The sequence below is a fragment of the Eubalaena glacialis genome, chromosome 20 (genome assembly GCF_028564815.1).
Source record: "Eubalaena glacialis isolate mEubGla1 chromosome 20, mEubGla1.1.hap2.+ XY, whole genome shotgun sequence".
Lineage (NCBI taxonomy): Eukaryota > Metazoa > Chordata > Mammalia > Artiodactyla > Balaenidae > Eubalaena > Eubalaena glacialis.
In genome coordinates, this window is record NC_083735.1 from 32,951,720 (window position 1) to 33,061,984 (window position 110,265).

The 110,265-nt window shown below is 39.0% G+C and overlaps 1 protein-coding gene and 1 pseudogene across 4 annotated transcripts; one reads left to right on the forward strand and one right to left on the reverse strand.

The window, feature by feature from the left end:
- Positions 1–4,956: 4,956 nt before the first annotated feature.
- Positions 4,957–105,627, forward strand: NSD3 (nuclear receptor binding SET domain protein 3). 4 transcript variants are annotated; one of them, XM_061177582.1, is made up of 24 exons: positions 4,957–5,044; positions 37,861–38,579; positions 46,582–46,653; positions 47,020–47,182; positions 57,496–57,650; positions 59,114–59,629; positions 61,391–61,517; positions 65,638–65,738; positions 67,878–67,923; positions 70,860–70,990; positions 71,364–71,492; positions 72,130–72,256; positions 79,210–79,407; positions 79,867–80,040; positions 84,225–84,371; positions 87,650–87,806; positions 92,754–92,956; positions 93,674–93,786; positions 94,371–94,640; positions 100,373–100,489; positions 102,131–102,272; positions 103,787–103,893; positions 104,447–104,651; positions 105,078–105,627. In XM_061177582.1, exons 2-24 carry the CDS (start codon positions 37,905–37,907, stop codon positions 105,317–105,319), a joined length of 4,317 nt encoding a protein of 1,438 aa, XP_061033565.1. In that variant the 5' UTR covers positions 4,957–5,044; positions 37,861–37,904; the 3' UTR covers positions 105,320–105,627. The 4 variants fall into 4 exon arrangements, with proteins under 4 accessions (XP_061033565.1, XP_061033566.1, XP_061033567.1 ...); XM_061177583.1 differs by having other exon boundaries at positions 100,373–100,456; XM_061177584.1 differs by lacking the exon at positions 84,225–84,371.
- On the reverse strand, positions 53,710–54,895 carry LOC133081455 (glutathione S-transferase LANCL1-like; annotated as a pseudogene).
- Positions 105,628–110,265: the final 4,638 nt, after the last annotated feature.

A 110,265-nucleotide genomic window follows, 5' to 3' on the forward strand; every position in this document is an offset into this window, starting at 1 on the left:
GGGGCGGGGCGGGGCCGGGCGGCGAGCGGGGAGGAGCCAGGCGGCGAGCCCCGCCTGCGCTTCTCTGCCGCCACGCCCGCTCGCCCGGGCCCCAGGCTCCCCCGGTTACCTTTGCCTCAGATTCTCGACGTCACGGGGGCAGAACGCGCTCTCGGCCTCCCCAGCCGGTGACTTTTGTGCGCGTTGTGTGTTGCTGGACTGTGTTTGCTGTGCTGGGGTCCCGGGGGGGGGGGCGGGGGCGGGGGCGGGGTCTTTGGTTTTATTTTGGAGCGGGCGTGTTGCAGGCACGGGGACCAAGAGCCTTGGCGATCCAAGTTTATGGAAGGAAGGCGAGAAGAATCGGGACACAGGGTACGGAAAAGAAATGAGGAAGCCAAGCATGGAAAGAGGGGGGATGGAGGCTGAGCCCCAAAGTTGGGGTGCGGGCGGGGGGCCGAGGTCAGGGGCTGAGGAGAGCGCGGGGTGGGGCCTCGAAGCTGTCTGGAAATCTGGGCGCTGATGGGAGGAGCAGGATGCGGAGGGAGCGGGCTCCGGAGGAAAACATGCAGGCGCTGTCCACCAAGTAACAGCGTGAGGACTTGGCCCGCCCACCCCTACTTCCTACGACAGGCTCCCCGGAACTGCTGCCTCAGTCCTCCAGCGCCTTCCCAATTCCCCTCCTCCCACAGCTCCCCCAGCTAGAAGGGCCAGAAGCCAAGTCTCTATGGCTCCACCTCTTTCCTCAGCCATTACGTCACTCTGAGTGACGACACCACCCACCAATGAGCTCTCAGATTCTGGGGCTCTAAGGCGTCCCTCGCGATGGCAGCCCAGGGGGGCGGCAAGGTCTGGTTCCCACCGGCGAAATGACTCCTCTACTGGGTTTAGTTTAAGGAGTGTCTATGCTGGGGGGCTCAATACTGAGGTTTTCTGCCTGTTCACACTCTGTAGGCTGTGGATTCACAGCCCCCCCTCCAAAAAAAAACCCCTTCCTTGAAGCTGGATTAAAGAAGCTCTTACCCTACCAGTCACGTAATATGCCTGATAGTCGCCATGGTGACTATCTGGGAGTCACCAATTACATCACTTTGATATATTCCCCCACCTTCCAACTCCGCAACTGCGGGAGGGGAAAGCAGTGAGAGGAGGGAGTGGCAGAAAGGGCGGGAATGGTGAGGAAAACATCCCCTCTCCTATCTCCAGGGCCAAAAACTGGAATGCTATGAAATCTTCATATGGAAATCTGAATTCCACTAAATAAAATTGCTTTATAAATGTTCTCTTAACAGATATTGGTTATGTTCAGTAGTTTGTGTTTCTCAAATAACATTTAAAATGTATATTATAGTAGCTGTGCAATGACATTGGCACTGCAGGTTTGGGGGCACTTCAGTTCCTAGGATGGGGAACTGAGCCATCTTGGGAAAGTGAAAGATCTAAAAATGTACTCTATCCCCAATTATCTCTACCCATCCATTTTATCTGGCTCTAGAAGGAAAACAAAATTTTGGTGGCTCTGCTTTAACATGACAGGAGGGAATTGCTTTCACACGGAGAATACTTCTCTTAACATGTGACTGACCACAGACCTTACTCATCTGGGCTGCACATTTGTAAGAATAAAAGATGGCGGGTATAAAATTTCATTTTTTAAAAAAATGTAGACTGCTTTTAATCCACAAAGCATTTTTCAGCTAATAACCAAATGGATCCACTATGTTACATAGGCAAAACTTTTCAGTTTGGCCACTAGAGGGCCCTTTGTGCGTGTCTGATACCCAACTTTAGACCGAAAGGCTTCACTTCACGTTCTATGTTTACGAGAGTTAACGAAATCTACAAATCTTTATAAAGTCTCTTTACCTTTCCTTCCCTGAAAATTCCCGATGGTAAATTTTGAACTCTAAAAGGCTAGGTAGGTATAATTTTCACATTAATTTCATAAATTAATCACTGCACTATCATGTACATGTACTTTTCTGGAAAATATCATAAAAGATGCAAAAATATTCTTCTCAGTTCCCTGGGAGACATTTTATGCCGGGAAATATTCTTATTCATGCATTGTATTCATTTACAACCAGGCACAGTGAAAATCATTAAGTATTCATAAACCAGATGAACGATTCCAAGCCCAGTATTTGAAAGATGAGCTAGATTTTCTACCATGGCCATATGTCAGCAATCCCATTTTAAAAAGGGAAGGTTTAAGAATCTTTCTTATTGAAATCCATTGGTTCAAAACAATGTCTGCCTTCTCTTATCAGGCCTGGTGATTTTTTTGACTTTCAGGATAAGTGATTTATCATGTAATGAGTTTCTTAATATAACCTTCAGAAGACAAACAAAAATGGTTTTTTCTCCCTAATCTTGGCCCTGAGAATTGTGTTAGATTGCTTTCTTTTTAGAAAAAATATTTTTATTTTCTTTTTTTAAATTTATTTTTGGCTGCTTTGGGTCTTCGTTTCTGCGCGCGGGCTTTCTCTAGTTGTGACGAGCGGGGGCTACTCTTCGTTGCGATGTACGGGCTTCTCATTGCGGTGGCTCCTCTTGTTGCAGAGCATGGGCTCTAGGCGCGCAGGCTTCAGTAGTTGTGGCTCACGGGCTCTAGAGCGCAGGCTCAGTAGCTGTGGTGCATGCGCTTAGTTGCCCCGCGGCATGTGGGATGTTCCCGGACCAGGGCTCAAACCTGTGTCCCCTGCATCGCAGGCGGATTCTTAACCACTGCACCACCAGGGAAGTCCCAGATTGCTTTCTTAATGAACTGTTTGCTCACTTTCTATGAAAAATAGAAAACATGCTCTGAACCTCATAAGATGTTAGATGCTAAAAATGTAAATTATTATTTTAATGGCCATTTCCCTAAATACGGCTCCAAATCAAATATTATTAACAATGTGTATGTTATGCAGGAAGAGACTATGCATTTACTTCACATAAGTTTAATTTTAAACTCTTGTCAATACAGGAAGGTGGGAAAGAAGTATGGAGATAGAAAGGATCATAGGAAAGGAAAAAAAAAAAAAAAAAAAGACCAATTTAACCTCTCTTTCCAGGAGATAGAATCAAACATTTGAAATAAGCTCAGGCGGTGTGGCCCCCTTTGGAGATCTGTGTTCTAAAAAGACATTTAAAACAAAAATGTGCTTTTATTGATTCCTTTAACTTTTGGTACCACGAGCATAGGAACCACACAAGCATAGATTTAGAAATAGTTAATGATTAACAGTAATGGGAGTGCTTAATTCTGAATATCATCCTTAGCATTATTAACAGGGTTGTGTGTGTGTGTGTGTGTGTGTGTGTTTTTAAGCGAATGCAAAATTAGTAATCATGAAAATAATTGGTCTGTAGGAATCTTTTAATTTCCTGTTTAAGTGGTATTTAAAGATACAGGTAGCAGGGATTGCCCGTAACGGTACCAAATAGATCCAGCACTGTAACGTCGATGGAGAGTCTAACGTCTAGTGGTGATATGACTTTATTATTCTCAGAACGGAGTATTGGTTTCCTCATCTGGTCGCAGCCTGTGTTTCCTTTGTACTTTCACGTCTCTGTGCTACGACGTCCTAAGTCATTATCACCAGGCCCCAGGAAATGTCACCAAATCAGCCCACTCCTGCAAGACGAGTTTACTGTGTCACGCAGCTGGTACCTTCCATTGTTTCACATAAATTTCCTAGGATGGGGAGGGATATAGGGTTACAGAGAATCTTGACTCGCGCTTCCTCCTCTCATTCTTGCGTACGTGAGCTCTGTCTGGGACAAACGCCCGCCCTCATCCCTCAAAGCGGAGGTCTGGCCGCGACCAGCGCAGGGCCCGGCACGTGACGGGCGGGGAGCCCGCCGGTCCCTCTGCGTTGGGGTGCGGGCGGCTCTGCCTTCCTTCCCCCCGTTACCCACAAGCCCCCGGGCCCGCGGGGCGAGAAGGAAGCAGGCGTGTGGGGCCCGGGGCCTGCCAGGGAGGCGTCCGAGGAGCCTGCCATCCGAGACTGTCCCCCAAGGCTCGGTCTGAAATTGCTGCCACACGCAGAGCCCGGTGGGACAGGGAGCTCCTCTGTGACAGCTGTCGGGCGGGAGACAACCAGGGTGGCACAGAAATCGCTGTCCCCTTTCCCGCTCATCTTAACCGGGCGCCCGTTTGTAGGGGATTTCTAAGGTCTAGGGAGGGCATCCAGTGTCACCCCGAGGAGTCCCATCTGGTGATTGACATGTGCTGTTAGAAGCAGCAAAGAACACGCACGAGCACACTTTCGCCTCCCAGGCCCAACCTCTACCCTGCCTTCTAGTTTTGTTTTGTTTTTCACTCTCCTCCGCGTCGTGCCTTTCCGTCTCTCTGCCTTTATCGCCTGCGGTCTCACTTCTCGTCAAGACCCCGCCGGGCCGCTGGCGTTTCGGGCTCTCCCCCAGCCCCTCCTTTCCGCCCGCCGACCGGCCTCTTCCTCCTTTAGCCCACTGCGCCCTGAGCCCCGGACTGCATTTCCCGGCAGGCGCCGCGGCCAGCAGCCAATGAGCGGCTGAGGATTTGGCGGCGGCGGCGTCCCGAGAGTCGGGGTGGGGGGGGCTTTGTGCGCGGCGGCGGCGGCGGTGGTGGCGGTGCTTGTGGCGGCGGGAGCGGGCGGCGGCGGCGGCGACCAAGACGGAGGCGGAGGCGGAGGGGGACTGTCCACTGGTCGCCGCGGAGAGGCGTGCGAGGCCGAGTCGAGCCCCGACGACCCTGCTGCCCCGGCCCGGCCGCCAGCCACGGGCTGGTCTCTGGCAGCTGCAGCTGCGCGGCGACCCCCATCCCTCCGGCTCCGCTGCCCACCCCACCGCCCGCAGTCTTCCTCCTCTTGCTGTGCGCCCGGCCCGGCCTGGCCGTGGCCTTCCTCGGTGCCGGCCGCCATGGCAGAGGCGTCCGGCGCGGGGGAAATCTAGCCCGGGGATTTCATGCGGCCTAGCTTGGTTCCGCCTCCTCCCCCCGCGGCCCCGGCGGCTGCCTGCACCCCAGCCCTACTCCGGGCCTCCGTGTGTCTCCTGTGATCGTACTGACACGGCCGGGGGGTTAGAATGGAACAAAGTGAAGGTAAAGTGAATGCGTGTGTGTGTGTGTGTTTGTGTGCGCGCGCGCTGGAAGGAAGCGCTGAGGTGGGGACGGCGAGGAGGGGGCGACCTAGGGATGGGACCCGGGTAGGGAGAGAGACCTTAGCAGGGATGGGAGGACTAGCGGGTGGCTTGAAAGGGTTCGAGGGGAGTCTAGAAGGATGGAGCAAGGCGGGGGGTGTGGAGGGGATTGGGAGGTGGGGCAGGAGAGGTAGGATTGGGATGAGGGATGGAGTGGCGCTAAACTGGGAATTGGGAGTAGAGGTGGGATGGGGGCGGGGATAAAGATGGAACGGGGGAGGGGCAGGGGGAGAGGAGAAGAGTTAGGTTTGGAGATAAGAGACCTGGACGGACAGAGAAGTAGGCAGGTTTGGGGGTGGCGTATGCGAACTAGGAGAGTCTGGGGGAAGGAGAAAGAATTAGGTGGAGAGATGGGGCCTCAAGGGAGACACGAGGGAATGGAAGTGGAGGAAAAGGTGGATTAGGAAAAAGGGATGAGAAATGCTTGAGACAGGATGCAATAGGAAGATAGGAAATAGACTCAGGAACTGGGAGACCCAGGATTGGGCTCGGGAAGGAAATTAACTGAATGTTGAGAAGGATGAGAACTATGGACCAAGCGTCACAGAGTGGGAGGAAAAGAAGGGGAAGGGGGTTGTTAAAGTGTTAGGAAGGGAAAGCCTTTTGTTCCTATATTTGTGTGTATTCTGTGCCTTTTCTTTCAAGGCTAGATAATGGAGAAGCTAGTGGTTATGGTGTTGTGAAATGATGAGGTGTGGGTTTTACTGCTTTGAGGTGCTTTGAGGGAGGAAGAGGTGTGTTCGTGTAATGGTAGCAAGACAGAGAGAGACATGGCCACAATTTGATGGTTTTGGTGAGGGAGTGAAGACTATTCCGATTTAAAGGGGGCAGGGGCAGCCATGTTTGCTGCCAGGCACTGCAGTGTAAATAAATTCCTTCTTCTCTCCCACATCAGTATGAATCTAGAAGGGGCCAGTTCAGATTGTTAACCCCCTTTCTTTCTATTCATGAACTCTTCCCATACATCTTGGGGTCATTTAAAATTATTCATAACCACCAAAGGAGGTAGTAATGTTTTCCATCTTGTGTGTTTTGCTGCCCCCCCCTTCCCCTTTTCCTTCTGGTTGCGAACAAGGCATGCTAATGAACTGCGGTGTAAAATTTAACCCCTTTAATAAAGTTAAAACTATATTTTTTACTAGCTGAAGGAATCCTTACTACTCTTATTTCAAACATGATCGTGAAAAGTCTTTTAAATATTGAAAATTCAATTGTTTCAGAAGCCTCAGAAGCAGTCAACATGTTTTCTGCAATTCTTTAAGTAAACAAGGAAATTGCCTCGGTTATTTTACTTGGGCTTGTGCTCTCGGCAAAGCACTGTGTGAGGGGAGAGGAGGGGTAGGAAGGTCTGCTGTGGTACATTATCTGCTCGCTGTAGTTTGCGTGTTGGAAAATTAGAAATGTGTGTATTTTAAAATGGTGCTTCTGATGGCTCTTGCTTATAGGTGATGGGTGTGTTAAGAAGTGTTTTCTTTTTTAAAATAAACTCTCTTCCATCCTTTCTCTTTGCTTTCATACAATTGCCCAGTACAATCTCCAAATGTCAGTTCAGCACAGTGCAATGATCTATGAAGCAGGCATGCAGAGCTCAGAGCGTCATTCAGGTGCCAGGATTTTTTGGTGGGAACTTCAGGTCACTCTCAGGAAAGCTACAGTGACTCTCAAATGTATTCAAGTGTATCTACTTATGTGATTTGAAATAGTTACTATTCTAAAGCTTTAAATACTAACAAACTTACAGTAGCTGAACTAAGTGGAGCCTATTTTATTTTCATATTGAAAAGGATTATATGTGTGTGACCTTTTGTTTTTGTTTTATCATTGTAATTGGGAGAATCCAAACTTTAATCCGTCATATTGGTATTGAAACTGTTCTCTAATACCAGGAAGATCTGTTAAAATTGTAATATGATGGACTCAAACCAGTTGTGCTACATATTGATTTAATCTGTCCTAACGCCTCATCCTTCCAAGTTGTTGTATAGAATTTTAGGATGTGTTCTTGGTCTGTTGGAAAAATTAAATTGAATATTGTTAGAGTGTTACTTTGGGAGAGCACTTTTAGTATAGAGATCAGATTTACAACTTATTTTGATTTGATAATATTCAGCCTGAATTTTTAAAAACCTTATGAGAATAAGTTCCACTCAAAAAATCCATTCAGTATGCTTTTTTGGAATTTATTTTTATGGAGATTTCATTTTTATATCTCTCACTTGGTTGACATGTTATTTGTAATTAATTTATGAATGAACCATCAGTGCCATAAATTTTTAGGAAAATGAGAAATTGTTGTATATTAAAATAAGAAAAGACTCTTGGAAACTTGAATTACTTTAAAAAAAAAAGTTTATTCCTAGATATTCAGCATTTTGTAGAGATAAAGGTCCCCTGCCCAGCTGTCATGAGTATTCTGGCTCCTGGCTAGGTATCCACATGTAATGAAGAAGGCTACTCTAGTTAGTTGATAGTTAATTAAAACCCAGACTGTGCTCTGATTACCATGTCCCTCATCAGCTCACCTGCTACCTGTGATAGCTTTTTTTTTTTTTTAACTTTAAGTTAATAGATATGCCCTTTCTTATACTGATCAGATTGAATGAGTTTGGGGTAAAGGAAATTGGTTGCCTTTGAGATTGGTCATCCTTGAATGAATTGTCCAAGTCTTTAGTCAGTTGTCTGATTTTAAAAGACACTCCATTTCTGGAATTTATAATAATATTTATAATAAGCCTAGTAATGGCTACAATAGCTGTTGTCCTCTAACAATGTGCTGTGCTAAATGTCTTATATGGATGATTTCCTTTCATCCTCCCAACAGTTGTGGGAGGGTTAGTACTGTTAACTCCTTTTTTACAGATGGAGAGATTGAGGTTAAACACCTTAATAACACACAGATGGTAAACAGCAAAGCCAGTATACGAACCCAGGTCTTTTCTAATTATAAAACCTGATCAGCAGACCTTTACTTTTATTTTCTTGTAAAGATTCATAAAAATAATACACGTTCATTATTTAAATTTTTTTGAAATATTATAAAAGACTATAAGAGGTTTAAAAAAAAGTTAACACTCTGTTCTCCACTAACAACCATTTTGAAGTTTCTTGGGTGTCCTCCTAGAAAATTTCTGTACATATGTACGTACATCTGTCTTAAAATACATACAAAGTCTATCACACTGTTTGCATTTTGCTTTTTTGTTTTAGTAGGCTCCCTGGGACATCCTTTCAAACAAGCACATATGGACCTACCGCTTTCTTTTTTTTAAGGGTCATATAGTATTCCATTGTTTGAAATATTGATTAATATTAACATTAAGTTGTTAACAAGTTTTTGCTATTACAAGTAATATAGCAGGTCCTGAATTAGGTCCCTAACAGCCTATTTAAATAGAAGAGATATAGTCCAACTACTTTATTTTACAAGAGAAATCACTGAGACCAGAGAAGTTAAGTCCAAGGCTTTGGTGAAAAACCTGTCACTTGACTCTTTGTACCACATCACATTACTTCATTATTGTGGAAGTATTTGTGCATTCTGTGAAAGCTCAAGGTGAGGGGGAATACTCAAGGTTAGGCATGGTTAGTATAATGAGCACAAGGGGATTAAGTTGCAGTGAGGTAAAGGCTCTTGCTTCTCTTTTTCCATATTTTGTTCACCATGTTGTACATATAACATTTATACAAAATATTTTTACATGCGTAAGTGAGTCTTGTCCAGGTATCTTGAAGTTTGTATTTTGGGTAATGAAGTGGTTTTGGCAGAATTTTTCCTGTTTTAATAAAATTATCAATGAAATAAAAAAATAAGAGGTCTATCATGGTCCTGGAAAAGAACTTGGAAAGAATACCTAATTGAAAACAAGTTTTAAAAAAATCTTAGGCATCACTGATTATTTTTAATTATTTTTTACTATCAAGAAGAAAATTCGTAACCGTGGATACTTATTCATTGAATTCTTTTAAAACAAAAAGTCTGTTTTAGACACTTAAAAAAATTAAAATCATTAAAGCTTTAAAAAGGTTTAGAATTTGGTATCTATCCATAAAATCTATTTTGGTGCATTGCTGTTTTTAGTTTTACTTAAAAAAAAAAAAAAAAAGGAGTCTATTATTTTTTGAAAGAGCAACTAAGATGATTTATTCATGTGTTAATAAACAACATGTCTAGCATTTGAGTTTTTAAATGAATGGTGAGCTTTATTTCTGCAGGCTAATCTTTTAATAAATATAAATAAAGATAAATTTAAGAAACTGATGATACTACGACTACCTAACACATTTTTTAAATACTCAGGTTTTTCGTTTTGTTTTTATTGTTGACCTTACTAAATACTTAATAAGTACTTTTAAACACTTCTGTATTATGTTGTGCTAGTACAGGGTGGCATGAAAAGAAGGAAAAAGGCATATTTAAAATTTTGTGATTTAAAGAATGTTCAGTTTTTACTAGATGGATGTGTTTTGTTACTTCTAAAGTACATCTGCTTATTGACAAAATTTTGCATTTGAAAAGCTCTTTGATAACTGATTCTTGGCTTATTCTTAAATTTTAGGTGTCAATCTGTGTTATCATTGACTGATCTACAATGAGAACTCTTTTCTACTATGTTCCCCCTTTCATCTAGATTTAGAACTATATTGAGGAGAGAGTGAATAGGAAAATTTTAAAAATTTATATTCATATAGTTTCCATTTTAACCATATACATATATGAATATTATCTAATAATACTTTGTTTTACGTGATGTCTTCTGAGATGTTTGATAGAATTCCAGCACAATAACTTCTGTTTGTGTGTGTGTGAAGTTGGAAAGCACAAGAATTATTTAACTCAATTTAAATACGTAGGTATTTTAAATTTAAGAAATGTGTGGCTTCCTGGGATTTTGTGGGTAAAATAAAATTTAGTTTATCAAATTGATTTGAGATGCAAAAGATTAGGAAGTCTCATGTGGAGGCTTGCCTACTGGCATTCTGGCTGTAGCCAAGATGGTATTGTGTCTAGTGAGTCTTGTGTTACTCACATCTCTTAGCTGTGGAGTCTTTTTTTTTTTTTTGCAATCTTTTTTTTTTTTTAATTAATTTATTTATTTATTTTTGGCTGCGTTGGGTGTTCGTTGCTGTGCGCGGGCTTTCTCTAGTTGTGGTGAGTGGGGGCTACTCTTCGCAGCACTGCGCGGGCTTCTCATTGCGGTGGCTTCTCTTGTTGCGGAGCACAGGCTCTAGGTGTGTGGGCTTCAGTAGTTGCAGCGCGCGGGCTCAGTAGTTGTGGCTCGCAGGCTCTAGGGCGCAGGCTCAGTAGTTGTGGCACACGGGCTTAGTTGCTCCGCGGCATGTGGGATCTTCCCGGACCAGGGCTCGAACCCGTGTCCCCTGCATTGTCAGGCGGATTCTCAACCACTGCGCCACCAGGGAAGCCCAGCTGTGGAGTCTTAAAGCTGTACATAAAAAACAAACAAGCAAAGACTTTTAAAGTGCATTTTAAAGACTTTTGTAAAACATGACATATAAAGATAAAAGCATAAGACCTAAATGTACAGTATAAACAAATAATTAGAAAACGAACATCATGTAGTCACTACCCAGGTAATATGCCCTGTAAGAAAAGCTGCAGAGACAGTCTCATTGGTTTAAGTGGTATTGTCTTGGTGGTAGTTGGACTTGAGGGATAACAGTGTGCTGAAAAGAAAGCTGAAAAATTAATAACCACGAGGAGTCAGCACAGGTAAAAACTGAATCGCCAGTTTTTATTTGTTGTTATCAAAAGGGTTATCTAGACAAAAAAAAAAGTTTCCTAACATTTAGTGTAGTCGTTTAGTCATTTGAAATCTTGGTGCTTTACTAATGAATGTGAAACAAAAAATAATGCTGAATCCTACAAGAATCATGCCATGTTGCATAAAGCTGTTTCTTCAGAGTTCATCTCTGATGCAGTTTTTGGTAGGATTCAGTGACTACTGGTTTTAGATTTATGTGCAGACTCTAACAATGGCTTTTGCCTAGGAAATGTCAGATTTGCCTGTATCAGTGATATCCTAACTTAAGTATCTTATTTACAAAAACTAGTTTGACTCTCTTGCTTTCACATTAATGTAACCATTAGAAAAAGTATTAACCTGAACAGTGGCAATCTATGTTGACTCTTCCATCCTTGGTGCCTCTTGATTCTTACCTTGTCTGCATCTTGGCTAGGTGAACCAGATTTCTTTTTTAACTGGAGAAACCTACTTTAATGTGCTTCCCTCACTTTCTAGAAATATTTTCTTATAATGTATGGAAAGGTTAAATGTTGACTTTGGAGGATTGTGATAGCAGAAAAAAGTTGAATTTTTTTGAGTATTTTTAAAAATTTTATTATTTATTTATTTGTTCATTTTTGGCTGCGTTGGGACTTCGTTGCTGCGCGCGGGCTTTCTCTAGTTGTGGCGAGCGGGGGCTACTTTTCGTTGCGGTGCACGGGCTTCTCATTGCGGTGGCTTCTCTTGTTGTGGAGCACGGGCTCTAGGCGCGCGGGCTTCAGTAGTTGTGGCGCACGGCCTCAGTAGTTGTGGCTCGCAGGCTCTAGGGCGCAGGCTCAGTAGTTGTGACGCACGGGCTTAGTTGCTCCGCGGCATGTGGGATCTTCCTGGACCAGGGCTCGAACCCGTGTCCCCTGCATTGGCAGGCGGATTCTTAACCACCACGCCACCAGGGAAGTCCCAAAGTTGAATTTTTTTTCCCCTCTGACTACCTGATGAATACAGACTATTTGCATAAAACTCTGCAATGTGGACTTTAAGAAGGACATTTTTATAACACATCTGCATACATAAATTAAAGCCTTTATTTGGCTATTATAATTTTGTTACTTTAAGCTGTCTGTGTTTTTCTTGATCTCTGCAGGATCCAAATACATTGCAATATGGTATTTCATATTTGATTGTGGTGAGAAACTTCATGCTATGCTTCACCTAAAATTCCAATAGAATGTTGTTCTTGTTTATTCTGGGTGAAGGTTAAATACATCCCTTGCTATTTTTTTCTCCTGCAAGGATGAGAAATAATTATTTTAAATCTTGAAATGACTGTATATGTTGAGTTTTCCTAGATGTGGAAACACACATAATTTGATATTATAGTTTTTTAAACCTAAAGTAGGTAATTTGGCTTTGTATATGAAGTAAGGTTAATATACTTTTGGTCATCTCATGCTTTCTGTTTTGTTATCACCTGTACAATTTAGCCTTGATCATTAGAATTTATTTTATTGTGTCATAGAATTAGGGTGTTGAGGTTAAGGTCTTAATTAAGGTATTACATCCATATGCATATAGATCCACACACACAGTACCCCTAAGAAATGCTGATAGCCCTATTAGGTTTTTTTTTATAGAATCTTTTTTTAAAATTTAATTTATTTTTATACAGCAGGTTCTTATTAGTTATCTATTTCATACATATTAGTGTATACTTGTCATTCCCAATCTCCCAGTTCATCCCACCACCACCACTACCCCCAGCCGTATTAGTTTTTAATTTTTAATGGAAAATTTGTACTTTCCAAAGTGGCTGGTAGTTTTAAAATAACATTTATTATGTTTAAGTTATGAAAGGGTTGTTTATTGTAGAGAAATTGAAAACCAGTGAGATATAAAGAAGATTAAAATCACCTGAAATCCTACCAACTGGAAACAACTACAATTAACATTTTGTTCTGTATCTTTCCAGTGTTTTTCTTATGCATACCTGTATTTTTTTTTTTTTACAAATTGGAATAGTGTATAATATTATTTTATAACCTGCTTTATTGTGAAATAAATTTTTTTGAGAATGTGATTTTTTAAACTGATATATAATTTCATTGTATGGTTGTGCCATATCTATTTACCATTATTCTGTTGATGGAGTTTTAGGCAGTTTGCAATTTTTAGATAAAATTTGATGAACATTCTTACATATTTAAAAAATTGTATGACTGTGATGATTTGATTACAATAAATTCCTAAAAGTAGAATTACTTAACAGGTCTGAACATTACAAAAGTTTTTGACACATATTTCCAATATTTTCTCCAGAAAGGTTTTTTTTTAATAACAGTTTCATTGAGAAATAATTCACATACCATACAAGTTACCCATTTAAAATGTACAATGCAGTGGTTTTTAGTATATTCAAAGAATTGTGCACCATCACCATAGTCGATTTTAGAACATTTCCAGCAAGGTTTGAACCAATTTAAACTCCTAGCAATATCAGAAAGGCTTTGTTTTTAAAAACTGCATTTATTTGTGGTTTTTAAAGTGTAGTACAGGTATACAAGAATGCAGCAGCTTATGTGATACATTTTTTCTTTATAATTCCTATCACTTATTTTGAAAAATTTTATTTCCAGCCTTATTGAGTTGTAATTGATGATATATACTTTACATCAATTTATGGAGTGAGATTTTAAAAGTCATCTATGAAAACAAGATGCTCATATTCCTGTGTTAAGAAAACATGACATAAAGTTTAAGCTTATAAAACAAAGTATGTGGTAGATTTTTTGAATTATAAAATCATCTTTCCGTTCAGTCACGATGCCTTTATTGAGAAAGCATTGTATGTGGTTTAAAATACCTTTCTTTTCATTCAAATTTTATTCAGAAACACCTTATTTTAGGAAATGTCTATGGAACGTATGCTATACCTATATAGTTAACTATAGCAAACTTATTGTATAAAATGTATGGCTTTCTTTTTATTGAGAGGTTTGCTTTGCTCTAACTGACCTTCACCCTGAAAGTTGTTCTGTTTGCTTTAAGCCATTTAACAAAACTTTTTTTTTTTTTTTTTTTTAACTCGATGGGCAGTGGAGTGTAGGGCAAGTGTCAGGGAGACCCAAGTTCTTATTCCTGCCGTACCTCTACCACTGGGGCTCAGTGTTCTTATCTCTGAAGTGGAGATGAAAATGACTACTTTTTGCAATTATAGGGATCTAAACTAGAAGTGCTAGAGTGTGCCTAGAACTGGACCAGGCATGTAGCTGATAATAAATGACTTTTTAAAAATAGAATAATAGCATATGCAAAATGAGCTAGTCTTTAGTCGAATGTTTCATCGATGAAGATGTGAACTCAGTTGGCCTAAACTCACTTTTATAGAAGTTAAAAGTTGAATGTTAGTTAGTGCTTGAGCAGAATCTTTGCATGGGTTATATGGGTGTTTCTCAGTTGGTAAAGAGAATTCATGCTGTTACAAGTAGGAACATGAAGTTAACTTTCCAGTCCAAATTTACTTCCACTGTTGTTATTACAAAAGCATGATGGCTTATAGCTTCACCAACGCTTCATGTTCTGATTAAGCAAATAGGTGATAATGTAAAATTTGAATATATGGTATGAAGTTCCTTATGTTTTTTTATTGTTTATTTTAAAAATGAAATGTTGAATATAATTGAACCTAAAATACTAAAGTGATAAACCTGATGAACCAAAAAAAAAAAAAAAAGAAAAGAGAAGAAAAACCCCTGGCCTTTATAGGAAAAATAAACTTAGTAAATTATCATTTTAGATATTATGATAAATTAATTGCTTAGTACTTTAAAAACTACATTATCATTTCTGTGATACCTTGCCTTGATATGGTAAAAGAAAGTAAAATTTGAACAATCTCAAACCTGTTTTCTGTAATTTAAAAATTTGTTAGGGAAAGAGGAAGGAAAATATGTGGATGAACTTGTTAGTTTACTAGATTTCATAGTGAATGGAACAAGATGACTGATATAAGTTACTTAGTTTGTCATAAATTTCACTGTGAGCCAGTCCCTTGATGTAAGGGATTGGAAAATAATTTAATGTGAATTTTCTTCCAGTTATAATACCATGTCTGTTGTTGCCGGGTGTGGTCAAGAACAAAGTGAAGACTTCGAGGTTAAACCAAATAGATAAGGGAAATTGCGTGTTTTATTAGTAAGTTTTGTATTGGTACAAGGCAGTTCAATAAGTAATGTGGTTTAGTCAGGAAAAAAAAGAACTACAAAGCAACCTAAAATGTTGTGTAACTTAATAGAATCATAGTCAAGTGAAAATTGTGTGACTGTATTTAGTGACAGGGGGTTTTTTGGTATTTAATTGTGTTTCATTTCACATAGGTCACTCCCTTATACAGGATATTTTCATGTCCTTGACCATCATCTTTCTCTTAACACAATTTTAGTGGAAAATTATTAAGTGAAAATTTCAGAATATATTTGGGGTGATGATATTAGAGTTAAACAGATTATGGAGTAGTACCGTTATGTTTTAAAAATAGTATTCCTCTATTACTAGTGGTATAAACTAAGGAAAATTAAAAATAAAAATGATAAGAAAAGGTGCTACTTCTCTAATACACCTTGATTATTTAGAGAATTTTGTAGAAAGAAATATGGTGGTCATGCTTTACCCCCTAAAATCTTATTTATGTAAATAGGTGTTGGTTGTGAATTTCATATAATTGTTTGCTATTGCAAATAACGAATATCTTTAAATAATGTTAATAGGATAGGTAAGACATTAAAGTTAATTTTTAAAATCACATATGTTCTTGTCAGAATGCAAATCCAACCCCTACATTTATGTATTGGTGACTAGGAGGAATCACAGCTCATTTTCCCATTGTTTGGGGTCATTTCAGGTGATCGGATCACCTGATTTAACCTCTATTATGGGCTATAAACAGAAGCCCAAATATGTCGTATCTCTTCAGAGAGGTAGACTCACAGCTAAAACTCAAGGCTCATGACTGCAAGACCAGTGTCAGAGCACATTTTTCCTTGTCCCCGATTTATCTTACTCTTATTTTATTCTTGCATACGTGTGTCTGCTAAATTTCCTCATATGTGATTTCTGTCTAGTTATACGGTACTATTCACCAATTTCTTTAAAAAGTTTATAATTAACCTGATTTTTATAAGCTTTTTTAGGATGTTTTTGTTTGGGTCAAATTTGAGAAATGATTTACATCAGCACTGACCAATAGAATTTTCTGCAGTGATGGAAATACCCTGTGTCTCTGCTGTCCTGTATGGTAGCCACCCACCATGTGTGGATTTTGAACACTTGAAATGTGGCTAGTGTACTTGAGAACTGAATTTTTAATTTTATTTAATTTTAATTTGTTTACAATTCAGTAGCCATGTGTGATTAGCACAGATTTAGATATTCTTAGTGAAGGGAAAGAATTTAAGTTGAAGTGGACATTTTCACATTCTTTGCTCTTGTGATTACTTTTTTTGTGTGTTTTTGTGGGGTTGGGTCTTTAAAATCTCATTTTTCCAAATGCTTACTCTCTTAGATAATGAATAAATCCATTCACAGGAAACAACTTAGTAATAGTTATTTGATTATTATTTTAAAATATACAAATTTTAAATATTTTTAAAATTAAAATTTTTTTTTAAATTTTAAAATATAAAAGTATTTTTAAAAACTCTTTTAATCAATGCAGTTATTAACAGACTATGTACTGCTGACCAACAAAATGATTTCATTTCAGTAGTATTTTAGAGTAGTTATGGTTAAATAATATGGAAATCTTAAACTTTTTATATTACTTGGAATACTTGACTATTATTTAAATCTTTTTACTATAACCTCAGAAGCCTCTGAAACAAAGAGAACTTGAAAGGAAATAAAAGATATGTCTGATGATCACCTCTTCACGTGTCTTCCTCTAATCTTTCTATATGATTAGTTCCTGGTTTGGATTCCATTAGTCCTTTTTATAACAATCCAGACCCCCAGTCACTGTGTCCTATTACCCTGTTTTATAGTAGTTTATCATTTTCTGAAATTTTCATGTTTATTTAAGCTCTATGAGATCAGAATCATATTTCCTTTGATTTCCCAGGATCTAGAATAGGGCCTGGTACATAGTTGGTGTTCAGTAATGAACCGTGTCACAAACAAAACAAAAAAAGGACTTTGTGAGGAATTAGATATATATCTGGAATAACAAACCACTTAGAGTCTGGGAATAGGCAAGGTGAGGCCCGGCTTTTGATTATTTTGGTGGTGTTGATATGGGTAATTTACGGCGATTACTTTAGAATGAGTCTGTATAGAAACATTTCTGTGGGAACTCTTACTTTAAAAATAGACAAACTTTTGTCCAGGCATGCACATGTGTACTAAATAAATCCTCTCCACGTAAAACATCATAGAGTTGGGGCCTCCGTGATGGCGCAGTGGTTAAGAATCCGCCTGCCAATGCAGGGGACACGGGTTCGAGCCCTGGTCCGGGAAGATCCCACATGCCGCAGAGCAACTAAGCCCGTGCGCCACAACTACTGAGCCTGCGCTCTAGATCCCGCGAGCCACAACTACTGAGCCCACGTGCCACAACTACCGAAGCCCACGTGACTAGAGCCCGTGTTCTGCAACAAGAGAAGCCACCGCAATGAGAAGCCCGTGCACCGCAACGAAGAGTAGCCCCCGCTCGCCACAACTAGAGAAAGCCCGCACACAGCAACGAAGAGCCAACGCAGCCAAAAATAAATAAATTTATTAAAAAAAATCATAGAGTTGACAAAATGGAAAAACAAGTGAGAAAATATTTCCATCGTCGGTTTTTGAGTATTCAGCCTCATTTCGTAACCTTTTAGAGATTAAGGGATTTACTCGAAGTCATTTATTTGTATGCCATTGGTCAGAACAGAGAGAACTGCCAAATCCTAGTTTTCCAGTGTGTTGTTTTGACTTATCATCTATGAATGGACATCACTGTGTAGCAGACATAGGCACTTTACCTGATAAAAGCGGTATTTAACTGATAGTGGTTTGAGTTATCTGTGAGTAGTCAGAGATCAAATGTTCTCATGCAGTAAATTAGGTCATTTAATTTCTGATCTTTAAATGCCAACATGATAAGTGTGGAAAGGGTTTTATTTTTACTCATCTATTCCTATACATAGTCTTAAATAGTTAATGTTTTGAGATATGAATCAGTCTTTTTATTTAGGGAACTTATACATTATTCACCTTTACAAAATAAACTTCCAGTTAGAGGTTATTCATTATAAAAAATGTTGGCTTAATAGAGTTCTTTGGGATGGCTGCAAGGGGCTTTTCTTTATTAACTGTGGCTATTATATATTTAAATTAACAGACTTTAAAAAATGGTTCTTAACCATAGTGCTGTCTTTACTACTGCGAGTTTTCTCCACACCCACCACATATTTTTGTGAAAATCAGCCACAGAATCCAGTGTGGCCCAGAGATTTTAGTTTTCAGAAATGGAAAGATACAGTAAGTATTTGAGTAATAAAAGGACCCATAACGTTATTGTGTCATGCGTGGTGGTGGCTTTGCTGCCACATCACTGTTTGTATCACATCTCCAACTAGAATGAAAGATAGAAAGCAGGAGTGACTGCCAACAAAACGGGAAGAAATCGCGTCCTTCTCTTCTGCAGTGTAAAAGGTGACAGCAGCGTCCTCTGAGCAATTGCAGGCTGATGGCTTTCCTGGCTGTCCAGGGACATGTTGTAGGCCACATTAGCATATTTGTAGCCATAGATAGGACTATTCATGTTGTCATGGGGTAAGACCTTTAAAAGTGCTCTTTCTGTTTCACGTTCCCCACATCTTAGGTTAAGGAATCTAAGGGAATTATCCTTCCTGTCCTAGGTTCTATAGGGATGTTTCTAGAACTAATGAAAACAAGGGAGTGTTTAGAAATGCTGTCAGAGAAGACTCTGTATTAGTTTCCTTTTGCCTCTCTAACAAATGATGTCAAACTTAGTGGCTTAAACACAGCAAAATTTAAAACAATACAAATTTATTATCTTATAGTTCTGGATGTTATAAGGCCAACATGGGTCTCTCTGGGTTAAGCTCTAAGTATGAGCAGGGCTGCATTCCTTCTGGAGGTTCTCGAGGAGAATCTGTTCCCTGTCTTTTCCACCTTCTGTAGGTGCCTGTGTTCCCTGGCTTACGGTCCCCTTCCTCTTATATTCAAAGCCAGTGCAGAGCATCTTCAGATCTCTCTCTGACTCCTCTCCATCCCTTTTTCTCTTGTAAGTATCCTAGTGATTATACTGGGCCCACCTGGATAATCCAGGATAATCTCTCCATTGTAAGATCCTTGACTTAATCACATCTGCAAAGTCCCTTTTGCCACATCAGGTAACATGTTCACGGGTTCTAGGGATTAGGATGTGGGTATTTGGTGGGGGGTCATTATTCTGTCTATCACAGCCTCTATACAGGTTGAAGATGCTGGCTTTGTTAATAGTAGGGATGTTTTTTGAAGCAGTAATGGTTGCCTTTCTGAATTAATACAGACATGACAGAAAAGTGGTTCAGTGGTCAGTGACAGTGTAGCATGTGGTAAAGGGTGCAGGTCATGAAGCAAGACTGCCTGGATTTGACTCCTGGCTCTACCCCTTACTTTATGTGTGACCTTGGACAGGCCGCCTAACCTGTCTTTCAGTTTTCTCGTCTGTAAAATGGAGATACTAGTATCCATCTTGCAGGAGTTTTCTGAAGATTAAATGAGATAATACTGGTAAAGCACTTGGAACATCACATTGTCAGTCCTCAGTAAATTATATTATTTTACTTGAAGCATGTTTAAGGTATTTTTTGTTTGAAATTTTAGAGAGATTCTTATACAGATTAAAATCTGGATCTATTCTGAGTTGTTGCAGGTTTTTTTGTTTAACCTTTTGAATACTCAGAAATATGGCATATTCAGGAAAACATCTGTGTGTATTAGTCATTGAAAAATAGGATAGAAGCCGAATAAATATGAGCATTTTCTTGATTTATAATTAATGAATTGTATTTTTTCTTTTGAAGAGACATTAACATTTTTATATGTTCATTATAGAATCTACAGAGAAGCAAAAGGCAAAGCAAAAGAGAACAGACTATAGTAAGCATTTCCATTTTGGTGACCATCCTTTTAGGGCAGTAGTTCTCAACCCTAGGGCGATTTTGCCCTCCAGGGGACATTTGGCAATGTCTAGAGACATCTTTTATTATTACTGGCAGGTGGTACTACTGGCATCTAGTGCGTAGAGGCCAGGATGCTGCTAAACATCTTGAATGCTCATGACAGCCCTCCTCAACAAGTGTTAGTAGTGCCAGGGTTGAAAAACGTTGTTTCAGAGTGCGAACTCATTGATAAGTGTGTTGCCTTCTTAGTCTGATTCTCAGTCATATATTTGAGTTTTGGATCACTTCTTGATCAGTGGGTTATGTAAAGTCCAGATACTAAAAACCAAATTTGATTTGGTAACTCATATCTGGCTCTTGGGAAATGTTAGTAATTTTAGAGATTAGTATAACACAGAGATTTGATGAGGTCCACACTAAAATTATCTGCATAATTTTAGATTATGGAGTTGAAGTCCTGTTACAGCACAGACTAATGCTGTGATTTGGGGCTGTACTTTTGACTGTAGTTTGAGAGCCAAAACACATTTTCTTCTGTCTTCATTACTTGGATAGAAATGAACATTCAGTAAAATAGCAGTTCTAATTTCCACTTGTCTTTTCTGCCATTCCTATATTCATTTAACAGCCTTTTTCATTCCCTTATGGTACTGGGGGATTAGGGTTACAGCAGTGAGCAAAACATAAAAGTACCCAGTACCTTTGCTAGAAGTGAAGTCGTTTTGTTTTGTTGGTTGGTTGGTTTTTCCATGACCAAAGAAGGCACTGCTACCCTTTGCTTTGGAAATTAAAGATAAATATGAACTTCAGAAATCTGAACACATTTGGCAATTCTCTGAACGCTGAAGTTACTCAAAGTTGCCTCAAATACAGGTTGGCATTCTAATATAAACTGATTCTGTGTTTCGTACAGGTTTTGTATTAGGCTATAAATGATTCAAAAAAGGGAAGTCATTTTATTAGAAACTCATTAGAGTTTTATATTCTTCTTATCACGTGTTACGCTCAACAGTGATAATGTTGTGACAGTGTCTCTTAATCCCATTAGTAGTGATTGCAGTTTTTATACACTGAACAAAAGGCAAAGCTTCATTTCATAATATAACTACTGTTTTGGAAAATATGAACCCTAATATGTTAATAGTTTAAATGTGTTTTTTTTTTTTTTTTTGGCCACACCCTGCAGCATGTGGGACCTTAATTCTCTGACCAGGGATCGAACCCATGCCCCCTGCATTGGAAGGCGGAGTCTTAACCACTGAACCACTAGGGAAGTCCCTATGTTAATAGTTTATGTATGCCTGTAGAATTATTAGATTCATGGTAGTGAGCTTCGAATTAAATATGGTTATGTAAATACATTTCTTGTCAGCCAGTGACTCTTTTTTTGTGATGTGTTTATACTCTGAATTTCCAGCGCTTAATAAAATATCTTCTACTCTAATTCTGATGAAAAGGTTACTTGATAAAATATAGTAAGATTACATACTAAACTTTTGAAAAAGTTTAAAAATAATAGGGGGAAATTTCATTTTGTTCTATTTCCTCTTAGTGACCTGATCACCTGCTGCTTGTTTGGTTTTGTGCAGCTACTTTCCAGCTTTATTCATGATCTTTTTAGGAGGGAAAAAGTAAATCTGTACAGTCAGTTCTAAATGCATGCTGCTAACAAACACCTGTGGTATTTCAGTAATACTAGTTACTTAACAATTATGAGCTTATATTAAAATACTCACATTGTTAAACACTAATCCTGTGGCTCCTTACTGCAATACTCCTTTCTGTTTGTGATCAATCTGTTTATTGATAATGTGCTAGTCACTGTAGTCGGCCGGGTTTCAGAGATGAAGCAGTCCCATGTCCTCATCATAAATTTCCAGTCTTGCCATATTCTCTGGCATGTAAGTTGTTTTTATATCCCTGAATTATGTAGTGTGCTTTCATCAAATTCTTGTAATTTGGTTTTGCAACATATCAAGAAATATATAATCTAGATCATTTAGAAGATGTGAAACTAAGAAGCCAAGGAAGTTCTTAACCATTTTAGGTGATGGTTAATATAGGTCTTTGTAAAGGAGTTCCCCTCCCTTCCACAGGTTAGGACTTTTTGTTTCCTATACTTGGAAATGTCTCAGGTCCCCTGCATCCTCTCTCTGTCCCACATCCCACAGCTCCTCAACCTTGGATGTTTTCCTTTGTCATCCAGGGCACTTGTCCCTTCTGTCCGCAGGGACTCTGTCTTGCTCATCTTTTATCTCTAGTACTTAGGACCAAACATAATACAGGCACTCGATATGAAATGAATAAATGCGTATTACTGAGCCTCATCTCCAGCACGTTCCCTTTATTGCTTTTCTCTCTCTAGTAATAATGCAACTGTATAATTCCAGGAACCATGTCTGAATTTTCATCTCTACAACTTTAGTGCTTAGTGCAATGTCTGGCATGTAGTAGGTGCTCAATAAATATGTGCTTTATTAGAGGAGCCTGTATAGGTTGGGGTGGGGACAACCTGGCTGTAACTTTTGGTCTCCTTCCCATTGTAGTAGCAGCAGAATGGGAAGGAAGGAGGAGCTGGCATGAACCTCCGCCCAACATTGTCTCAGCCTACAGAGGGCAATTAACAGACAGCAGCTGGTATCCAGAATGGATGTAATCAAGTATTTTATTCTTATTTCTTACACAGATGTTTTGAGATCATGTTCGCTTATACACACACACCCTTCATTTAGGTCAAGGTGGTCCTCTGTGATATATTAGTGCTATGGTAGAGTATAGGTAGGATGCTATCAGGGACTTCAGAGGGTGGGTGAGGGGTGGTCTGGGAAAGCTTCTTGGAGTATTTTAACACATCTGTACAAAAGCTAAGTGGTTGATGAGAGAGGAAGTGATAGAATGGTGGAAGGCAAAGTGGGAAAGCAGAAGCAGGAGGAGGGGAGGCTGGACAGGTAGGCAGGGGCCAAATCAACAGAGACCTTTTGCTTTGAGGAGTTTATCCTAAGGCATGGAGAGCCATGGGATGTTATTAAATTTGGGGGTGGTGGGGGGAAACGGTTGTTTTCTTTTTAAGAACTGTCAATGCTAGAGAGGGTAGATTGGAGGTGGACAACTTTGAAAGCAGGAAGAACAGTTTGAAGTTGTTACTCTAATTCAGATGAGACATGATAAGGCACAGCCAATGAACATAGCAAGACCTGAGGAAAGTTGGCAGAAGGTTGGAGGGTAGAACCCAGCTTTGTTTTAATGCATTGCAGTCTGGAGAATTGCCCTTTCACTTGTTTGTGTGATCTTTTGGTGTACAGTTTTTAAAAAAAATATTGTTGATTTTATTCATCAGTGTGTTTTGTACTGTTTATGTATTGTTTAAGAAATCCTTCCCCACCTTGAGTTCATAATGATCTACTTCCGTTTTATGTTTTTGTTTTTCCTTAAAAATTTTTTAAGTTTTACTTTTTATATCTGGTCTTTAATCCACCTGGAGCTGGTATATTACATGGTGAGGATCTAATTTTTTTCTATATGGATAAACAGTTGTCCCAGTACCATTCTTTAAATATTCTATCCTTTCTTCACTCATCTGCAGTGATTCTTCTGTTACATGCCAAATTCCCGTATTGACTTGGGTCTGTGTCTCGGATCTTAGTCTGTTTCATTGTTTGTCTCTTTGCCAGTACCTCACCTTTTAATTGCTGTAGCTTAATAAGTGTAGAGCTTTTTATTTTAAGTACAGTTTACATGTGTGTTGAAACCAGTAAATCTTTGTATAGGTATTGTAGACTTTATTGTTGAGAAACATACGCAAATACTTTCTTGATTTCTTCTAGACATTCCTTTTTTTTTTTTTTTGAGATACAGTTCACCTTTTTAAAGGGTACAGTTCTGCGGTTTTTATTATATTCACAAGGTTGTGCAACCAGCCACTAATTCCAGAACGTTTTCATCACCCAAAAAGAGATCCCATACCCACTAGCAGTTAGCTTCCATTCCTTCGTCCTCGCAGCCCCTGGCAACCACTGCTCTGCTTTCTGTCTCTATGGATTTGCCTGTTCTGGACATTTCATATAAATGGAATAATACAATATGTAGCTTTTTGTGACAGCATTCTTATTTAAATTGAGTAAAATTAATAGATTACAGGGCATTCTGTAGGAATACTACTGTGTCTCTAAGAAAGTAGGACAACAGCCACTATGGAGAACAGTATGGATGTTCCTTAAAAAACTAAAAATAGAACTACCATACGACCCAGCAATCCCACTACTGGGCATATACCCTGAGAAAACCATAATTCAAAAAGAGTCAGGTACCAAAATGTTCATTGCAGCTCTATTTACAATAGCCAGGACATGGAAGCAACCGAAGTGTCCATCAACAGATGAATGGATAAAGAAGATGTGGCACATATATACAATGGAATATTACTCAGCCATAAAAAGGAACGAAACTGAGTTATTTGTAATGAGGTGGATGGGCCTAGAGACTGTCATACAGAATGAAGTAAGTCAGAAAGAGAAAAACAAATACTGTATGCTAACACATATATATGGAATCTAAAAAAAAAAAAGGTCATGAAGAACCTAGGGGCAAGACAGGAATAAAGACGCAGACCTACTAGAGAATGGACTTGACACAGGGAGGGGGAAGGGTAAGCTGGGACAAAGTGAGAGAGTGGTATGGACATATATACACTACCAAATGTAAAATTGATAGCTAGTGGGAAGCAGCCGCATAGCACAGGGAGATGAGCTCGGTGGTTTGTGACCACCTAGAGGGGTGGGATAGGGAGGGTAGGAGGGAGGGAGATGCAAGAGGGAAGAGATATGGGGACATATGTATATGTATAACTGATTCACTTTGTTATAAAGCAGAAACTAACACACCATTGTAAAGCAATTATACTCCAATAAAGATGTTAAAAAAAAAAAAAGAAAGTAGGACAAAAATCCTGTACCTGAGTAGGGAGCAAGAAGAGAAAACCTCACCAGTATTTCTGTTTTGTTTTTATTTAAGCATCATATTCATATTTTATTTCTTCATTTATTGAAGAGAGTGGCCAGTCTTATGCCCTTGCTTAGTTGTTTAATGAATAAATGTCATGTAACAAATCCTATTCTAGAAAGGTATCTTCTGTTGATACATCTTGAGTTTATTAGATATAGATGGAGTAAAACTACTTTGATTTGGGTGCATGTTGTCAGTAATTGTATAAAAATGACATGATTCCCTTTGTATCTTGGTGGATAAATGAGTAAAATCACATGACGATATAAAGGGAATATATTCTCTCTCGAATTGTTTATTTTTTAAAGCAAGCATATTTTCCACTTTAACCCAGAAATTAGTGAGCAGCTTAGAGTTCTTTTTAAAAGGCTACCTCGGAAAGTACCTTTAAGTCAAGATACCCGTATAAGGTTTACTAACATAGAACATTTATTTAACATACTACAGTAGTGCGAGCCTTTTGTATCATTTGGAGAATTGATGTTTTATTAGTGTAATTGCTGAAATATAGTTCAGAAAATAAAATGTTTTTCCCTAAATCATAGCATTAAACTTTTTTTGGCGGGGGGCGGGGGGCGGCCCACCTGCAGCTTGCGGGATCTTAGTTCCTGACCAGGGATCAAACCCAGGCCCCTGGCAGTGGAAGCGAGGAGTCCTGACCACTGGATGGCCAGGGAATTCCCCGCACTTTTTTTTTTTTTTTCCATTAAACTTTCAAAGAGTTAGCCTCAACCAGAGTGGCAGTAAATCTCTGTAAATGATTCAAAAGGGCTTCCCTGGTGGCACAGTGGTTAAGAATCCGCCTGCCAATGCAGGGGACACGGGTTCGAGCCCTGGTCCGGGAAGATCCCACATGCCGCAGAGCAACTAAGCCTGTGCGCCACAACTACTTAGCCTGCGCTCTAGATCCCGCGAGCCACAACTACTGAAGCCCGCGTGCCAAGAGCCCGTGCTCCGCAACAAGAAAAGCCACCGCAATGAGAAGCCCGCGCACCGCAACAAAGAGTAGCCCCCCCCACCCCGCTCGCCACAACTAGAGAAAGCCCGCGCACAGCAATGAGGACCCAACGCAGCCAAAAATAAATAAATACATTTATTTAAAAAAAAGAATTTTTAAGCAGGATACGTTTTGTTTGAAAGATTGATGTTGAGTTGTGTAGTCACTGTACCAAATTCAGTTATTGCTTTTTGTCTATAACAGAGCCAGATTAGATGCTATCAATTCTAGCTACTTTTAGTAAATAAAAGGTGAATATTGTTGTTCATTTCCTTTTTGATGTTATAGAGGCATGGTCAAGTTCTTAGAACCAAGTGGTTGATTTTCTTTTTTCCATAACCCCACCCCCGATTTTTTGTGTGTGTGGTGAAGTTAAAATGTAGAAGGACTTCTGAAAGAAGAATATTAATTTTTAGAGTAATATGCATCTTGTTGATACTTAGTAGCAGTTTGTGTTTGCTGATTTTTAAAGGTGTGTGTTTGGGCTCTTTAAAAATATTTATCTCTTATTTCCAAAAAGGGTGAATGATTTACAGATTTAAAATAGATAATTATAACAAAATAATATACCTGTTTTTTTAACAGTACACCTTTGTTTTTACATTACTAACAATTAAACAATTTTTAAATTATGAAAGACAAAACGGGTTATACAGAATTTATGGCTTATAGTCAAAGGATCACTCTGATCATATAATTAGATTTTAAAATATGAATAGAACACACAACCAAGAAGAATGGAGTCTCTTTTAAAACCCTGGCATTAGGGGATTTTAGCATTCTTTCTATATAGATTATGCATGTTTTTTCAAGTTTTTACTTTATAGAGGCTCTGGTTTCATCCTTGCAAACCTAAGTACTGAAAATAATGGACCATATTTAAAAAAAAATTAACTCCCCTTACCATTTTCTTCTTGGTGTAGATTTGGGGAAAAAATAGTAAAATGAAAATCTCCCTTGATGCTGTCATCCAAAAATCCTCATATTCTGTCATAAAGTGCGAGTTGTAGTTAAAGTTTTCTGGAGGAGTATGTGTGTATGTATTGAATTGATTTCAAATGCAGGATCTGGTTTTCAAACATTAGTGATTATTCAGTTATAAATCAGTATATGACTATATTTGATAGCTTTCTCTTGTTACACCTCAAAGAGTATATGCTTAAGTTTAATTTCAATTCTTTGCTTTAAAACAAAATGACTCTAATTTTTGAACATCATGTATCATTTTTATAATGTTTTGTCGCAGAAATTGCCAAACAGTAAAAATGCCAGGTTTTCAAGAACCAGCATAGCTGGTTCACTACTGAAGACTGTCTGCGTGCACTCCATTCCTGTTACTATAGAAACACACACAGACACCGGATTTATCATAAACCTTGAGAAATATTTCTTGCACAGTTCACATAAAGAAACATCTGGATCCCTTGTTTATCCTGGGGTAAAGGAAGGCCACCCTCTTCCTCTGTGCTGTGGGAATCACTTTATATTCCACTATATTTCTTTAGCTGTAAAACTTCTAATGTTGATATATCAAATTCGCTTTGTATTTTAGTAGGATTGATTATAATTACTGGAATACATTTGGAAAATGAGGATTCATGTTCATGCCAGTTCAATTAACTATGACTGTGAAAATTGTATTTTGAGAGCTTCCACATTCTGAATTTCAGATCTACAGTATTAATAACACTAGGGTTTTAAATAGATATGCTTATAAAGGAGTTTTTGATATCTTTTGGTCTTTTGTTGGGTTAATAGACTCTCCCTGGAAATTCATTTGACTTCATGCCAGTCTCGGGGGGCTTTAAGCCTTGCAGGGAAGTGTAGCCCAGAACTAAGGAGAATCTCAGTAGTGGCTAGGTAACTGGTTATCAGTCAAATTTTGCCAAGGATATTCCTGAGGAGACCATAGTTGCGTTTATATTATCTTGCATTCTTCACAGCAAGATCCTCAACAAGTCTTTAAAGCATTTCATTTATATGTAATAACTCCCTTAACTTTACACAGTTCAGTTTAAAAGGTTCATTAAGCCCCTCCTCTGAGCCTTTGCTCTGGGTTCTAGGAGCAGGTGGATGAATAAAATTACTTCCTGCTCTTAAGAAAATCACATAAACAGATTGTTTCATGATTAATTCTAGGAGGTTTTATCTTAGGAACACAGAGGAAAGTTACTCAGACTAGCCTAGAACTTAAGTGACTACTCCTTGGAAATGACTTTCTGAGCTCAAAAGATGACTAAAAGTCAAGCCAAAAAAAAAAGTAAAAGGGCATATTAGGCATAGGAGATAACATTAGTAAAGGCACAGTGGTACGAAATCATGTGTGTATGGTAATTCTCAGTAACCTGACATTACTAGTGTACAAAAGTGACTTAAGGTTGGAGATATGGATAGAGACCTTGCTTAGAGGGCCTGTGTGCTCTGTTGGCCGAAGTGCTTTGACTTTTTCTAGGAATCATTGAAGGGTTTTAATCAGGAAAGTGATGCGGTTAGATTTACAAATTAACCTAGGAATGTATTGAAGGGGCAGTTGGGTCTGAAGACAGAAATAGGTAATTTATATGACACCTTTAGAACTACTTCTGATTCCAAAAAGCCTGAATAATGATATCAATATGAAGGATTTTGAGCCATAATAAAATATAAAGTTTTTTCTTATTGAGAAGAAACTGGTGTTAAACATAGGAAAATAAGTATATACAGCACAGCATGTAATTCTATAAAGTGGAACCTAGCAATATGTACAGTCTACCAAAGGGCATTGTTCATTTTAAGAATTTGTTATAGTGACTTAGACTAAACATTTAACACATCATGAATACTTAATTGATGTTTATAGCCTCAAGCTGTTCATCTGAAACATAACATGCTTCCTTTTTCTTTTAACTCTGTATCTAAGATTGACTTAAGTAAACTTTTCTGTTATCACTCCCCTCATGAATAAGTTGGTGAATGAATGAATGAATGACCTAAAGCTTTGGTTGATAACTTTCAACTTTTTTCCTTTAAAAATGTCTGTGAACGGCTTCAACAAAATTAAGAAAAAAGTATTCATTTATTGATTTCTTTCATCTCTTTTTTTTCATTCACTGATTTCTTTCACCTCAAAACAAAACAAAACAAAAACCAACGTGGAAACATTGGTCAGAGGAAGAATTTGTCCTAAATTGTTTGCCTGTGATGGTTTCATTTACTTGGAAGTACATATTAGAATGGGCAGAACACTAGTTCGCTAACTCTCCCACCAAATTGTTAGCTCTGGGCAGCGGGATTGGGAAGTGTGTGATGTAAAGTGAGTGTTTGGGTTGCTGTTTACTCAACATACTTAGGGATGGTGAGAAATGAGTTTACTGGCCAAGAGCCAGTGCTGTGGGACAGAGGGGCTGTGTGTGAATCCTCCATTTACAGCATGTCTGACTGTGGGCAAGTCACTTAATCATGCTGGCCTTCATTTTTCACTTGTGAAATGGGGGAAGCAATAGTATTTCCTCGAAGAGGTGTTATAAGGAGTGAAATAATATAACAAATGTGAAGCACTTTAGAGTAGCATTGACACATAGTAAGTCCTTAGTTAGTCATTATTATTATTACTTGAGTAATATAAAAAATTTAAAACATACATCTTTATCAGGGATTTATTAATGACAAAGGTATGAGAGTTTTTGGTGGCTTCTTTGGAGGAGTTTTAAAATGTGTGGGTGAGGGAGTTCCCTCGCTGTCCAGTGGTTAGCACTCAGAGCTTCCACTGTAGGGGGGCCCGGGTTCGATCCCTAGTTGGAGAACTAAGATCCTGCAAGCCGTGTGGCACGGCCAAAAAAAAAAAAAAAAAAAGTGAGGGTGAAAAACACCTAACTTCCTATCCTGCCTGTCTTTCGTGGCCTAAATGCCTCCTTCCCCAGTGAGCATTGTCCTCAAATGTCTTCTAATTCTGATGGCACACAATGTAATTCTTAGTCACCTTCTGTTTAATGTGTTTCCATATGAGTCTTGCCCATAAAATCCTATCTTGTCTAATATACTAAAGAGATTGTAAATGCCTTCAGGTCAGAGATCAGGTTTTTCACAAGTTCTGTGTGCCCAGCATTTTACTGAATGATAACAGTAATAATAGCCAATAGATACTGGGCTCTAACTATACTCGGGGCACTGTCCGAAGTACTGCTCATGGATTAACTCTTATTTCTTATAGAAACACTGTAGACGATTAAAGTATCCACAGTTTCTGGGTAAGAAAACTGAGATTTAAGGAGATAAAGTTGCCCAAAGTCACATAGCTAATGAGCCTTGGCTCTGGGTTTTGAACCTAGCAGTTTGATTCTCTCAACCATAGTACTCACTAGGGCACATCCTAATTCTGTAATGTCAGTTGGTGTGTCTGCTGTTTGAAGGCTGGCCGCCAGACTGCAGTATGTATAAAAATCACTGTGTAAAGGAATTTAGTTATAGTCCTAAAATATCTTCTTTTTTCATTATCAAAACTACTTTCTTGATTGCATTATTGTACTCTTTGGAGGTATAATATGAAAAAGTGTGACTCTATTCATGCTTAGACTTTCTAGAAAATATGATACTGTGGACCATTTAGCTCAGTTGGTCAGAATATGGTGTCAAGATTTAATGTACGCTTTTCCACCTTAAGAAGCAGTTGCTTTTTCTTTTCAATACTTCTTCCAACCCCTTAGCTAAATTATTTTTATTTTTCCCCAACATTTTACTTTAAAAATTTTCAAGCCTTTAGGAAAGTTAAAAGAATATTATAGTCAACACCTGGATTAGTGAATTGTTAACATTTTGCCTCCTTTGTTTTACTCTAGGTATATGTACTTTTAAAATCTTAAACCATTTGAAAGTTGTGGATCACATGACACTTTAAATGTTTCAGCATAGCTCTCCTAAGAATAGGGACATTTTCTTACATAAACAGAACACTGTTACACCTTTGAAAATTAGTAGCTCCATTGTTTAGTAGCTAGTTCACATTTTAAATTCTCATTTTCTCCAAAACATTATTTTTACGTTCGTGTGTATGTTTAAATCCAGGATTTCATCAGAGTTCACCCATTATTGCATTGGTTGTTAAATCTTGTCTTTTAAAATATAGAATAGTCTTTCCACCTTTTGTTTGTAACATTAACTTTTTGAAGAGCTGAGGCCAGTTTTCTGAGAGAAGGTCCCACGTTTTGGATTTGTCTGATTGTTTCCTCATTTTGAGATTCAGTGTAAGTGCTGGGAAGAGAGCTTTGGAGATGATGATGTGTTCATGAATCACACCACAAGGCACAGGAGGCCTGTCCGGCTGGCTTCTGGTAACGCCATATCTCCTCACTTGTCTGAAATGCTGCCCGCCACAGCTCTCTCCTGTACATATTTCTGTTTGCAATTAGTAAGTAACCTGTGGAGCGATGAATATTTAAACTGTCGTTTCACTTGTCTTATTTTTACGCAAAAACCCTTAGTGGGTCTCTCCCCATTTCCTAGGATGTAAGAGTATAAGGGTATTCTTTGTTAGATATGTATTTTGCAAATATTTTCTCTCTGCCTATACTTCACCTTTTTTTTTTTTTGCCATTTAAATTTTTTTATTTTTAAATTTTCTGTTGAAGTGTACTTGATTTACAATGTTGTGTTAGTTTCACACCTTTTTGTTTTGTTAACTGTGACTTTTGAAGAGCAGGAGTTTTTCATTTTGAAGTCCACTTTATCAGTCTTTTTCTTTCATAGTTCATGGTATTTGTGTCCTGTTTAAGAAATCTTCTGCCTAACACAGTGGTATATTTTCTCCCACGTTTTATTCTAGAAGTTTTATGGTTAGACTTTAGTACCAGGTTTATGAACTAATTTTAGTTATTTTTTGTGTATAATGTAAAGGAAGGGTGAGGTTCGCTTTTTCCATACAGGTATCCAGTCATTTTTTCCCGGCTCCGTCTGTTGAAAATACCATCCTTTCCCCTTGAATTACCTTGGCACCTTTGTGGAAGATCAGTTGACCATGTAACTATGGGTGTCAATGTTTTATTTGTTTGCTTGTTTGTTTTTTACAATGAGCATAATACATTTTTACCAAACAAGGGATTAGTGGGTGAGTAAAGTTACATTATAGGCTGATATCCCCAGAAATCCTGCAGGTCAGTGGAGGTGTACTAGTTTTAAGCCCTTTGAGGTCAGGGACTCTTTCATTCATCTGTTAATTGAACAGTATTGAGTGCCCAGCATTGAATAAGACATCCATGGTCCCTGCACTTACAGAGCATGCAGTGGAATGAGGGAGACAGACCATAAGAAGGCGAACGCATACCTGAATAATACATACTGTGGTGAGTCCTGTAAAGGATGAAAAATAGGCTTACTGAAGAGAATGAGCAGAGGACCTCAGAAGTCCTCTCTGAGAGGTTTTTAAGCTGGAGCAGCACATATGAGAATCCCGATTGCAGAAATGAAGTTGGCACATTTGAGAAATTGAAAAGAAGCCCCTGGAGTGTAATGCTTCCAGTGGAGAGTGTTAGTAGATAACTTTGGAAATGTAAACTGAGGCCTGACCATGCAGGTACTTGCTGGGATGATACATAGTCTGGATTTTATTTGAGTGCACTGGGAAGGCATTGAAGGTTTTGTTGTTTGTTTTTGCTTGTTTTAGCAAATCATGTAATTGCTGTCTAGATCAATAAATTAAATATAACTAGCAGCTTAAAAACCTCCCTTATGGCCCCCCTCCAGTGTTTACAGCATGCCGTCCAAAAAAAGCAACTACTATTCTGACAGCTATCTCCATGGATTTAGTTTTAACTTCATCCTGTTTTTGAACCTTGTGTAAATGAAATCACACTGTGTACTATATAAGTGGACTCGTGGTGTCTGGGTTCTTTCATTCAAAGTGACTTTTGTGAGAGTCATCCATGTTGTCGCTCATTTTCCCTGCTGTAATCTGAGGAGTCGTCACGTGATCGGGTTAGCTTTTAAAAGGCGGCGGGCTGTCCTCTGGGGAAGTAGGCTCTGAGAGGCAGGAGAAGCAGCCTGGAGACTGCGGAGGCAGCTGTGCAGGAGCCAAGGGGAGGTGCAGGGGCCAATGTGAGGAGCTGGAGACGTGGAATGAGGCAGACAAGTGTGAGACGTGCACTTGGGAGGTAAGACTCCGGGAGTTCACTGACAGATTAGGCAAGAGTAGGAGTGAGGGGAAGGGGTGTGTCATGATCCCCAGGTTTCTGGCTTTGACAACTGATAGGTGGAGGTTTCATCTCCTTCTCATAGGAGGGACTGGGGGAAGGACACACTTAAGTAAAATAAAAACTAAGAGTTCATTATTAGGTATTTTAAGATGCTTGTGAGATATGAGAGAAGCTGTCAAACAGGCATTTGGATTATGGGTATGGAGCATATTGGAGTAAAATGGGAAGTTTGGGTAGTTTGCATATTATGAGGCAGCTGCCATGTAAAGAGTTCTGTATTGGAGTTAGAAGATCTGAGTTTCACCAGTTTACTCAACTTCTGTTGGCTGCGTGACTAAGGGCAAATCACTTGCTCTTTTTGAGCTCCATTCCTTCTCATCTGTAAAATGAGAATGATACTTTGCTTCATAGGATTAAACAACGTATAATATATTAGGCCTCAGTTTATAGATATTTGGCCCAGTGGATGCTCAGAAAAGTTCATTCATGCACATGCAATTTGGATTGGTAGGAGAAAGTCAGATTATGGAAAATTTTGAAAGGCATGGAAGGGACTTGGTGTGGTATGGAGTTCAGAGTGTCTTAATATGAGAGTAGACTCAGTGCAGTTTGGTTTTAGATGAAACTAAAGAAGAAGTAGTTAGAGGTGAGAAATATCTAGAAAAATCAGTCGTTGTAGGTCCAGGATAAGGTGCTGACGAGGGCCTGGCCTGACATGGATGTAGAGATCAAAGAACAAATCAGAATTCAAAGGAAGAGACTAGACTTGTCCAATGATTAGTTTTACGGCCTCACAGACAGGGAAGAATCAGTCACCCGTGAACCTGAGGCTGCTAGCTTGGGAAGCTAGAAAAATAGTGAAAGCAACGGCCAACCTGGGGTAGTCTGAAAGGAAAGCTGAGTTAAGGAAGGACAGTCTGTTCAGCTTTGAACGTATGACTCTTAAGGTTATAGTATGTTGTCTGTGGGTGGTTGGATATTCTTTGGCAGTGAGATATTGTGGAAGAGAGCACAGGATTAGAAGCTAAGAGGTTGCTTCTTTTTCAGGCTTAATCACTAATTAGCTTTGTAGTCGTGGGAAATTCAGCAAATATTGAATGTAGTTATCTGAAAAATGAAGCTAACACCTCCCTTGTCAGCTTTACAGGCTTGTTTTGTAGATTAAATAAGAATGTTTATGAGGGGACTTCCCTGGTGGCGCAGTGGTTAAGACTCGGAGCTCCCAAAGCAGGGGGCCTGGGTTTGATCCCTGGTCAGGGAACTAGATCCCACATGCATGCCGCAAGTAAGAGTTCGCATGCCACAACTAAGGAGCAGGCAAGCCTCAACTAAGACCCAGTACAACCAAATAAATTAATTCATTAAAAAAAATGTATATGAAAACACTGTAATTGTAAACTCTTATAATTGTAATAGGGTAATGTTATTTCTGTTCTTAGTTCAAACTAAAATAAAATATTTGGTTATAGAGCTAGAGAAGAGAAGAGAAGGGGGAAAATACCAAACTTCTTAGAAGTTTGTGTTTGGAACTAAATCACGAGCATCAGAAATCTTAGTCTCTGAATACATGTGCCTGAAAACCTCTGTAGACTATAATTTGGGAGACTATCTGGAAGCTGATCTTGTGTACAACAATAATGAGAATCAAAAACACAGGTTGCATCTTGTCAAATGTTGGTATTTAACTTGCCTTCAAGTTGGAAGGTTGGAGAACTTTTGAATTCTACCTGTGTACTTGCCCCATGTGTGTTTACGGAATTTTATTTATTTAATTTTTTTTCTATTTTTATTTTCTTTTTCACATCTGACTTTTACTACAGGATAATGATTTAATTAAGTATTCCTTTAGTTTTTAAAATTAATTAATTAATTAATTTACATTTTGGTTGCGTTGGGTCTTTGTTGCTGCACGCAGGCTTTCTCTAGATGCGGCGAGCGGGGGCTACTCTTCGTTGCAGTGCGCGGGCTTCTCATTGCGGTGGCTTCTTTTGCTGTGGAGCACGGGCTCTAGGTGCACAGGCTTCAGTAGTTGTGGCACACGGGCTCAGTAGTTGTGGCTCGCGGGCTCTAGAGCACAAGCTCAGTAGTTGTGGTGCACGGGCTTAGTGGCTCCACGGCGTGTGGGATCTTCCCGGACCAGGGCTCGAACCCATGTCCCCTACATTGGCAGGTGGATTCTTAACCACTGCGCCACCAGGGAAGTCCCTGTTTACGGAATTTTGGAACATACCCTTCTAGTGTCTGTGAGCTATATACATTTTTGCCAAGGGTCAGAGTAGGGTAATGTTTCAACTCTTAAGCTATATATATAAAGAAATGATTTCTAACCTTTGTCAGCATTATCGGTACAGTATGCTGGTTAGGATCACAGACTCTGAAACCAGACTGCCTGGCTCGAATGACTAGCCTTGTGCATTTGAGCAAGTCATAACCTCTCTTGCCTCTGTTTCCCCATCCATAATGGGAACTGACATTAATGTCTAGCTGAAGGTTGTTGGGAGCATTAAATGTGGTACTGTATTTAGAGCGCTTAACAGCTTCTGGCACACTCTAAGCTCTAAGTGTCAGCGGTGGTTATTATAGAATAGTTAGTCGTTGTTTTGGCAGTGACCAAGGAATAAAAGCACATGAACGAAAGAAACAAATCCTCTCAGAACCTACAGCTGAAGAAAATGGAAGTGGCATAGTGGCAAAAATCTTGGGCTTTAGAGTCAGAGGTGCTTACATTCAAATCCTAATTCGGCCCCCTGGGCATAGGGGTTTAAGCAAGACACCTAACCCCTCTGAAACTCACTTTCTTTACCTAGGAGGCAGGAGTCAGATACCCACCTTGTAGAGTTGTTTTGAGGATTAAATGAGATACATATAAAGTGCTTGGCCCAGAGTAGATGCTAAAAAAGCTGGAGTGTTCTCTCACACCTCATGCCCCCGTCCCTCACTCCACTGTAGAGCAGTAAGGGCAGTTTGATTTCCTATATGCTCGCATATTCATTGTTTGCAATTTTAGAACTTCTAAAATTCTTTCCATTTGCTAACAGCAGAATAAACAACAGCTGTTTACTTGGATACACCTTGGAAAGTGTTGTCAGCTTTTGTTTCCTTCTTCCCTTTGCTGTTCTGGGTTGCTTGCTTTATCGTTATGGTAAATCCTACTGGAACCAAGATGGTGGACATTATTAGTTGGTCATGGAATTGAACTAGACTGTAGCTTCAGAATCCTCTTCCCAGTATTCTGGCAGCTACAGTCAGTTTATCAGACTTGATACAGTAGTGAAATCCTCTCAGCCTTAGAGCTTTTTAGAAGAAATGTTTATAGGATTTTCAAAATAATATCTGGGCAGTCCATTAATCCTCTGTCTCAAGATGTGAGACTGTCAAACCTTATGACAAAGCAGAGTGGTCTTAGAACTGTTCCTAACAGGTGCTTATCCATATTATAACATTGTTACACAATGTGGGCATTTTCAGACACCTTCTAGAGAAGGCACAATAATTGTGAGAGTATAATGCAGTGACCCAACCAGGAGTGTGCATCAGTATGAGCTGGAATGTGGCCTTAAAATACTCCTGCTCTAGGCCTCACGCCAGACTTACTGAATCAGAGTCATCAGTATATAGATCTTGACATGTGCCTTTTGTAAAAGTAAAGATGATTCTGCTATACATACCACTGATTAAAAACAACTAGATACTGGCAAGAGTATAGGAAATCAGGCATCCCCTTACACTACTGGTATGAGTATAAATTGATATAGTACAGCCTATAAAACAGTTTTGCAGTATCTATCAAAATTCAGATCTGTCCTGGAAAAATACGTATATGCATAAAGATACAGTTTCAAGAAAGTTTCCTGTAAACCTGTTTATAATACCAAACAGTTGTGAGCAACTCAATGATTGTCAGTACGCAAATGGTTAAAAATGTTAGGGTAGATTACACAGTTGTTTACTGTGCAACCACTGAAAGAGTGAAGTATGTATGAGAGTGATCTGTACATGCTGATGTAGAAAGATATCTAGGACATACTTTAAGTTGAACAAGCAAGTCACAGAATAAACTCTATTTTAAGCATTTTGTGTGTAAATATGTAGAGAAATATTTGGAAGAGTACCCACTAAAGTATTTACAGTGGTTATCCATGACTTAGGAGAATGGGAATGGTGGAGTGGGAGAGGATTTGGCCTTTTAATTTTTGTATTTAAAATATTTGCAATAAGATTTTATTATTTTTGTAATAACAGAACCACTGGATAAAATATGAATGATTTAAGGAAAGCGCACATGGAACCTAATTTGTATGTGTCAGGACACTGCTTATTTTGCAATTTACAGTTTTAACTGAGACTTATAGTCTCTAATTTGGGAAACAGAAAGGAATGTCAAAACTGTTTTGCACGATGGCAAAGAGGATAAAATTTTGTTACTCAAGTTATTGTGAAAGTAATTGAGTTTCAAACAGATAAGCATTTAAGATAAAGAGTATTTGCTCTGTGTCAGAATTATATTGGCTGCCTGTTTTAAAAATTTAGTTTGTGCAGATCTGGATATGAAAATTGGATTCAGAATATTTTACTTTAATCCTTTTGCAGTTGATTAGCCTCTAGTCTTTGAGGATGTTAACTAACACCTTTTAATCTCTCTTTTAAAACTTTAGGCCCGATGAGAGAAAGGGAAAGTTAAGGATGCTGGAGCAGAACAATGGATTTCTCTTTCTCTTTCATGCAAGGGATCATGGGAAACACAATTCAGCAACCACCTCAACTCATTGACTCCGCCAACATCCGTCAGGAGGATGCCTTTGATAACAACAGTGACATTGTTGAAGATGGTGGCCAGACACCATACGAAGCTACCTTGCAGCAAGGCTTTCAGTATCCACCTACAACAGAAGATCTTCCTCCACTCACGAATGGCTACCCATCATCAATCAGCATGTACGAAACTCAAACCAAATACCAGTCCTATAATCAGTATCCCAATGGGTCGGCCAATGGCTTTGGTGCAGTTAGAAACTTTAGCCCCACTGACTATTACCATTCAGAAATTCCAAACACAAGACCACATGAAATTCTGGAAAAACCTTCTCCTCCACAGCCACCACCTCCTCCTTCAGTACCACAGACTGTGATTCCAAAGAAGACTGGCTCACCTGAAATTAAACTAAAAATAACCAAAACTATCCAGAATGGCAGGGAATTGTTTGAGTCTTCCCTTTGTGGAGACCTTTTAAATGAAGTACAGGCAAGTGAGCACACAAAGTCAAAGCATGAAAGCAGAAAAGAAAAGAGGAAAAAAAGCAACAAGCATGATTCATCTAGATCTGAAGAGCGCAAGTCACACAAAATCCCCAAATTAGAACCAGAGGAACAAAATGTAAGTTGAAACATCTTTTTGAAAAAATTTGTAATATTTCACATTTACTGGAAGTCCAAGAGATCTTTTTCAGTTTTTATCTCTCCAAATATAAATATTTCTGATAACTTCTTTCATCTGATCCCTAGCATGGAGCTTGGGATGTTATGATAGGTGGTAAGTAAATATTTGTTGAATAAATGAATGGACATCATCAGAGTAAAGAAATATTTTAGAAACATGTGACACTAAAAATCTTGCCTCCTATGTTTCTTTGTTTAATAGCCTCACTTAATTTTGCTTGTAATAAACTGGTTTCTGCAAAATTGAGTTATTTATAGTGAGGTGTATGGACCTAGAGTGTGTCATACAGAGTGAAGTAAGTCAGAAAGAGAAAAACAAATACCGTATGCTAACACATATATATGGAATCTTAAAAAAAAAAAAAGGGGGCTTCCCTGGTGGCGCAGTGGTTGAGAATCTGCCTGCCAATGCAGGGCACACAGGTTCGAGCCCTGGTCTGGGAAGATCCCACATGCCGCGGAGCAACTAGGCCCGTGAGCCACAATTACTGAACCTGCGCGTCTGGAGCCTGTGCTCCGCCACAAGAGAGGCCGCGATAATGAGAGGCCCGTGCACCGCGATGAAGAGTGGCCCCCACTTGCCGCAACTAGAGAAAGCCCTCGCACAGAAACGAAGACCCAACGCAGCCATAAATAAATAAATAAATAAACCCAAAAGTTTAAAAAAAAAAAAAAGTTATGGAGAACCTAGGGGCAGGACGGGAATAAAGACGCAGATGTAGAGAATGGACTTGAGGACACGGGGAGGGGTAAGGGTAAGCTGGGACGAAGTGAGAGAGTGGCATGGACATATATACACTACCAAATGTAAAATAGATAGCTAGTGGGAAGCAGCTGCATGGCACGGGGAGATCAGCTTGGTGCTTTGCGACCACTTAGAACGGTGGGATAAAGAGGGTGGGAGGGAGACGCAAGAGGGAAGGGATGTGGGAAAATATGTATGCATATAGCTGATTCACTTTGTTACACAGCAGAAACTAACACAGCACTGTAAAGCAATTATACTCCAATAAAGATGTTAAAAAAAACCAAACAAACAAACAAAAAAAACTCCTGGTTTCTGAAGATGAAGAGGAAAGGCAGAGAAAGATGGTTAATGATATTGATTTTCCATTGTTCCAGACCAACTTTTGCCAGTAGAGCTTAGATTTAACCCTCATTACTAGTGTGTTTGCCACAAAATAACCTGAAGTAAATAAAGGAACTCTTTTTATTAAAATCAGTTAGTATTCATACATATTCACTAAATCTTCAGGTAGAGGTTTTATAAAAGTCATTCTTTAGTGGTAACTTAAGATGCATGCCGCTAAATTTTTTTTAACATCTCCGAGGTTTCAGTATTAATTTTCTTAATAAGAAAGGTATGTAACAAATCAATGCTAGCTTGAATGAAGAGTTTTTAGTTAGTATTCTAATACATGGTATTACTTGAAGATGTCCCCAGACATTGATTTGGGAGGAAATGAATATCTATGAATTTTTGTGACAGTTGTATGCTTTTCTATCTGCTATGCCTGAATAAGTTAATTTATCATCTTCTGTTCAAAGAAATGTTTACATCTTACCAACTCACCTTTTCCTTGGTAGCTGGGTTCCACTACTTCACACAACTCAAATATGATGTTTTTCTGGAGTAAAGGTCACACTGGTTCTAGGCTCTCACAAGTCTCCGTGTGATATTTCAGTATGTTTTTCTCATTTTTCTATAGTTTTCTTATTTATTCATTTAACAACTATCAACTGAGTACCTAATGTGTGCTAGACGCTTTTCTAAGAATTGAAAGTCGGGCAGTGAATGAAAAGTAAAGATGCCTACTTTCAGGGTGCTAATATTCTAGTAAGAAGAGGCAGAAAATACACACATACGTATGTAAATGCGTCTAAGTTTAGATAGTGGTAGGTGCTATGAAGAAAATAAAACTGGGTGATGAGATAAAGAGTAATCGCGACACTAGCAGTTCTGCCATCTTAGTTCTGCAGCTGTAAAATGAAGGCTTTGAAACTAAGTGGTTTCTGGAATACCTTTGAATTTCTTATGTCATTTATTAAATGCCCCCCACAGAACTTAGCTCACGTAGTATCTTATACTGTTTATTAAATGAATGAATCAGTGGAAGGAGAGAAGTTAACTTTTTCCTCTCCAGAGACGTCCACTGTAGCAGTTCTTTCACGGACCTGCAGTGAAAGGACATGTGATGCACTATGACCCTTAGCAATCACGAAAATGCATAAAACCTGCATTTGGTTTTAGCTTAGGTCCTAAGAACCATCTTGCTGGCCCGTCTTGCTTTTGCTCTAGAGAATCTGGCAAATAGGAGAATATCCAATTTTATTTATTAGGCTAGAGTTCTTGCCTTTATTGGTAAAAATATTAAAATATATAGTTTAAAATATGTCACAAAATAGAAATAGGGCTGGAAGCAGAGGCAGGAGAAGATAGTCTGTTCATTTTTCGTATCCACTCTTTGTTTTATTGGAATCTAGGAAGAAAATTCAGTGCAGTGATGTGATATTTCTAGTAGTCACTTTTCAGTGAGATTTTAAAGCCAATTCTGTCTTTGTTGGATGTCTGCTCTGTCTGGCCGTTTATATCACTTAAACCTTCAGTTAACTGTTATATCCAGGAATTAGAATGGTTAGATGTAACTTAAGAGTTTTAGTTCATTTTCTTTTTTAGTAAATCATGTGGGGCATAATTTAATATTTCATTATTTAGGATCTTACAGTATCTTGGGGTAAAGGAATGTCACTTTGACTGAAGGTATAGATGTGGTAAGTGGCATTGATTGCACTAAATGTTACCAAGACCATTGCCTGAAAGTTGAGTTTTGGGGGAAAATCCAGGGTTTTTTCTTTCAAAGAACTATGGTGAAAAGCTAAGCTCTCGTTAGTTGAATTTGATTAATTAAACTTTTATCACACATGGGAGGCAGTTATAAGCTTAAGAGATGGTGCCATAAAAGTGATGCTCCATTCTGACAGTAGAACTTTGGACTGGAGCCCCCAAAGGCCCTGGTTGTTGTTAGTGCCGTGTCTCTGCTAAGCCACGTGGACAAGGGATGTGCACAAATCAACCTGTTTTTTGTAACTGTGTATGTGTTTAATGGGGTTTTCTTAACTTGAACAACATCTCTTGCTTTCTTCAGGACAGTTGTTTTTAAGTGCTTTAATTTTTGATGCCCTTGTGCCTCCTGGTTGTCACTGGGGGTCCACGCCCTTGGTGTTCAGCATTGTAGCCGGCGTAGAAGGGAAAGAAGCCCATGTAAGAGTTTGCCCACACCACGGGACAGCTCCCCTCCCCCAGATGCTTGAGGGAAGCATAATGAGAACTGTGTGCCTGGGATGATTGTCCTCTAGCTGGGTTTGCAGATACATAGATAGATATAGCTATAGCTATAGATACATAGATATAGATGTAGATTTTTTCCTTAACAGCTCGCTCATAGGTTCTTTTTTGAGACAAACAAAGCAAACAAAATCTCATCTAAAATAATACACTTCAAGATTTCACTTCTTTTTTCTTTCCTTTTTTCTTCATATTTGATCTACAAGTATTTCCTCCCAATTCTGAGCTGTTTGGCCTTCTAAAGAGTGGCTGTTCTTTGGAACAACCTAAGTATATCTTCTCAACAATGAAAATGTGTCCAAACATCTAGGCAGCAGGAGACCTGAGATCACTACTGAAATTGTATATTTTGTAAAGCTGCTTTAGCTGTTTTCTCTCCCAGCAAATTAGAAACATGTGGAAATGTTTCTGCATTTCTTCCTCCTTGGCAGGTGTAATGCCTCAGGCATGTGAGTGTAGGCCCTATTCAAACATTGGTCTTCCACCAGCACCTTGGTGGGCTTATCCACTAAGGCCAGTCTCATTAACTCTTAGCTTGCCATTTTCACTTATAAAAAGCCAGATGGCTGGTTCGGTCCCATTAGCACTAAGTTAGAGGTTATATTTGGTTCTCCAGCCTCAGAGTGTTAGGTCTTAAAATTCTTAGAAACTGTTCATATGCATTGCGAACTTACACAGTTATTCAGAAAGTAAAAGAAAAATGCACGAATAATTTACTGACTTTACATTTTTCTTTCTACCTTAAATGATGACATAAGTTTTTGGTTCTTTTAGAGAATATGATATTACTTAATGTTTTGAAAACTGTTAAGGATTTGGAATTCTGCCAGATTTGATGAGTATTATTCATCCTGATAAATCTCTTGGGTTTTAATTTTAAAAAGACCAATTTTTTTTTTTTTTTTGTCTACACCACACGGCTTGTGGGATCTTAGTTCCCCAACCAGGGATTGAACCTGGGCCCTCAGCAGTGAAAGCACCGAGTCCTAACCACTGGACCGCCAGGGAATTCCCCCTAATTTTTTTTTTTAATTTATTTTTGGCTGCTTTGGGTCTTCCTTGCTGCACTCGGGCTTTCTCTAGGTGCGGCGAGTGGGGGGGCTACTCTTTGTTCAGGTGCGCAGGCTTCTCATTGCAGTGGCTTCTCTTGTGGTGGTGCGTGGGCTTCAGTAGTTGTAGCACGCAGGGTCAGTAATTGTGGCTTCCGGGCTCTTGAGCACTGGCTCAGTAGTTGTGGCGCACGGACTTAGTTGCTCCATGGCATGTGGGGTCTTCCCGGACCAGGGCTTGAACCCGTGTCCCCTGCATTGGCAGGCGGATTCTTAACCACTGCGCCACCAGGGAAGCCCTCATTTAAAATTAAGATGACTCGAACACTATGGGAAGCTCACTCACTGTCACCTTTTCTCTGATGCTTTCTCTTTCTGAAGCAGCACTACTAGTACCAAAAAAGGTATCTTCAGTCCCTATTTGATTTTAATCTCTTTTAAGCTTATCCTTTGAACAACTGAAGGAAAATGGATTTTATACCCAGCAGTATTTTATCTGTTGGCAATTTCTGACTCCTTATTTTTCTTGACGCCTAAGCATTTGGCTTCCCTTGACCATTTCATCTTAAAAACTCCCCTTCTTAATTGGTATTTGTGATACTATGTTCTCTCTCTTTACCTTTCTTTTGAGCTCAAGTCATAGGTCTCTAAATGCCTAGTAAGTATTACTGTTTTGTTCACGCATTAGCACATTTTACCATGTATATTCCCTTTCTATCACTGCAGCATCCTTATTTGACTTTTTTTTCGTGTTTTATTTTTATAGTCTTGAAAGCTTAGAATAAATCTTCTTGGGCCTCTTTTTCTTCCTTTCCATTTCTTGCCTTTTAAAATGACTGTGTAAAAAAATCTCAGTTCTTTGAAAGTGATTTTAACAGTGTTTCAAGCCAGCCTGGAGGAAATGTGAACAATATGGAACAAACAAAAAAAATCAAAAAGAGGTAAGACATTTGAATAATAAAAAGGCTTTGGAGGAAATCCTGTCTTTAATCCAGAAAGGGAAAAATGTTACTGAGCTTCCGACCAGTTCTTAAAACAGTAGGGTTCTGTCATTTGGCAAAGATGGGTCACTCCGTATCTATCTGCCCTCAGAGTTACAGAGATCCCTAACACCCCGGCATCAGAAGATTGAATGTGCCGAGGAGGAGGACTTGCTTTCTTGGCTCCATATGTGCTTCCCCAGGTGGTCCTGTCCTCCTGCTGTAGCTTGAGAATGAGAAGCTGAGGTGAAGGCTTAAGCTACGTTTGTGGACTGAAATGAAGCTGCCGGACGGGCCTACGCAAATGTGGACCGTATTTTTAAACTGCCTCATTACACCAGAGATCAGGACAAAAATTCCCATTTGAACATAGATTTTTCTTTCCTTGCTCAGTGAGCGTGTCCTGTTGGATTAGCTAGTCATGGTGCCACCACAGACGCATCTGACAGAGCTAATTTAGTGCCCACCAACAGCTGCCACTACTTCTTTCACTTGGGCTATTTCCAATATTTTCAGTAGCCTCCTAATTAGACATTCTGCTTCCCCTCTTGCTCCCTTCCAAAATATTCTCCATGTAACAGCTAACATCCTTTTAAAACAGAAATTGGCCGCGTATTACTTCTCTGCCTAATCCTCTTCAGAGGCTTTCGGTGCACTTAGGATAAAACACTTAAATGTGGCTTACAAGGCCCTGGTGATGTAGCCTCCTCTCCACTCTCATCTTGTAACCTCTCTCTTCCTTGGGGCAGTTAAGTCCGTTGTAATGGCTTTTTTGAAGTTTCTACCTTTGTTTAACCTCAGGGACTTCACACATGCCACTCCTCTCTGGCATGGTCTTTCCCCCACTTTTTACTAGACTAACTCCTCCTCTTTTGATTCAGATTATACTTTCTCAGAGAGGCCTTTCCTGACCTTCGTATCATAGCTACATACCGACACACCATTATTTGTCTTTTTACATTTACATTGTATGAGTGTATGTTTGTGTTTGTTTAATGTCTGTGTCTTCTACCCAACTGTGAGCTCTTTGAGATCAGGGATCCTATCTGTCTGTTACAACATTGTATACCCAACTTCTAGAACAGTGCCTGGAAAGTCGTAGGCACTGCTGAATGAATGAATGATACTTGGGGTTTGGCATATGAGTCTGGCTTATCATTTCCTTACCATTTTTACAGTCTCTTTTATTTAATAAAACTTTGTTTTTATAGCAGCGTCTTAAACTGCTTGAATTAATTGGATGAGAATTTTAAGTAACTTCTAGAATTAGCCATACTTTTTAAGTGGAATTAGAGCTAGGTTAATGGATATATTTCTCTTTTTTTAAGCCATCTAAGCTAAATTCTGTTCTTTGACAAGAAAAGTTTTTAAACCTTTTAAATTACAAAAGTAATTTGCTTTTTACAGAAAACACAAATAATATACAAGTATAAATCTTCCCTCACCGCTTCCCTAATATTGTTCCTCAAAGATAACTACTCTTATCAACTTACTGTACAATGTATCACATATTTTTCAAGGCTTATACAGGCTATTTTAAAATAAAAAGTAGGAAGATTTTGATAGATGTGGATTTCTGACATGAAATAATGTTGTAGTTGCCATCCCTCTGCTTAGATTTTCTCACTTTGTGTATTTCTGTAGGATAGGTTCCTAAAATATAATTGTTAAATTGAAGAGTGTACATATTTTGAATTTTGATAGATACTTCGAAATTGCCTCCTCAAAGGATTGTAGAAATCAATTTTTAAATAACATATTTGTGGGTTTTATGATTAGAAAAGTAATGTGATGTTTATTATAAGCAATTTGACAAATATAGAAAAGCACATCCAAGAAAATCACTTATTCCATCACCTGGTGGTATCCTTCTAGTCTTTTATTTCTGTACACATAAGAAATTATTTTTCCAAGATTAGAATCACACTATACAAACTGCTTTTCAATTTGCTGTTTTCAAATAACATCATATTGTTATTTTTCCGTGTCATTTAAAAATTTATATTATTCCACTATCTAGTTGTACTACAATTTATTTAACGAATTCTGTACTTTTGGACATCTAGACTAATGTCTAATTCTAATATTTGCTCTTAAAAATAGCACTGGTGTGCATATCTTTGTGTGTATCTATCAGTATGTGTATGTATCGGTGCTTTTTCGGTATACACTTTTAGAAGTGGATTTGCTGGGTCAGAGTGTGAAAATTTAAGACTTTTCATACATACTGCCAAATTGCTCTCTAGAAGAATTCCAAGTTACATCTTACTAGCAATCTCAGAGTGCCCATTTTTCTGCACTCTGATAGGCTAAAAAAAATGAAAATTAACAAATTAAGAAATTAAGTTTTAAAAGTGATAAAGTAAGAAATGGGAGCTATAGCTGTGGTGTAGAATGGACAATGGATGTTAAGACACAGCATCACGTACTATGTAAGTTGTATTTTTCCTCCTTACATTATTCAGCTAATAAATGTTCTTTATTCCCTTTGCTGTTTAGTTTTCTTTGACTCTTTGTGTGTGTCACTGTTCTTTGGTTTGCTGCCATTTTATTCTTTTCACCTAGAGACCAAATGAGAGGGTTGACACTGTATCAGAAAAACCAAGAGAAGATCCAGTACTGAAAGAGGAGCTCCCGGTGAGTGGCTTTAGTGAATACTGTCTAACCAAACATGGTGTGAGAAGGTGGAAGCAGAGTGATTAAATTAGAACACACATAGCATGTATTATTACTTCAGAAGTTATACTGAAATAAATCTTGGAGCTGGTTTAAAAGGTAGATATTTTTAGCAAATTATTTTCCTTTTCAAAACTACGACCACTTTTTAATAGATGTGAATTTTTGAGATGTCTTATCAATAATTTGGCGACAGAAACCATCAGTCCTCTTTTCAATATTTGGGGTGGGGCTTATCTTCCTCCTCTCTTCTTCCCTTTTGCTAGATACGGATAGCAGGCATCAGAGAAAAGTATGAGTGAAGTTTTTTATGACCTTTTCCTACAGGTTCAGCCGATGTTACCTTCTGTTCCAACAACAGAAGTGTCTGCTGGTGTTAAGTTCCAGGTTGGCGATCTTGTTTGGTCTAAGGTGGGAACGTATCCTTGGTGGCCTTGTATGGTTTCAAGTGATCCCCAACTCGAGGTTCACACCAAAATTAACACGAGAGGTAAGAAAAGGCATAAATGGACATTAGTAAAAAGTTGTGGCAAAAAAGTGAATCTAAAATGTTGTTTATGAATATAATACATACATGATAATATAATCTGACACCCAAACACATATCAGGATCAGTTTTTAATGAACAGTGAAATAATTACGGTCATCTTAACTGGCAGAGAGCCTCTACAGCTGACATGGTCCTTTTTTTCCCTTAGAACACCCTATGTTTGTTTTCTAATTTCTTTCACACTTCTTTTTTTAAAAAACCTTAATCTGACCTCCAAAAGCAAGCAGACCGATATGTAATGAGATGTCGTATATGAGCGTAATAGACATTTGGGCCAAGCTTTCTTTGAACATTTTTATTTCATCTTTGACTCCTGTGGGTAGTAATTTTTTACTCAGACAAGTGCTTTTCATCCTGATAAATTTTGCAAGATGCCTTTTTCCTCCTTCTTTCCATTTTTTTTGTTTGTTTTTTTTTTGGGGGGGGGTGGTTTGTTTTTAATTAAAAAAAATTCTTTTTACTCCATTTTTGAATCTGTAAATTTACTGGGACATCCTTATAAATTCAATATGAAGTAGAAGTATGGTTTGAAGCCAGCTACATGGCATAGAATCCTACCTTAGGAATGTTAATAAATGTTAAGGAAACATGTATTCTAACTTTACTCCTTTTCCAGAGTTTGACCAAAAACTGTAGAATAGATTCCTGAGGTTCTAGCATTTGGAATGGACTTGCTTAGTAGCCAGAGGAAGGTTGGAGTTTGGAATTTATTTCTGGATATTTGCTTTGCGAACTCACTTGTCGAGTCCCTTATTGTCTGTGACAACTTTGCACCTATTTCTTTTTCTCTCATTTTAAACTTTCTATCTTGGTCCCTGTTCACTGTTATGAGGAGAAAAAGTGTCTGGCAAGTCAGATTTGTGACGGGATCGCCATATTTGTAACTCTTGTGCTACCCAGCAAGAAATCCACCCAGATACAGAAGGCAATCATCTTGTCACTATAATCTGCTGATTAAAGGTTGGGGTGACTAGAAGTATCAATGGGGCAGAAGTTTAAAAAAAAAGCCCAACATTGTTGAATGTCCACTCCTGTGCAAGGCACAGTGTTAAACAATTCTCTTGTAGGACTGCCCTGGCGGTCCAATAGTTAAGACTCCACGCTTCCAGCGCGGGGGGCATGGGTTGGATCCCTGGTTGGGCAGCTAAGACCCCACGCGCTGCATGGCATGGCCAAAAAATAAATTAAAAAACAAACAATTCTCTTGTATATTTTCTTAAGCAGTCCTCATAGCAGCGACACTATGAAGTAGGTACTATTATCCTTACGTTTTGGATCTGTAAATAGAGTCTCAAAGAAATCTTAGTCCCTAACCTCCACTCTTAACTACTACTGTATAATAAAAGGAAAGTAATTGAATTCCCCTACTCATAATTTACAGAGAGTGGGGGAGGCAGTCCTAGCCCCTTCATTTATATAGTAGGGCTGTTGGACTGTTAATCTCTTGAGTACCTTGCACATTTAATAATCTATGATTCTTGAATGGGAGAAGAAAGGGACAAGCCTTCTTACATAAAACAATGCACGTCCCTATCTGGGCCTCCAGAGCACTCTAAGATATTACATCACGTGAGAGTTGTGGCTCTTCAGTTCTGTCCCCTTAGGAAAGCATCCTTTTGAGATTATATAAAGAATTTCACATTTAATTACTCTATGAAAACTTACTAATTTCAGCTTTTTTCTGGGATACAAATGAAAGCATAATCTATGTTTCATCTTGTATTCCAAAGGAGGTATTTAAATTTATTTTATGAATTAATCTGGTCTGGGCCTCTTTACTTTAGTGCTGGAAAAACTGATTTTGTTTGCATTATTGAGGAAACCGAAATCTGAGAATTTAGGTTTGAAAAATATACATGCTGATAATATTTTAAATTTTCTCTTTCCTGCAGTAGTTTTTAAAATAATAGCCTTCTTGAGATATGATTTACATGCCATAAAATTCACCCTTTTAAAGCCTGCAATTTAATGATGTTTAGTACGTTTCCAGAGTTGTGTGACCATTACCACAATCTAACTTTATCACTTCTTTCATCAGCCCAAAAAAGAAATCCTGCATCCATTAGGAGTCACTTCCCATTCCCCCCTCCGCTCCCCAGCCCTAAGAAGCCACTAATTACTTTTTGCGTCTATAGATTTGCCTTTTCTGGACATTTCATATAAATCTAATCATATAATATGTGGCCTTTTATGTCTGGTTTCTTTAACTTAGCATCATGTTTAGAGGTTCATCTGTGTTGTGGCATGTATCAGTACTTTGTCTCTTTTTATTGCCAAATAATATTTCATTGCATGGCTGTGCAGTGCAGTTTTAAATGACGTAGTTTTTTGACAGTTTTTCTAAAACCCAGAAACACAGTATAAAACTTGATTTTGTTGATTATGTTCCACACATGATACCTGTGAAACATTTTGTGTTGCTTATTATCTAAACTACTTTGTAAAATTTGTCTTGAATTTTATATAGTAATCAATGGTTTCCATACTGTTATTAGTCAGTATTGTTATTAGTCAGATTCTCAGCATTGGAAAACGTATTTAACGGTTTTCACACTTACAGATATAATTCTTTGAAGAGCACATTGGAAGATGTTTGGATCACATGTCTATTTTGTTGTATTTCATTGTTTAGATCTCATTTTAAGTGTAAAAGTTAAAAATGAAATGCTCTTTCTGCTTATGACAGTACAGTATATATGTTCAGAAGGCAAAGTTGCCCATAGTCTCATCCTCCAGATATGTAACGACTATTAAGAGTTTGGGAGTAATTCGGGGAATTCCCTGACAGTCCAGTGGTTAGGACTCTGTGCTCTCACTGCTGGGGGACCAAGGTTCAATCCCTGGTCGGGGAACTAAGATCCCACAAGCCTCGAGGTGCAGCCAAAAAAAAAAAAAAGAGAGAGAGAGAGAAAAGAGAAAAAGAGTTTGGGAGTAATTCTTTTTCTCTTTGCATATTGTAATTAATAGATATGAAAATAAAGATTTTTAACTGAGAGTTTTAAATGGTATCACATTATACCTATTGTAACTTTTAATCCCAATATATTTTTAAAAATTTAAAACTGGACAGTTTTACCTATATTATTTTTGTTATATAAAAATGTTTCTTCCACATTTTTCTATTGGAAATTTAGCTCATTATTCAGAGACAGATGTGCTTGTTTCTCCATCTTTCAGGTCTTTGGGTTTTTATTTCACTCTTTTTTATAGTTTTCCAGCCAGCAGGAAACAAAGTGCCAAAAAAGAGACAAATTGTTTGATTTGTTTCATCTGTAGTAAGTGATTTAATGGAGGAAGAAGTTGAAAATAAAGATTAAAATGAGATTATGTTATCTGTGAGTTTTTGTTTTCATGTTTTTAACTATAATTCAAAGTCTTTTGGGATTATCTGTTTGGTTCTAAATAAGTAACTCTGACTTTTGGAAACAGATTATGTCCTATGTTCTTTTTTTTTTATAGTCCTAATAAAATTTCATTGAGAGCCAGTTAAGTCAAATCCTTTACGGAACATAGAAATACGTACAATTCCAGCCCTTTCCAATAAATGGCTATATAACATTGGCGTAGGATCCCTGAATATTCCACTTTGATTTGTACCTGTAGGAGAGAAACAGTTCTTCTACAGTTTAACAATACAGAAGTGGGGTGCTCTGACCTATTTAGGGGGAGCAGCAGTGAAGTCAGAATTGAGTATGAATAACAAAGGATTATAGATGAGTTCAAGTAGCCAAAGGAGTAGATGAATAAGTGTTTACTCTTCACGTTTTGTATTTCAAGCTCAGTCAAGAGAAGGCAGGGCATTATAAGATCAGACACAAATTAACCTGAGGACTTATGAGCAAAGTATACCTCTCAATTAAGTTATGCCGGGAAGTTGTAATAACAGAGAAAATGGCCACTTTTACCTAAAACTCTACCTACCGTGAAGGCTTTTGATTCCAAATAATTGGAAGTGACATCAAAGATGAAAAGAGGGTCAAATGACTCTAAGGATTAAAGACTGACTTCTTGATGGGACCAATAGGATTGATGTAAATAACTGATCGTGAGGTTCATAGAAGCACATGACAGGATAAATGAATACTGCTTGACAAGGTTTTAAGGTTTCACTACCTAGTCTTTACATGGAGATAAAAGATACTACTCAGTTTTCTGGGAAGCAATTTTGTGCATTTTTTCGTTTTGTTTTGTTTTCTAACAAAAAGAAAAATATCTGAGGGAAAAATGATATAACAGAAATAGAACTGAAATGATGCCTCTTCCTTTCAAAACTAAGAAACTTCATGTAAAAGTTTCAGTTTCTACCATGGTGTTAGGGTATTAGTCTGAGTTTTATAGCCTTTGCCTGTTTAAAATCCTATCAAACTTTCTGAGCTCTTAAACATAAATAAAACAAACAATGGCACAAATATAAAATCTTACCAGTTTAATAACTTAAAAAGCTAAAGAAAAAAATGAAAACTGGATTGTGTTTGTATTGATAAATTTTTTAATGGATGGCAGTAGCTAAACAGCAATCCAAATAGGAATAAGAATCTTATTCAAAGTGTTCTTCTCCCTGCCTTGATGTCTTCCTGGGGTTAAATTAATTAAGGTGTTTGGTGAAGCACTGTATCAGTCTCCTCCAGTTAAGAGAAAGTGTTTTGTTATTTTTCCCTTGGTTAGTAACTATAGTAGCTAAAAGTGCAGGAACAGTATAGTAAGACATTTAACTAAACCAAATGGGGTCTGTTCTTTCAAGCTGGACACCCATCCAAAGGCAGATTCGCTTTCCTGTGGACGCTGACACTGTTCACGTGACACGTTCACGAGAAAGTCACGGCTTGCGCAGAGCTTGCCAGCAGTGCTTCACATCTGAGAGGCACAAGGTTGTCCCCAGCTAGCATGAGTCACAGAGGAATAAGCTAATCCTGGGAACCGAGCAGTGGGCTGTGTTTTAGATCCTACTGTCAGTAGCCTTTAAAGGGTCAGGCAATTGCCAATAATATTAGCTATTTTGGTGCTAAATGGAAAATAATAGGGGATTGCTATCCACAGGAACCAACATGTACTCAGTGGGGATTTGGTTCACAGTTCCAATAAAAATAGCATGTTTTTGTGACCGAGAGAGCCGTGAAATAGGCACATTTAAAATTTTTAGAGCCTGTTTTCTTAAAAGCTGCGAAATGTTTCAAAATCAGTCAAAATACATGGAGAAGACAAACAAGCCTGGGAAAGTCAGCAATGGAAGAAGGAGGAATGGGAGCTGATGAGTCAAAACATTTGTACAGAATTTGAAGCACCAGGGATTCTTCACCTACCATATCAATACCCGATCCTGAGGGCTCAGAAATGGATGAGTGTTAAAGCCTAGGGTATGCAAAGAGACAAAAGCCATTTGTTCTAAGAATAATCACTGGATAATACCTTCTCAGGAACCAGCATTCCTGTCAAAAGCTTAACGATTTTGCAATATAGCACCCCTCCCCCTTTTTAAACAAGTAGAATGCTCTACTATTTAGTGAAAAGATCAACATCTAGAGAGATAGGAAGGAAAATATCTTATGGGTTGTTCCCAGCAACCAACACTTTATAAAGCATCGTCATTGCAAAGTAAGTAAAACACAAATCAAAGTTTAGAAGGTCAGTCAGAAAGGGTGGACTCAATCATAATATATTTACACACAGAAATCTCATTTCCTGATCTTACACTTATTCCAAAGAAGAAACAAATTTACATAAATAGTTCCAAAACATACTAGCTTGTTTGGAGAAAACAAACTTTTTGTAGGCTTATCTAGAAATAACCTTCAAATCAGAATTTTCATATAACGACCATCACATTTTAGAAGTTTTTGATAAAGATGTTGGATTGTAGAGCCTAGATGCTCTACTAACAAAAAGAGGCAAATTTGAAAGTATGTTTATCTCTAGTTTAAGCATTGTGAATCTGAAAAATTGGGTTTAGGTCCCTAGCCCAGTTGGCAACTCTTTCAATTTTTGTCCTGGAAGCATATAGTTATATTTTGGTCCCATTTCATAATCAGCCACTTAGAGAAAAGCAAAGTCATAAAAGTGTCATAAAAAGAATACTAAAGGGAAGAGGTGGATGTCAATATCCAGTGATAAGCATGTATTTATCTACATTTAGTTTCTTTTAAACATTTTTAGAACTGTAACAGATGGTTATATTCATAAGCTTGAGTAAGAATACGACTGCTTCCAAGTTCTGAAATAAATGCATATATGCCCTCAAAATACTGTACATATCACCTACCCTCCCTTTAGGAGAAACTGAAGTTAATTAAGATTTCCCTGGATATTTTAAAATAAAAGTAAATAATAAAAAGGAACTGAACTAAAGACATATTCTGAAAAAAAAAAAAATCAACTAAATCAAGTACACAGTTTGACTCTATTGTTGCTTTAGCCCGGGTTTGATGTATAGAGAGGCTCATGCCGTGAGTTGCAATGGGGGGACTTTCCTTTTACAGTTCAAATGCAGGGAACCTGGCTTTTGTGGGCACTAGGAGGTCAGCCAAGAAATGAATTGTTCCAGCCACTCCTTCAAAGAGGGAGAAGGGGGTGTCTGGTGTTCTGCATCCGTGTTCTCCATAATCTAAGCAGCATTCAGCGAACTTACAGGCCCTGTACAGGTACTTCGCATCCTCCGTGAGGTTGTGCAGCGACAGGAAGGCCGTAGGCATTCCCTGCAGCGCCGTGGCACAGCCCGTACCCCTTCTTCAGTGAGCCACACTGCCAGATCACATCAGCACACTGATAGGCATCATTGAGAGACTGTTCCTCTTTGAACACCTTATAGGCCTGAATGAGCATGTAGATTACCCCAGGAGAACCGTGGCACCAATGGACTAGCATATCCCGAGTATCGTCCACACGAGGAGGGTAGTTGCCGGAAGGGAATTTCAGCTGGCAGACGTAGTCTCCACTGGGCTTGACCAAACTGTGTAACTTCCCATGGCTCACTTGAAGGCTGGGCTGCCTCAGGTGGTAATAAATTCCTGCCAGGCCATGAGCAGCCCCGACGTGGTATTCTTGGTACCATTCATACACCAGTGGAGTCTTTCTAGCTAGGTCTTCTCCAGAGGTTAAGACTGTTTCACAAATCTGCTGAATATGGCTTTGAGGAATCTTTTCCACTCCAGAGTTCTTCTTCATAAAGAGAAGAGCATAGATGTAGCCCATTCGACCATAGAGCATTTCATTTGGAGCATATGGGGATCAGTCTTATTTAGGTGAATTAGCTGGGTGATGCAGTCTTCTGCCCGCTTCTCGTTCATTGTTCATCTTGTGATGCACCACAGCGGCCACTGCCAGGGGGCCCCTATCCCCGCAAAGGAAGGTGATGGAATGCTTGGTCAGACAGTTCAGACTTTGCTTTACATAGCCATGTGCCATCTGTAGGTAGGTGGGGTCCCCAAACACATCCTAGAGGTGTAAGTAAAGCACAGCAATACCTGCCCAGCCAGTGTAAACAGTGCTATCCCGAGGGTCTGCTGACTTTAGGTTTCTCTCCATTCGCTGAAGAAGCTCTCGAATCTTATTGTTCAGGCGTTGTGAGAACTCAGTAGTCATCCCAGCAGAATCAGAGTAGCCTTCAGCCAGGGATTTGTTATAATCGGCGGAAGGATTCGGGGAGGCCCTTTGCGCCATGGTGCCAGAAACAAGCCCCGCAGCCTCGGGACAAAACGAGAAGTGACGCTTTCACCTGTCCTGTGTTCTTGTAACCCTACTGCTTGTACCCACCACGCTGTCCTCCAAACCTACCTATTAGTTGAGGCTATATTTTTGTTCTTGTCCTCCAAAACCCTTGGACTTTTAATAAACCTTCTTTGACTGATTATAATCAAATTTATGCTTGGCTCTTCTCAGATTAGATGATATGGAAAACCAAGTTGTGTATGTTTCTCTTTTCTCACAGGCTATTTTACATATGAAATTTTAATTTGGTTTAAAAATAATTCCTTAAGTAATCTCCCGTTAATGTGTAATAAAATTTAAAAATTTCAAATCCAAGATATAATCCTTTTCCTGTAACTCATTCAGTTGAGTTCACGCTGATACCCATACTTTCTGTCAGGATCTGCTGGTTGTCCTCCTCTCCGTACCTGCCTTATCTTGGATTCCCCAAGAGGACCAGTTTTCAGATTTCTCTGTTGACCTGAGACACTTTCTTTACAGTGGTGTTTTTCAAACTGTTATTGGTAAAGGACTAGTTTTTTGCTCTTTTAAAAAAATTTTCCAGTCCACCATGGACCAATGCTTCTGTAAAATACGATAAAATTAACTATTAGGGAAATGAAAGGCCTCCCCTTCCAAAAACAAATACGCGGTACAAGATCCCTGATCATGGGCCTAGATGTCACGCAATGTCAAATTATCATAGTATCTAAATGCTCACTCTTACCTTCTCTGCTTGTTTCGTGGCAGACTGGCTTGCCCTGGGAACCACACTCTCAGAGTAGCACCGCCAGAGAGCAGTGGTTCTCAGGTGTTTTGGTCCCAGAACCCCTTTTACTCTTAAAATTTGAGGACTCTAAATGCTTTTGTTTACATAGGTTATATCTGTTACTGTTTATGTTAATTTAGAAATTAAAGCTGAGAAAATTTTTAAATATTTACCAATTCATTTTTAAAAAGCTACTGTATGTTATATTAATTCTGTTTTTATGAAAAATATTTTCTCAAGCAAAAAAATTGAGAAGAATGGTGTTTTTACATTTTTGCAAATCTCTTTAATGACTGGCTTAACTGAAGACACTAGATTCTCTTATCTGCTTCTACATTCAGTCTGTTATGGTTTGTTGTTTTGGTTGAAGAAAATGAAGATAATCTGGCCTCACACAGATGTGTAGTTGGAAAAAGGAAGAGTATTTTAATAATAGCCTTTTCAGATAATTGTGGGTATATTTCTTTGATATTGCCCCGGAACTCAGCAAGTGGTGGGGTAGTTGCAATATGGAATCTGAAATCCTATCAATAAACTTTTTGTACTTGGTTTCTGTCTTGCACTTTGAATGGATCGTTTGCCTTTCATGACTTTGTAACATCATACATTGTCCATTTAAAATATATTGCATGCATATCTTCCAAATGTTGACACATTCCTTTATAGATATTTTTAAAATCACATTCGTTGTCACCACTTACTTCACCAGAAAATTCTTAGATTATTTGGAAATTGGAAGACTCATGGGGCAGATACTAGTTTTCCAATATTTTGATTTTTCTTGGAAGATCAAATTTTATTATTGGCAACAAATACTATCAGCTGTTTTCCTTGAAGTGACAAACTTGCTTGTTCATTTTTGAGAAAATACCTGCCAAATTCTCAAGTTCAAATAACCATAGTTTTTCTCTTAGTCATGTTCCATGAAGAAGTGGCCAGTTCACCTTGCAGTTCAATCACAGAAGTACTTTCCCTCAAGGCAATCTTCATACCTGCAGCACGCAGAATTGCTTTATGCACCCTTCCCATCTCGTCACAAGGAATATTAGAAAGACATGTGTTCAAGGGTTAAGATTTAGTAAAAGTAATTTTTACTGCTTCATCAAGGACATTAAGTAAAACTGGCTTTTTTGTTTGTTTGTTAACTGCCAGCGTATGGCTGGGAAGGATACGGCACTAGTATAATTTGGTGTCATCACTGCCTTTATTTGTGCTGAGATGCCAGCAGTCTGACCCACCACTGCTTTTGCCGTATTAAGTGCAAATGTCAACATCATGAAAAAGACATCTTGGTATTATTGTGAAGATGGTTTTGACCTTGCAGTATCCCTGGGAGAGTCTCAGTAGCCTGTCCTGTGCTCACCACCCCCAGGTCTGTGCGCCACACTTTTATGTCATTAGAAAAGCAGTTTGACCAGTACTTGGCTTTTGAAAGTCCAAGAAAATATGTTATGCATTTTTTTGAAGGAAAAATTATTTATTTATACCCAGATTTGTTTGTAAAAAGGTTTGAGGCCAGTAAAAATAAATTGTGTAACCAAGGTAACAAATCTGACAATTAGCAGAATTTCTGATTTTTTTTTTTCTCTTAAAACTTGCTGTACTAAGTTTAATCGTTTGGGGTGATTTTTACAGTAACGATTAGTTGTGTTATTGGTAGATGTTGGATTACATCTTTGGGCAATCCAAAAATTACATGTTTTAATAGGAGTAAACTAGGGAACCTGGCTTAGGTCCACATTTTTGGCAAAGTATATGTGGCAGCTTATGCTCTGAAATGGCTAATAAGAATTTTTACTTACAGGTGCCCGGGAATATCACGTCCAATTTTTTAGCAACCAGCCAGAGAGGGCGTGGGTTCACGAAAAGCGGGTCCGAGAGTACAAAGGTCACAAACAGTATGAAGAACTACTGGCCGAGGCGACCAGACAAGCCAGCAATCACTCTGAGAAACAGAAGGTGACTGATGACATAGGAACATGGTCAATTGAATGTGGACTTTAAAGGACTTAATAATTTAGTAGAGCTTTTCATACTTGAATTCAAGCAATTAGAATGATTTATTTTAGTCCTCTAAGTTCAATTCTAATAATTCATTGTAAGTGTGTCAATAAATTTTATATGTCATATAAACAACATTATAGTCCTATTGAAAACTTTATCTGCTTAATACAGTTTTGGATTCTATTTTGAATTGAATTCAAATGTACATAGTCTAGTAGATTCTAGTGAAATGTGGATTTTGTCAGATTTTTATGCTTTTTCCTATTTCAGCATTTTCCCCTAATTCCCCTTTATTCTTATTTAGCAAAATTGTTTTATGAAAGTAAGGTTTTAAAAATATTTAGTACTTACTCTGAGACAGGCACTGTTTTAAGCATTTTATATATGTATTAATCCATTTAATCTTCATTACAACTTCGGTGAGGTAGATACTATTATTCCTATTTCTGCAGATGAAGGTCACACTAGTGATGGAACCAAAGATGTTTGTTGTGGTGGTGGACATACTAGAATTTTGACATGAACTCTTGATAATCTGTCTGGTCGAGATTTTTAAACTCAACTAATTTAGTGTGGGCCTCTGGTGATTCAGAAATTTGTCATATTTTCACTCTAAGCTAAATATTTCCACAGAGGATTTTGATTACTTTTATCAAACTTAACACTTCACAGATTTAAATAACAGTGTTTGACATATACTGTACCGTCTCCTTGTTTCATTAACTAATTTCTGGCTACCTCAGTCTAACCCCCTGGATAATTCCTAATTGCTTTGCTCATCTCACATACCTTTATTCAAAATTTTCTTACCTGTTTTGCCAATCCAAAGTCTTCTGATCAGGACTATGGAAACCGTGATGCAGGTTTATTTTTCCTCTCATACGATCCTGTTTTCTTGTGTCGTATCAACTTCCACGTGTTCCTCGGGGCTCTCCTTTCTCTGCATTCTGCCCCTGTTTGCATTCTGGCACAGGCTGGCCGCTCAGCTCCAAATGCTGGCTCTGTGCCACTTACTTAGCTTTGCTGTGGTCTGTGTGGCACCCCTGAGCTTTACGGTGTCGTCTTTAATGTTAGTGTTTTATTGGCCCCTGAAAGTAATCCTTTCTGTAATCTTTCTTCTCTTTGCCATCATCATTGCCAGCTTTTTAGGAATGTGACATGAGGAGGACGACTCCCTATTGGAGGGACTTGTCCAGCAGAGTGGGCGACAAAGAAGGGTTTACTGTAAAAGAGTGGACCTGCGTGTCCTCGATTCATCAAAGTCATGGAGTTAGAACATTTCCCTTGTTTGACTAAAGACCCTGAAGATGTTTATGCATACCTGGAAAGATGATAAGACCACATGGGAAATACGTGTTGGTTTAACGGTCCCTGTTAGATTAAAGCATGTTCCATAATGCCTGTATCTTTCTTTACAGATTCGGAAACCCCGGCCTCAGAGAGAACGTGCTCAGTGGGATATCGGCATTGCCCACGCAGAGAAAGCGTTGAAAATGACCCGGGAGGAAAGAATCGAACAGTATACTTTTATCTACATTGATAAACAGCCTGAGGAGGCTTTATCCCAAGCAAAAAAGAATGTTGCCTCCAAAGCCGAAGTTAAAAAAACCCGAAGGCCAAGATCAGTGCTGAATACTCAGCCAGAACAGACCAGTGCAGGCGAGGCGGCCTCCTCACTATCAGGTACTGAAATTCGGAGACACAGCCAGAGGCGGCACACGAGCGTGGAAGAGGACGAACCACCTCCCGTTAAAGTAGCCTGGAAAACGGCAGCTGCGAGGAAATCCTTACCAGCTTCCATCACAATGCACAAAGGGAGCCTGGATTTGCAGAAGTGTAACATGTCTCCAGTTGTGAAAATTGAACAAGTGTTTGCTCTTCAGAATGCTACAGGAGATGGGAAATTTATCGATCAGTTTGTCTATTCAACGAAGGTACCTCCTTTTTTCATGGGTTTTTTGGGGGAACCTAGGTATCTAGTAAGTAGTCAACCTTGGCATTTAAAGAAACCCCAAACAACACAAGGTCATAATTTGAATACCCTTCGTATTCACTGCACTTGAAATGTACAGTCAGTTTACTCTGTTTAAGATGGGGGCAAAAAAGACATAGGCATAAAAGCTTTGTTTTTCTTCTTCTTTTTTTCTCTCTTTTGTAATATCCCCATCTGTACTAGATTAATCTTGAGCTGTGCAGCCAAAATTGAGCTGAGCTCCCTAAAATCATGGAAAAAAACTGGGCACTTTGCCTGTTCCTGGTTTGTGTGGTTAGTTTTTCTTAGTTGCAAAGTATGCTTCTTATTAAATCATTTCTGTCAGTTATCTGAATTAACCATTGTCATCATTATACCTGTTGCTCTGTTTGGTTGCACCAGCAATTTTGTTTGGTTGCACAAGCAGTGTTGACCTGGGATAGCTAATACATTTTAGAGAAATACCAGAACTGTGTTTGTTCTGTCACAATGAACTGTGGTGACAGCTTGTGTAACGGGGTGAAAGTAGCCTCTTCAAACGGAATGTCTCCCTCAGACGGCCCTGGGCCTCCATTTAGGGCACTTATACTTTAGCTTGAAGACTTTAAAACTCTTTTACAACATTTGTAATTTCTATTCCGTGTACCTCTTCACTACCCTCCCAGCCGACACCACAACTGTGGGCTTGTGAATCCAAATTTAGTGGCACCTCATGGATGTGTGCTATTTTTAAAGAAATTCTGTGCTTATTTCCTAACGTTGTCGTATGCACATTAAAATAATTAAATATAGGTACGCCTCATCCGTGATATATTTTCCTAAAGAAGAGCATAAGGGTCCTCTGTTAACCTGTTTCTGCCTATAGGTTCAACTGATTTCAGTAAGGCGAAGCTCCTTGGAAAACTTACGTTACAGTCCCCACTCGGTTCTGTTGACAGCTTTGACTAGCAAGTAAATACTTTGCATCTTTTCCGAATGCAAATTGGCTTCATTCTTGGAGCTGGTTTTTATCTGCTTTTGGATGCACAAATCAAACTTTGTCACCCCCCCCCAAAGAGTGCTATTTAAATCAAATTTGAGATAAAACTGACCTTTTAAAAATGAAAGCTTTAAAAATACATATACTGTATTTATAAATCACTCCTTTATTTCACTGCATTAAAAATACATATACTATATTTATAAATCACTCCTTTATTTCACTGCATTAAAAATACCTAAAATGAGACAGAACTGTTACTGCCCCTGCCTTCTCTCTGCTCCAAATTGCTTATGGGGTGCACATTTTCGTCATACTTCTGTAATCTAAGGATATCCTTGTCTTTCAAAGACGTGTTGATACTTTTATCTGTAGTAGGGTACTTTACCACATGAAAATGACTATAGTTCTCTTACTGTGATATGGGTAAAGGGAGAGACTATTCAAACCAGAAAATATTTTGGTTTTGACAGAAAATTAGATGATACAGGTTTATTTTTTAGTGATATTCACCATCTGGACTTAGAAAACAGGTTTTTTTCCCCACATAGTCTCATTGTACATTTTAGAATAAATCCTGATGACTTAATAAAATTGTTCTGTTAATGGCTAAGCTAATAAATTAACTGCAATCAAAGACCATATAAAATCCAAGCACATTATGATGGTCTTAAGGCATCTTTATAAACCAATGATGCCATTTGCCTGGTAATCACCTATTTTTTAATTTGCCTTATTTTGAAGGGAATTGGTAACAAAACAGAAATAAGTGTCAGGGGACAAGACAGACTTATAATTTCTACACCAAACCAGAGGAATGAAAAGGCAACTCAGAATACATCATCTCCTGAAACAACATCTGGTCCTGCAGGTGGGTATGAATGTAGAGTACATTCCCATTTGAGTTCTTGGTTCTGCTTGACTGTCACGTGGCAGCTTTGTTCCTAAGAAACCTTTAGTTATCAAAATCAAATTATATTTTAAAAATGAAATTATAAAAGCAATTATTTCAATAGGAAAGAATGGTTTAGGGGCCAGAGAGCTTTATTGATTAATAGTAATAGTTATTTTTCCTACAGGAATTTAAATAATAGGATTCTATAATGAAAAGACTATAGTTATACAGTATGTACATATCTGACTAGATGCACCATTTGATGATCTCTCTGCATGAGAATAACAGCTTTAATTTTCCAGCACTATTTTTTTTTTTTTTTTTTAATTTTGGCTGTGTTGGGTCTTCACTGCTGTGCGCGGGCTTTTCTCTGGTTGTGGTGACCGGGGGCTACTCTTCGTTGCGGTGCGCGGGCTTCTCACTGCGGTGGCTTCTCTTATTGCGGAGCACGGGCTCTAGGCGCGTGGGCTTCAGTAGTTGTGGCACACGGGCTCAGCAGCTGTGGCTCGCGGGCTCTAGAGCACAGGCTCAGTAGTTGTGGCGCACGGGCTTAGTTGCTCCGCGGCATGTGGGATCTTCCCGGACCAGGGCTTGAACCCGTGTCCCCTGCATTGGCAGGCGGATTCGCAACCACTGCGCCACCAGGGAAGCCCTCCAGCACTATTAACACATTCTTACTATTTCCTCCTTTATCCCCTATTGGACACAAATTAGTAGATGCCCACACTCTTTCCATTATTCTTAGGTGTGCTAGATGTCAGCAGTTGAGGGGCTCGGGCCTAGCTCTCTTATAATCTTCTCTGATTAACAGATACCATGAGTTGAAAATCAAGCTACATTATTGTCTCTCAAAGAAGAAATGCCTGTATTTAGTAAGATCGTGCCTTTGGAATAGGCAAAGTAATTTTTATTAAGAGACTGACTTACTAAGGATCTTATAGAAGCTTAATTGAGTGTCTGGTGGGTTTGGTTTATATAACAGTATTACTGCTGCATACAGCTGTCAAGAAAAGAGTTAGATACCAACTAACTTGGTCATTTGAAATCTTAGGAGGAAGGAGTTTGTTTCAATTTGTTCTTTAAAAATTTTTTTTGGAATCTAAGAAGTGACCAAATAATTTTCTAGAAGGATGAAAGTCTTAAGACCCAAGGTAGTAATCTTGGATCAGTAGTAACTCAGGCAAACCTGTAATTGAGTGGCACTAAGGGGTAAGTATTTTTGTAAGGAAAATTTTGAGTAAGATTCTTCTTATTATAAAAGCTAAATAAAAACAATCATTATTCAGGAAAGTTCATTATTCAGGAAAGAACTTGCAGCCCTTTATTTTCAAGAAAAGGCTGCAGGATGGGGAGAGGTGTTGCCATGTATGGGACAGGGCATAGTAAATAGAATGCCTTTATTCAACAATGAATTGGGAAAGGAAGCTGCAGTAAAGTAAGGAGGGAGTAGCAAAGTCCAGAACCAGATTTGCAACTTGTATCACTTCAAAATACTGTATAAAAAATGAAATTATAATGAAGCAATGAATAATGGACTTAGAAGATTTTGCATTAATTAGCCATAATTGAAAATGTTTGTTACCTTCTTTGATACCACAAGACTCTTGGCCTCAGTGCTCTGTAGTTAGGTCTATCAGTTTTGTCATCTTTCTTTACACTAAACTGTTAGTAATTTGTCTGAATGTAAGTGTGATATTTAGACTAGGAGGATCATTATTTAAACATCTGCATTCTCTGAACTAGGGAGAAAGTAAATTCTTCATAGGATATTAGATTGATCTTAAATATTAAGCTTTTACCTTTAATGGAGATTGTTTTTTCTTCCCCTCAGCTACTGAACATTTTATCTTCATGTAGTCTTTTCATTTCAATTTAAGTTCTGCTGTGAATTTTCTTCTTTTCCTTCTTTTTTTTTTTTTTTCCTAGTGAAAGCTAAAGGTGGAGGGTTATAATTCTTTATATCAAGAAAAAGCCCAGTTCCTTCCTCAGGCAGACATAGTGTAATGAGATTGTAAATTAATGTTGCAACCTTAATTTAGGGATGAGTGCTCTAAAGCTTTGACCTTGGTTTAAATTTGGTTACCAGCTGTAGTTGATAAGCATATTTTATCTTTTTACATGACCACATTTTGTTCCTTGTGAAAATAAATTCAGTAGTTGAAAAGTCAGAAAAGAGACCCCATCTCCCTTCAGAAACCAATTGCACCATTATCTCATTTGGTGTTAACTACTCATGGAGAACTCTCCAGCCTTTTCTTAGTAAATTTAGGTGCTACATAGGATGTGTGGCACTGCTACATTTCTGTGGTTTGAGGAGTTGTATCTGCATTTCTACCAGATTTCTAAGCTATTTTCCAAATCCAGAGATGCTCACTTCTCCTCTCTTAGAACATAAACATAATACTTTTTAGTGTCTTTAAATGTAGTAGAATGTATATGTTCTTCGGGTAGCTTTTATCTGTATAGATAAATTAAAGATTATAGATAAATGTTTGTTTGTTTTACGCAGTTCTATTTTCATTTTCCTCTTCCCTGGTAGGTCTTGAGTGTTGATGACTATACTGAAATATGGATCTCTGGAATACTCAGGTGTCTGTGAGGGTAGGATACCTGTTGTCTTAGTTAACATTTTCATCATTGTAAGGAGAAGAGTGAGAGTAAAGGAGACCTTCATTTTGTGACTTCTCTGCTAGAAATTAATTAAGCACAGCTCAGAAACAATACATTATCATCAAACTACCTACTCCTTCCCCCCAAAATAGTAGTGGGATCCTTCTTTGTTTTGGCTTTGAACAAAGGTGAGGAAAGCCCTTTCCACATAGACAAGAACAATGAAACCAGAAAATATACAGGTGATATGGAACACTTCATTGAGGTAGCTTCTGCAAGATGATTATTATCTAGCAAGGACCGTTTAGGTGGTCCAAGCACTGAAAAGATGGAGAACAGCTGTGCAGAAGGTATCATTCCTTCTGAGGGTCACAGAATGAATCATTCTGTGATTCATTCCTGACTTAGTGCTTCTTCACATTGCAGCCTTCAATCTTAAGTTTTATCCTTTCCAAAATGGGGTCCATGTGAGTTTTCTTTCAAAGAATTTTACTGTTTAAAAATCTTCATAGTTTCTTTTTTTTTCACTATTTAATATTAAATAGCTTGATACTTTGTTTCAACTAGTTTTCCATGACTAATTATTTCTAAATTATACAAGTCCCTTGATAGTCAAATTAATGATTCAGTTTTAGTCCCATTTTTGTGCCTTTCCTGCTTTTTTCCCTTTGGTTGTTAATGATATAACAATAGCAAAACCAGCACCTAGAACTGTAAGCATTTTACGTGTAGAATTAATTTATTTGCTAAAATGCAAAATACATAGTACCGATTGAATTTTGAACCATTACTTCCTAATGTCAACTGAGAATAAAATCATTTTCATCCATCCCCTCAGTACCTTCATCCCTTCAATTATTATTACCTAAATGTGTTTATCTGCTGTTTTGGTTTGACTTTACAATTTTTAAAAATCCAATCCCTCTTTATCTGTATAGTTCAGAGTGCGTTATGACTCCTAGTCTCAACCCATCAGTTTTTTGTTTTTTTTTTTAAATTTATTTATTGTATTTATTTGTTTTTTTGGCTGCGTTGGGTCTTCGTTGCTGCGCGCGGGCTTTCTCTAGTTGTGGCGAGCGGGGGCTACTCTTTGTTGCGGTGCGCAGGCTTCTCATTATGGTGGCTTCTCTTGTTGCAGAGCACGGGCTCTAGGTGCGCGGGCTTCAGTAGTTGTGGCACACGGGCTTAGTTGCTCCGCGGCATGTGGGATCTTCCCGGACCAGGGCTCGAACCTATGTTCCCTACATTGGCAGGCGGATTCTTAACCACTGCACCACCAGGGAAGTCCCAACCCATCAGCTTTTACAATTTGATCTATACAATTTTTTTATGTACTCCCAAGTGTTTAATAGTTTTTTAATGAGTTATAGTTAAAAGACCAAAAGTAATGGATAAGAAAAGAAAGGAATTTGGTCAGATCTTAATTACTTGGATGTCAGTTACTCAAGTGAGGTTTTATTGTCTGTTCATTTGAATTATCTTTTAGGCTCAGTAGAAAAGAAGCAACAGAGAAGATCCATTAGAACCCGTTCCGAATCAGAGAAATCCACTGAGGTCGTGCCAAAGAAGAAGATCAAAAAGGAGCAGGTTGGCTTCCCACATGTAGAGGGTTAACCGTCGTATTTGTGAGTGTTGTGGCTTATGCTGGTGTCTTAAAAGAAAGAGAGACTCCCCCCACACTGGCTTTCCTTTCCGGACTACCTAATGCTTCTGTCCTGGTGAATCCCAGTGCCCAGGCCTAATACAACCATCCCTGTGATGCTGCTTCAAGCATTTTCACAGAAAACAATCAGGCTTCAGGAGATGGGAAGCCAGTGGTACAAGACTTTTAAAGAATTCCTCACATTGATTTTGACATATCAGTTACGAGCAAAATGATTTCATGTTTTCGTGATTTTTATTTGGAACCATCATTGAGTTCCCTTTTTTTTTTTTTTAAATTTAAATTTTTGGTTTAAGCTGCTGGTATATATTATTTTTATTTTTTAAACAGACCAAATTAATTTAACTATAAGAGTTTTATTTAATAAACAGATAATCATAGATGATCTGGTTTTTCTGTTGGTATCACAGATTTTTTGGAATGTTATTTTCCCAGTGGAATGGCACTCACCTGTTACTGGGTTATCAGATACACACTATTTATGTAAAAAAAAGGAGGGGCATTTTGACTGAAGGGTATTCAGCCAGTGTAATCAATACAGCAATAGGCATATTAAATTACCTTTTCAAAGAAATTTTTGGAAATCGTTAACTCCTTTAACTTAAATTCACAGTCAGAATTTTTCTTAATTTGTTAAAGTGAAAGAATATCCAGTTTTATACCCAGACAGCTGCTACTAAACAAAAAGAATTGTGAATAATATTAGTTCCAATAAGCTTTATATTTTTAAAACCACTTAAATATGGAAGAATGTGAAGTTTTCTATTTAAATTATTTCCTTCAGAATTTTAAACTTCCAAACTTAAGAGGTGATTTTGTGGGTACTCTATGGTATCATCAGACATGTAAAACAATTTTCCCAGAAATATTTAACAAAAATTTAAATAATATACTAATTTGTCATTCATTTATCATAATTAGCTTTCATACTTAGGAAATTATATTCCAAAAAATCTTTCTAACCTCTTGCAGATCTCCAGTATTCCTTCCCAAAATGAAGTTGTGATTTTGCCAGCTGGTTCCCAAATTCAGTCTGTGACCAGTCAGTCTAAAATTAATAAGGAGAATGAGTACAAAAAATGGGATGGATTGTTAATGCCACTGTGTTTATAGTTAGTAGTAAAACAATACCAGTGATTGTTTAGAAGATTTTATATTTGTATTATTAATTGTATCTTATAAAAGCACTTCTGTTGTATGTTTTTTTTACTTGTTGTAAAAAAAAAATAAAAAAATTTTTTAAAAAGCTTAGAATAATCCTTAAATATTTACAAAATGTGTTGGAACATGCATATTTCACCACATCTCAGAGAAACATAAAATCCAATTCATAGCTTAAGCAGGAACTCCTCCAAACGGCTTCCTTTCTTTAATTCCAACGGTTCAATCCTCAAATTACCACGTGTTTTACGTAAACATTGGCAGAATAACTTCTGATCTCGCTCTCCTAATGTAGGATCAAGACACTGTTCATAAGACACTCAAGAAAGTGCTTTTGCAATATCACAAACTTATTTTCTTAAGTTTGTACTAGCAGCAAAAGTATTGAGCTTCCAGCTGTATGGAGCCCTGTAGCACTCTCTACAGAGAGGGTCCTGATTCCCAGCAACTTAGATGTGAGTGCAGGCGCGGAAGGGTCTTAAAGTGGCGTGAGTTACATTAACCTGAGTATCATAGTAAGTAAAAATTTATCCTAACGTCTTTGGGGCGGGAGGGGTTTATAGCAACATCGGGGCTGGTTGCAGAAACAACCCCTCTCCTGCCTCCCAGACACTGAGGAAAGTATTTGTGTTCTTTTCATATACCAAGGGAATGGTGGGAAAGGTCTTTGCTCAAAAGCATGTGGCTGTGTGTTGTCACTTGGCATCCAGCACAGGCAGCTAGGATTTAAACCCTCCCTGACCCTGAGACAGAGAACTTTACCAGAAAATGGGACCAAGTCCAGATTTCAGATACATTAATCGCTCATCATTACTTAGATTGATCGAAGTATTATTTTTTTCCCTCTGTTAATTAAGTGAAAAAAAATTCCCCATTAATGCTGTATTTTTCTGTCCAAACAGGTTGAAACAGTTCCTCAGGCTACAGTGAAGACTGGATTACAAAAAGGTGAGTTATTATAATGTTGCTCTGCATTTCCTTGATTAAAACCAATTTTAAAGAATTATTTGTACCTCATGTATTTTTGTGTGTCTCTGTAAATCACTTGTCGCTTTTCAGTCGATGATTTGTGTGAAATTGAAGTATTCCCGTGTTTGTGTGTGTGTGCGCGCATGCGTGCGTGTGTGTCTTTTTAGAATTGATCTTATTCTGTGCCTCCATGTGGAAAGTCTTATTTGTTTTGGTAAATTGGAGAACACCACATAGGCTTGATACTGTTTCCAACTTTTCTCCATAAGATTCTGGGGTTTCACTGGTTTATAAACTAGGGATGTGACGAATCCACTTTTTTTGGTATTCGACTGAATACCGAATAGTAGCTATGTCAATAGTGGTCAAACATGGACTATCACAAATCAGACAAGACAAACTGATTGAAAAAAAAAAATCTTGCCACGTTTATTTTTACAGTGCTGTAAAATCTTTTTGTAGATTAAAATGATTCGTAGCATATTTATGGCCATTATTTAATGACCTTATGCAGAATCTATTTGAGATATGCACAAAGTTTAAGAAACCTTAAACTTAAGTCTGTACTTTTCTGTGTGCAATTTGACTACAGTACAAACTCCATAGCATGATTCGTGCGTTTTTGGTGAGATCAGACTGTATTTAATACCTGTAGTTTACTCTGGGCAAATTGCATTATTTAAAAAAAAAAAAAAAAAAAAAACACCAGCCTCTCTGCATTCTCGGGGAGAAGTCTGCAGCGATGGTCTCCGTGGAGATCCTCAGCAGAACTGAACAGCCTCTCGGAGGGAACACTGCTTGGCGGAGCTCCAAGAAAAGACATCGCGATCGCTGCGAGATTAGGAGGCCTGATTGCGTTGTGTTTCCACCATTCCACAGGGTCGGCGGACCGGGGAGTGCAGGGCTCTGTCAGATTCAGTGACAGCTCCGTCTCCGCAGCGAGTGAGGAAACTGTGGACTGAGATTCCTGTACAATTTCATCCCAGAAACTCCAGACTTGTAGTCTCCATGCAAGATTTCTTTGTCGGCGGCTCGATAAACAGTTTCTTTGTTTTCAATTTTGATTTTGCCAATCATCATTATTGGCATTTTCCTGCCTGGTTTCTTTTTCAAGACTCTGAACAATTGCTTTAACATTCAAATGATTTTTTTTTTTCTTTTCTTTTTTTTTTTTTTTTTTTTTGTCTGAGCTGGATGGGTACAGCTTAAATCATGGGTCCAGCCTAAAAACCACCGTTTAACTTACACTGATCAATTTCAACATGGACTGTTTTTGGGTTTTTTTTTTTTTTTTTTTTAAATCGTCATTAATGCACATCTGCAGGGTTTTGCCAAACAGCCCAAACTGTATACATTACAATCATTAAAAGCTCTTATTTTTTTTAACATTAGTGCCGTTATCATGGAGAACAGCGTGGTGGCTGCCTTTGGCAGCCTGTTCTTTTTCTAGCATTTTCAGAAACTCATCGGAAATGGCGGTACCTGTGTTTCCCTTCGAAAGCCTCTCAGTACAGCACTCCTGTTCCTCTGTTAAAACTCCTTGTTAATCCAGTGATCTTTTAGGCCAAGGAAATATTTTGTGGTGGTGTTCTGGGTCCATACACCAGCAATGAAGGAGATAGATTTGTGTACTTGTGTTTTTTAATCAGCGTTAACACGGGCAGGCACCCTCATTTGTAGATGTAAGGAAACATTCAGTGAAAACCTTGTAGGATGGGATGTGATAACGAGGTTCCAGTAACCTGAGCAGTCTGACGAGGTCCACATCCTCCTCCACAGACCGTGGCCACACACCAAGTGCTGCTCCCGTCAGCCTTTGCGGATCTTCATGGCCTCGGGAGACCTGTTTCTCCATGGTCTCTTCTGGACTGCACACTTCCACCATAGCTTGCTGGGCTGATCTAGATGTCTGTTTGTTGTATGGAAATTTTGGGGGAAAAAAAAAAAATCCAAAACACAAACTGTGGGTTGAAATATTAACCGTCTCCTTGGTTCCTTGGTATTCACCGTGCCTGATCTGCACATTTCATCGTGGCTGTTTCTGTATAGCCTATACTGCATTAGCCCAAGAGATTGTTGCTTTGTAACTTTTTGCACTATTGTTTTGGCTGGATTTGTATTACACACCGTTTTAAAAAAAAAATTCCACACTATTCTCTGCCTTTTTTTTTTTTTTTTTTTTCATATTTATTCCTTCCCTCACCAAGTCCACACAGAGGCCTCTCATCCAGCTCTTCGTGATTTGGCTGCACTTGAACATTGTCTGTTTACAGCCCTCAGCACTGTGCCTCCTAGATGGCATGACGTATGTAGCTGTGCTGCAGCACTTGTAACGGTCACAGTAAATGCCCTTCACCCAGGAAGTCTCAGATGAACAATTGTGAACATCCAGGATTTATCTGGGGGGCAATAATCAACTGAATTGCAAAATTCGGGGGAAAATGGCACTATCCGTGTACGAATCGAATACAAATCAAAGATTTGTCACATCCCTAATAAAACAAGATGGAGGTGTCTCTGCGACCATATTTGTAAGCTACGCAGCGTGTTGGGTTTTATGTCTCCCCCCTCCAAATTGAGTGGTTCTTTGGATTGCTCCAAATCGATCAGCTGTCCTACAGTTTTGATAGAATTGGTTTTTAGGTTGGAACGTGGGCTCTGTTGCCCGAAAATAGCTTTAGAGCAGGAGCACGGAATTAAGTGTTTTAATAGAGCGGTTGTAAATGACATCACTCACCATCAGGAAGGTCAGAAGCTTATGAAATTTTGACTCGTGACTTCAGTGTTACAAAGAGAGCTATGCTTGTTTTCACACTGCAGATGAGTTTGGGGAAAGAAAATATTCTCCCACAAAAAAGTAAAAACGACAAACTTTAAGTACTATTTTAGGATTAATTTCAGTGTGTTGTATTAAGGTGCCAGCGAGATTTCAGATTCCTGTAAACCTCTAAAGAAAAGGAGCCGCGCCTCAACTGATGTAGAAATGGCTAGTTCCACGTACAGAGACACGTCCGACTCCGATTCCAGAGGACTGAGTGACCTGCAGGTAAATATGTCCCAGGGCCTGGGCGCAGTGTTGTCTCGCTTTGCCTAACCAAGCAACCAAGTAATGCTTTGCCTGACTTTTTCGGCGAGAACAGGGAATTTTTTTTTAAATGCTGGTAGTAAAGAAATCATTTTGGTCATTTTGTAACTTACAGGTCTCTTAATTTTGCTGATCTCTTACATAACAGGAGTGTAGTTTTTTAATTGTAACAGTTTCTCTCAAAACACCAGACATTGGGAATCCAGGGGTTTTAGAAAGAAAGGAGGAAGAGGTTGTGTGAAGGTTTCTTTGAGCAAGTCTTACTAGGATTTTCGTAGCACCTAATTTTGAGGAAACTTGTTTTTCTTAAAAATGTGTTCTGTTTTCCATGTAGGTAGGCTTTGGAAAGCAAGTCGATAGCCCTTCGGCTACTGCAGATGCAGATGTTTCTGATGTGCAGTCCGTGGATTCCAGTTTGTCAAGAAGAGGCACTGGAATGAGTAGGAAGGACACTGTCTGTCAGGTAGGCAGGCAGTCTGTCCTGCAGCTTGAAGCAAATGCTGTAACATCCTGCCGGTAATACACTTGCCTCCCGTTGGAGAGGGTAGTATCTTTCCAAGTTATGATAGTACTTTAAAGCTACAGATCTAAAAGCCACTGCTGGCTCTTTTCTTCCCTTTCGGAGTTGGAATACTTATTATTCACATGTAAGTGCCAGTCTTCATTGTGATACTCCCTTATTAATTGAAAGTAAATGGCAGATGGCTGACTTCAAAAACATCTTCTTAAATTGAAGTTGGTATTAAAGTTTTTAATGTGTATTTACCCTTTTTGAAAAATACTGCTTTGCACTGTGAAGAAAAGTTAAAGTATGCAGATTCCAAAGAAGGAATCATAAAAGATCAAGTATAACTTTTAAACTTTATACATACTGGGTCTGGAAATAGTTATCTGGTTCATTGGTTCTCAAAGTGAGGGCCAAGGACCAGCAGCATTGGCATTGTCAGGATGCTTATTGGACATGCAAATTCTCGAGCCCCACCCGAGACCCCCTGAATCAGAAACTGTGGACCCAGTAATCTGTGTCTTAACAGACCCCCCAGTGGTCCTGATGCCTGCTACAGTTTGAGAACAGCTGGGGTTTTTTTGCCATGTTACAGATCTGTGAAAGCTCTGGGGATTCTCTGATTCCTTGTGAGGGAGAATGCTGCAAACACTTCCACCTGGAGTGCCTGGGATTGACATCATTCCCTGATGGAAAGTTCATCTGCGTCGAATGCAAAACTGGTGAGCGTCGTGGTAGATGTGAGAAGATGGGGGTGAGGGTGGAGAACGTGCAGTGCCCACATCTCCCATGACATCACACTCTCTTACCATGTTTATGTAGCTCGATTCTCCTCTCCCATAGCTATTCCAACAAATTAAGACCATCCAGTGATTAGGCTTCCTGAGATCAAAAGAGCAGTTCGTAATATTATTGTCAGATTTCCTCCCACTAGTGCCTTTACCGTAAAATCTGTCAAATCATCGAGATGTATTTATGTTTATCTAAAGAGCTATACAAAGCTTGTAGAGTGAATTATTTTTCAGGTGGGTTTGAGATTTTTGTGCTCAATAAATTGGTTTGAAATCCCTTGACTTTATAGACCAGAATAAGTGTCCATCACAAACTATAACCATGGGGATTGTATTTTTAGTGGAAAGATGGAGCTATCAGAAATTGTTTTTAAAATATGGGGGTTTTGGAGTCACCATTTATTTCTTGTACCCCACGTATAGACTGCCACCTGTCAAAATAACGTACAGAGAAAGAAATATGTAAGTTTATATTTCTTCTCTGTGTAGCCATGATTCTAGTTAAGTCATGGAAAGCAGAAAATAGAATTGTTTAATTTGTACCAATAAGGTAAGTGAAAAGTCACCTGGAGATGGCTTGGTAGTGCTTCTAAGAACCATGTTCACATGTTTTTGTGGGTTTTGTTTTGGTTTTGCTGTGAGGAACTATGAGCCAATTGGCTGTCAAGTATTTACGATATGCTGACCTTACCTTTTTTTTTTTAACAGTACTCTTTTTTTTTAATTTATTTATTTATTTTTGGCTGTGTTGGGTTTTCGTTTCTGTGAGGGCTTTCTCTAGTTGCGGCAAGCGGGGGCCACTCTTCATCGCGGTGCGCGGGCCTCTCACTATCGTGGCCTCTCTTGTTGCGGAGCACAGGCTCCAGACGCGCAGGCTCAGTAGTTGTGGCTCACGGGCCTAGTTGCTCCACGGCATGTGGGATCTTCCCAGACCAGGGCTCGAACCCGTGTCCCCTGCATTAGCAGGCAGAGTCTCAACCACTGCGCCACCAGGGAAGCCCCTGACCTTACCTTTGATACCTTATTATTTTCCTACTCCTTTCCTCCCTTTATTTGGATTCTCATAGATACTTATTTTATTCTTTTTTGCTTGTAGGCCTCCAAAAATCCTTTGTATATTCTAAATTCCATTAGAACAGTAACTTTTTTTTAACCAAATACTTTCTAAATGCCAGGTGCTCTTAGTACTAAGCGTTTTACCTTCTTATCTCATTTGCTCCTCACTACATTATGAGATAGATACTATTATTGTTTCCATTTTACAGAATGTGAAACTGAGGATTAGAGAGTTGTTTCCAACCTTGCCCAGAGTCACAAAGACACACATGGTGAAACTGGGGTTCAGGCCCAGGAGGCAGAGCTTGACCCCAGAGTCCTTGCCCTTTACCATTGCCTTCTGCCACCTTGACTCAGTAGGATGGGGATCATATATCACATATCCTGACCACACACACACACACACACACACACACACACACACACACACTCACCTACATACACAGGCAAAAATTAAGCTACACAAGCTGTTTTAAACAAATAACTTATATTTTTCCCTATGTAAAATATCATTTTATTTATCACATTTAGACTCTGCAGTAACGCTTTTGAACAGTTTGCCAGCGGGCAGCCTCAGGGTCAGATTATCTGCACATTGTTTTATTTGGCCCTCAGAATGAGTTTTGAATGTGTTAACATGGATCAGGCACATACTCCTTGTTCCCCACGTTCCCTACCAGACACTTTTTTCTAAAACCCTGTCACTCAGTCATTGATGTAATCTGCCTGGCCCCATTAAGCATTCAGATTTGCAGCCTGATAAATTACTGATAGGAAGGACCATGTATCTCAGTATTAAAACACTCTTAGGGCTTCTCTTCTAACTCTAGAATCCAGCAGAATTCTGCCAACAAAGGTTCGATATAATCTAATTGGGTACACAACTATCAGAAAATTTAAGAAGGAAATTTGCTTTAAAAACAATTAAGTAGAACAAAGTTGGAGGACTCACACTTCCTGATTTCAAAATTTACTACAAAGCTGCAGTAATTAAAGCAGTGTGGTACTGGCATAAAGGCATATAAACCAATGGAATAGAATAGGGAACCCAGAAATAAACTCACATATATGGTCAAATGATTTTTTAACAAGGGTGCAAACACTGTTCAGTGGGGAAAGGATAGTCTTTTCAATAAATGGTGCTGGGAAAATTAGATCCACATGCAAAAGAAGTTGGACCCTTAACTTACACCATACACAAAAATTAATTCAAAATGGATCAAAATCCAAAACATAAGAACTGAAACTATAAAACTCTTAGAAGAAAACACCGAAAAAACCCAAATAACCCAATTCAAAATTGGGCAAAGGACTTGAAGAGACATTTCTCCAAAGAAATACACAAATGGCCAGTAAGACATGAAAAAATGTTCAACATCATTAGTAATCCAGGAACTACAAATCAAAACCACAAAAGTAATTGTTTTTTAAACTGCTTTTGATATATTTACTATCACATGAAAATCAGTTTGATACCAATGTGGTACACTACCAACATATTAGGAGTGAAAACTCAGATTCTTCAAACCATTGTTTAAGATCATTTACGAAGTCTTTTTTTGTTTATCAAAAGATAAAACACTTCACGTGTAAGAAGTATTACAGGATACATGCCTGATAAGTTCTTATACTGCCAGTTTCTATTTAAGACAAATGTGATTTCTGGAAAGAAAGCATTTTCATTTGCCCTTTTGAATAAAATGTGTAACAGGCAATTTTATTTATTACTTTCTTATTCTGAAGGAAGACCATGTGCTAGTGAGGAGGGAGGGTAGTGGAAGCATGCCCATGCTGGAGCTCTAAACGTAAGTCTCACAGGGGTTTATAGCTCAGTCAGCTCTGTTAGTGTGACGGTACCACTAATTACAACAGTTTTCATTTATATTAGACTTACTTTGATCATTATGCAAGTGAAAGCCTATTTCATTTTTACGTGGAGCAGTTTATGCATTAGGTAAAGTCAAACCTTTTAAACTTTAAAATAATTTTCTTTTAATTTTTTAAATTTCTAAAAGTTATTTTATTTTTTTACGGTTTTTAAAAAAAATTATTTATTTTATTTATTTATTTATGGCTGCGTTGGGTCTTTGTTGCTGTGCACGGGCTTTCTCTAGTTGCGGCGAGCGGGGGCTACTCTTCGTTGTGGTACGCGGGCTTCTCATTGCGGTGGCTTCTCATTGCGGAGTGCGGGCTCTAGGTGCGCGGGCTTCAGTAGTTGCAGTGCATGGGCTCAGTAGCTGTGGCTCGTGGGCTCTAGAGCTCAGGCTCGGTAGTTGTGGCGCACGGGCTCAGTTGCTCCGCGGCATGTGGTATCTTCCCGGACCAGGGCTCGAACCCGTGTCCCCTGCACTGGCAGGAGGATTCTGAACCACTGCGCCACCAGGGAAGTCCAATAGTATTGTTTTTAAAATAACTTTTAGGGCTTCCCTGGTGGCGCAGTGGTTAAGAATCCGCCTGCCACTGCAGGGGACACGGGTTCGAGCCCTGGTCCGGGAAGATCCCACATGCCGCGGAGCAACTGAGCCCGTGAGCCACAACTACTGAGCCTGCGCTCTAGAGCCCTCGAGCCACAACTACTGAAGCCCATGCCCCTAGAGCCCGTGCTCCGCAACAAGAGAAGCCACAGCAATGAGAAGCCCGTGCACCGCAACAAAGAGTAGCCCCCGCTCGCCGCAACTAAAGAAATCCCGCGTGCAGCAACGAAGACCCAGTGCAGCCAAAAATAAATAAATTTATTAAAAAACAAAACAAAGCAATACTATTGCTTTCAGATCTACCAATATGTTAAAATATAACTTGAAATTATATATATGCAACAGGACATCAACAACAAAAATAACCCTGCTGTACTCTGTTTTACTTGTATAAGGAAGCCAAAAAAAAAAAAAAAAAATTTGAACATCACAGTTGTAAGTCCTGATTTTAAAGGATTTTTACGACTTAGCCAATTTGTAATGATTAGGTACTTACAAAACCAAATATAACTTTCTGTAAAAAATCAAAACAAAAAACTATTCCTTGTATTTTTTTTCCTTCAGAATTTTTATAGCATCATAAGAAAAATGGACAAAAGACTTGAACACTTCCCAAAAGATGATGTGCAAATAAATAGTCACTTATGATTTCCGTATGTAACACAGACAGAAAAGGACAACGCTAATCCTAATTTTAAAAGGCAGATAATTACAGCTTTCAGTCGTATGCAGTTGCAAGCAATGCTTCAGTCAACATCCTTTTATATGTACAAGTCTTCCCTCTAACACAGACAGCAAGGAGTATTATAGAATTTCTAGGCCACAGGAAGTCAATGTCTCCTTTTAGAATGGATTCTGCTGTGTTGCCTTCTAAGACAGTTCCTTCCAACTTAAACTCCTACCAGCAGTATATAAGAGTGCCCGTTTCCCCACGCCCTGATCAACGATCGGTATTATCAGACTCTAAGTTTTTTCCTATTTGATGAATTTTTTAAATGTTACTTGTGGTTTTAGTTAGTATTTATCTGATTACTAGTAAAGTTGAGCATTTTGGCATATGTTTATTGGCTATCTGTCTTTCTGCTTTCTGTCAATTTCCTGTTCATACTTGTTGCCCACTATTATATTAGGCCGTTTCTGTATTGATTTATAGTTCTTTATAAGTCTTCTTATCTTTTCTTGTATATGTTACATATATTTTCTCCATATGTGAACTCTTTTTCCCCCCATGATTCTGCTTTATCTTCTATTGATTAATTTGTTAAAGTATAGTTGGTTTATAATATTATATTAGTTTCAGGTGTACAACATAATGATTCAATATAGATTATATTACTTTTAAAGTTGTTATAAAACATTGGCTGTATTCCCTGTGCTGTACAATATACTCTTGTATCTTACCTATTTTATTATGTATAGTAGTTTGTACCTCTTAATCCCCTGCCCCTATCTTGCCCCTCCCCCCATTCCTCTCCCCACTGGTAACCATTAGTTTGTTCTCTGTATCTGTGAGACTGTTTTGTTATTTTCTTTTTTTAAGATTTTATTTATTTATTTTTTGGCTGGGTTGCATCTTCATTGTCTGTGCGCAGGCTTTTCTGTAGGTGCGGTGAGCGGAGGCTACCCTTCGTTGCGGTGCGCGGGCTTCCCATTGTGGTGGCTTCTCTTGTTGCGGAGCACGGGCTCTAGCCGCGCGGGCTTCAGTAGTTGTGGCTTGCGGGGTCTAGAGCGCAGGCTCAGTAGTTGTGGTGCACAGGCTTTTAGATTCTACATATAAGTGATAACATATGTGAACTCTTTATATAACAAAACATAATCCTTTGTAATCCTTGTTGCATTTATTTTTCTACGTCTGTTTTTCACTTGTTCCTTTTTTTTTTTTTTCTTTTCTATTCTTATTGTTTCTTTTTTAACATGTTTGGCAGTTGACCAGTGGAGCCACCTGGACTCCACTGGTTGGAAGGTTTCTAATGTTGGAAGGTTTCTAATTATAGTTTCAATTTCTTAGATTATAGAAATGTCATTTTTTCTATTTAATATTTTTGTGCCAGTGTTGGTAAGTTCTGTTTTTCTAGGAATCTGTTGATTTATCTAAATTTTCGAATTTTTTGGCAAAAATGTAGTGATATCCTTTTATTATTTTTTAAACAACTGTAGGATTTGTAGTGATGTATCATTTTTCATTTCTGATGTTAACATTGTTGCTTTTTTTCCTTTTTTTATTAGTTACTTGTTTCCAGGGATATCAGTTTTATTAACCTTTTTCAAAGAACCAACTTTTGGTTTTATTAATTCTCCCCAGTGTGTATTGACTTCACTTCCTTCTTGAAGAGTACATTCACTGGGCATAGAATTCTGGCTTGGTGACAGTTTTCTTTCAGCCTTCAGCCCTTACTGATAGCATCCCCTGTTTTCTGCCTTCTGTCTTTCTCTTTCAGTCAGCAGTCTTGCTTCTTTGAAGGTAATTGTCTTTTTCTGTGGGTGATTTTAATATTTTCTCTTTGTGCTTGAATTTCTACAGTTTGAATAAGATGTGTAGATACAACTTTCTATTTTTATTAGGATTATGAGTTTTCATTTTATGTCTGTTTTACAAATGGAAATTGTGATTATCTAATGGAATCTGCCTTTTTATTGGTAATTTCTGTATTCTATGTTGGGAAGACCTTGCCACTCTCAGCTGCCAGGTGTTGAAAATTCTGTTCTAGATTTTCTATGGAATTTTAGTGTAAAGTGAGAAGTGGAGATCTAAATTGTTTTTGGTGCTATATCTTCAAATTGATGATCAATTATTGTAGCAAATCAATTATTCTAGCAAGTTTTATTAAGTCATTTTAATTTAACTGTTTTCAATGCCTTTTTTGTATGTTAAAAATCTTACACACAGTAGTAGAATCTTTGGGGGTTAGCTCTTCGGTGTCAGTGACTGCTTCTATTTAAAAGGAATATGCTGGGCTTCCTTGGTGGCGCAGTGGTTAAGAATCCGCCTGCCAATGCAGGGGACACGGGTTCGAGCCCTGGTCCAGGAAGTTCCCACATACCGCAGAGCAACTAAGCCTCTGTGCCACAACTACTGAGCCTGCGCTCTAGAGCTCGCAACTGTTGAAGCCCACATGCCTAGAGCCCGTGCTCCGCAACAAGAGAAGCCACCGCAATGAGAAGCCTGTGCACCACAACGAACAGTAGCCCCCGATCGCCGCAACTAGAGAAAGCCCACGCACAGCAACAAAGACCCAACACAGCCATAAATAAATAAATGAATGAGTGAATGAATGAATGATTTAAAAAAATAAAATAAAAGGAATATGCTTTAATCAGATTTTATTTAATCTGTGTTCCTCACCAATTTTCCAGGAGAGCACCCGTGTTTTTCATGTAAAGTGTCTGGTACAGACGTGAAGCGTTGCTCTGTTGGTGCTTGTGGGAAATTTTACCATGAAGCCTGTGTCCGCAAATTCCCCACTGCCATCTTTGAATCAAAAGGATTCCGCTGTCCCCAGCACTGCTGCTCTGCCTGCTGTATGGAGAAAGATATCCACAAAGCAAGTAAAGGTAAAACAGAGCTAAGGAAGGGGACAGTTGTTTTTTTTTTTAAGTTCAGTAGCAAACAGTAAGCACATTATTATAAAGAACATCAGGCATTCTCCCTCTGTTTATCTATAGCTATTACAGCTCAGCCACAATAGATAGTAAGATAAGTGGATTCTAGGTTCTAATTCAGACCATGAGAAGAAAATTCCATATGTTCAAAATTACCCTTGAAAATTCCTTAAACAGGTGCCATATTGGAGACCACCATCTCTCCAGCACTGGCACAGACACATTTTTCTTTGAGTGACCTCTAGATGAGCACTGCATTTAGGGGCCATACAGCAGAGGAACAGCAGAGTCAAACTAGGGAAGAAAAAGATTTTGTATTACTATCCAGCATCACATCGGATCCCAAAAGATCTCATTTTATATCAGCTGATTCTTTCTTACATAGATTCCTTTTTGATTGTCTTTCAACAGGTCGCATGATGAGATGTTTGAGGTGCCCAGTAGCCTACCACTCTGGAGATGCTTGCATTGCTGCCGGCAGCATATTTGTGTCTTCCTACGTTCTCATCTGTAGTAATCATTCCAAACGGAGCAGTAACTCTTCCTCTGCTGTAAATGTAGGCTTTTGTTTCGTTTGTGCAAGAGGTGAGTGTCAGCCCTTTCTCTTTGCGTCTTTCTGGGTTCATTGGCATATTTCCCTATTAAGATTGAGTTTCAGTAATATCCCTGAGAGAGATTAACACTTCCAGTAACTAGTTCCTTTTATAACATTAGATACTCAAACTGTTAGAATATTAATTCTTCCATAAATTAAGCTAAAATCTACATCTGTTTAGTAACTTAGAATTATAGATGAGTTCTTGGTGTTCCTATTTGGAGCATCAAAAGATTAATCTACAGTTGACCGTTGAACCACATGGGTTTGAAATGCGCAGATCCACTTGTGCGCGCATTTTTCTCAACGGCGTACTCCAGTACTACGGGATCCAAGGTTGGTGGAATCTGCAGGTGGGGGGGGGGGCGACCTAAATTTACAGGGGATTCCAACTGCGTGGCGGTCCACGCCCCTAACCGCGGCATTGTTCAAGGGTCAGCTCTCTTCCCTTGTGCAAACAGTTCTTCTATTCGAAGTACACTCTTCCCATGTCATATTCTTTAATCCAGAGTTTTCAACTAATTGAGATTTCACTTGGAAGGCAAGAAGAGCACATTTATTTTTTAATTGTTTATGTTGTATTTTATCATGTTTTGGTCTGGCATTGAGGAAGACCTGGTGGAGTAGAGCCAAGGCAACATATGTGGTGTATTAGTTAAGAGTCTGCAGTACAGGCTTTCTTACTTGCCAGCTGTTGATATTTAAGTCTGCCACTTAAGATTGATCACTTCAAAACAATATTGCGTCCTTGAGGGCGTTAGTGAACTTGAGTTCGTAATATAAAGTAGAACTTCTTCAGTTGAATATGATACAGAGTACCCAACTTTACAGAGCGTCTCAGCTGTATTATAATAAAAGAATTTTTAGTGTTTAGTAAGCATTTTAGAAACCAACTAATATCCCCAAGTGCAGGTTTTTTTTGTTTTTGTTTTTTTGTTTAATCATAAGTGCCAAGTTTTCTAAACTTCCCTTACTGTGAAATATTTGAAAGGACTGTATGGCATATCAGGCCTGTTAGATTATATTTAGCCCATACTGAAAATGAAGTTTTGGATCTTGTTTTGTTTTTGTTTTTTTTGTTTGTTTTGTTTTGTTTTTTATTAATTTATTTATCTTTTTTTTTTTAATCTTTGGCCATTTCGGGTCTTCTTTGCTGCACGCACGGGCCTTCTCTAGTTGCAGCGAGTGAGGGCTACTTTTCGTTGCGGTGCGCGGGCTTCTCGTTGTGGTGGCTTCTCTTGGGGAGCACAGGCTCCAGGCATGCGGACTTCAGTAGTTGTGGCATGCGGGCTCAGTAGTTGTGGCTCCTGGGCTCTAGAGCGCAGGCTCAGTAGTTGTGGCGCACGAGCTTAGTTGCTCCGTGGCATGTGGGATCTTCTCGGACCAGGGCTCAAACCCGTGTCCCCTGCATTGGCAGGCGGATTCTTAACCACTGTGCCACCAGGGAAGTCCCTGTTTTTGTTTTTTTGCTTTAAGAGACAGTTCTTTTAATTTGGTGAAAGTACTATAGAGTATTTTTAATAGAATTTAGCTAGTATGATAGATCTTGAGTTGTTTTGCTTTTGTAACTCTCATTAAAAAAAAAAAAACAACCAGAGGAGGTGGACGGTAAAAGATTAAGTAAATGGTAGTCCTTTTCATAGCAGCCACCTGGGTCCATTGTACACACTGCTTTGAGTTTTTCAGTTTGGAAGTGCGCGGGGTGGTCTGCGAGTAGAAGGAAGTGTTGTGTAGAGTAGTGACGACAGCTGCATCCTGCTCTGAAGTCTGGATGGTACAGGGGAAGAAGGTCTGAAGTGTTTCATGCCAGGCTGTATTAGCCAAAGAAATAAAAAGTCAGCACGTGCCTTTTCCATCTCCCCACTCCGAAGAAAGTAATGATAGGATGAAAATACTGAATTATCAACTGAATGACTAGCTTTAGAGACTTTCAAATAGATGAGTGTCAGTGATAACATAAAGTCTCTATTGCTTTGTAAATATTTTATTCTACCCTTCTAGGCACTTACTTTTACTCACTTTTACTAGGAGTGGTGGAGGGGTGTGTGTGTGTTGGTGTGTGTGTAAGTAATTGAACCAACATTTTAAATACCAAGTTTAAAACTATCATGTTGGCTTACTTTGGAGTATATTCTGAATCAAGTACCATCAGTTAAGTATATCAACCAATATTTTCTTTTGCGCTATTTCATTCAATAATTGAGTGACCTTTAAAGCAGGTGTTTTCCTTTAAGATAGGTAGAAAATGACCCATTGTCAAGGAACCTAGTTTTAGAGAAACTTCTAGCCATTTTGTTAAGTTTAAGTTATATGCCTTGATTAAAAGCTTGAGATAATGGAAATGAGGGGAAAACTCACGTTTTAGCAACAGGATGCTATTTGCATCTTATCAATTTGGCAATTATTCTGAAAGATATGCTGTATTTAAATGCCTCTTTAAAGAGCAAGATTATTTAATCCCCAAATATTTTAACTGCAACTTTGCACAGTTAGCAGAAACTCTCATTTTCCTTTCCAGCATTTTACAGAAACTTATTCTAAATAGATCAGATGTTGGGATTTGAGAAGGGCTTAAAAGTTCTCCAGAAGTAAATGATATGTGTTCTTTTATCAGAATTTATAGAGGTCTTCTTTTTTAAGGAGATCTAATTGTAATAAATCCACACATAAAAAGGGATACTTTAATTGTTTATGTTTTGGTGTTAGAAAACTTAGCTTGTTTTGCCTTTGTTTCTTGCCGCATACAGAGTTTCTCCCTCCGCACAGAGGATTTTTGTCTTAGTTCTTGGTTATTGGTTGTTTAAAATCATTAAGCTAATTCTTAAGGACTGAAATACCTGGAAATATTTTTAGAAATGCTTCAGCATTTAGAGAAACATTCCTCCTCCCCTGCCCCCCATGGTGCCATAGGGTGTGTTCAGTTATATTTCAGTGTAGTATAGATTCTTCAGCATTTCCTTTCATCTGGAGGGTGGTGTAAAATAAAAGTTACTTAATATTCTAAGTTGTTCTTTCTTATTTAAAAGCCATTGCACCACTTTTCTCTATTAAACGTATGAAATGTTCATTCAACATTATATAACCTTTATTCGAAAATTCTTATGTATTACCGATTAGCAATTTCAAGTTCCATTCACATGAGAAATATCAATATTTCTTGAATCTGCCTCAGTGTAGGGTAGCATCAAATGAAGATAAAATCCACAGAAAATAGTAAATGGTCACCCCTTTAAAAACAAAACTCTTCCCTCTTCTCAAAATGATCTCTGTGAAACTGCGGTCATGATTTGACCGGTAACCAAATAGAGAAAGTTTCCGTGGTCTCAGAGGTCCTGGGTTTAGGAGTGGCCATAGCTACAGGATGGACTTAACTCAGGGCAGGAGGAGGAGAGAGGGAGGGGAAGGGTGGGTGTCACGGGTAGTTTAGAGCAGATGCTGTTTTCCTCCAACAGGACAGCTGTATTGTAGACTGAAAGGACTGTTTTTATAAGCCCTTAAGTTGGTAAGCATTTAAGTCAGTTATTATCATGGCAGGACAAAACTTTAAATGTTTGCATTACCTCAGTGAACTTCAACAACTTATATCTTCTTTAAAATCATGTATCATACTGATAGAGAAAAGCTTCATTATCTGGCTGAGAAAGCTGGAATTTGAGGGTATCTAGAGATCTGAGCAGAGAGGAGAAGCAGCCCAATTCTGCCTTTCAGCGCTGCTCGATGTATTGAAGGTGACCAGGGTGTCTACTGTGTCATGTAGACAGTTCTCATTTCCAGCAGGTCTCTACTGTGTCATGTGGGCAGTTCTTATTTCCAGCAATTAAGTGATACATCATTTTGTTCTTTGGGTTGTCGTCATAGTACTTCTAAACCTTAAGAAATGTAGCTTTGTTTTCCAGAGGGGGTTTTCAGAATGACGTCAAAGCAGTTTACATCCTTAAATTAATTTGGAGTTTCCTTCTGGGTATATAGGTTGCTATATAGGGATAAGGCATTGAGTAGCTTAAACTCCTTTTAATGACGATGGAAAGCCTTGTCTGTCAGGTCTTTCTTTTTCTTCATATTCTTTCCCCCCCAGCTTTAAGCACAGCTACATAGTAGGTGTTGGTTTATTTTTTCCTCATGGAATCATGGGTAGTTTCATTGCAGCTCACATCTTTCTGTTTGTCTCGTATAGGGCTGATAGTGCAGGACCATTCAGACCCCATGTTCAGTTCCTATGCCTATAAGTCCCACTACCTACTGAACGAATCAAATCGTGCAGAGTTGATGAAATTACCTATGATTCCTTCTTCGTCAGCTTCCAAAAAGAAATGTGAGAAAGGTAATAATCAAAATAGTTTATCTCTTACTTTTATTTTTGCATTTCCTATTTTTTCTCTTTAAATGAAGGGGGGAAATGTATGCCTGTCAAGCACCATCTGTTGCTTTTGGTAAATTCTACCTTGGTGGCTGTGGCTGTCTTCATATGGCTGCAAAATTATTAAAAAGGGCTTAAAATAATTCCATTATTACAAATTTTTACTTACTCTTCTCCTTGAATAAATTTTCACACCTTCCATATATCTATAGATCATTAAAATTGAAAGACTAGGATTCTGCTTAATATAGAAGCATGTTCTGAGGGCTCTTTCTCTTTTGCCTGATGTAGAACCGTATCATTCATGTTAGAATAGAATAGACATGATATAATTTGTTACTAACTCTCAACTAAATAACAAGACAGGTTATAGAGGGAAACAAAGATAGTGACACTTAAAATTTTGATTCTGAAATACATTCTATCATTTTGTTTCTTAAATGTTTTTGTTATGGTGCTATGAAAACTAGTTGCCCTTCTCTTAGGAGACATTGGTGGGCAGCTGGGAAAATGCTGCAAATACTGGATATTGAAAGGCAGCCCAGCTGAATTGAAGAATTGCTAATAGATAATTTATCCACTGAGAACCAAGAGCTAAATGTATATTTATATTCTCCAAGTTAATTTAATCTATGGAAGAAAAATCTTGTGTTTTGCTTTATGTAGCCTATATGTAATAAAGGGGAAAAAAGTGGTTTAACAATAATGTATTATTTGGGGAGTTATTATCCCAGAGGGTAAAATAACCTGGAAGGTGAAAGCCTTTTCCTGTATACATTGCCATTATGATCTGGGGCCAGGCTCAGAATCTTTAAAGAAAATTTAGTTCTTTTTTTTTTCTTTTTCATGCTTTGTGTTGCCTGCTGATGATGTATGTTTGCTGTTTGTCAGACATCTGAAGTGGCAACCCATGACTAAAAGAAAGTATAACTAAGCAAGTTGATTAGAACCCATGGAGAGGGAGGTTGGAGAGACTGTTGACTCTTTTGTCTGTTTTCCATTGAAGTCACAGTATGGCATCTTACTGGTGATACCAACTGTTTCCAAAACAAAGATGGACATGGGTCTGACTAATTCCATAGTGCAATAAAATTAGACTACCTGAGGCATTTTAGGAAATGCCTTATTTTCCTGCTGGCGCCTTTATAAAATTAGACTAATTCAATTGTCGCTTATTTTCTTTTCAGTACTCGGTATTGACCTTGACATGAATTGAAATTATTTTGAGCCCTCTGTTTGCTTAGCTTGAACCATATCTTTCTTCTCTCGCATCCTAAAGCAGTTTTCTTGCATAGCACCAAGGTGGATTGTTCATATTTTTATTTTTCTATTTCCCTTGTGTATTTTTGTCAAAAAATCGTGATGATTTTCACTGATGATTCAGGGTCTGTATTTCCTCTGAAATAAGACTTAAAATTTAGGACTATTCCATAATGTTAAAAAATGGCCAGACTGACTTTTCCACACCAACCCTAATAATCACTTGTCCTCTAAAGGTATTTGCAAAGACCGCTCTCCCTATCGGTCATTTCTTTCTGATGGAAAAATGAATTATCTCATTTTACTTTAAACTTATAGAAGAATTCCCTACCTAGGCTAAGAGCACTCAGGCAGCTAATCTCTAGGTTGGAGAATTGGAACAATTAATCCATACTGAGATCTGCAGACAAAGGGGAAAATCCCAATGATTGAAGTAAAAGCTTTTAAGCAGAGGAAATATAGTAATTTAATTCATCACTGATTGTGTATGGATTTTCTTTTTGTTTTTATGTTAATCAGTTAGAAGTTTGAAAGTCTACAGGAAGACAAGATTTTCTGGAAAATTGATAGCAAACCCTCAAAAGGTTGGAGCATGTGATTTGATAAAGTTGTATTGAGGGCTCTTAACCTTTTGTTTATGAGACTTTAAATCTCAGTACACTCATGGGTTGTAGACTTGGTTTTCCAATGGAAAGATTTTTTTTTTTCCAGTAAATGTCTTTATTGCATTTCATCTTCAGTGGTTAACATTCTTTTCTGTCACTTGTTGAAATACAACAATAAAGAGAAAATACAACAATAAAGAGATTTCTCCCCTGAAATCTCTTTAATTTTTTGGATTTAAAAATAATATTGTTTTGTTTGCCGCACCTGCTTTGGTCTTGATCCAGAGATCATTTTGTGTATTTAAAAGGAGAGGATTTTGCTAGGGTACTTGGAGGCATCTCCTTGTGTGTGGTACTGGATTCTACATGGATACTTACTTATTTTATGCTATAAAGCAGTGGTTCTCAATATGACATCAGAAAATATTACAAACAAAATTCTGAACTATATTTAATAGTTCAGAAAGTCTAACAGCATCAGACATTTGTGTAAAATACAGTGGCGTGAGTTTCTTTATATTTGGCTATGCTTTTAACAATTTAATGTGATAATACCAGTTTTGTTATTGGGATCAGAAGCTCTGATTGGCTGTTCTATATTTCTTTGGTTAATTAAAACAGGAGAAAATAATTGCTACTTTTAAAATGTTTTTTGGTTTTGGTGGGTTTTTTGTTTGATAAAATATTTGAAAACATATGGATCCATGAGAAAGGGAAAAGGGATCCTTGGTGATGAAAAAGTTGCAAACCACTGCTATATAGCCTGTTTGACTTTGTTTGTCTTCACTGAAAAGGTAATGATAATGTAATCACCAATTCAAGATTCTTTTCCTTTTTTGTATTCTTACATGGGAAGAAAAAAGTACTGGTCAACCTATTGGCTGTTTTCATTCTTGCTAATGTTGTTATAAAGGGATGTAGTTAACTGTGCCACTGGATTAAAATACAAAGATGACCATTCCTTGCTTTCTTAGCTCTCAAGGAGAAAAGAGAGTTGCTACATATTTCTCTGAAAATCTGTTCTCAAATCTACTCAGTCTAAAGATTTTATGCATCTATTTGTCATATGTTAATAGTCTTAGCTGCCTGCTAAACTGGTACCTCAATAGCCCACATTTTAGAGGAATAAAGAGTAATGTTTTTCCTACTACTCAAAGGCTTTGAGTTTCTGGCCCCTGAAGCCCTCCCTGGAAAGGGCTACTTCAGCTAAATCTGTTCATTGCTTTGTATTTTAATCCATCACTAAAACATAACTCAATCCCTTTGTTAATTTCCCTCAATCTGAATCAAATTTAATGCAGGTAAAAGATAACTTTCTCTCTTGTCTCTCTCTCTTTCCTCTTTTCTCAGTTATTAAGACTGTTTGTTTGTTTCAAGGTGGAAGATTGCTCTGCTGTGAGTCGTGCCCGGCTTCCTTCCACCCGGAGTGCCTGAGCATAGAGATGCCAGAAGGCTGCTGGAATTGCAATGACTGTAAAGCTGGCAAGAAACTACATTACAAGCAGATTGTTTGGGTCAAATTGGGAAATTACAGGCAAGTTTTTCCAAGGACAAAGAGGAAGTATTCAGTCACTGTTCAGTAGTTCATAGCCTGTACACAAAGTGGCTAGGAGATAGGTAGAAAAAGCAGCACAGTGCTGCAACTTCCTTAGAAAAAGAAAGAAGAAACGTATTTTGAGTCTGGCTTTTTAGAAGACTGGGAAGGTTAGTGGTTGTTGGATATTTTTTATTAGTTGGTTGACTTTTGTTTTTAAGTTCTGAAAGTTATTTTTTCCTAATGAACTATGGTACTAATAGATTTTAGAATAAAAGGTTTCATGTGGAGAGTGAGGAAGATTTTTTTTTTGCACTCGAATTAGATTTATATTAATTTCTGATTTCTAATAAAGTTAAGAGTTTATATCCTGGCCAAAATAGCTCTTTTTACCCCTAAATTTAGTCCATTATAGTTCTAGCTAGAAGCTCTAAATTGTGTGCAAAGATAGAGCTTTTTAGAATTTAAAGAGAGAGATTATTTCATTAGGAGCCTTTAGATCTTAAGGGAATGAAGCAAGAAGTATGTGTGATTGCCTTTATTTTAATAAATCTTCCTCCTTTTAAGAAGCCTGTTTTTAACAAGCCTTTAACTGAACAGGAATAACGATATTTTTTTTAAACTCTACATTCTACATTTTGAGGCATATGTTTATAATTTTACTAAGAAAATAGATACTATTCAAGAGAACACACAGAGGACTTTGAAGGCAGTGAAAATGCTCTGTATAATATTATAATGATGAATAAATGCCACTATGCATTTGTCTAAACCCATAAAATGTACAACACTAAGAGTGAATTCTAAGGTAAACTAGGTGATTATGATGTGTCAGTGTAAGTCCATCCTTGGTTTAAAAAAAAAAAAACACACACACACACAGTAGAGTTCTGCTTTTCAATTAGAATCCTAAGTATAATATGTTTCTGTAGAATTTCAAACATACTGTAATTTTTTTTAACAAGGGCTATGTCATTTTCTCTGTTTTAAATACACTGCTTGCTTACCTATTTAACCTTAAAAACTTCATTTTTAGCTGAGATAAGGGGCATTGAGAAGCTCCTCCCCCAACTATTTTTTTTTAACATATGACGGGAAACCTCTAAGTTCTTTTTAAAAAATGGACAGTTTGAATACATAAATAATTTTATACTTTATGGCAAAAGATACAAAGTTTTAAAAGGCAAATATCAAACCAGGGGAACTCTTCTACTCTCAGTAAGAAAAGAAAAATACCTTCCCTAGAAAAACGAGCAAAGAAGAGCAAGAGCCAGTTTGCCAAAGAATAGCAAATAGAAAATAAACATGTAAAAAATGCTCAGCCTCAGTAAAAATCAATGTACATTAAAAGCAAAGAGTTTATTTTTCAGTTAACAGACTTGCAAAGGTTTAAGAGTAATAATTTTGCAGCTCGGGAGGGCATGGGGAGACAAGTGCTCCTGTACAAGTAAGGCATCACGTATCAGAGTTGTAACTGTGCATCCCTTTGACCCAGTAGTTCCCCTTCAGGGAATTTATCTAAGGAAAAGAATTGGACAAATGGGCAGAAATGTACTTATAGGGGTGTTCATTGCAGTATTATTTCTAATTGCAAAAATTTGAATAATCCAAATGTTCATTCAGTAGGGTATTTGTCAAATAAATTTTAGTGTATCCATATTGTAGAACACCTGGAAGCCAAAAGAAGGATAATGCAGGTGCATATAGTAACATGGGAGGGTATCCACAATATATAGTTAATTTTAGGAAGCATGTTAAACTGTATATACATTATCTCTCCATGTGTTTATACAACTTTTAAAAACTGTAGATCTAGATATAATATGTTTTTATTATTACCTGGAAAAAACATCTAATGTTAATAGTCTGAGGCATGAGATAATAAGGGGGAGCCATTTTCAGTTTTTTTGTTACACATTTCTGCACTGTTTTAATTTTTAAAAGAAACACACATTGCTTTTTTTTCCATAAAGTTACATTTAATAATTTTAAAGGTATAGTCTTTTTTTTTTTATTGAAGTGTAGTTGATTTACAGTGTTGTGTTGTGCTAATTTCTGCTGTTACAGCAAACTGACTCAGTTATACACATATATACATTCTTTTTTTATATTCTTTTCCATTATGGTTTATCCCAGGAGATTGGATGTAGTTCCCTGTGCTGTACAATAGGACCTTGTTGTTTATTCATCCTATGTATAATAGTTTGCATCTGCTAATCCCAAACTCCCAGTGCATCCCTCTCCCTCCCCTCCAGCCCCCCTGGCAACCACAAGTCTGTTCTCTATATCTGTGAGTCTGTTTCTGTTTTGTAGATAGGTTCATTTGTGTCATATTTTAGATTCCACATATAAGTGATATCATATGGAATTTGTCTTTCTCTTTCTGACTTTCTTCACTTAGTATGATAATTTCTAGATGCATCCATGTTGCCACAAATGGCATTTTTCATTCTTTTTTATGGCTGAGTAGTATTCCATTGTATATATGTACCACAACTTCTTTATTCATTCATCTGTCGATGGACATTTAGGTTGTTTCCATGTCTTGGCTATTGTGAATAGTGCTGCTGTGAACATAGGGGTGCATGTATCTTTTTGAATTATAGTTTTGTCCAGGCATATGCCCAGGAGTGGGATTGCTGGATCACATGGTAACTCTATTTTTAGTTTTCTGAGGAACCTCCGTACTGTTTTCCATAGTGACTGCACCAACTTGCATTCCCACCAACAGCGTAGGAGGGTGCCCTTTTCTCCACACCCTCTCCAGCATTTGTTATTTGTAGACTTTTTAGTGATGGCGATTCTGACCAGCACACATTGCTTTTATAATTAAAAATATATATCTTTCCAGGAGGGGAGGGGTGCAGGTTTGACAAATAATAGATAAGACATTCCTGGATAAGAAATATCTAAAACAGTGTAAGGAGCCTTTAGATCTTCAAATACATTTCAGAATATTTCCTTTTTAAAGTTTTTTTGCCTTTTTTTGAAATATAATTGACATTATATTAGTTTCAGGTATACAACGCGATGACTCAACATTTGTCTATATTGCAAAATGATCACAATAAGTCTAGTTAACATCCGTCACCATATATAGTTACAAATTTTTTTTTTCTTGTGATGAGAACTTCTTTTTTTTGTGGTGAAGGAAGGTGCAATGTTTATGACAGGGAGCCAAGCTAGGAGTTCAGGACAGCTAGTGCCAGAAAAGCCTGAACTCCGATGAGAACTTTTAAAATTTGCTCTCTTAGCAGCTTTCAAATATAGTCTCTTAGCAGTGACTATAGTCACTGTGCCGTACATTACATATTTCCTTTTTTAAAAAACTTACGAATACGAAAATATATTTGACTTAATTTTAATACTTAAATTTTAATCACATTACATTTTTTTTAACATCTTTATTGGAGTATAATTGCTTTACAATAGTGTGTTAGTTTCTGCTATATAATAACGTGAATCAACTATACGTATACCTATATCCCCATATCCCCTCCCTCTTGCATCTCCCTCCCAACCCTCCCTATCCCACCCCTCCAGGTGGACATAAAGCACCGAGCTGATCTCCCTGTGCTATCACATTACATTTTAAAGAAGCCCAAAGCAGTGCTCCCGTTCACAGTCCAGTGAGATTTTATATGCAGCTCATCATATTCTTCTTGTTCATTTTGCAAAGACTCACATCCATGAACTAATTCTTAATGTATTTTTTCCAATCAGGCCTTTCTGGGCCCCACGAAACTGTTTCTTTTCAATAGCTAGTTATTCTGATGTGAAACTTCCTGGGGGAGATGTGTGCCTGGAACAAGGCTGGCAGAAAGCGCGCCTCTGTCTAACTGAGCCAGTGCTCGCAGTTACCGCGCGCTCCCGGCACGGCACGCCTTGACGCGATTCGGAAATACGACCACCGCCCAGCCTGCTTTGAGGGGGAACTAAATATTGATGACACAAAAGAGTGTTGTTTTGTTTTAACAGTTTGAGCACAGACTTCTACCCACGTTTTTAATTAACTCTTAGATGGACACAGAGTGCTTTTAGGTGAAGCGTGTTCATGGTCGCACTACAAATCTGGGAATGCGACTGTGCCATCATTTATCTTCTCAATAATGTCGTTGTTCATTAAATAAAAAATTTTATTAGGCATCTATAAATAAGAGACTGAAAAAAATTTAAGTTTGTATATATCTACTCTTGGTATCGATGATCTTATATACTACAATTCCTGACTTGCCCAATTGTGGGAAACTGTCCAGTGAGCCTCACAGGTGGTTCCCTCAGTGATTGCTGTGGACCCAGTCATCATCGCATTTTCACTCCTGTCCCAAATCCCCCATTTATTATGATCTAAGATGAATTAGATTCTGAAATATACACTGATATAAACCTAGTACATTTGACCAAAAAGTATTTATCCTGGTTGATTAGAGAGTCAGAAAACACCAGTTTGAATGGGAGTGGGCATTCTTTACTGCAGCATCAGTTTATTCTCAAATGATGCCCTTGATTACTAGGAATAAAGACACACTTGGTATTAAGAATGTCACATTTGGAGAAAAACATGACTTTTCTAGGACCGAAATCTGGTTTGGAATATTATTGGTAAATTCTGATTCTTAAGTTGTATAGTGGGTTCATTGTTACTTTATTATTATGCTTTCTTTTCATGATATACATTCTTTTATAAATAGCAAATATTATTTTTTTAAGGAAGAAAGTAGATTGGGTGTTTAGGGCCTAGTTTGTTTAGTCTGTGTTCACTATTTCATTCATTAATTCGTTCATCAATGTGTTGTTAAATGACGTGTGGTTTGGGCAGGATTAAAGATAAGCGAGGTATTTTGTGTCCTTAGATTCTGAATGAAAATTGCAAAGGACAAAACCTCTGTTTTTTGGCTCCCACCAGCCATGTAAAGCGTAGTGCGATTTTCATCCTCCTGCTTTCAGATGGTGGCCAGCGGAGATCTGCAACCCCCGGTCTGTGCCGCTCAACATCCAGGGCCTCAAGCACGACCTGGGGGACTTCCCCGTGTTCTTCTTTGGTTCTCACGACTACTACTGGGTACACCAGGGCAGAGTGTTCCCTTACGTCGAAGGAGACAAAAGCTTTGCTGAGGGACAGACTAGTATTAACAAGACCTTCAAAAAAGGTACGTTGGACAACGTTCACGGTGGCTCAGAACTAACACACCTGTGTTGATCTCTCCACACCTCCTAACTTGCGTAAGACGTGTTTCTGGTGTTAGAGAATTTTCACCAGGTGTTATGATCCGGCGTCCATAAGTTTCCAGTCACATTAGAACCACATCACAATCCAGTCAGCTGGAAAAATACATTCAGTGTAGTAGACTGTGCTGTGTACGTGAAAGGAGTTCCCTCAGTGATCTTACTACAAACATAGAGATTATTCTGGAAATACATAGTCTTCTTAATCAAGTGAAGCTCCTTTGCCACAGAAGAGTAGTAAGATAGTAAGACTAAATGCTTCCCAGGAAAAGCCTTACAGCTGCTTTAGCAACAAGTTGCCAGGAAGTTTAGCTTTCTGGGTAAGAGTAAAGTGAATTTAAATCTGGTACGAGGTAAAGAGCTGCTCTCTGGTTCACGTGGAAACCTCTGATCATTGAAGTGGGACCTCTCCTCCGAAGCAACAGCCTGCACAGGGCACAGCGTTCAGCCGTAAAGGAGTTATATCTTATTTCATTGTTACCCTATCCTGGTGGTAAATGGTTATTTCCAGAATATAATTTTAAAAAGAAACCCTCAAGCCAGATTCAGTGCGTTGGGAAGGCAGGGTAAAACTAATCTCTTAATGGTTTTTGTTTATTTGGCTTTTGGTATTTATATACTTTGTTTGGTCTTATTGGCAGCGTTGGAAGAAGCTGCAAAACGTTTCCAGGAATTGAAAGCGCAAAGAGAAAGTAAAGAAGCACTAGAGATTGAAAAAAACTCAAGGAAACCCCCTCCTTACAAACACATCAAAGTGAGTCTTTACCCGTGAAAACATTGCTCTTTGACAGACAAGATGAAATGCATTGCTCTCTTAGTAGTTAGAAGGCCCTTGTTGTCTTATAAAAACTTTTGCTGATTACCACCCAGTCTTCTGCAGAACAACCTGAGAGCTGCTGTTGGAGTATCAGCCGGGAGCCGAGGTTGCTGCCCTGGGATGATGGGGGCTCTAATCAGCCGCTCATACCGAGGAGCAACATGTTTGACGGGAAACCCTGTTCTTGCTCCATCCGCTTGTCGTGTAACCAAATAAGAATATAGGGATTTAGCCCCTTTCTTCCAGACAGCCCACAGTTGTTTTCCGTTATGAAATTGTCATCAACTGGTAGAAGGAGAAATACACAGGATAAATAAGTGAGAACTCACATCAGGTTTTGATATTTTTGTCAACTAAGGAGAGATAGCTATTAATCTTAGCTTATTCATGGGGAAATTATGATCAAGATAAAGAGCCTTTCTCAGGGTCACACCACAAGGCAGTAGCAGAGCCAAGAGGGCCTGGGTGTTTCCGATGTCCTGTTCAAATTCCTCCCTCCCGTTTGTGATTTTGTTGTCCAGGCTAACAAAGTAATAGGAAAGGTGCAGATCCAGGTTGCAGACCTGTCAGAGATTCCCCGCTGTAACTGCAAGCCGGCTGACGAGAACCCGTGTGGCTTGGAGTCCGAGTGCCTGAACAGAATGCTGCAGTACGAGTGTCACCCGCAGGTGTGCCCGGCGGGGGAGCGCTGCCAGAACCAGTGCTTCACCAAGAGGCTCTACCCGGATGCAGAAATCATCAAGACGGAGCGGAGAGGCTGGGGCCTCAGGACCAAAAGGAGCATTAAGAAGGTAGCATGGGATGGTGCCAGTGGCGGAACAGACCAGGACCTGTGCCTCTTAGAAATGCTTCAATAAGGCTTAAATACATGGGGATTTATTCCAAAATTTTGAAACTTCCGAAGTTGAGAGTTTGGCACTTCTTGAACAAAGAAGGAGCAGTAAGAAGAGGTAGTAATAAAATACACATAACACACCATTGTAAAGCAATTATACTCCAATAAAGATGTTAAAAAATTTTTTAAATTAAAAAAAATAAAATACACATAACCTTTGGGTTTCCTATGATCAGTCATAAAAAGGAGAAGGGACACTGGTAATTCTATTTGAAATAATTTTTAGTTGTTAAGCAAACTAGATTTAAAATTTGTAAAGGAAAAAGAGTAAAGTTAAGGACGTACTGAGACAGAAACTAGCAACCCCAGGACTTTGCTCCAACATCATAATTCATTAGCCATGAAGCCCTGGTCAAGTCACTTAACCTCACTGAGCCCCAGTTTCTTCATCTCTAAAATGGACATAATTCCTGCCCTACATGTTTAAGAGTTGTTGCTAGTCTCAAACTAGATCATATATACAGAAGCAACTGGAAAAAGTTGAGATCTTTGATACTTACAAATTATCTTCATTCTTATACTTTGAAGCAATTTTTCAAAGCAGTCTCTTTGTTTAACATAAGAAATACATGCCCATTGTAGAAGATATTTTAATGCAAATAGCTCAAAGAAAATTGAAAATCACCAGTAAATTCTGCTATTCAGACAGTGGCTCTCAACCTTTAGATATCCTGAGAATCTTCCGGGTTTCTTGTTAAAACAGTGCCACCTGAAATATTGGTGACAGGCCTGAACAATCTGTTTTAAAACAAGTCCCCACCTCCACCCTTCCCCCCACCTGCCAACGTATAGAACTTGGAGCCGTGTTTAGTGAGAGAAGATGGGCCTAGTGGGAATTTAAAATTATTCTTGGCATTTTTCCGCCTTTTAAAAAATCATCTTTGTAATGAAGAAATACCATATAATGTAGTAAAGAAAATCAAACAATACAAAAAAAGATAATAAAGCGTGAAATTCCTCCTTCACCCTCAATTCCTGGTCTCCTCACCAGAGGACCATTGTCCATAGGTTGGTATGTAGCCTTATAGAACTTTTTCTATGCAATTATACACATAAACACATATACAAATACATATTCATATATTCTGTATTTGTAGGGTTTTTTAAACATAAATATAATCATACATATTATTCTTTTTTCCCACTTAATGTATCAGAAAATTATTTTTATGGCAGTAATACAGATTTCACCTCATTGTTTTTCATAGTCTCATTGTATTCCATAGTAAAATGTACCATCATTTACATAGCCTGTTTTCCAATAAATATATATGTGTGTGTGTGTGTGTGTGTGTATACACACATACACACATTTTTTAATTCTGTTGATCATCTGTCATCTATTTCTGTAGGTTAGATTGCTTGGGTGAAACTCATTCATTCAGTACATGTTTGTTCAGCTGCTTCCCTGTGCCTGGTACTGTTCTAGGCACTTGGAAGACAGCAGTGAGCAGGACACCTTTGTGAGTCCACCAGGGACAGATGATAGACATATGACGCCACTTACCGCCAAATGCCACCAAGAAAAATAAAGCTGTCAGAGAGGGTAGGGGTGCCAGGGACTGGGTTCAGGAAGGTCTGACCCGAACGTGTGAGCGAGGAGGGCGTGCAGGTGCATGTGGAAGAGCAGGCCGGAGTGAAGGCCCTCCCGCGCCGGGACCGCAGGGAGCTGGAGAGCGAGCCGAGGAGGGCCGGGGGGTGGGCGGCTGGCAAGGCAGAGGGGCAGCGGGACCAGGTCGTGGGGGGCCTCATCGGCCTCGGGACAGGGACTTCTGGTGGAGTTTAGTAGGGAGGCCGTCCGTCTGCCTCGATGTGTTCGTTTTCTGTTGCTGCTTAACAGGATAACCACAAACCTGGCAACTTACAGCATAACACACAGTGTACTATCCCACAGATCCTATAGGTCAGTGCGTAGCTGGGTCCTCTACGTAGGGGCTCACCAGGTTGCAGTCAAGGCACTGACCTGGCTGGATTCTCATTCTTGTGCCTCAACTCGGGAAGGACCCAGCTTCCCGGCTCGCACGGCTGCTGGCACAGTTCTGCTCTTCACGGCGCTAGGTCTGGGGGCCTCAGGTGCTTTTGGTTTGGGTTTGTTATTGTTGTTTTGCTGCTCGTGGCCTCTAGAGGCTGCCCGCAGTTCCCTGCCAGATGGGGTTCCCCAACATGGCTGTTTGCTTCCTTACAGCCAACGAGGGAGAGAGACGCCCCAGCAGGATAGATGCTCAAGTCCTAATGCAACAAACTCACGTAATCACATCCTGTCACTTGGGCCACATTCTGTTGCTTAGAAGCAAGTCACAGGTCCTGCTCTCTCCAGGGGAGGGGATTACACAACGGCGTGAGCACCAGCAGGCAGGGGTCATGGGGGCCATCTTAAGAGTCTGGGCTTCAGAAGAATAACTTGGGCTGTACTATGGGGAATTTATGATCATGGAGAGAGAGCAATAAAAAGGAGACCATTACAGTCCCGGAGAGAGATGCTGGTGGCCTGGACTAACTAGGGTTGTAGTTGAGTAGGAAGGAAGTGGTTGGATTTCTGACATTTTAAAGGTAGAGCCAACAGGATTTGCCAGTGCATTGGGTATGTGGATTGGGTCGCCTGGGCAAAGGCCATCTGCGTTTAGTATGGCATTATATAATGCACATGTTTTGATATTACTTTAATGCCCTGCATATCACTTGCAAATTTTTGCTTATGATTTCAGGGGAGTTTGGGGAGCCATCCTGAAATCTATCCAGTTTAATACCATGTTAACATCTTTTAATAGTGGTTACATTTATTCTAAACCATATTCTAAGTTACTAAATTAATGATATAATTAAGAGAAAAGAAAATACGATCAGGATTATTCTGCACTTTAGCACTTGAGGACTTGCTAATGTTAAGACAATTGGTGTTTTACAAAATAGCTAGAAATATACAGTCACTGAACAGCATAATCATAAAGACTTTGTAGCAACATGGAGAAGGTTTGGGTGTACTTAGGGGACAGAAACCAAATAGCAAATTGAATGTACACAGTCAGTCCCCTTCTTTTCACACATAACAATTCCTAAAAACGTGTGCCAGAGTTAAACAAGGGACTTCCTGTTATGATGTGGTTTCTTTCTTAGAAATTAAAAAAATTACATTTACTGAATTAAACCCTGTCTTTTTGCCATTGCCTTTAAGGACAGATTTCTAGCATTTTAAAAGTTTTTTTTTTGTTTTTTTGGCTACACTGCGCGGCTTGCTGGATCTTAGTTCCCCAACGAGGGGTTGAACCTGGGCCCTCAGCAGTGAAAGTGTGGAGTCCTAACCACAGGACCACCAGGGAATTCCCTAAAAGTTCTTTATTTTGTTATTTTTATCCATAATTGAATTCACAGTTAATGGTTTTAAGTCCAGTGAGCAACTCTTTGAGGCTAAAGATTTGTCACTTTTTGGATGCCTAAAATATTTCTTTTACAAAATAGCTAGAGACATTTATTCACAATGGTATCAAGTTTACGAGACTTGCATGCCTCATGTTTGATATCAGCACTTTCACCTTTCTGTATTCACCAATTTTCATAGCATAGTAAATATAAACTATAATAAATGGTTTTTAGGCCTTTAAAGCCACAGAACCCTTTCTTCAAATGAAACCTTAACTTGAATCCCAATTTGTAAAAAAAAAAAAATGAAGCAGAGCTGATTTGGTTTAAGTTCTGCTCTATAGGTTTTCATTAAAGGAAACTTGCCATAGAATAAAGTAACACTAGGTGGCAGTGCAGCCAAGATGGCAATGAAATCTTCTACCTGGTGAGGGCGGTGATACCATACAAAGGTGCAGAATGTTTTCAGCAGCCGGGGTCCAAGTCCAAACTGGGTGTAGGAAAAGCCACTCCGGGCCGACAGTGCGTAGTACATGAACGTGCAGAGCGGTCCTGTCGTGGTGTTGCAGTTAGAGATGAAGCGCGGTTCTTTTCTAACTCTTTGTCAGAGCTTGTACTGTCAGTTAAAATGGGGGAGAGAAGAAGCCTGAGGTGCACTCGTGTGGTGACCAGGCCCAGCTGAAACGAGCGTGTGGCTGCCTGAAGCAGACGGGGCTTCTCGCCCATCTCACCAACGGCCGGCCGGCTGCCCAGGGAAAGGCTGACCCGCAGGCGCCCTTCTCTTATACAGAAATCACAATCTTGTCTTTTTATCAGTAGAGAAAGGACATTGGCTTATGCTCTTAATGATTCATCAAAATCAGAAAATATAATATAGTACTCTTGAGATGGCTGGTACTCTCAGATCTGTGCTACGAAGAGCTCTGAGAACGGCTAGTGAGAATTTGTGTCGGGCCCCGTGGGAGGAACACAAGTCTGGTGAAACAATAAGCAAATACATTTTAATTTACTTCCTAAGACATTTCTTTGCCTCAAAAATGTATTGGTCCCCCCAAAAAAAAAAAATGTATTGGTAACACCAGTAAATCCTGTAGCTAATGCTGTTGTCCTAGACTGAATCAGCCACGCTTTTGAGGTAAAAGGGTTAATGTTTATGCATTTGTAAACGTGAAAGGTTGAATGTACTGTGTTTACACTTACTTAAAAAGGAGGTTATCGCTACACACCTGTTAGAACAGCAAAGTGAGAAATAGGGACTATACCACATGCTGGTGAGGACGTGGGGAAACTGCATCTCTCATACCTGGGGAGAGTAGGGTGCGAATGCGCAGTGGTACAGCCACTCTGGGAAACAGTACGGCAGTTCCTTAAAAAAATAAACATGTGCTCACCATATGACCCAGCATGTATCCCAGAGAAATGAAAACCTCTGTCTGCACAAACACTTTATCAGAATGCTCACAGCGGCTTTATTTGTAATAGCCAAAACTTGGAGACCATTCACATGTTCTCCAGCCGGTGACCGGTCACACAAACTGTGGTGCGTCCTTGCTGTGGCGCAGCACTCAGCAGTGACAGAAGAATGAACTGTTAATACATACAACCTAGATGGATCTCAAGGGAATTAGGCCCAGTTTTTCATTAAAAATCCAATCTCTAAAGGTTACGTACTGTGATTCCATTTATAGAACACTCTCGAAATGACGGAACTATGGAGTTGGACAAGGTCCTTCTGTTCTTTGCACAGGGAACTATATCCAATATCCGGTGATAAACCATAATGGAAAAGGATATAAGAAAGAATATGTATATGTATAACTGAATCACTTTGCTGTACGGCAGAAATTAACACAACATTGTAAATCAACTATATTTCAATAAAATAAATTTTTAGAAGAACTATAGAGTTGGAGAACAGATTAGGGATGGAGGATGGGTGTGGTTATGAAGGAGAAGCACCGGGCATCTGTGCTGACGGGACAGTTCTGTATCTTGTTTGTGGTGGTGGTTACCTGACTCTACACCTGGTAGAATCCCATAGAACTACACACATGCACACATAACACACACAAATGAGTGCCTGTGAAATCGGCGAAATATGAATAAGGCTTGTAGAGTGTACCAATGTCAATTTTCTGGTTTTATTTTGTACTATAGTTGTATTTCCAGGAATGTTTTTGGTTAATTCTCGGATTATACATGTGATGTTAAGGAATGCTTTCTAATAGGATACACTGATTGTACATTTATATATTGCGTGCTCCTCTGCAGGGTGAATTTGTAAATGAATATGTTGGCGAATTAATTGATGAGGAAGAATGCAGATTGCGAATCAAGCGAGCCCACGAGAACAGTGTAACTAATTTTTATATGTTAACTGTTACCAAGGTAAAATTGCTTTTTTTTTTGGTAAGAAAAAAGGATTTTTTGGTTTAGTTTGGTGGTCTTAGGTTAAACTCAGTTTCCTTCCTCTCATTTGGTTTTTCTCAAGCAAATTATAATGGTTTGCAGTAGCCAGTGTGTGTCCCGCTATAATATGCTCATTATACCAGAGTACAAAAGTGAATGATTACTGGCGCCTTGCACAGGTCATGTGAGACGCGCTGTGAATGAGAAGATGACCAGGAACAGGGTTGACACATCTGGATTTGAGTCCCAGCTCTTAGTCACTGAAAGACCTGGCCCTCAGTTTCTTTATCTCCAAGGGAGAGAATCAGCTCTGTAATTCTAAGTTATAAACCACCAGTAAAGTTCTGCTTTAGCAAAAATCCTAACTGTAAATTGTTCTATATATTTAAATTTTTTTTATGAGTTAGGAAAAATGAATGCTGTCAAAAGAAAAATGACAGTAAAACTTCTGGTTTAATACATGTAACTGTGAGTGCTGTTTGATGCACATTACAGCAAAACTATTTCATTTAATTTCTTCAACAGTCCTCTGGAGTATAACCTTTAAAAATTGTGACTCACTATATTGTACATCTGTAACTTATATTGTACACCAATAACTATACTTCAATAAAACTATACTTCAATAAAAGATTTTTAAAAAAAACAGTCCTCTGATTTACAGAGGACGAGAAACTGAGATCCAGCCATAAGTGATTTGTTGGATATCTTGTTACAGTTTAATGACGAGCCAAGACTAGTACCCATGTTTCCTATGTTCCAGGCTGTCTCTAAAACTGAGTCAGAATAGCCTTACAAGAACCAGAAATCATTTAAAAGAAGTACTATTTTAACTGAAATGTCATTGTTTGAAAGTTTTACCACCTTCATGAACATATACTTTATAAACATAAAATGCCATTTATTTGTGACTGCTGATTGGCCCCTTAAATCCTAGCCTCACTGCCGGTGACCCCTCCAGCCATCTGGACAACACTTGGGAGGTTCCATCTTCTAGAGCTTTCCCAGACTATCAGAGTTTCAATTCAGGGAGCCAAAATGTTGAGCTTTTTATGGTATTTTGAACTTTTGTGTAAGTAAAAATAGACTACGAAGATTATATCCCAAACTCTAGCCCTTCCATCAGTCAGATCTCCAAGTCTTCATTCAGAGAAGTTTCTTGTTTTTCCTTCCTCCCTCTTTATGGCCTAAGCTCTCATCCATCTACCCCCCTACAAGTTTTGCTTCTTGCTTAGAGCAGGAAAGGAAGGCTGACAGCAACACACCATAGTTCCCGTCTCAAGTAGCATCCGAACTGAGAGCCCTCTACTCAGAAAATACCTTTCGTTAAGCCCATGGCCAGCTGATCTAAGTCACATTATTCTGCGGTGTGTTTGTTTCTAGAAACAAACTTTAAAAGAAACTAAACTCCACTTTATCTTACTTGCTTTTGACTTGGTCATCATGTAAAGTAGAGAACTTAGTTGTGCCGCGAGCACATTTTCGGAGCTGTCGGTCGTCAGACCTCAGCTGCTGGCAAACAGTGCTGCCTCGTGGCTCTCGCCTGAGTTGGATGTTTCTCAGACACGCTTATGCTCAGTTTCATGTCAAAGGAACTTTTCCTTTCTTTTCTTTCTGAAGGACCGTATCATTGACGCTGGCCCGAAGGGAAATTATTCTCGCTTTATGAACCACAGTTGTAATCCAAACTGTGAAACACAAAAGTGGACGGTGAATGGAGATGTTCGAGTTGGCCTTTTTGCTCTTTGTGACATTCCTGCAGGTAAAAGGGACTGCCCCCTCCCCGGGAAGCAAGTATGTCTTTGAGGGCAGGACATTCTGACACTCAAGTGTCAGACAAGTTTTGACACTCAAGTACTTATTCAAATAAGATAAAGAGCTGTATTTAGAATTGTTACCTGCCTGTAGGAAGTAAACATCTACATCCTGCAAAAGGGAGCTTAGTAAGAGAGGGTATCACAGAATTCTGTGTCTATGATCCTGCTGAATTAGTTCTCCAAATTATTGCTGTCTGTATAATGTAACCAAATGTTTAAGCTTTTGTTTGCTTTTTTTTTCTTTAATATTAAAGAAAATATTAACCAGTTGTTACCATCAACTGGTTTCTTCATTTGTTTGTGGGGGGTTTTTTGTTTTGTATTTTAGTTTGAAAAATCAGTCTGTTTCAAATTAGACATAAAACGCTTCTCAAAGCAGAGTTACTGCTTTCATTTTTCCTTACCCATCCAGCATCAATAACAGCAAGACTTAATTTCTCGTTTGTTAAGTCTGTACAAAAGTGGGTGGGAAGAGAAATGCTGTAGCTAAAAGGGATGTAAACTGTATTTCTAGCACTCGCTGTGGATTGCTGAGGTCCAGCTAAAGAAAGCTTGAACTGGGAATTCCCTGGCGGTCCAGTGGTTAGGACTCGGTGCTTTCACTGCGGGGGCCCAGGTTCGGTCCCTGGTTGGGGAGCTAAGATCCTGCAGCCGAGCGGTGTGGCCAAAAAAACAAAACAAAACTTTAAAACGCCTTTTAAAGGCGACGGCAAAAAGACAGGGTTAAATTCAGTACTTAATATAATTTTTTTAATTTCTGAGAAAGAAACCACTTCATAACAGGAAGTCCCTTGTTTAACTCTGGCACACGTTCTTAGGAATCTGTTACGTGTAAAAAGCAGGGGACTGACTGTGTACATTCAATTTGCTATTTGCTGCATGGTGTGGCCAAATTTAAAAAGAAAAAAAGAAGCAAGCAAGCAAGCTTCGACCTCCTAGTTTGAATCCCTGGGTCTTTGGTGTATGTAGTAAATGTGCATTTTGAAGTCTTTTCTGATCATAATGTGAGGCATTAATTACTGGAAATGGTATGGCTGTGACAATTCCACGGTCATCTTTGTCTTTGTCTTGTCTTGTCTTTGTTTATTTAGAAACTAGTGTAAATTAGTTTTAGAAAAGAGAGCTAAACTAGAACCCATTTTTCTTGAGCACAGATTTCAGATTCTTGGTCTCTGTCACATGGTCTTTTCACTGCAGTGAAAAGAATATGATGGTCTTTGTAGAATATTTATTTTTGCTTTAATCATTGGTGGATGGGATGTTTTCCTCTAGTTTTTTGTTTTGTTTTTTTTGTTTGTTTTTTTCCTTTTTCCCATCACTGTCTTCAGTGTGGAACACAGAGGATGGAAGGGTCTTCATGTCAGAATTGTGTCTCTTTTTTCGTTGTGAGGGTGTGTCTTTGACAGCATTTCTCTCCCCCAGGACTTGAGTCTGAATACTTCCCTCTCTTGTGTTCTAGGGATGGAGCTAACATTTAATTACAACCTGGACTGTCTGGGCAATGGCCGGACGGAGTGCCACTGCGGGGCGGATAACTGCAGTGGTTTCCTCGGCGTGCGGCCAAAGGTCAGTGGCTGCAGGGGGCGCCCCTGGGGCTGGGAAGGGGCTGCTGAAGAAGCTTGTTTGGGGCTGTCTCAGGAGGTGCTGGCCAGGGGGACCTGGTTTAGTTTGCAGGCCAGCAGTTGCGTTTACTCAGAGTTTAGACTCCGACCTCCCACTAGAGCATATCTTAGTGAGAACTGTTAGGTTCTGAAAATGTCTGTGTTTCTGATTGAATTTGAAGTTAGCAAGATCTTTTTCAAAAACTTCAAAAAAAAATTCACACTATCCTAACACACTTTAGTGTATCCGAATTATACACTTTAAATTGGTGAACTTTATGGTTTGTGAATGCTATCTCAGTTGTCTTTGCGATTAAAAAAAAAAAAAACACCTATTCAAAAATCAATGAAAAATGAATTATTTTTACTACAGTTCCGTGACAGGGTAAGCCCTCCTGGTGTTTCAGGTAACCAAACAACAGGTGAATTTAAATGAACGTGAGGTTGTAGGGTCTCCCTTTTACGTAAAGCTTCACACACTGTGATCGTTAAAACCGTGACCCCCTCTTTCCTGCCAGTCGGCATGTGCGTCCACAACTGAAGAAAAGGCAAAAAACGCTAAGCTGAAGCAGAAGAGACGAAAAATCAAAACAGAGCCGAAGCAGCTGCATGAAGATCACTGCTTCCAGTGCGGGGACGGCGGCGAGCTGGTCATGTGCGACAGGAAGGATTGCCCCAAGGCCTACCACCTGCTCTGCCTCAACCTGCCCCAGCCGCCCTACGGTGAGCCCGGCCTGCAGGCCCCGCCCGACTCCATCTCTGCCCGCCATGCCCGACTCAGATACGGGCGGTCCTGCCCCCGGGTGGAGCCGTGGGATAGGAAGCGTTGGAGAGAACAAGCAACAGTAGCAAGCAGAGGTTTTGCTAGTGAAAAATCTGTCTCAGTGCCAGTGGGGGGCGCCCGTGGGCCAGCAAGGACCGGTGTCTCACTGTCCATTAGCACAGGTGGTAGTTGGCTCCTAGTTGAGTTTGGGGCAGTAGCTCGCAGCCGCACTGACAGGTGCACCCAGACCCCTGCTGGCTGAGGTTCGGAGTCATAGTCAACTGCGTTCAGTCCCCAGTCCGAGAGGAAGGTGGGAAGTGGGGTGTCTCGTGGGCGTTGGGGACGGGCACTCACTGGGCTCCTTCCCTTCTTCCCGCCCGCACTAGGAAAGTGGGAGTGCCCGTGGCATCAGTGCGATGAGTGCAGCGGCGCAGCTGTGTCCTTCTGTGAGTTCTGTCCACGTTCGTTTTGCAAAGATCATGAAAAGGGGGCTCTGGTGCCCTCCGCCCTGGAAGGCCGTCTCTGCTGCTCTGAACATGACCCTGTATCTCCCGTGTCACCCGAATACTGGAGCAAGATCAAATGTAAATTGGAATCACAAGATCACGGAGAAGAAGTCAAAGAATAAACGGGCAGTGATTTCCTTCTTTTTTTATTTAAACGAAGAAAGGAAAAGAAAAAAGTAGAGAATGCATTAGTACAAGAAGAGACCGCTGCAGTGCATGCAGCCTTGGCCATCAGCGCTGCCTTATTAAAGTGAAGGTGGGGAACCAGGCCGTGCAAACAGAAGCCGTTCGTGGGATCTGGTTTTTCGGTTTCGTTCTGTCAGTTTGGGGATTTTTTTGTGGAGGGTTAGATTCCCTTGGTCTTTTCTTGCCTTTTATTGTGCTTCAATGCCTTTGCAGCTGGCAAAAGAGATGTCTTCGCTTTTAAAATAAGAACAAAGAGAAAAGAAAATTTTGTTAATGAGATAAATTTAAAGTCTAGGATGTGTTCCTTGGGTGTAAAAAGCAAAAGTAGCCATCATTCCTTTATTTATTTTCATTTTTTAAAATTTTGAGAAGTGTAGTTCAGATAGTCTAATCTGTATGTGTGTGTGTGTGTGTGTGTGTGTGTGTGTGTTTTAAGTAGGAATTGCAGAAAGCCCTCTAGAAAAGGGTGTGGTGGTCTTACATACCTCTTTCCTGAGCAGTAGGGAGCCTGGCTTCGCTTTCCCTTCCAGACGCCTCTCGTAGTCTTAGAGAAGGGCTCTGTGGGAGTATTGAATCTGGCCTCTTGAAATCAAAAGGCCTTAGTGAATATTACCTCTGTGGTCTTAAACTAGGTGGGCTTTCCGATATAACTTTACCTAGAAAGGTATATAATGTTGTTGTTGGTTTTTTGTTTTGGAGAAAAAAAGAAATCGATGCCCTCACTGAGTTTGAAACGTTCTCCACTGATAATGGGTGTTTTTGATGAAGTGTGTCTCTGTGGATATGAATACAGAGTTAGAATGGTCATTCCTGTTGTCTTGACACACTGGTAAAGGCAGCTAAAGGGAGATGAAAGGCACAGACCAAAAGTTGGGTCAAATAAGCCCCATTTTCTATCCAATTTAATGTACACCCTGGTCTGACTTGGAGAGAATTATGGGCATTTTAATTTTCTGGCTCTGCTTTCCTCTCCCAAGCAAACATTCCCTTTGTCAGCTGACTACTCAGTCACATGTCCTGGTGAAAACTACACAAATGAATTTGAACTGTATTTGAATAGATCTTTTTGTTCAGTTCCTAATTTGGGGGTGAAAGTGGTAGGGGGCATCCCCAAGTTATATGTAAACAGTTACCCAGTACTTAAACTCACCCCCACTGAGGAAGGGGAAGCACTTGTACTTCTACAGGGTAAATGAGAGCCACACAAACACACTTCATGGCAGGAAGCACTTAGGGAGAGCTCCACAGAAAGCAGTGATAGCAAGAATGGTTGGCGCTCATAGACGCAAGTGAACCGGAATATCTGCCCACAGAACTCACTTGCTTTTAATGCTTAGGAATATGTATATTCCAGGATTCCCTGTATGAATTAATTAGTCCTGTCAGACATTGTTGTAACACTGTACTAAGTAGAAGCCTAGGTTTAGCTTGAATGAATGTCAACTTCTCTGTGAATTTTGACTGCTAACAATTGCCGGTACCTGGTAGCATTTATTTTCCCTCAAGAAGTACCCAGTGACCTTATAAAGGCAGGGAAGATAGATGCTCCACAACATTCCTTCAGTTGTGCTGTGTGTTCCTTTTTCTTGTCAATTTAGAATTCTTCTCTGGAAAAAAGGAGAAAAAAATCTGTTTTGTGCTTCTTTTTTTTTTTCTTTGTATGTAAATGTGCAATTATACTGGATTTTTTTCTTGTTAAAAAAAAAAAAAAAAAAAGAAAACAAACAAAAAACACTACAATTCCTTTACTTAAGCTCCTAAACTGCCATTTGCCTGATTCCAGCAAATAATTCTGAGGTAACTTATTGGGCCTCCAGTAATTCTGTTGATTAGATATGGTCCCAAAAGAAAGAGCAAGGTAGAAAATGCTATATGTATTACCAAATGCGACTGCTACAAGTCACATGAATTACAGCTCACCAAAACACTAAAGTTTGCTCTTGAGCAATTATATAGTTTGATGTCCTTTTAAAAAATAATTTAAGAAAATCTAGGTTTTATCATACTAAAACTTTATTTTATATATGTATATGATAAATGTTTGCTTTTTTAAACTTACTAACATGAAGAATTTCCTTTAATATTCGAAATGCACCTCGTGTTGAAACGGTATCCAACATGGAATCTTATCTCCTTGCTTTGTTTTGGACTTAGTGCTATTTAATATCTGGTGACTTTTATATGGTAAGCCAGGGTATATCCTGTATACTACAAATACCTTAGGTTTAAGTATTTTTATGCAGCTTCTTCATCGTGTCACATTTTGTTTGTGTGTCTGTAGCAGAGCTCCACTGAGGTTTTTTAATTTGGGGGGGTGGGGGGTTGGCTGATAGGGTTGTTCTGCCATTTCAGAAATCAGGGCGGAAAACACCATCGCTGACCGCGGCCGTGGGGTCTTTGTCCGCGAGTGTCCTTTACAGTCTGGAACGTGCTTTTAGTCCTGGCAGTGCCAGGGAGCTCTCCTCACACCTCGTACTGTCGCCTAGTTTGTATATTTTAAAGGTGCAGGCTATGGAAGCAGAAAAAGAATAAGTTGTGCTTTATATGTGCATAGTATCCATGCAGGGTGCTTGTCTGTGCTTCACCAATGAAATTTTGCAAAAGACATGTTGCTCACTGGTAGCTGGAAGTTGTTATTTGTTAACTTTTAAATCTGTCTGTGGTCAGAGCATAAATGGTTTTTAATTCTTGTCTGAAAATGAAATAGCTTAAAGCAGCATGGGATAACGGTGGTATTTTTTTTAACCTTGTGTTGGCTCTTTGGTGGCAGAAGCGAATGTAAGATTTTTGATAATCAGCATAAATCTTCAGAAATCGGATCTGTAACAGCTAGAGGTGAAATCCTGGAGGCCTTCCAGGCCCTGCGCGGGAGGGGGTGTGAGGAGTCGGGAGCTGCCTGTCCGGTCGCCAGCTGGGAATGGACGGGTGGACGGCCCTGCGTTCCTGGCAGGCGGAAGCAGCTGGAGGAAGTGAGTCACTTCTTGAAGATCTAATCAGGGCTGGAGTTAGGAGTGAGGTGGGTTTTATTTTCATTTTTCTTTTAACAAGTTCCCACCCTATCCTAATTCTCAGAAATGCTCTGGCCTAAGCTATAAAATAGGCTGACTTTTAGAATCATTGAAACTTGGAGATTTCTGTGTGTTCAAATCAGGAACACATCTAAAAACTAAAAAAAAAAAAAAAAAGGGGGGGGGGCGGTGGGCAGGGGGAAGGCTGCTCCCAGCTCCCAGCTGCCATTTCCCCAGAGTATTTGGAGGCACGCCTGTGAATAACGCTGGGAAACTCACAACATCGAGATGATCGCGGAAAGGACTCAGACAGGGCGGCTGTTGGACACCTTTCTTTCCTGACTCAGGAAGTAGAGTTTCCCTTCAGAGTAGCTCGCTGCATGGTGTGTCCCAGTCAGGGTCCGACCCAGATCTGCGGTTCGGAAACAGATGGGCCAGCTGTGTGGAGCGCAGTCTCTGGACTCCAGGGATTTGTTGCTTGTCTTTCATTTCATTTTAAAACAGAAAGCTCTTCTTTAGCATTCACCTTAAAGTCAAGGTACCGCCGCATGCCATGTCCCACTAGGATAAGAGAACAAGTTACCATGGCGTCTTGACAGCTTGGGAAGCTCACGCTTGATGTCCTTCTACATTGGGAAGTTGGTTGTGCTGGACAGTGCAAATTAGACTTGAATTACTTCTTAAAAGGCTGATGTGTCCAGCCCCCTCATTGTCCGAGCTGCTGCAGACACGAAGTGATCATTTGGAACAACTTCCTTTGGCCTCGGGCCACCTAGAATTGGTCTCTGGTTATTTGTAAACAAACAGTAGAACTCGCTTCCCTTTCCAGATAGGCTCGGGAATAGATATAATTAGACAGCTTTGCCCTATATTGACAAATACGAAGAGTTGGGAATTTGTATATACTGAAATCTACCGACATTTATCCGGGGTGGGGTACAGGGAGAAAGGGGGTTACAGTAGGGTAAGGGAGGGGGTGATAGTGTTTACCACAGGTACGAAGTAGCCACTTTAACACTGAGACCTCTGCCTCATTGAATTCAGGTTTTTTAAGTACTTGAAACTCCTCAGATTCTCCTTATTTTACAGTTATTTTAAAATTTATGAAGTAGAAAGCATTGTTTTGTATACTGTTTTGTCTCTTACCCTCTTGAACTTGGATTAAAGGCGAAGTTCTGCAGACAGAAGTGTCCACAGTAGTTCTCTCAGATTCAGTGCACACATTCGGGGAAGAGACTCCTGCATGAAATACCAGCAGCATTTATACGAGTACTTCATATGTATGTTCTCTGTTTTGTTGTTTTGTCAACCCTATCCCCAAGCACCTCTTCCTTCCTTTTAATATATGCCTGCGTAGGGAAAAAAACAAAAATGTGCACTTATGTTACACTCCTGAAATGCTGGGTGTAACCTGTGTGTTTCAAACCCATTTCCGTTCTTTTCAGTCCATTGCTTAAGTGACAAGTTCAGGTGCATGTGGCACATATGTACGAAGGAGGAAGAGAATTACCTGTCCTTCGGTGGCATCCCAGAGTCATTAATGTGTAAGAAAAAGGGAAAAGATGAATAGTTACCAAAGTCATTTATTCAGTCCTTCGTTTTCTTATGTGACATCACTGCACCTGTTAGTTGGCAAGAAAGCACCCTCGGGTTTCCCTTCCCCACCTGCCACAGACTTCTGATGTGTGCGAGTGCCTCTCGGTATCCATCAGATGACCTAAATGAGGGATTCAAACGGTATTCTTGTCAGTTTAGAAGTGGACTGGATAAAATTTACTTTTACTTTGTTGTCACTAATATTGCTCTTTATCTCATTTGTGCTGTCACATGCCCTGTGTTAAAAAAAAAGAAAATCATGTTGCCACTGATAACCA

Bases quoted from the DNA above. Each gene is read 5' to 3' on its own strand.
- NSD3 (XM_061177582.1), top strand. From the start codon at position 37,905: ATGGATTTCTCTTTCTCTTTCATGCAAGGGATCATGGGAAACACAATT. The intron at 93,787-94,370 runs GTGAGTCTTTAC...TTTGTTGTCCAG, and splicing joins CTCCTTACAAACACATCAAA to GCTAACAAAGTAATAGGAAA. The intron at 100,490-102,130 runs GTAAAATTGCTT...TTCTTTCTGAAG, and splicing joins ATATGTTAACTGTTACCAAG to GACCGTATCATTGACGCTGG.